The 143,731-nt window shown below is 51.2% G+C and overlaps 2 protein-coding genes across 2 annotated transcripts; one reads left to right on the top strand and one right to left on the bottom strand.

Annotated features, from left to right (window-relative positions):
- The first annotated feature begins 2,962 nt into the window (after positions 1-2,962).
- Positions 2,963-104,031, top strand: mtor (mechanistic target of rapamycin kinase). Its single transcript, XM_030352725.1, has 58 exons — positions 2,963-3,118; positions 3,552-3,694; positions 3,838-3,946; positions 4,305-4,537; positions 5,430-5,630; positions 6,246-6,380; positions 6,903-7,178; positions 8,113-8,221; positions 8,859-9,042; positions 10,745-10,873; positions 12,326-12,570; positions 13,271-13,480; positions 15,073-15,278; positions 16,430-16,552; positions 17,241-17,324; positions 18,909-19,001; positions 19,645-19,779; positions 20,179-20,308; positions 24,972-25,222; positions 26,595-26,681; positions 29,364-29,531; positions 33,963-34,075; positions 34,766-34,928; positions 36,357-36,449; positions 37,524-37,670; positions 37,809-37,951; positions 38,608-38,770; positions 39,764-39,909; positions 60,727-60,802; positions 63,486-63,625; positions 66,320-66,420; positions 67,661-67,776; positions 70,513-70,590; positions 72,829-72,936; positions 74,722-74,847; positions 76,910-77,041; positions 78,396-78,511; positions 83,806-83,923; positions 85,392-85,589; positions 88,707-88,807; positions 89,925-90,021; positions 90,344-90,442; positions 90,668-90,790; positions 91,453-91,635; positions 92,113-92,247; positions 94,409-94,583; positions 96,404-96,539; positions 97,999-98,146; positions 98,726-98,848; positions 99,471-99,553; positions 99,953-100,025; positions 100,118-100,192; positions 100,580-100,715; positions 101,252-101,317; positions 101,612-101,692; positions 102,600-102,680; positions 103,133-103,238; positions 103,512-104,031. Exons 2-58 carry the CDS (start codon positions 3,566-3,568, stop codon positions 103,525-103,527), a joined length of 7,551 nt encoding a protein of 2,516 aa, XP_030208585.1. The 5' UTR covers positions 2,963-3,118; positions 3,552-3,565; the 3' UTR covers positions 103,528-104,031.
- On the bottom strand, positions 43,363-47,441 carry angptl7 (angiopoietin-like 7). The gene is made up of 5 exons (XM_030352732.1): positions 46,885-47,441; positions 45,075-45,175; positions 44,670-44,864; positions 44,237-44,432; positions 43,363-44,127 (listed from the first exon to the last, which is right to left on the bottom strand). The coding sequence occupies exons 1-5, from the start codon at positions 47,240-47,242 to the stop codon at positions 43,958-43,960; spliced, it is 1,020 nt and encodes a 339-aa protein (XP_030208592.1). The 5' UTR covers positions 47,243-47,441; the 3' UTR covers positions 43,363-43,957.
- Positions 104,032-143,731: the final 39,700 nt, after the last annotated feature.

Raw genomic sequence — 143,731 nt, forward strand, 5'->3', positions numbered from 1 at the left:
AGAGAGAGAGAGAGAGAGAGAGAGAGAGAGAGAGAGAGAGAAAGAGAGAGGGGGAGAGAGAGAGGGATACATAAGGAGAGAGAGAGAGAGAGAGAGGGAGAGAGAGAGAGAGGGATACATAAGAAGAGAGAGAGAGAAAGAAAAAGACAGAGACAATGAGAGAGAGCGAGAGAGAGAGAGAGAGAGAGAGAGAGAGAGAGAGAGAGAGAGAGAGAGAGAGAGAGAGAGAGAGAGGGAGAGAGAGAGAGAGAGAGAGAGAGAGAGAGAGAGAGAGAGAGAGAGAGAGAGAAAGAGAATCAATGAAATAAGAAATAGAGATAGAGGGAGAGATGTCTGACGTGCCAGTGGGGAGGGCCAGGACAAAGAGATGGCTGGAAGCGGGGGAGAGACGGGGACGTTATTATCAACAGAGTGACCCTCCCGGTAGCCAAACACACCACCTGGTAATGTTTACCCTCTCGCACCTGTTCTCTCTAATCTAACCCCTCTCTGTACACTCCTCTGCCCCCCGTGGTGAGCACACAGCTGGACCGCTCCCTGCAGAAACCCCATGACTTATAGACTGGGTATAGCTTCAACCGCAGTACTACGATCGCACACATTGACACACTCAAACACACGCAGACACACTCACAGCCACAGACATGCAAACAATCACATACACACACGGACGCAGACGCAGACACATTCAAAGACACAGACATGCAAACACTCACACACACATCCAAAATATTCCCAGATGAAGGGTGCATATTATGTGTGCATTACATGAGGCCGTTAAACGTGCACGCTGCTCTGTTCATAAACACACACCACAGGCCTGTTTGTACACGCGGCTTTGGCCCACCTACACCTGTGCATACAGCACAGCCGCTTCCACCCGAACACCATCAAAGAGGTCTGCCGCACATTAAGCCACGGGAGGGAGGGGGGCTACACTCACGGACAGCACAAACAAACTACAGGAGCCTGGAGGCTAAGCCCCTACCTGGCTGAGGGATTGGCCTGGGCTTCTAGGTGGAGGTGGGTGGGGTCTGGAGAACACCTGGGCCAGGTATGTCTCAGGTAAGCTCATCAAGACCCAAAACCACAAAGTCTGGCCTGACTGTGTACTGTGTACCATTCTGCAGACAAGTTTGCATTTGTGTGTGTGGATTTGTTTGAGAGAAAAGTATTCCCTTTAATGCTTTATTTGGTTGCCAACTGAGGATGTGTTCCAATTGTACTCTTGGAGCGATTCCGCTCACACTCAATCACTATTGTATGAGTGTTCCAATAAAGAACAGCTCAGCTCCAGACGAATCGTCTGGGGCCCGTGGATCAGCGTATCCTACACAGGAAGGGTTTTGGAGACGTTTCGACTCCATCATTACACCTACGCTCAAACAGCAAGACATTTATTCAGTTGGCTTTTTCAGGGGGGGAATTTTCTTTGCGATATTTCAGCATAAATATTGCAACACTCACATAAAAATAAGTTTGATTCTCTATAGTTACTGACTTCTTTGCAACATCTTGGGTTCAAGTCCAGGTTATCTGTGTCCTCTCGCAGAGTGCAGATAAGAATGCAGGGTAGCCATTAGCCCTGAATGCAGATAAAGGGATTTTCACACACCCAGGGAGCCACTTGAAAGAGAAAGTCGGGTTCAGCTGCAGTTGGAGTTGGCTAAATCAAAGTCTTATCGTTGGATTGCAAACCAAAAGTGTTACCGTTGACGTATTTGCTGATTCCGAGAGCAGGCATGAGCTAAATAAAGTGCCTCACTATGAGTTCACCGCCCCTCTCTCTCTTTATATGCGCAAATGGACGCCATGACCTTTGATTATGCAAACACATCAGTCAGTCTTAAGGTTAATGCTCTCGGTTGTTTGGAAGGACGAAGGTATTTGGTGGATGCCAAATGAGACTGGACAGTGAACGGTTTTGTTATTGAGTGCCATCCATTGCGACACATCAGCGGCAGTTAAGGCCCAAGCAATGCTGCTGAGGAAGAAGGAATGTTGTTTGGTCAGACTGCACGGGTCCAACAGCTACAGTGCTAAACACTGGAGTGCAACTTGGGCCTACTTGAAGTTCGGTTTTTATTGCTAGGGAAAAGAAAACAAGGAGGCTGATTAGTTTGTTATTTGAGTCAGTAAAAGCCTGCGTGTGTCGGATGAAACCTTTCTTTAAGCATGATTATGGCTAATGATGGGGGAAATGGTAATATAAATGATGATGATTATAATGACAGAGAAGGGAGGAAAAAAGTGTTCTGACATTTAAACAGGATACATCTGATTCTGCTGGAGGACTCTAATCGCTGTAGCCTTCTGCACGGTGGTAAATGTCGAACTTGAAGAGCTATAATCAAACAGCCAGACTTAATTTCAGCGTGCATTAGCAACAAACGTTACGTTTGAACGGGCCCCCCGCAAAAACACATCTCAATCAAATCACGGCCGTATCCTTGGGCTATGTCTCCCTCTTGAGGCGGAACTGGTCACGACATGGCGGTTTGTTCTAAAGAAGTTCACAGATACACATAAATGGTCTTTCACTGTCGTTGGCAATTGAAGTACTTTAGAGGGCGCTCCGAGCTTATGGGACATCAGTGACAGGGGTGTGCTGCTTTATGCATACCTAGGTGAGGTTGAAATTATGTGCGGAGTTGTGTTAACCGAGTTGAAGTTGGTATTCTATCTTGTTTCCATGAGTTCTCCTATCTCAAATAGCCTATGGCTATAATTTATTATGGGGTTGCTATATCATTGTTTTATAATGAAATGTAATGTAGGCCTACATTCATTTTAAATATTTTTTCTAAGGAGCGTTTCTGAGCACTTATATCCATATATATTTTTAATAAACTTAAAAATCACAGAATTGTTTAAAAGTTGCAACCAAAACGTGGATTCCCTCCATTCCGTTATCTTTGTACAAAAGTATGCGCCCGAAAGCGCAACTCGAGCTGCTCGAACACGCCGCAAGGACGCAGCCGGTGGAGCCCAAACACAACAACAGCCACCAGTACGGTGTCCTCTGGTAGAAAGCTCAGGAGTCAAACTAGCGCTGTACGATGACAGACAGCCTGCAGAGATTGATGAATATAGATTAAGTGGCGCAGAAATCGAAAACGTAAGTGATAAACGGCGGTTGACAACTTTTGCAACAGACCACTACATTGACACTGGAGCGACTAGCAGGGATGCAGGCTACGTTAGCTCATGCTAACCTCACCTGAGCCATGCAGGCATGACAGACGCCTGGGAACTCAATTCCTCCCGTTGGACTACGAAACATCTTGCACTCTGTTTACATACACCAGGAACATTAAACCCCAACACCCCGGGGTCGTGTGGAAACCTGTTTTCGAGACATTTGACCTGCCGAGCTAGCGAGTGTTGACAGTAACGTTAGCATGTGTACAACAACATTGGGTAGCAGCAGGCTGCTAAATCAATGATCTTTGTTGTTTCATTCTTACTTTGATTTGCATTTTATAGTTGACCATTGCACACGATCACACCTCTGCGTTACACTGTTCCCACCACACCATGTTTACTTGCAGACCCGGCCGTCGACATGGTGGTCATGTCGGGCACAGCCACCGTGCTGCAGCAGTTCGTCAGCGGGCTGAAGAGTCGGAATGAAGACACCAGAGCCAAGTCTGCCAAGGACTTGCAGCATTACGTGACCACAGAGCTCAGAGAGGTGAGTGACATACAAGTCATCCGTCTTCTACCTGAGTTTGGTGTTGCCCACGACGCGGTCCCTGTCTAGGCACATGCTATCGTCTCTGACAGATGCTGTCACATCGCTGATGCTGTATGTGTTGTGTTTTTATGCATACTCAGTTGAGCCAGGACGAAGCCACTACGTTCTACGATGAGTTGAACCACCACATCTTCGAGCTGGTGTCCAGCTCTGATGTGAACGAGAAGAAAGGAGGAATTCTCGCCATCGGTAAGTCTCCGTTCAAGTACGATTACCGACTCAAAACCATCCATCGTCTTCCCTTCAAATACTACACAGTCATTTTTACTACTTAGTAGCCAAAGCTTCTATCCAAATAACATTTTTACGTGCATGTCTGTAAGGTGAAGATAGGGGTTCTGGCATCTTGCTCAGCAAGCCTTCAAGTAAACTGCTCACATTTGGGGGTTCGAACCCAGATCCCTTCGGCTGGGAGACCCTAACCACTCGACTCTCCATAGACCCCTTAAATAAGCCATTAAGCTTACATGAGCTCATGTGTTGACGGTTGAGACATGTTGTGACATCGCGGTCTAACGGGACTAATAATCAACGGCTCGTTCCCCAGTGAGTCTGATCGGCGTGGAGGGAGGCAACGCCACCAGGATCAGCCGCTTCGCCAACTACCTGCGCAACCTGCTGCCCTCCAGCGACCCCGTCGTCATGGAGATGGCGTCCAAGGCCATGGGACACCTGTCCATGGCGGGGGACACCTTCACGGCCGAGTACGTGGAGTTCGAGGTGAAGCGGGCGCTGGAGTGGCTCGGAGCGGACCGCAACGAGGGCCGACGCCACGCCGCCGTGAGTGGAGCGCCGTGACCACGCCGGGTTCGACGTCACTAACGTGTTTCGATCGTGTTTGCTTTGAGTTGTGTTTACGTCACAACAGTCTTTTAGCAGGCGTGTGCGTGTGTGCGTGTGTGCGTGTGTGTGTGTGTGTGTGTGTGTGTACATGTCCGCAGTCACTTCCAGGTGAGGCTGAAGCATAAAAGCAAACTATAGATATCAGATACAACATAGATGCAACCTTATTGATCCCCCGGAGGAAAATTCCTTTGTTACACCACAGCAGAAGTGGAAAACACAGGATATAATACATTACAATGAAAAATCCAAGTAGTGCTAAGGAAAATAAAATAGATTCTGAAGTAAGGACAAACAGTATAAACAGTATAAATTATAAAGTGGCCCAGTGTTAAGGTGACTGTAAAAGTACTGCTGAATCAAGTTTAAAACAGACAGACTGGACAGAGTAGCTAAAGGAGTTGGAACACATCATCGATTTTTAACTGGTGATTATTGGTGGGAGTCAAGGTTTTGTAGACTTCTTAATCACAGCGAAGAAAAATATGTTTTAAAGTATTATAACAGAAGTACACAAACTACGGTTGATGGACTGGTGCCCCGACTGCTCCAACCGGCAGAACTGCTTCTGGTCTGTGATTTGGTCTAGTGTATTGAGAGATGGCTTAAGAAAGTCTCTCGAAGGTCTGAAGCAGATTCAGTAGATTCAGATTGAGTAGATTTGAATCTAAAGATTCAGTCGTTTCCTCAGTAAATCCACGCACACGTCATCACGGATCGGTCAGGGGTTAAGCATCATTATGGTTTAAACACTTGGGGTCATTCATGTGAACGGGCCTGTGTTGCACCACCAGGACCACAGCGTGACCCTCTCTTCCTCCCCCCCCAGGTGCTGGTGCTGCGGGAGCTGGCGGTCAGCGCACCCACCTTCTTCTTCCAGCAGGTGCAGCCCTTCTTCGACAACATCTTCTACGCCGTGTGGGACCCCAAGCAGGCCATCCGCGAGGGCGCCGTGTCGGCCCTGCGCGCCTGCCTCATCCTCACCACCCAGCGCGAGACCAAGGAGATGCAGAAGCCCCAGTGGTACAAGGTAGGTCCGGCCCCCAGACCTCCATGCCCCCAGACCCCTTTACCCTGAGACCTACAGATCCCAAGAACCACAGTCCCAAAGGCTCTTACTACCCCTGGCTCCCTGCTTCTGGCTGGGGGATTCTGACGATCGTTGCCCTGTTAAGGCTTTCGTTTTGTGGTTCTGAGGCAAATGTAGGACTGGGATAAGGTTGTGAGCTCTGCTGTATTCATCCCAGACTGGGCATAAAGGTGTCATCATTGCACAGCAATGGGCCGTAAAGTGAATTCAAAGTAGATACTGGGATGTTCATTGGAGACACAAGTATGAATTTGTAGCTTTCCTGAAGATGCAGGGAATTGGCATTCAGAGCGCATTTTGTGTGTTGTAGTATTTTGGCCAGATAAAACATTGCCTGTGTGTTTGTCCATGTCCTGCATTGATCAGAGATAGTGGGAGTACGTACTGCTAAACCTAAACATGTCCTACTGTTTGAAATGTTACCCGGCCCACATGCTGGGTTATTAACGTGAATTTTTTGAGAAAATGTATTTGGCTAACCACCTGATCCATTTAAAGCAAAGCGAGCGTTGTTCATGATATCAGTTGGAGCCGACCGCCTCTTCTCGTTGACAGCAAACGTTCGAGGAGGCGGAGAAGGGCTTCGACGAGACGCTGGTGAAGGAGAAGGGCATGAACCGCGAGGACCGCGTCCACGGGGCGCTGCTCATCCTCAACGAGTTGGTCCGCATCAGCAGCATGGAGGGGGAGGTGAGGCCCCCCACTGAGGACGCCAGGGCCCCCAGAACAGAGGTTCTGGGTTCAAACCCGAATGTCTCCCCAGTCTACTTGTAGTCAGCCTAGAGTGGGACGCCTCGACCCCTACCTGCTAATTCATATATTTTCCTTTGGATGAAAGCATTTTTTAATTAAAACGACTCTCTGGCGCCTATTACAACCCTAGCTTGAGGAATTTTACTTGATGTTGTGCTTTTTTTGTTTAGTGGTTAACAATTTCCTTTAAGTTTAACGGTCAAGTGTCAAGCTATCTATAATGCTAGGATGCGACATTATTATTACTTATCCTTTTACTTTACTTCTTCTTTATTTAACTGACATTATGTTCAAAGCGACCTTATAGTCCCAACGATGTCGGCCATATCACAAGCTGTCGCCGATAAGTGACTCTTTGTGCGGGACCCGCCAACATGAAACCCTCTCCCCTCCCCTCCCCTCCTCTCTCCCCCCCCCCCTCTCCCCTCTGCCCCCCGCCCCTCTCCCCCCCCCCCCTAGCGCATGCGTGAGGAGATGGAGGAGATCACGCAGCAGCAGCTGGTCCACGACAAGTACTGCAAGGAGATGATGGGCTTCGGCACCAAGCCGCGGCACATCACGCCCTTCACCAGCTTCCAGTCGGTGCAGCCCCAGCAGACCAACGCCCTGCTGGGGCTGCTGGGGTACAGCTCCCCCCAGGGGTTCCTCAGCTTCGGGGCCACGCCCACCGTCGCCAAGAACTCCCTGGTGGAGAGCCGCTACTGCCGCGAGCTGATGGAAGAGCGCTTCGACCAGGTGGGGGCGCCCGGCGGGTGCGTGCGGGTCCGGGGGTGGAGCGGCTGGAGGCCGGGTTTCAGAACGTCCACATGTAGGAGGACCCGACTGAACCGGGGGAAACCTCAACCAACACACGATGGATGTAAACTGGTTCTGCATATAACCAGTGAACCACACCAGTATATTCACGTGCACCTTGTTTACCTGCCTTGTTCTAAGGACGTAAACAAAGTTTAGGTGCATTAGCAGGTAAACAAGGTGTAGGTGTATTAATACGTAAACGAGGTGTAGGTGAATTAGTACCTGAACAAGGTGTAGGAGCATCAGTCCATAAACGAGGTGTACGTGCCTACGCTGGTGTGACATGGGGTTTACACAGGCCCAGTTTCCTGCTCGTGCTGTCAGCTCTGTTTTGGGTAGCTGCCGGGGGTGTTTACAGGCATCACAAACCGAACAACGCTTTGTCAAGGAACCTATTATGTTAAACTGTACTTTCCGGCATGCATTACAGCTTGGTTATACTATGATATGAGTTTGGCTGTCTATAGTATACATGTTTATTGTAAACTTCTATTCATGCAAGTGAACACTTGGGGATACTGAGTGTGTTTACTAGGACTGCTAGATTATGGGAAGAAAATCAAAATCACGATTATTTTGTTCCAATATTGAAATCACGATTACTTTTGAGTTTGAAAACATGTGTGTATTCAGCATGTCTCTCCGATTTATATTTTTGTAATTGAGAACTTTGAAATTTCGCCTTAAAAAAATTATCGAAAAGAAAATGTTTCAATCTAAAATGATGAACAGATATGTATCCAGCTGATCTAAAAAAAAATAAAAATAATAGATTATGTTCATTTTGTGATCGTTTGACGCTAAAATCGCGATCAAAATTCGATGAATGGCCCAGCCCTAGTGTTTACCCTCTGGTTGTTTCATGGATCAGGTTTGCGGCTGGGTGCTGAAGTACCGGACCACCAAGAACCCCCTGATCCAGATGACCATACTGAACCTGCTGCCCCGCCTCGCTGCCTTCAAGCCAGTCTCCTTCACAGGTACTTTACTGTCAGCCAATCACAGTCAAGTGGAGATACCTTCCAGCCAATCTCCTTCACAGGTACTTTACTGTCAGCCAATCAAATTAAAGTAGAGATACGTTCCAGCCCGACACCTTCACAGGTACTTTACTGTCAGCCAATCACAGTCAAGTTGAGATACCTTCCAGCCAATCTCCTTCACAGGTACTTTACTGTCAGCCAATCACAGTCAGGTGGAGATACCTTCCAGCCAATCTCCTTCACAGGTACATTCCTGTCAGCCAATCAAATTGAAGTAGAGATACCTTCCAGCCCGACACCTTCACAGGTACTCACCTATCAGCCAATCGCATGCACACAGTTACCTTCCAGCCAATCACGTCACAGGTAGATCCAGTTGCGGCTGGTGAACAAAAATGTTGGTGGGGCACAGTCATAGATAGGGGGTCGGGGGTCTATTGACCCACCGCCATTGGGTAGATCCAACAGGCCAATCACCTGCAGATGTAGATTCCTTCTAGCCATTATCACATACAGGTCAATTGCTTCTAGCCCAGCTACACGGTGATCCACCCTTCAGCCAAGCAGCTGTAGTAGTCTGGAGGAGTGTTTAAAACCCAGGCGTGTTAAAAGGTCCTCCTCCTCCTGACCTCAGACCAGTACCTGGCGGACACCATGGGATACCTGCTGGGCTGCCTGAAGAAGGAGAAGGAGCGCACCGCGGCCTTCCAGGCCCTGGGGCTCCTGGTGGTGGCCGTCAGGGTGGAGATCCAGCCCTACCTCTCCAGGGTGCTGGAGATCATCAAGGCCGCGCTGCCGCCCAAGGACTTCGCCCACAAGTAAGACATTAATACTGTGTGTGTGTGTGTGTGTGTGTGTGTGTGTGTGTGTGTGTGTGTGTGTGTGTGTGTGTGTGTGTGTGTGTGTGTGTGTGTGTGTGTGTGTGTGTGTGCGCGTTAGGGCTGTTCGATTATGGGGAAAAATCATAATCCCTATTATTTTGGTCAATATTGAAATCCCGATTAATCAAACAATTATTTTTGAGTTTGAAAACATGTTGTATTTATTCCGCATGTCTCTCCCAAAAAAGACGTTGTAACTGAGAACTTTGAAATTTCTTTGAAACTTTGAAAAACACAATATAAAAATAATCGGAAAAATTGATTATGTTAATTCTGTGATCGCTTGACGCTAAAATAGAAATCGCGATCAAAATTTGATTAATCGCCCAGCCCTAGTGTGTGTGTGTGTGTGTGTGTGTGTGTGTGTGTGTGTGTGTGTGTGTGCGCGTTAGGGCTGTTCGATTATGGGGAAAAATCATAATCCCTATTATTTTGGTCAATATTGAAATCCCGATTAATCAAACAATTATTTTTGAGTTTGAAAACATGTTGTATTTATTCCGCATGTCTCTCCCAAAAAAGACGTTGTAACTGAGAACTTTGAAATTTCTTTGAAACTTTGAAAAACACAATATAAAAATAATCGGAAAAATTGATTATGTTAATTCTGTGATCGCTTGACGCTAAAATAGAAATCGCGATCAAAATTTGATTAATCGCCCAGCCCTAGTGTGTGTGTGTGTGTGTGTGTGTGTGTGTGTGTGTGTGTGTGTGTGTGCGCGTTAGGGCTGTTCGATTATGGGGAAAAATCATAATCCCTATTATTTTGGTCAATATTGAAATCCCGATTAATCAAACAATTATTTTTGAGTTTGAAAACATGTTGTATTTATTCCGCATGTCTCTCCCAAAAAAGACGTTGTAACTGAGAACTTTGAAATTTCTTTGAAACTTTGAAAAACACAATATAAAAATAATCGGAAAAATTGATTATGTTAATTCTGTGATCGCTTGACGCTAAAATAGAAATCGCGATCAAAATTTGATTAATCGCCTAGTGTGTGTGTGTGTGTGTGTGTGTGTGTGTGTGTGTGTGTGTGTGTGTGTGTGTGTGTGTGTGTGTGTGGGGTTGGTTCTATTCCTAGGGGTCAGGGTGTCCCTGAGCATGGATGGAGGAGACCTCATTCCTGCGTGTGAATGTGGCCGTAGAAGATCTCAATAAAATGCAGTGGCTTTAATTTATACCTTGCGTGATGGTAGAACCGGCTTCATGGTCATCTGATTGTCGTGTGATGGTTGTCTGATGTTTGTGTGATGGTTGTGTTATGTTTGTCAGATGGTTGCGTGGTGGTTGTCTGATGGTTGTCTGATGGTTGTCTGACGTTCGTGTGATTGTTTGTATGGTGGTTGTGTGATGGTTGTCTGATGGTTGTGTGATGGTTGTCTGATGGTTGTGTGATTGTTGTGTGATGGTTGTGTGATGGTTGTGTGATGGTTGTCTGATGGTTGTGTGATGGTGTGATGGTTGTCTGATGGTTGTCTGATGGTTGTCTGATGGTTGTGTGGTGGTTGTCTGATGGCTGTGTGGTGGTTGTGTGGTGGTTGTGTGGTGGTTGTGTGATGGTTGTGTGATGTTTGTGTGATGGTTGCGCGATGGTCGTGCGCTTCATGTCGGTCTCTCCGCTGTGCGTTCTCCCAGGAGGCAGAAGACCATGCAGGTGGACGCCACGGTGTTCACGTGCATCAGCATGCTGTCCCGGGCACTGGGCCCCAGCATCCAGCCTGACATCAAGGAGCTGCTGGAGCCCATGCTGGCCGTGGGTCTCAGGTAGGACCCCAGTACCCCCTCAAGTCCCCCCCCAGACCCCCCCCCCAAGTCCCCCTCCAGTACCCCCCTCCAGACCAGAGTACCACAGGACAGTACCGATGCCCTCAAAGTGTTTTGAGCTGATGCCTTCTACACTGAAAGGGCACAGAGCGTATATCAATAGTTTTACTTGACATTTGCAAACTCCATCATCATCATCGTCCCTTATGTTTGGTGCTTAAATTAGTTTATCGGTCCAAACATAAATGCCACCGTCTAAAGAACGGTTGTTTTTTTCTCCTAGACAACAAATGAGTAAGACTCCCGAAAATACCAAAAGATAATTTTCATCGATGGAACACTTAGGGTGTGTTCGAAACCGCGTACTTGCTTACTACTCCTACTAACTATGACGTCAAATTGAGTAAGCGAGAACTTAGTAAGCGAGTTTAGGTAAGCGAGTAGTATCCGAATGTCTTCTACTTCCGGAAAGATTTTGAGTAAGCATCGCTAGCTTACTAGACGTACTCAACTGCCCCAGAATGCACTGCGTCTATTCAAAAGAACAGTGGAAGCAATGGCGCTAAACGGGGAGCCGCAGCAGCAGTGCTTTTAATAATTGTTTTAACATTTCACCGCAAATCCTTAGGTTGAAGGTGTACTGTGACGTTAAATGTGACGTTTATATATTTATTTATAATATTTATTAACGGCGCCCGGCCGGTAGGTTATTGACACGTCATTTGATTCACGTCATCTGAGGTGGTTAAGTAAGGACGGTCTTCTGAACGTCGATTACTCAAATGGATTACTCAATCATTATTTAAGGATTCGAGAAGTAAGCCAAATATTTAATAGGTAGTAAGCAGTAAGCAAGTAGGCGGTTTCGAACACACCCTTAGTCTTTGTTCTTCCCTAAACCGACCCTGGCCAGACGTGAGGGATCTGTGTTGCATCATGGGTAATGGAGTCCCTCTATAAACAGTCTAATGGTGCGTTTTAGTGTTCTCTGCGAACCGACTCGGACCTCGGATGCGACGTCGCGCCCACACTTCAAGCGTTTTATTATGTTTCGCTCGGTCATGGAGAAGAACATGGACGCCACCCGGAAGGCTGTAGTCACGGTTGCATTGGCAGAGTACCAGGCACTCTGTAATAAGTAGGCTATAGGCCATAGGCTATAGCCTACTTATAGATACGGACGCAGTAAGGTATTGCAGTAATACGAGTGATTGAAAATGCCATTTAAACCTCCAAAGCCGTCCAAACACAATGAAAACAGTTCATACTTACAAGTGACAGCCATCGCAGCCATCTTGAATCCTCGCTCGATCTCCTCCGAGTCCAACCGAGCGAGCGAGTTCGCCGTCCGAGGAAAAAGGGGCGTGTTCATGCGCGTCGCTAGGCAACGTCCTCGGACCTCCGAGACGGATGGGTAATAAAACGCACCATAACCCCCTCCACCCCCCCCAGCCCGGCCCTGACGGCGGTGCTGTACGACCTGAGCCGGCAGATCCCCCAGCTGAAGAAGGACATCCAGGACGGCCTGCTGAAGATGCTGTCCCTGGTGCTGATGCACAAGCCGCTGCGCCACCCGGGCATGCCCAAGGGCCTGGCCCACCAGCTGGCCTCGCCCAGCCTCACCAACATCCCCGAGGCCAGCGACGTGGGCAGCATCACCCTGGCCCTGCGCACCCTGGGCAGCTTCGAGTTCGAGGGTGAGGAGCCGCACTGCGGCGGGGGAGTCTGGGATAGCTGTACAATAATTGGAAAGATAATTAGCTTGACTGTTGCGACCCTGGAATGTTTAAGCATGAACATTATTGGAAATTGTCTGGGGGATGTCAGAAATGTTTTGGTTCAAAGACATGTGTTTAACACTTTCTCTTTATTTTGCCTGTTCCCTCTTCTCTTTCTCTTACCTTCTCTCGCTCTCCATCTGTCTTTGTCCCTCTCTCTCTCTCGCTCTCTCTCTTTCTCTCGTGCTCGCTCTCGCTCTCTTTTGCGCTCCATCTCGCCGCTTCTCTTCTTTCTCTTCCTCTCTCCTTTCCCTCCCTGGCTCTTCCTCTCCTTTATCTCTGTCTCTTCTTCTTTCTCTTCCTCTCTCCTTTCTCTCCCTGGCTCTTCCTCTCCTTTATCTCTGTCTCTTCTTCTTTCTCTTCCTCTCTCCTTTCTCTCCCTGGCTCTTCCTCTCCTTTATCTCTGTCTCTTCTTCTTTCTCTTCCTCTCTCCTTTCTCTCCCTGGCTCTTCCTCTCCTTTATCTCTCTCGTCTTTCTCTTCCTCTCTCCTTTCTCTCCCTCGCTCTTTCTCTCTCCTCTTGCTCTCACTCTCTCGCTCCTCACTCCCTTCTCGCTCTCCCTTCCTTCTCTCCCCTCCTTCCCCCCCCATTATCTCGTCCCCGCCTCCCGACCAATCAGGGCACTCGCTCACCCAGTTCGTGCGGCACTGCGCCGACCACTTCCTGAACAGCGAGCACAAGGAGGTCCGCATGGAGGCGGCGCGCACCTGCTCGCGCCTGCTCAGCCCCTCGGTGCACCTGATCAGCGGCCACGTGGTCAGCCAGACCGCCGTGCAGGTGGTGGCCGACGTGCTCAGCAAGCTGCTGGTGGTGGGCATCACCGACCCAGGTACCGCAAAGCATCATGGGAGATGGAGTCATTTAAAGGTTGTGTCAGCGATTCCAAACGGAAACATAAAGGATAATTTTCATCCGATCTTTCCTCACTGCCCGCCCCATAAGCAGGCTGTTAAACAAAACGCGTCTCTGTAGGCAGCCTGTGCTCCGAGATCGTACACAAAAAGAAATGGTACCAATCACTCAAAACTAAAACAAATAGTATTCCAACCAATCACCGACAAGGGGTTGGTGTTGTGGGGTTTTGTGCTTCGTCATGATAGTTTTTACTGGACGCACGAACCACGGAAGGGAGGGGACAGCTGGCTCTTGTTTGTTTTGGATCTCGCTTCAAATACCAACAGAAGAGACGTCACCCAACATCGCTGATGCAACCTTTAATATTGTGTTTTTTTAAATCTATCCCTGTTTGACGTCTCCTCTTTTCCTACTTTGTAATCTGGATGTGGATGTGGATGTCTTAATGAGTTACAGATAGACGGTGGGCAGGAAACACATTAAGCTTCATGTTCAATGGGTCACCAGAGCTTTAGAGAGAGCATCGTTGTTCCCTAGATAAACTAGCGGTAATATTCCACATATTCCAAGCAAATTACGCATTTACAAAGTTGAGACGGTAGACAAGCTGGCTGATGTTTATAATAGTCAACTAATATTAAAGGAAAAAGAAAGTGATCTTATTGAACTTTGTGTCTCGCATATATATAATAATATATATAGAGTGTAGTCGATTCTCAGTCGATAAATCTCCCAACATCTGGAGCTTGCTCTGAACCAAATAGTAGTGATGTTTTGTAGCTCTAGGGTACGATACAGGAAGTGATGGCGCAGGCTGTCTGCCTGTTGAGCAGACCAGTGGAACATTCTGCAAGTGATCTCTGGATACAAGATCCCCTGGTGTAAATACCTCATCCTTCTCTTCCTCCCCCTCCTCTTCCTCTTTGTACTCCTCCTCCTCCTCCCCTCTCTCCTCATCATCCTACTCTTTGTACTCCTTCCTCCACCTCCGCTGACCTACTCTTCCTACTCCTCCTCTTCGTCTTCATACTTTTTCCCCTCCTCACTCTCTTCCTCCTTCCTCTTTGTTCTCCTCCCCCTCCACTTCCTCCACCCCTTTCTCCTCCCTTTTTCATCCTCTTCCTCCCCTTTCTCCCCCCCTTCGTACTCCTTTCCCTCCGAATCCTCTCTGCCCTCCTTCTCCTCCTCTTCCCCTTTCTCCTCCTCCTCCTCCTCCTCCTCCTCCTCTTCGTACTCCTTTCCCCCCTCTTCCTCCTCCTTCCTTCCCCCCCTTCCTCCTCCTCTTCCTCCTCCAACTCCTCCTCTTCCTCCTCCAACTCCTCCTCCTCCTCCTCTTCGTACTCCTTTCCCCCCCCTTCCTCCTCCTTCCTTCCCCCTCCTTCCTTCCCCCCCCCTTCCTCCTCCTCTTCCTCCTCCTCCTCCTCCTCCCCCCTCTCCTCCTCCTCCCCTTCCTCCTCCTCCCCCCCTTCCTCCTCCTCCTCCCCCCTCTCCTCCTCCTCCCCTTCCTCCTCCTCCCCCCTCCTCCTCCTCCTCCTCCCCCCTCTCCTCCTCCCCCCCCCCCTCCAGACCCGGACATCCGCTACTGCGTGCTGGCCTCCCTGGACGAGCGCTTCGACGCCCACCTGGCGCAGGCGGAGAACCTGCAGGCCCTGTTCGTGGCGCTGAACGACGAGGTGTTTGAGATCCGGGAGCTGGCCATCTGCACCATCGGACGCCTCAGCAGCATGAACCCCGCCTTCGTCATGCCCTTCCTCCGCAAGATGCTCATCCAGGTGGGGGGGGGGGGGGTGCCGAACCATTAGTCCAATCAACCCTGCTCACCGAGGTGGGGGGGGGGGGGAGTAGGGCCGAACCATTAGTCCCGAACCATTAGTCCAGTTCAACCCTGCTCACCCAGGTGTGGGGGGGGGGGGGTAGGGCTGAACCATTAGTCCAGTTCAACCCTGCTCATCCAGGTGGGGGGGGGGGGGGGGGTAGGGCCGAACCATTAGTCCAGATCAACCCTGCTCACCCAGGTGGGGGGGGGGGGGGTAGGGCCGAACCATTAGTCCAGTTCAAACCGACATCGCCATGTAATAGAACGCCATATGCAAATCGCAAAGGCTGCGATTAAAAAAGAATAATAAATAAATAAATAAAATACATTAGATTCTTATATCTCATGACTGGAAATCAGTAAGATTCACTTATTTTTTTTTTTTATTCAATAGTTAAATAAAGATGTTATAATATCAATTCATGCATCAATTCATCTCAACGCATAGGCCTGGCCTAAAGGAAAGAGCACTTTATATGTCGACTGCTTCCAATGTTGGTCATACTACAGAATAATTTATTGCTTGCTAATTGAATAATGCAGAACATAAAAATATAAAAATAATCGCATGGAGTCATATATATCGCAATCGCAATATTGGTACAAATAATCGCAATTTGATTATATCCCCAAAACCCCCTGATCTACTGTAGAGGTCCAGGTCTACAGCGTTAGAGTTCTACGGTAGAGCAGTGTGGGGAAGTTTCCACCATCGCCTGGTTGATTACGACCGGGGACGCCCATCCTAAGACTGTGTTCTCCTTCTTAAACTAAGCTCTCATTGTTCTGGGTGGTTTTACTCAGTGTATCATATCTTTCTTTGTGGTACTTGTGAGCTTTTCAAGTTGTGCACGTTGGATCTAATGTGAAGCAGGACAGCTGCAGTATTCATACTGAATATATTCATGAAGTCCTTGACATGGATTATATTCCGATTCCTTTAGTATTCTTTTTTTTAAACTTGCATTGTATTCTGTGCCTGACCAGTTCTCCCCATAGGCCTCTAGGGGGCAGCCTAGCACCTTTCCTCCAGCGCCTGTGTGTGTGTGTGTGTGTGTGGGTGAAGGAGCTGAGCTGTGACTGTGTGTTGTGCTGCGTCCGCTCCAGATCCTGACGGAGCTGGAACACAGCGGCGTGGGCCGCAACAAGGAGCAGAGCGCCCGCATGCTGGGACACCTGGTCTCCAACGCGCCCCGCCTCATACGCCCGTACATGGAGCCCATCCTCAAGGTGACTCCTCCCCCTCCCCTCTCCGATTGGCTGGTCGCTACATAGGATCGTATTCATTCACAGTGGGTCGTGGCTAGGTATGGCCTGTGGAATGAGCCTTTAGTGTAAACACGGAGGCAGGGTTGTCTATTATCGGGTGTTTGACCCTCAGCCGAAAGGGTCTGGGATCGATGCCCGATGTCCACAGTCTACCTGGAGGCGTTCCTGGCCAAGATGGCGCAATCACTGCCTGCTTAATCATGACTCGTATCAATAAGAACTTATCTTACTGTGTTTAACTGTGAAAAAAGCTCTATGACTAGATATTAAATTGATCTCTCCTTCCCTGACCCTCGAATTTCTCTCTCTGTCTCGGTCTCTGTCTCTCTCTCTCTCTCTCTCTGTCTCTGTCTCTGTCTCTGTCTCTCTCTGACTCTCTGACTCTCTCTCTGACTCTCTCTCTGACTCTCTCTCTCTCTCTCTCTGACTCTCACTCTCTGACTCTCTGTCTCTCTCTCTGACTCTCACTCTCTGACTCTCTCTCTGACTCTCTCTCTCTCTCTGACTCTCACTCTCTGACTCTCTCTCTCTCTCTCTGACTCTCACTCTCTGACTCTCTCTCTGACTCTCTCTCTCTCTCTCTGACTCTCTGACTCTCTCTCTCTCTCTCTGACACTCTCTCCCCCTCTGGTCCCTGGCTGTGTCGTAGGCTCTGATCCTGAAGCTGAAGGACCCGGACCCCAACCCCGGGGTGGTCATCAGCGTGCTGGCCACCATCGGAGAGCTGGCGCAGGTACGAGACCCAACACACTACATTCATTACAGCCAGAGGGAGGTTGGGCATCTCTCAGCGAGACACCGAACCCCCACCTGGACATCATGACCTGATTAATGGAGCTACATTCAGTCATGACAGCAGCTGTTGTACTGAGTGTAACTGAAGCACCCTGATGACCGGAAGCTACTGGCCGGTCACCAGGTTGAACGGTGTTAGCCTGTACATTCAGCTGCCTAGCAGAACTACCAACACCTCATCTGAGCTCCTCGGAGCAGAATAGCACGGTGGCACGGATGTTTGACCATTAGCCAAAGGTACTTGGTTCAAACTAGGGATGCACCGAAATGAAAATTCTTGTCCGAAACCGAAACCAAATATACTGAAACAGTTGGCCGAAAGCCGAAACCGAATACCGAATGTGACTTTTGCTGTTTTTCTTTCATTTTGCTTTTTCACCATTGCATAAATCAAGCAATTAAATGTCCTTTTATCTATCTATCCTTTATTTATTATCTTTTTTGTCTTGCTTTTCAATAAAAAAAATCTATTACAAATTTGATACAAAATATTTATTTAGTACTGAACGTTTTCGAACATTCCAGCAGACCTTATAGCAAGAATTGAAGAATAAAGTTCCTTTTTTTTTATTATTATTTTTTTTAATCAAAAATAAAAATGTTCGGCGTATTATTTTCAGCCTTTGTACTCCTTCGGCCGAAACCGAACATTATGTTCTGGGCCATTGTCGGCCGAACATTTTCGGTGGCCGAATATTCGGTGCATCCCTAGTTCAGACCCCAAAGACTGCAGTCTACCCGTCAGGCATCCTCGGGCCAGATGCCCCGACCGTTACCCGATCATAAACCAAGTGTCTCATCTCACTGCAAGTCTCTTTGGAGGAAGGCTTCCGCTCAACGCCTTGATGGTAAATGATAGGATGTAAAGTAATCAATACCAGAATGTACATCTCTCAATCAGGTCCAAGTGGTTTCATCCCTACAGCGTCAACAAAGTATTTCATCACGTCGAGTGCAGCATCTCTTTAGTGTGACCTTTGACCTTGAGCCTTGAGCCCCCCCCTACCCTCCAGGTGTCCGTCCATCTGCGGTGGCTGCAGGCCTCAGGCTGGCCCCCCCCCCCTCAGAGGAGGGAGGAGGGCAGGGTTAGGAGCGGCGGGCTAGCCCCCCAGTGCAGAGGCAGTGCGGGGGACGCCCGCGTAGGTCCGATGGTTCAGCCCGCCGTGAAGGCGGTGACCGAGGAGGTAGAGCACACACAGGGAGCGCACGGGAAGGACAGGAAGGCCGTGCTTAAGGCTGCTTCATTGAACACAGGACAGGAAGGGGATTTCAGGATTTAAATGAGGATTTAAATGAGATTGAGGGGTGATTGTTCATTTTAGGGGCAGGGAAGGGGACTGTCGGGTATCTAACCTGTGGCACTTTCAGATGTATTATCTGATGAGCATAGTAGCCATCAAACGACCAATGAGAGGGCAGGATTAAGGGCCATTGATACAGGACAGGGCGGGACGCTGTACATTCTCCGCTACCTTACTGAAATCCCCTGTTCTGATTGGTTGGCGTGCACCTGCGCTGCCAGGTGAGTGGACTGGAGATGAGGAAGTGGATGGACGAGCTGTTCCCCATCATCATGGACATGCTGCAGGACTCCTCCTCCCTGGCCAAGAGACAGGTGAGTCCACGTCTCAATAGGAAGCCTTCTGACACCTTTCAGGGTTTAATGTGCTTTAACTGACTGTATATTAGGGCTTTGACTTTTGTCCAAAAATCATATTCGAAGTTTGTTTGTTTATTAATATTAGAATATATTCGAACATTTATTAATAATATTTTGAACATCAAATGCCTTCATTTGATGTGAAGACCTGGATTGGGCTTCGCAGGGTTTGTTTACCGCATTGCTATGGTTACCGGTCTTGCGTGTTCCCATGGTTTATTAGGGTTCTAATAAATCGCTGTCTAATCAATACTTCATTCACTGCCTCTTCCGTGGTCATTACAATATTATGAATAGACTGCGTCGGGTTCTCCGACGTCTCCCCCTCTTGGCCTGCCCATAAAAGGTTACAATATTATGGGCTGCCTAATATTCGTTCGAATTTTGATTTATTTTTTGATATTCAAATTATATTCGAATAACGGAATCAAAGCCCTACTGTATATGTGTTGTTATTGTTATATCATGTTTTCATAGTCTTGCTTCTGGAATAGGATGCAGTTATTAAGATGGGGTGGGATCGTTTTTTGCCAGCCATGCAAGGCATGATGTCTCGGGCGGTGTTCATTCAGAATGTTGTTCCTGACCCCTCCACCAGGTGGCGCTGTGGACGCTGGGCCAGCAGGTGGCCAGCACGGGCTACGTGGTGGAGCCCTACCGCAAGTACCCCTCCCTGCTCGAGGTCCTGCTCAACTTCCTCAAGACCGAGCAGAACCAGGGCATCCGCAGAGAGGTGTGTGTGTGTGTGTGTGTGTGTGTGTGTGTGTGTGTGTGTGTGTGTGTGTGTGTGTGTGTGTGTGTGTGTGTGTGTGTGTGTGTGTGTGTGTGTGTGTGTGTGTGTGTGCTAAAAATACTCTTTCACTCTCTCTCACCTTGACATGACGTTCGCACTCACTCAACTCCTCATTAGGTGCTTGTGTCTCACTCACGCAGAGACACTCACATCGGTCACCCCCATACTCAGTCACACAGGGATACATAAATAATGGCTTCTCCTCCTAGACTGTTTACCTGGCTGCCCGGATAAGAGGCCATCTCTTATATGGAGCCCGATGGCAGAGTATCGATCACCCTCTGATTGATTTAGCATTCATTCAAACTGTGTGTGTGTGTGTGTGTGTGTGTGTCCCAGGCCATCCGTGTGCTGGGCTTGCTTGGCGCTCTGGACCCCTACAAGCACAAGGTCAACATCGGCATGATCGACCAATCGCGCGACGCCTCCGCCGTCAGCCTCTCCGAGTCCAAGACCAGCCAGGACTCCGGTAAGACGGCCCTCGTTACGATAGTCTGTTCAGGTTACAGTCGGGACCCCTGGTCACCGTGGTGACGCTGCGTTACCACGGGGATCGGTTGGCCCCACTGAGAAACGAGTGGCACTCGGAAGGAAAACAAAACCTGCGTGTGGATTATCTTTTTCTTTCGGTGACCGGGTTCTGATCTCACGACCTCCTCCGACGCAGAAAGAATCTGTCCTGCTGGCAGCGCTCAATCTGCCAGATCACGGCGGAGGCGTACTTATCAGGAACCAGCGCACGCCCGGCTAGAGGACACAACATAAACCCCGTCCAGACTGGTTCCCTCTCGCTGTGTGGTCCCTCGATCACACCCCCCCCCCCCCCCCCCCCAGCCCGGTGCAGCGGGCGGGGGGCGTGCCTCGGAGCCTGTGTGGGCCCCGCTGGATGTGGTTTTGATAAGCGGCGCCCGGCCGTCCTGCACTGGTTAGTCTGGGGGATTTACATGAACCCTTGGAGGTCGACCGGCCGCAGATGAAAGGGCGTCGGACGCGTGTTGATCAGAAACACACCGCTGACCGCAGATAGGGAGGAGCAGCACATCCTAAGTCTGTCTCACATCTCAGAGAAGCGTTTTCTACTACTTTATGAGTTTGATATTTTTGGTTTGGGCCTGTTCAATAGCTCTGCCATACAGAGCCAGTACACCTTGTAGAGATCCAGGTTCGATTTCGACCTTTGTTCCTAATGCTCCCACTTATTTTGAGCCAAAGCCCATACAAATATATGTGTTTTATTTGTATTTGATACACCATAAGAAGCTAAACCCAGGTGTGTCTGAGCAACAGACGTCCAACCATGAGCCCTGTTGGAGCCAGCAGCCGCGCACGCTTTGGTACACGTGGTGCACCCGGGCTGCGTGTCCTGTGTGAATAAACAAAGGAGCTAGGCATGAAACTCAATCAAGTGCCTGGACTCGCACTCTCACTCACCCGTGAAAGATGTTAAAAACAATTTCAGGCTTCAATTACTTGAGGTGCCGTATCTGGCCCGCGGCAGCACCCAGCCTGATCCCTCTCAGATCCGGCCAACAACCTCATCATACCGCTCCCTCCTCCTCCCTCCTCCCTCCTCCCTCCTCCTCTCCCAACCCGCGGCTCTTTAGCACCGACCGTAACTCTGGAGCCTGTCTGCCGCGCCGAGCGCCCGTCCAAAGTAAAGCGCTGGTTGGAGCGAGAGCCCGTCCCTGTACCCTGGACGAGGGCGGGGGCGCGGGGACGACGCCCTCTGGGATCCGGGAGCACGTTGGCCGCGTACCGTTTGATGACTAACCCCCGTGGGCCGTGACTGATGTCCCCCCCCCCCCCAACCCGAGCACTCCCCCCGCCACCAGCGCCACGTTCTGCCCGTCTGGAGGGGGGGAGGGTCGGGGGCCGGTCCCCGGTCCCCGATAGCCATCCCGCCGTCCCCCCGTTCGAGGCCAGGGATCCGGGGGTGGGAGGCGTCCCGCCGTCGGCTCCTGCTGGATGGATCACCGCGCCGTAGCTCCTTGTGTGAGCGAGGGCCAACGCGGTGCTCGTGAGTTTCCCACGCGGTGCTCGTGAGTTTCCCACGCGAGGCTATCGGCCCGGGAAGCCTCCGCGGGGTCAGTGTGACGCCCCCCCCCCCCCCCCCCCCCAGGAGCTTTATGTAGCGTGGGATTGGGAATATTGGGACGATCAGGGCTGGCCGCCCGGCTGAAGGGAATGTCGCTAGACTTGAAATGCACTTAATTTGTCATATTCACACGGGGCGCGGAGATGAATATGGAAACGTGGTCCCTCTGCGCTGGTTAAACGCTCTGCGCTGGCGGCTGCCAGGGGCGGGCGGCGCGGCCAGCAGCGAGTTGATCGCCCTCCAAAAAATAAATGAACACGATCCAAAAACTACTTTTTAAATTGGGAAGGTTAATGTTACGCTTATTCAAACCAAACGAGTCTGTCCGACCGATGGAGTCATCGACCAGCAACGGTTAATCACACTTGATTGTATAAATGGGTTCGGCTCTGCAAATATTTAAAAAACTTCAACGGAATTAGTGCTTGAATTACAATATCGTTCACGATTGATCATGAATCCAAAGTGTTGAACTCCCAACGAAAATGACCTAGCAGTGGTGCAAGAGACCAAGAACCTACTCCACATGCTGCTAGCATAGAGTGCTCTGTTCATCCCAATGCTACGTACCCACATGCTGCTAGCATAGCGTATTCTGTTCATCCCAATGCTACGTACCCACATGCTGCTAGCATAGCGTACTCTGTTCAACGCAATGCTACGTACCCACATGCTGCTAGCATAGCGTGCTCTGTTCAACCCAATGCTACATAGGGCACAGCCTTCTGCTACTAGCATAGGCTGGCCCTAGCAACCGAGTGCTGGCCAACAGGTCTACTCTGTTGTTGTCCGCTCCACACAGAACTATGTCATGTTCAGGTGAGCTCCCCCTCTCCTATGGTCAGGTGACCATAGGAGAGGGGTGTTTAAGGTTTGGTTATGAGGGATAAGTGGTAATAATCCGTTTTTAGAGTCAGTCAACGTTTGGACCATTGGCCATTTCCTTTGCGAGCTTCCGCACAGAACATAATGTTGGTTCTGCAGCCCCATTATTATAATTGTATTGTATTAATCCTGCACAGAACAGTGCAGTTTTCTACTGGGAGTGGAACGGGGAGAGAGTCTGACGTCATTCAAGTGATCAGGTACTTTACAGAAGTTGAGGTATTCACCAGAAGATATTCATGGGGATTAACACCAGAATAAATGCGATTCTTCACTGTAAAAGTTAGTTTTTGGCCAATGAGCCGTGGCTCCCTTCTGTGACTGGTGGCACACATCGAAATAATCGATTAATCCTTCATACCACTCGCTGAGTATTCGGCCGTGAAAATGTGATTCAAATCCCTAATGTTTATTCAGGACTCATCATAATGGCTTTAGCAGTTTGTTCAGAGCCTCGGCGGACTGCGATGGCGACAGGCGCTCGTATATCTGCTGATGTTTAGCGTCCCGGCTCAGTCGTGACCGGTGCGTCTGGGCTGCTGTCTGCGTAGCCAGAGAGGATGCTGGGTAGTGGTGTTGGATGAACAGGCAGCGCTGGGACACGCAGTGTAGCCCCTCCGTGGTTCTCTCTGTCGGACGCCAAGACTAGACAGTCATGCATACCGCGAGGGGTTTGTCAGAGGTGAGCCGTGATTTATACAAACCCTAATTCGCGTCGGTTGTGCCGCACTTGGCGTTTTTGCATACGGGTGCTGCTGTAACCACGACGACGGCGGCTATGAAGACGAGCGCCGAGGGCCAATCCGTCTCCTTGTCAGCGTCCATCTTGTGCTCGGGCCAAGGCCAGCGCACACATGACACGATCTAATCATGGCACAGTGACCAGGCCAGCCAACAGAGCCCAGAGCCCATCCATCATCCCCGTCTACTACCACCCCGTCCAGAGGATCCCCGACAGCGGGGTAATGAGAAGACAGTGGAGCGCCGAGCGGTAACTGTACTCCTCCAGTGGACCAATGAAACGTGGAATACCCAGACTTATGTCATAACCACATGTCCCTAGTGAAACCCAAGCTGCCTCGCGTGTAGAGAGACAGACGGGCCTTCCTCACCACCACCATCATCTTCCTCCTCCTCGTGATGGATGAAGGCGGGTTTGGCTGTGTGTGCTGGGTGCGTTTTGAGTGTGTATAGGGGCTCCTCGTTTAGTTATGTGATGTTGGGACTTTTATCGCTCATTACGCAGACTCATTTTGCATCGGATTACCGACAGTTTTGTTATAAATCGCGCGCTCGTTCCGCAGAATCCCATAAATGTCTGAACGCTACCGGCGAGACACCTTTGATTTAAACGTCCGGCTTCCCATTCGGAGGAAACCCGGCGTTGTTTCACATAAAATGAAAACGATGAAGACAAATCAAGCGGGACAGTTAAGGATATAAATGTAAATAAAGCACGTGTGGGTATTAAAACGTTCTGCTGATTTGTTAGCAAGACGGAGGGAAAGGAAATGGGTTTCCCGTTTTTCAAAAGTTCTTTTGAATTGATGTGTGCCGGTCTGTAATGGAACCAGTTGGTGCTGCGGAGGGTATCAGACCGAGTCCCAGTCCTCCCAGTCCGCCCAGTCCATCAACTCCACCACTCTTATCTGGGAGCAACGGCACAGAAATAACAAAGACACACTTCTTTTATGTATTCAGTTCGGTTCTTACATGGTTTACGTGAGTGTTGCTCCTGAGACGTTATTGACCGCATGCTAGATTATACGGTCAATACGGTGTTGACCTCTACCGCCTCCCCCGCTTCCTCTCTCCGCGTGGGAGGGAGGGGTGAGCTAAGGGCTTCCTTTAACGAGGGAGACTTGGAGCGGTCCAAGGGGATGGAACAGAAACGGGTCCGGTAGATTTACACAGAAGTCTTTGGTCGCAGGACTTCTGTCGTCAAATATTTTTGTGAAGATTCAGAATATAATGACGGCCAAAAAATGAAATGTACTTAAACGTTAAAAGGGATGCCGATGTTACAAACAGTGTTTGAACAGAGGGGCCGAACCGTAAGACCTGACAACGGCTCCAGGCCTCTTGGTGTGGAACGAGGCGGAGAGCCCCTGGGTTAACATGAGCCCCTCTCTCCCCCCCCCCCTCCCCACAGCGGACTACAGCACCAGCGAGATGCTAGTGAACATGGGCAACCTGCCCCTGGACGAGTTTTACCCGGCGGTCGCCATGGTGACCCTGATGCGCATCCTCCGGGACCCCTCGCTCTCCAACCACCACACCATGGTGGTGCAGGCCGTCACCTTCATCTTCAAGTCGCTGGGCCTCAAGTGTGTGCAGTTCCTGCCGCAGGTCATGCCTACCTTCCTCAACGTCATCCGGGTGTGCGACGCCAGCATCCGAGAGGTAGGGGGCGCCACTGAGGCCGACGGGTTTGAAGGTGTTGTACCGCCTGCCAGGTGTGAGCGGGGTTAGCCGTTACAAACCGTTTTGAAAATCGGCCTCTTCTGACATCACAGGTGGGCGTGTCCAACCAGATGTACGACGGATAGATGAGCAACGTTTGCTGCGGTCCACTGGCTACGCTGGTGGGCTGATCTATCCAGCACACATCTGGGGGGACACGCCCACTTGTGATTTCAGAAGAAAAATAAACTGCTTGTAACGGCTAATCACACTCACACCTGGTGGTATAATATGTCATCTTTAATGGGATTATTCTTCTTTTTTTTTTGGGATCTGCAAATGTTTATCCTGTAGACCCATTAGTCCTCTGGTCACGTTTTCTTTCTCTTTGAGAGTTGGACGTCAGATGCAAACTTTAGCAGAGCTAGTCTTTGTGCTGTTAAGTACGTGGCCGTGCGCTGCCTTGTCGATTTAAATCCATCAGCCGCACGCCACGGTAAAGTGTAATGGGGCGGCTCTTATTTTCAGATTTGGAATGACTTTCCCTCGTTCATGGGTGAACGGATTAACGGCTTTGTCTCAATCGTTTCTTGCGCAATCTCAATGAGAAGCTACAAATCCAGAATAGGAAAATGCTTATTACAATTAAGTTTTGCAGTTTTAAATCTATAAATAGTCTTTCCGCGCAGACTGACTTTGACCCATCCCTCAGCCCAGCATTTTTTGACCTTTTTCAATCGGGTTTTATTATGCAAGGCAACATGGAAAAGTACTTCTCCTCAGCTTAAAAGTTCTTGTTGTCACCCATCCGTTATTCCGTCACCCATCCAGGTGGGTGGGGCGCGACGGGCCAGCTCATCCAATAATATCAATAACCTCACTTTGGGACGTCTCCGCCGTCCTACCAGTGTCACAAATCAAATCCTGAAGCATCCATATGCACACATCGTGAATCATCCCCACGCCCGCGTCCTGTGTGCTCAGTGATTCATCACGGGGCGGGGGGGGGGGGGAGCCATTCATCTTTACCCAATAACGCTGTGGACACAGAGGGGAGGGTGGGTGTGTGTGAGTGGGGGGGGGTTAGCCTGCCTCCCTCCCTCTCAAGCTGTTGGACAAGACTCGTCTTGCACTCCCTCACCCTCTGTTAGTCTCCACACCGCTCACATTTTCCATCCCATAACTTCAGAGGGGGACGGTGTCCCGGGGGCCCGTGACGAAACGCCAACCCTGATAAACCCAACCCCCCCCCCCTCCCTCACCACCACGGCGTCCAGCACCTGCCCCCCCCCCCCCCCCCCCCCACACATCGTGCTCTGGTCATCACTCCACTGTTCCCTCACCATCCCTCTCGGTCTCTCTCCCTCTCCAGTTCCTCTTCCAGCAGATGGGGATGGTGGTATGCTTCGTGAAGATCCACATCCGGCCCTACATGGACGACATCTTCACCCTCATCAGAGTAAGGAGCGCACGCTGACACACACAAACGCAGACAAACACAGACACGCACACACACACTCTGAGCACGACCGTGAAGCCGGCTCTGTTTCCTGTGCGTCAAGCTGCAGCAGCTGCAAACTCTTAATTATGCTTGGTTGCCCAACTCCTCTTTCCATCATTAGAAGTAACACACACACAGGCACGCACGCACGCGCACACAGGGCAAGATTTTTTTTAAAAGAGCTGATTTATTTGGGTACAAAGGTTATTTACAGCCGACTCTTATTTTGAAAGTCTGCCTCGATGCTGGTCCTCCTTGTGTAGTTTATGTATCGCCAGAGCCAGGCTCATGACCCCCGAGGCACACGGACACGTGCCTTCAGTTAGACTCACTGAGATACCCCCCCCCCCCCCCCCCCGACTCACCGGACTCACCTACTCATCCCCCACACTCTTTGCAACATGGCAGTGGTCATTATCCGTCCTCTTCTGGTGATGGCTTTGAATTGTCATCTCATAATGTTGCTCCATTTATCGCCCGAGCAGTGCCAGACAGAACAAGAGCTGTCGTAAAATACGGGTCAAATCTCAATTTCACCATGCATTATGTGTTATTTATATTTCCCTTGTTGTGCTGCTACGGCTTGTTACCAAGGCGACGGGCCCCAACCGACAGAACATCGGTTACGAATGTCTTCTGCCCGTCCACGACCCGGCCGCCGGCCCCTAGGTGGACCATAAATCTGCCACCGTCCGGCTAGAGCCAGCGGTCCCTGTAGCCCTGCCCTACTAATGGGCAATTGGCGCAACTACGAAGTTACCAGGCACTCGTGTAACTCCTCCCCCATCTGTGTAACTCCTCCCTCATGCTGGGAAACCCTCCCCCCCATGAATGTAACCCCTCCCCTACTGGTGTTTACCCATCCCCTGACAGTAGCCCCTCCCCTATCAGTGCTGTTACTCCTCCCCCTCATGACCATGGCTCCCCCCCTGGACATAACCCCTCCCCCTTCGGCTGTGACTCCTCCCTCTGGAAGAAGGCCTGTCCCCGTGGCACCTCCACATCCCTCAGTGGAACACAAAGGCTCTATTCATATTTTGTGGCGCTCCGGTCGGCCGGGTGAGCCCAGACGGGAGGCTGGAACATCCATCCAGGACGCAGCGCGGTCCAGGTCTCCCTGGAAACCACCCAGGAGAGGAAGGGAGGGGGGGAGGGGGGTGCCCTGCTGGTGAAACACCTCGGGGCGCTGGCGTGGCAGAGCATTGCGTGCGTCCGCTGTCCCCCCCCCCCCCCCCCCCCACCCCCCCGGACTCGCTGCCGTCCGCCCTCCTAATCCCAATTACTCCCGACGTTCCCGCCGGCTTTTCCACTGCTTCCGCACGTGAGGTCATCCGATCCCGGCTCCCCCTGCACAGAGTGTACAGTCACCCTCTCCCCCCTCCCCCCTGGCCAATCCTATCTCCCTCCCTCTCCCCTCTCCCCCCTGGCCAACCCTCTCCCCCCCTCCCCCCCCTCCCCCCTGGCCAACCCTCTCTCCCTCCCCCCTCCCCCCTGGCCAACCCTCTCTCCCCCCCCCCTCCCCCCCTCCCCCCTGGCCAACCCTCTCTCCGTCCCCCCTCCCCCCCTCCCCCCTGGCCAACCCTCTCTCCGTCCCCCCTCCCCCCCTCCCCCCTGGCCAACCCTCTCTCCGTCCCCCCTCCCCCCCTCCCCCCTGGCCAACCCTCTCTCCGTCCCCCCTCCCCCCTGTCCAACCTGTCCAACCCTATCTCCCTCGCTCCCGCTCCTCTGTTGTGCGGTTTGAACCCAGTTCCCCCAGTTCCCCCAGTCCCAGTGCTGGGAGCTTTACCCTGATGGTAGCTGTAGTGGGAAAAGTGGGCCAGGCTACTCCGTGGTCGGGAGTGCTCTGGGACAAACCGCACTGGGACAAGCCAAGCCTAGACTACATCAAGGATACACGGTCGCCTTGTTTCAATAAACATTATTTATCAACACTTGGAGCATTGGGGAGAATCATGGCTCTGTATTTAGGGTATGCACTTTATTGTTAAATGAACATTCAATATTTTAAGTTATGAACTTTGGATTCAAGATTTGATTTCAGTAGTCTTGTACTTTGTAGTCTTATACTCATTTTTTTCTTTAATTCATGTTTAAAGCAATGCATTTATGCATTGGGGAGAATAAACTCTTTATCAAAGTTACGCACTTTATTGCTAAGAATCAATCTTTCATTGTTGTAAGTTATATATTTTGACTTCAAGGTTTGATGTCAGCCTTCTTGTATTTTGTATAACCTATACATGTACATATATTTACTTTAAGCAATCCTCCTGTTAGAGTGTCTATAGTACTTTATAGACACTCATTATCGGTCTCAAGTGTCTCTAACCCTCAACCTGTCCACCAGAGAGGGTTGCTGTTTTTAAGCGCAAACTCAAAACCTACCTTTTTTGTTACCCTGGCTTTTAATTAAACAACGTATTTATCCATTTATTAAATGATTTATTTATTTTCACAAAGTTATCGCTTTGGATATGGGTGGGTGCGAGGGGGATGGGGGGTTGTTTGTACATGTGTGAATATCTCTGGGGGTGGGGGGGGGGATTGTATTAAGCACTTTGTGTTACATTTGCGTTTATGAAAAGTGCTATACCAATACATTTTGATTGATTGATTGATTGGTCCCTCTGTGTGCTGTAGGAGTACTGGACGCCCAACAACCCGATGCAGAACACCATCATCCTGCTGATCGAGCAGATCGTGGTGGCGCTGGGCGGGGAGTTCAAGCTCTACCTGCCACAGCTCATCCCCCACATGCTGCGCGTCTTCATGCACGACAACAGCACCGGCCGCGGCGTCACCATCAAGGTGAGCCCTGGAGCCATCTCTGTTAGCAGCGGGCTAACGGGTGAGCAACATGGTAGCAGCTGGCTAGCACCATGCTAACAATGCGCCAGGATCAGGTAGGAAACAATCTAGTCGCAGGCTGGAGACATGCTATCAACAAGCTAGCAACGTGCTATCAACGCTCCAGCATAATTTAGGCAACAACCTAGACACAAGCTGGAGACATGCTAGCAACAAGCTAGCAACAAGATAGCAACATGCTCATTACGCGCCAGCATCTGTTGGAAACAACTTATTCACAAGCTGAAGACATTCTAGCAACAAGCTAGCAACAGGCTAACAACGCGCCAGCATCAGCTGGGAACCAACCTAGTCACAAGCTGGAAACATTATAGCTACAAGCTGGCAGTTTGTTAGCCACAAGCTAGCAATTTGTAAAGGAGACTCATTGACACATGTTGGATGTTTGGGTTGGCAAATTGCTGTAAGCATGTTTAAGGTTGGATTAAAAAAATGGTTGCAGCAATGCAAAGGAATCCATCTCTATCACTATCTACTTGTATCTAGTCATTTACAAGACGCTTTTATCCAGGTCCTTTTTCACAGTGAATTAGGAACAGTTAGGTGTAGGCAGTGGTCAGGGACTCTTCAATGGTTCCTTTTAGGCTGGAGATCGAACTCTGTTCCCTTTTTTCTGGTCGTTGAATACACTAGTCATTGCCCTGGCCTGCCCTCTCTGTGAAAAAGTAAAAAACACCTAGTTACAGTATAAACATATCATTTTTATTTTTATAAATTAACTTTCTGACAGGTGACTGTGTGAAACTTCGTTCATCTCCCTTTGGGAGTGACATCACTCACTAGGTCCCTGGTAAACGGACTGGGTTTCTATAGCGCATTCATAGCCACCGCGGCAACTCCGTGAGCAGGTCGTATCTCACGTTCACGCACACTGCGACGCGAGGTGCCAACAGCTTGGTGTGAGGTGCCTTGCTCATGGAGACCTCTAACCCCCCTGCCAACAGCAGACAGGGGTTGAACCAACAACGAAGGAAGGACGAGTGTGAGGTGGACAACGGCGCCGACACCGTTGTCCATGACAACCAGGCGTTATTGGCTTGGTCGTTCAGCCTTCAGTCTGGTCTTGGATTCCATGATTCGCTGTTTAATACTCATTTGTCAGGCACGTCTATCAAAATGGATTTCCACTGAATACAGACTGATGAAAGTAAATGAAAGTAAAGTAAGAGAAAATATAAAAACATAAAAAACGTAATGAAACCCAAAGAACTTGTCAAAACCACATGAAATGGGATAATAATGCAAAACAATGGTGCTGGTATGGGTCAAAAAAACATTTGCCAAAGTATGTCTTTCCTCTGTTTAAGAATAGTTTGGAGGTTCACTTAGTGGTTGGGGCCTGCAGCCGAAGCTGTTCCGCCAGGTGATGCCGGAGAGGTAGGAAGATAAAAACGGGAAGGCGGTGAAACACTCCACAGTCTGCACGAGGCTGGGGTCTGGGCACGCTATTGACTTTAGAGAGTTCAGAATCTGGCCCCGATGGAGGGATATCTGCGAATCACAGTAACCCTACTCCAACCTGAAAATATTGTTTATTTTGGTCTGGATTCAGCTTCCAACCCCTTCCCTGCTGATTACAGAGCTGGCACAGTAACACGACCTGATGTTGTTGTTTTTGCTGAAAAGAAATTAGCAGCATATTGATAATATGTCAATCTTGAATAGGTGTGTGCGTGTGCGAATGTGCATGTGTGTGTGAATTTGAGAACATGGAGGTCCCACTGTGCTTCTCCCTAGTAAGAGGCCGTCTCTCACGTCCATTTGACCGTTCCTCTTGACCTGATGCTTTGGGGGGCTGAGAAGGTCGGCCCACCCCTATGTGGAAGGCCAGAAGGACAAGAACACAGTGTGCCTTAACCGTCAGGACTGTTTGACCCCCAGCACCAAGCTTCTGGGGTCCGAACCTGGATGTCTGCCGTCCTCCTTGTAGTCGTGTCCGACCCCCTACCTGGTCCTCAATGACGTGTGACTAAGATATACACTTATGGTTTTGGGTGAAGGCGTCCGCACAATGCCTGAATAGAACCAGGAGTCCTCCATCTTTCATCCCTTGCCTGCCGTTTGCTCCCTGGGGTGTCTGGCCTGAAGCGTGGAGAGGGAGACCAGAAGAGGGGGGGGGGGGGGGGGGGGGGGAGGAGGAGGCCGGCCCGTCTGTCTGGGTCGTCCCGGGCCCAGACTTGGGTCACGGGAGCCTGCTGGAGCTGGAGGGAGAGAGGAGGAGGAGGAGGAGGAGGAGGAGGAGGAGGGGGGGTGTTGAGGAGTTCGGTTTCCCGACCGGCAGAAAAGAAAATACAACCTCCATCTTATTCAGGGGCTATACGTGTGAGCACACACATGGACACGCACACGCACGTTCTCAGTCACACAGACTCAAACGGACACACACTCCGAGCCCTCTTTAACCGAGGCTTCCTGCAGTCTCGCCGAGTGATATTTACACCGGGGGGCAGAGAAGCCTGGGGGTCTTCTTTAAGCAAGACGAAACATACGTCACCGCCTTACAATGACCCACATCCTGCTAGGGCCGCTAGATTATGGTAACAATCATAATCCCGATTATTTTGGTCAAGATTGAAATCCCGATTATTAAAACGATTATTTTTCGAGTTTAAAAACATGATGTATTTATTCAGCATGTCTCTCCCAAAAACACCTTGTAACCGAGAACTTAGAAATTTCGTCTTAAAAAAAATACACAAAGTGGTCAAAAAGAAAATGTTCAATTCATATTATTGTAGAGAAATGTATCCAGCTAAAACATTTTTAAAAAAAAAGTTAAAAAAATAATCGATTATATTAATTTTGTGATCGTTTCTCGCTAAAATCGAAATTGAGATCGAAATTCGCTTAATCGCCCAGCCCTACATCCTGCCATCCACCCACTCCCTCCCCCGCTCAACCCACCCACCCACTCTACCCACCAACTCTCACCCCCGTCATCAGATATCAGCCATCTCTCCCCCACTCCATCAGTTATCAGGCATCTCTCCCCCACTCTGTTCAGACAGCAGCCATCTCTCCCCCATTCTGTTCAGACATCGGGCATCTCTCCCCCATTCTGTTCAGACATCAGCCATCTCTCCCCCATTCTGTTCAGACATCAGCCATCTTTCCCCCATTCTGTTCAGACATCAGCCATCTCTCCCCCATTCTGTTCAGACATCAGGCATCTCTCCCCCATTCTGTTCAGACATCAGACATCTCTCCCCCATTCTGTTCAGACATCAGCCATCTCTCCCCCATTCTGTTCAGACATCAGGCATCTCTCCCCCATTCTGTTCAGATTTCAGGCATCTCTCCCCCATTCTGTTCAGGCACTCTCCCCCATTCTGTTCAGACATCAGGCATCTCTCCCCCATTCTGTTCAGACATCAGACATCTCTCCCCCACTCTGTTCAGACATCAGACATCTCTCCCCCACTCAGTCCAGATATCAGCCTTCTCTCTCCCACTCTGTCTAGACATCTCTCCCTCATTCCGTCCAGACAACAGATATCTCTCCCCCTCTCCTTCCAGACGTCAGTCATCTCTCCCCCCTCTCCCCCAGACTTATCTCCCCCCTTAGTCGTCTGATAACCTCCTCTGTCCAGCCTTCAGGCATGGGGTAGCGTGTAGCTTACCTTCCCCAGACCGGTGTGTCCTCCGGTGGCGTGGAGGCCGAGGTGTGAGCCTTTAGCTCTGCAGGGCCGTGTCTGAGCCTCCTGGCCCTGCCTGGATCAGCCGCTCTGCGCTCTCCCCTACGCAGGGCGATCAGGCTCCTGTTACCTTAGGGCCGGCCTAATTGGTCGATCAAGGCGTCCGCCAAGACGCCGGCGCAGGGGGAGAAACGGGGGCTCTGGGTTTGGTATTGGCGGCCGTGTGCGTCAGACCCACTGGGGAACTCTCGGTTTGTTTGTTCAATTGCGCTTATTTGAGTTAAAGTTTGATAGCGTGTTTATTGTGCTGTTGCTAACTTTATGTGCAGCCCGACCTGACTGCCTGCTCTCACGACGCGGGGTGGATTATTAGGAGATCAGCGCACACGGATACCTGTCGTTAATGATCATATAGACTTCTGCTGGGAATATGCGTGGACTTTTTAAGTGCTGTTTTGAAATCAGAATGTTATTAAAGCTGAAGCTGAAGGAAAGAAGTCGTCAAACTATTGTAACCAATGTTTTAGGAATCTCCACCTTGTTTACGTAACAGTTTAAAGCAATCCGAAGCCGAGGTGCATCGGTTATTGGTGTTTGGAGAGGGCTGTGCTGCCATGGGCGATAATCACTAGCACTAGCAACAGTCTAAACAGAATCCGCCAACGAACCGTCGAGGGCTGGCTCCCATGTGCTGGGGCTTTGTAGTAGCGTAATGTTTCTCTTCCCCCCCCCCAAGCTGCTGAACGCCATCCAGCTGTTTGGAGCCAACCTGGACGACTACCTCCATCTGCTGCTGCCCCCCATCGTGAAGCTCTTCGATGCCCCCGACGTCCCCCTGCAGGCCCGCAAGTCAGTACCGCCGCACGCCATCTCCCCTGGAGCTCGCCGCTCCCATCAGCACGTCAACCGGACGGAGAGATTTACATTATCGGGTCTAGACGCACCGGCTTCAGGCTGTGTCTACCTCTCTGTCTTTCTACCGCGCCATTACTGATGTTCTCTTGCTTTCTCTGTCTGTCTGTCATCCTCTCCTCTCTGTCTCTCTCTCCCTCTGTCTGGCTCTCTCTCCCTCTGTTTGTCTCTCTCTTCCCTTTGTCTGTCTATCTCTCTCACACCTTCTTTCTCTCCCTCTCTCTGTCCATCTCTACCTCTTTCTCTTTATCCGTCTCTCATTTCTCTATTTGTCTCCACCTCTCTCTCTCCCCCTGTGTGTCTCTAGTTCTACCTGTCTATCTCTACCTCTGTCCATCTCTACCTCTGTCTGTCTGTCTGTCTCCGTCTGTCTGTCTGTGTCTCTCTCTATCTGTCTCTCTGTCTCTCTCTGTCTCCCCCTCTGTCTATCTGTCTCCCTCTATCTCCCTCTCTCTGTCTCTGTCTCTCTTTCTGTCTCTCTGTCTCTCTCTTTCTCTCTCTCACTCTCACTCTCACTGTCTCTGTCTCTCTCTCTCACTCTGTCTCTGTCTCTCTCTCTGTCTGTCTGATGTTATAGGATCTACCCTTTGCTTGAGTCCTGAGTGATGCTCTGTTTCCTCCCCCCAGGGTCTCCTTGGAAACGCTGGACCGTCTGACGGAGTCCCTTGACTTCACCGACTACGCCTCCCGCATTATCCACCCCATCGTGCGCACGCTGGACACCACGCCCGAGCTGCGCGCCACCTCCATGGACACGCTGTCCTCCCTGGTCTTCCAGCTGGGCAAGAAGGTAGGCCTCCCTCCCTCCCTCCCTCCCTCCCTCCCTCCCTCACCCCCTCCTTCCTTCCCTCCCTCCCTCCCTCCCTCCCTCCCTCACCCCCTCCTTCCCTCCCTCCCCCCACCATCCCTCACTCACCCCCTCCTTCCCCCCCTCCCTCCCTCCCTCCCTCCCTCCCTCCCTCCCTCCCTCCCTCCCTCACCCCCTCCTTCCCTCCCTCCCCCCACCATCCCTCCCTCACCCCCTCCTTCCCCCCCTCCCTCCCTCCCTCCCTCCCTCCCTCCCTCCCTCCCTCCCTCACCCCCTCCTTCCCTCCCTCCCTCCCACCATCCCTCCCTCACCCCCTCCTTCCCTCCCACCCTCCCTCCCTCACCCATCCCTCACCCCCTCCCTCCCTCCCTCACCCCTCCCCCCCCTCCCTCACCCCCTCCCTCCCTCCCTCCCTCCCTCACCCCCTCCCTCCCTCCCTCCCTCACCCCCTCCCTCCCTCCCTCCCTCACCCCCTCCCTCACCCCCTCCCTCCCTCCCTCCCTCACCCCCTCCCTCCCTCCCTCCCTCACCCCCTCCCTCCCTCACCCCCTCCCCCCTGTCCCACCACCACTCCAACACCACTGCCTAGTTAGCTCTGCTGGAGCTCCCCATCTCCCTCCCCCCCTCCCCCCCTACAGGTAGCTGTAACTGTAGAGTCTGTTCCAGAAGGTTCCAGACCCCTGCTGCTGCTTTAAGTCAAACCGTATGGCAGCTATCTGCTCTCAGGGGACACACACACACACACACACACACACACACACACACACACACACACACACACACACACACACACACACACACACACACACACACACACACACACACTGTGTTAACTACTTCCTGCCAGGCTGCTGATGTCATCCACCAGTTCCCGGGAAGGGGGGGAGGGGAATGACGTTCAAACACTCTCATAGAAACACACACACACACACACACACACACACACACACACACACACACACACACACACACACACACACACACACACACACACATTAAACAGCATGCTCTGTCCTCTCCTTGCCTAAAGGGAGAGAGAGGGTAGTCCTGGTTCTAAAATGATCACGTCATCTGCACAATGCCTTGATATCGATAAGCCAGTGCTTGATTTGTTCATATGTTTCAGATTTTAAACATCTATTCCTGTTCATTATCTGATACACATATGACGCATTGATCATTCTTTATATATCTACTGCAGGATTTTGCTGTATGTTTATCAGTTAATACAAAAAATATGAATATTATAATTGGATATTAAGGATCTGATAGATGGATAAATAGATATTGATATGATTTGTCTTCTATCCTTGATCGGTTGAATCCTGTGGAACTCGTATGACTTACACAGAAGGAGCAGAGGAATGCGTGTGTTGGCCGATGAAACAATGTCCTTCTCTGCCCCTGCAGTACCAGATCTTCATCCCCATGGTGAACAAGGTCATGCTGAAGCACCGGGTCAACCACCAACGCTACGACATCCTCATCTGCCGCATCGTCAAGGTTGGCCCTTCTGAACCGGCCTCATCTGTCTCTCTTGTTCGATTTCACCCTATTTCTAAGCTGTTAGTATGCATTCTTCCTTGTGTATTTTCGTGGTAATCAAGGCAGCTTTACAGGTTGGATCAGAGGATCAATTAGGTGGTTTATTACCGGATGTAATTCAGCAAGGTACAGACTTAGGTGGAATAGTCTACAGTGTAGGTGGGCGAGGATCAGTCTCCAGACGTGCTCCTTGGCTGTCGATCCCTCTTCTCAGGGCGTGGTTGATACCAAACAAAGCGTAACTGACAGAAGAACAGAAGCAGTCTCTCCCTTGATAATGTATATGACCCTGGCTATGACCGGTCAGTTGGAGATGCACTGGCCTGTAGCGGTAAGAAGTGTGAAGACGGACGGTGCCCGAGAACACATAGAGACACTAGAATACACAAGCGTTCTACGCGCCTTCACGTCATCCAATTCTGTCATTTCTTTGGTCGACTTCTGCAGTATGTCATCGTTTGGATCGGTCTGAACGTGTTGTTTTAGTTTCAAACTTCTTTATTCAGTTAAAGTTCCTTCCTGTGTGTATCGTTAAGCTCGGGCGACGTGGATTACACACACACTTTATTTATGTCTCGTTGTGACAGGAACATGACTTCCATCTGCTAGCTTACAGGCGATTCCTGTCAAGCATTATGTTTGTTGAGAGCACATCGTGACATTACGTCGCCGATCGGCAATCAAGAAATCCATTTTGAGGCATACGAAAAATATAAATATGACAAAAGGAATCGGATGGAACTGGCATTGTTTATCAACAACTGGATAAACACGAGATCATCATCATTGTCGAGTTTGAAAGGCTGTGTGTTGTTTGTTTGTGTGTGATGGATGATTGTGTGTGTGTGTGTGTGTGTGTGTGTGTTTGTGTTGGATGATAGTGTGTGTGTGTTGGATGATAATTTGTTTGTGTGTCTGCATTTGACCTGATATTGTGTTTGTGTGGCTGAGATTCTACCTGTGTTTTTATGTGTGTTTTCTCAATGCATTGTTCTTTTGTGTGTGTGTGTGCGTGCGTGCGTGCGTGCGCAGGGCTACACCCTGGCCGAGGAGGAGGAGAACCCCCTGGTGTTCCAGCACCGGCATCTCCGCGGTAACCAGGGCGACACGCTGGCCAGCGGGCCGGTGGAGCCGGGGCCCATGAAGAAGCTCCACGTCAGCACCACCGCCCTGCAGAAGGTCAGCGTCAGCCACGTCACTACCCCCCCCCCCCCCCCCCCCCCCCCCCGCTGCACAGAGCTATGCAGAGTCTAGGTGAACTCTGAACAGGTGGGTGTTGAGGCGGGTGCAGATGTTGATGGTGGTGTGGATCTCCAGGCTTGGGGGGCTGCCCGGAAGGTGTCCAAGGACGACTGGCTGGAGTGGCTGAGGAGGCTGAGCGTGGTGCTGCTGAAGGAGTCATCCTCCCCGGCCCTCCGCTCCTGCTGGTCCCTGGCCCAGACCTACATCCCCCTGGCCAGGTCAGCTCCTGCTCCTCCTGCTCCTCCTCCTGCTCCTCCTCCTGCTCCTCCTCCTCCTGCTCCTCTTCCTGCTCGTCTGTCCCCTCTCTGTCTGCATCTCTCTCTCTCTCTCTCTCTGTCTCTGTCTCTGTCTCTGTCTCTCTCTTTCTCTCTGTGTGTGTCTGTCTCTGTCTCTCTCTCTGTGTGTTTCTGTGTCTCTGGATCTCTGTCTGTCCCCGTCTCTCTCTCGGTCTCTCTCTCTCCGTCTCTCTCTCTCGGTCTCCGCTCGGTCTCTCTGGATCTCTCTGTCTGTCTCTAACTTTCTTATTCTGGCGCTTCTGACACTTCAAGGACATGAAGAACCACAGGGACATTCTTTGAGAAATTCAATCATTGAAACCACTTGATTGATATTATATATATATTATACATATTAAGCATTTGGAACTATAAGACATGATGGTGTGGAATGCTTTAACTCTGCATGGCATTGATCTTATTCAAAGTTTTCCACCCAGTAATGGTTCTTAATATCCATATATCCCTTCAGAGTGATTCCTCATCTATAATTGATCTAATTATTTATTTATGTTCTTACCCCAGATGTTCACTAGTTTGTAGTTGGTTTGTATCCCTGCTGTTCGCCCTGTGACAGTGAGCTGTGTCCCCCCCCCCAGGGACCTGTTCAACGCGGCGTTCCTGTCCTGCTGGTCGGAGCTGAGCGAGGACCAGCAGGACGAGCTGATCCGCAGCATCGAGCTGGCCCTCACCTCCCAGGACATCGCTGAGGTCACCCAGACGCTGCTCAACCTGGCCGAGTTCATGGAGCACAGCGACAAGGTACACACACACATAGACAAACACACACACACACAGCGACAAGGTACACACACACATAGACAAACATACACACACAGCGACAAGGTACACACACACAGAAACACACAGACAAACAGAAACACAGCGACAAGATACACACACACACATAGACGGAAACACATAGACAGAAACACACAGACAGACGTACAAACACAGTGACAAGGTACACAGAAACACAAAGAAACACAAACACAGCCACAAGGTACACACACAGACAGAAACACAAAGACAAACAAACACAGCCACAAGGTACACACACAGACAGAAACACACTCATAGACACAGACAAAGATGAACGCACAGAGAAAGACAGGCAGGCACACAGACAGACAGACGGGTAGGCACACGGACCGACACACACACACATAGAAACACAGACGGACACAGAAGCAAACAGACGCACAGAGAAAGGCAGGCACACAGACAGACAGACAGACAGACAGACAGACAGTCAGACAGACAGACAGACAGACAGGTAGGCACACGGACACACAGGCAGGCAACAGACAGACAGAGACGGGCAGATGCAAATTAAATGCATACACCCCTTAAAGACAGACGCAGCACCCTTAAAACACATGGCGAGGAACGGAGAGAAAGAAAGGGGCACCCTTGATAGTCTATATACATCACGTACATGGGGACACATAAATGTCTCAAATGAGGGGCCGAAACGTGTACATGGAAGCAGTAGTCCTAGATATATTACTGCGGTCACATTCGTAAGTCTTGTGGCTCACGCCAGGTGTGGTTACGCTTGAGAGAGGACCTGGCAGGAGCCAGCACAACATGAAAATAATCACCTGGAAAAAGCAGCCGCATCGCCGCGACTATTATCGTGACCTCGCCGCACGCTCGCCAAGTCCCGATGTTCCCCCTAATAGCCGCGGCATGAGCCCCGTTTGATTGGTCCTCGGCCGGCGGGGTAATCACGGCTGTGTTGTGTGCTGCCAGGGCCCGCTGCCCCTGAGGGACGATAATGGCATCGTGCTGCTGGGGGAGAGGGCTGCCAAGTGCCGAGCCTACGCCAAGGCCCTCCACTACAAAGAGCTGGAGTTCCAGAAGGGGCCCTCACCCCTCATCCTGGAGGCCCTCATCAGGTAGGAGCGCAGGGAAGCCGGGGCCGTGGTTGTCGGCTTTCTTCTTTTCTCTGGGTTTTAAAGCATTCAAAGATGTCCGTGCCGGTTTTGGCTCCTTTCTGGTTTGGTTTTAAGATGTGTTTTAATTGTTCTTGCTTGCTTCAAGTCATGCTGAAGTCACTTTCATTATTGATATCACTTAACATTTACATGTAGGGCGTTTAGCAGACGTTTTTATCCAAAGCGACTTGCAATAAGTACATTTGTCAGAAGAAAGAGAAACCACGATATATCGCTGTCGGTACAATAAGGATGTTCATAGATGTTAGCACAAACGATCGCTACGTTAACCCATTCCCCGTAAACTACAAAACTCTAAAGCTCTAAAGCTTCTTCACTTAAGCCTTGAAGATAGGCTCCTAATTAATACGCAGACGCAAACTTTTTCTTCCAATGTCTTTCTATCACTCATGACTCCACCGTGCTGCGTATCGCCATGAAGGCACACATGACTATGATAATACAATGAAGACGAAGAGCGATAGTGAATTCTTGCCCGGCTCTGGAGTCGATCCTTTAGTCCTCTCTTCACTCCACACTTCACTCCTAAGCCTCCTCACGTTTATCTGCCTCAACCCTAAGTGAGACCAGCTGAGGTCAGGTAAGCCCCCGTTCAGCGGACCCCTCTCCTCGGTACGGCGCGCTGTCTAGCGGTGCCAAGGAGCCGTTTAACTGCCTCATACCTTGGGTCGCACCACCACACGCCTCTCACTGGAAACCCGAAGTTTAGCAGCAATTTCCTCCCGGGCGCTGGCCGGGGGCAGCGGTGCCCGCGGCCGGGAGAAACGGGAACGCCAGCACTGACGCAGGAAGTTGAGTAGTTCAAATGAACCCGTCAGTCTGACTCTGCAGTGACCCAGTGTGTACCTTTTTACATCTATGCATCTGCATATACGTCTATAGTGGAAGAGTGTAGGTTAGTACGTCACCCAGACGTTTTCCATGACACCGCTGTTCTCGCGTTTCACGACCAAAGCCCATGTCGTCTCTGTTACGGCCAATCAGGACATGTCGTTCCGCTCCATGAAGTGGGCATTGGGTTGGGCACTGTGACTGCTGTGTATCAATATGAGCGCTACTACTGTAGGCATTACTAGTGCAATGCTATAGTATGTTTCAGTATGGTTATAGTGTATTTTTGCATGCCTTCTTCGTAGTAGTGATGCTGCTTTGTATTTTGGGCTTGAATCTAATTTAGTGTCTTGTATGCTCGGGACTGTGATTTTCAAAAGAAGGAGCAGACTGAGCTACAAATACACAGTTCATCTTGTGACCGGAGGGGCAGTCGACCTGGGAGTAAAAATACATCCAAAGTCCTATAAATATGAATGATACCCTGGGCCTGTCACTGTTATGACCAGTGCTCCAGGCAATGGGGGAAGAGGTAGTCATTTACTCTGAAATGACTGTACTTGCTCTTATTTTGTTTGCTGTTGTCATTGCATCAAAAGCCCAACAACTGGAGAACGCAGGTGGATTCATGAGCCCCAGCCTATCCGGCGGGAGCCATAGCCCAGAAACCATTTAGACCATCACTCCCAAAGCCCTTTTCATCGTAATACTGGCCTGGATAAAGCCCCCGTATCCGCCCGACGTACAGAGCTTTGATACGCACGGTAATCTTTTCCAAGCCCCGGATTCCCATCCCGGTTGGGCCGGTGTCCTCGGTTACTGCGCTTTACTGAGTGCAATGTGTTTTCCAGGCATTTAATTGGACGCTTGCCCCCTTTTCATCTGTGAGACTGTCTGGAGTAGTGTTTCTTAGGGGCCTGGTTTCAATTTCTCTGGGGCCCTTGATGATGATGAATGAATGATGGGATCCAGCGCTGAGGTCTTTCCAAACCCATCCATCTGGTTCTCACCTCTCCAGGATTCCAAATAAAAGGTCCAGGCTGTAGGGCAGTGCGTTCCGGGCCCGACCCAGGCAGGAGCTGCTCTCACTGGGGCCTTCTGGCCGTCTAAGGCCCTGGTGCCGCTTAGTCTGACGTGTTTTTGAAATCTAAGGGAGTTTCGTCACTACTGTTGCTTTTAATAGTGATTGTTGTTTGTTTTGAACATTTCAGTGTTTCCGTCACTGCACTTGGCTCATATAAGTGATTCTGTGGTTCCGTTTAAGTGTTTCGGTCAAGGTCACCTCTGTTTGTATTTTGTGTTTGGGATCTGGGTTTGTATCAGGAAATGAAGCAGGAATATATACATGAATTAATTAAAGACGGTAGCAATCAGTGAAAATAACCCAGACCTGTTAGTTGTCGGACCACTTTGTGCGGTAATGTTCAAGGTAAATCCCTTGGGCGAAATTGGATTGTTCTGGTAAATGAGTGGCGGTGATTTACTATTAAAACTGTCTATTCTATAAAGAAAAAGGCTGTTGCGGTACTAAATAAGTGGCATTTCTTCATTTCCTACAAGTGGGTATTGCCATATTTCTGAACGTTTTTATTTGGCATATGTATCGGCCATTAGTTTGACAATGAAGGGAATTGTTGGAAAGAATTAGTACACATTGCTGCTGAAATGTGTTGATAACATTATGAAGCGAACCGCGTATCTGAGAACTCGAGGCCTCTCCGCCTGATGGGAAACTCATCTGCGCTGCACTCGGTACGATGTCCAAGACACTGAGGTTTATTCAAGGGTCTAAATACATTCCAGCGTCTCATTTACATTTTCAAATGAAGCATGGGACTCTGTGTTCTTTGGTGCGGGAATTATGCAGACACCTTGTAACCATGGTTACCATGACGGGGCTCCTAGGGTAGTAGCAATAATAAAAGAGCAGCTTAAAGAACAAAAAGAAACAACAGTGTTTACAAAGTAATCGATAACACCTGAACCTTGACCTCTGACCCTACAGACCGTCCTTTGAGTCTTTTCGTGGGGCCCTTGTTGTTATTTCAGGACAATTCCTTTCAGGTGTCTTCGGGCCCCGCTGTCTCCATAATGAGCGAGGCCCCTCGTAAAAAGGGGAAGAATATATGACCTTTCTTTGAGGCCGGTTTACGCAGCGGAGCGTTTTTAAGTATTCAAATATGTGAACACTTTGGAGAAACTCTAACCTCTATCCTCGTGTCTCCTCTGGGTCTCCTTTTAGCAGATGGCGTTCCTCTCTCTCTCCCCGCTTCACAAAGCTGTCCTTGGGGGCGGGGGTGGGGGGGGCGGCATCTCACTAGCATGCCTTTGTGTAAATGTGTGTGTGGTCTCAATTTCTCTCATTTGCGACCTTTGCACGGGCCCTCTGACCTCTGGGGGCCAGGCGGCCGCCCAGGGGTCAGCGGATAATGGCCCAAGGTCAAGGCCTCGCCGTCGGTGGATGTGGAGAGAGGCGAGGATGTGTTGGTTGAGGTGTGGCGGTGTTGGCAACACATTCTGACCCTGCTGCTGAGCAAGGCTAAAATTACACCACATCAGACCTTTAGTTAGAAATAATAAAGGTTTTTATTTTCTATCCTATAAAACAACACAATACAAGAGCTGTACAGATTTTACAAATGACATCGCTATTATCCACAATTAGTTTCTGGGTTTTCTTTACAATCCTCTGTGTGGTGTAGTTTACATTCCAGTAACTTTTGTTGTAGCCTTTGGTGTTCTCTTTTTTTGTCTTTACATGCAATCAACGTCTAGTGCAGCGTTTATTTCTTATACTGTCATTTGTCGTTTTATACCCGACAAACTTTTGAGATGAAGAACTGATAACCAGTTAAGCCTACGGAAACAGTGGTAAAGTTCTAAGAAAATAGAGATTTTCAAGATAAATATATGAAATAAACGCATTACAATTTACAATCAACAAAAACAAAAGAACACACAAACAAACAAACATTGCGTATCCAACCCACCTAAACACATCTAGAAAACGACGTTCTTCTAGGAGTTAGGATCTCTCCGTTTGCTTCCCCCGTTCAAAAGCCGCCCCCCCCCCCCCAAGTTCAGAGTGTGCCGGTATTCGTTTGATCTCTGAGAAGGCCTGCCAGTCATCTGCACCAGCTGCCCTGGCCCTCGTCCCTCACGGGCGAAAGCTGTGAGGTCGGATCTTCATCTCCACCCTCTTCATGGAGTAGCTAGACCCGTGCCAGCCGTACCAATTGATGCCGTCTGTTCTGGGCGAGTGCTCACCTCTGCGGTAGTACACGCCGTTCAGGTTGGAGTCCGTGCAGCAGTTGTACCAGTAGCCACCTGCAGGGGGTTCACAAGATCACATTGGTCACTAAGTCTGTGACTCACATCCAGGCTTTGAGTCTGAGCGCCGTTTGAGTCGCGGTTCAGAGGCGCTCGGCGTCCGTACCTTTCCGCAGGGCGGCGCAGTCGTCCACGCACTTGTCGTGGTCCTTGTCCTTGGTGCTGAAGTAGGTGTTGTTGTGGTAGCGCAGCGAGTCTCCGGCGTTTCCGCTGTAGTTGGACAGGAGGAGCTTGTAGCTGTTGAGCTCGTTGCTCAGGCTGAAGGAGCCGTACTCGGCGTAGCGAGTGTCTCCCGCCCAGTCCTGCGTCGGAAAAACACATTAACGGGCGAGCTCAGCAGAAGAGCACCCCTCGGAGAACAACCACCTCCAGGGCCATTAGCCGGGGTTTATGTATTATTCTGGTAATGGAAACAAAGAGTGAGAGGATGACTGGGACCGCTCTGTGTTTTGGCGGGGTGAGGCCCTCATAATGGAGCTAGTGTTCGTTCCGCTCTGGGTTTGAGCCCTGCCTTTCCCCGGCGCTCTGCGACCCCTTACCTCCATCTCGATGCGCAGCACGGTGGCCTGCTGCGTCAGGCGGTAGATGTGCTCGTTGCCCAGCCAGAAGTCCCCGCGCACCGTGCCGAAGCCCTTCTTGTACTGCTTCCAGTCGCGGTCGAAGGTGGTGAGGCCCACCCGGCGCCTCTGGATCACGGTCCAGCCACCCCCGTTGGTCTCCATGTCGCAGAACACCTGGAGGGAGTCACGCCGTTAGGCCGGGGGTTCAGGACGCATCTCGAACTAAACGCTTCAAGACTGATGTCCTAACCGTTAAATAAGCCTGTGTTGAACATCACCGATCGAGACGTTGGAAGGCTCCACACACAAGGCATTGTCTTTAAAGCAATATAATGGTTCTCCTTAAGGGAGCTTCTCAAGCCGTCTAAGGATGGAAGGACTTACTGTCAGCTCGGGCGTCCGGAGGAAGTCGTCCTTGGGGAGTTTGTACTCTCCGGAGATCCGGTAGTTCTTGGCGTACAGGGAAGCGCAGTCATACATGACATCTGGAGGGGAATGAGCAGAGCAAGGCCGATCAGTAATGGGCTTCCCAGATGCTCTCTTTGGTCTGAAGCTTTAAATTCACTTTATATATTGTGCAGTCGCTTGGCATAGGGATTGATAACGACCCTGAAGTGGAAGGGACCGCTGTGAAAATGGTCCCCCCCTTCAAAGGTCCACAGCAGTCAGAATAATGGCACTCTGTGTGCTAGAGGGAATGAGGTCACTGGTGTTGAATCAGACCTGGGGCTGGCGAGGAGTGGGAATGAGAGTTTGAAAGAGGGGTACGGTGGAAACCTTCTCATTCTAATCTTTGCTTCTCTTCCTGCCTCACCAGTCGCTCTGTAATTTAAGCAATGCCTGTTAAAACGCCTGGGTTCACTTTCCTAGTCGACACACAGCCACACGCGCTCACACTCACGCACACACCCCTAGCGTCTATTAAAATAATAAACTGAATCAGGCCCGGTTAACCTCTCTGCAGCGGTTGATGCTGATTAAAGGCTTGTTCAAGTCTGGACGCTGGGGTGTTTTGCCATTTTTATAGAGGTGGTCTTTGTCTCCCAGCGCTCCAGACGGGACTGTACACCTCCTAAATGAGGGGGTAGGCACTGCGGTGGGCGGAGGACACACTGTTATCTGCACTGTGATCTTCATTATCCCCAGCCCACTGCATTGGCCTGGTGCCCGTGGCTGAAACGGCCGCCAAACCCAAAATCGTAATTAATTCGTCTGAATTGTGGTAATGTGTGTTTTATGATTTTCAACATGGTAATCTATGCCATTTTATCAGTGTTATTTGAAAGAAGAAGTAAACAGTCCTTTGGAGATCTGCAGTCGGTGGTGAGGTGTGTGGGGATGAGTGGCGCTCCGTCTGAGCAGTGGTTGACTTTAGTGTTTGGCGTCTGAGAGACTGACCCTTATTCTCCCGTCTATTGCCACTGTGTGTGAAGCATTTCATGTACAACATTGCCCACTACATTGCTCCCCTCTTCCATAGAACTCTCAGCCCAAACTCATTTGGTTGAAACTCAGTGTTTGAATTCAGTGAGCCCAAACAGTGGGCTCACCTACACATGAAAGTACACAAGGTTGATTATAGCTACCCAGAGGCAAAATACCGCAAAGAAAAGGTGAGGTTAAAAGTGGCTAACTGCAACTTGACAATAAATGTGTACCTGCAACAGGTTAACTTGTATAAATTAAGAACTCTTAAAACTGGATCACAAAATAACGTGTCTATTCTAGTCATCGGTTTGATGTATTTCTAGGTCATCCCTGTACGGTCTAGGCTCAACGTATGGCAAACATTAGACACGATCTTTAGATCCGGAGAGAGAGGGCCTCACACCAGCTGAGAACAAGAAGGACAGGACGGAGAGGGAAGAGGGTCCGCTCTGTAACCATGGTAACACTTCAACCGACCCTGCAGACTAGTGAAATTTGTTCATCCATTCACGAGAACTTTGTCATACCACTGCCAAACAGCCAAATGTAACACTCAGCCAACTATATTAAGTGCCTTACTTTACTAATCACTGTACAGCATCAAGGATTCTTTCATAATCTCTCCATCTTTGACGTTCACAGTGGAAAGGAAAAGATGAAACAAGTCTGAACTCAAACTGCACTTTGCTCGACTCTCAAAGACACTTCCCTGTCTCGCTGGGGAGGGACGATAAGAGTTTAGATGAAGCTAGAATGTGCCGCTCACCTGAGCTGGTCTGCGTGATGGACTGGGCTCCCTGCAGCTGCAGGATCTCCACGCGGTTGTTGATCTCCGAGTACTTGCTCTCGGCCTCGGTGACGCGGGCCTCCTGCTGGCGGTTCTGCTTGTCCAACTCCATGACCTGCCGCACCACGGTCAGCAGGTCCGTCTCCTGCTTGCGGCCCAGCTCCTCGAGGATGCTGCTCAGGTTGGCCACCTGCACCTTCAGGGAGCGCACCTCCTCGCAGCACGCGCCCTTCTGGGACTTGGGGAGGTTCTTCTTCTTGGGGGTCTGGGCCCACGCCCCGGCCACCAGGAGCAGCGTGACGCCCAACGCCGCGATAGCCATCGACACTTTGGCCATTTTCTTTTTTTCTTTGGTTTTCGGCGTAAAGGTCTCTGTTTCGGTTGTGATCTGCGGTCTCTGTGTTCAAAGAGCGGTGTGTTCCCGGTGACTGCCGCTCCGCTGCGTTCAGTGGGTCAGTGCCAGAGCTCTCCTTTTCTTCCGGCTGTTCACCTCGGCTCCGGTGTTCTCTCTGCAGTCCGGCTCCCTCTGTGCATCTTAAATATTTTCACATGGGTTCCTCCCACCCCTCCTCTGCCTCAGCAGCCCATCAGTCGCTGCCCTGACCCCCCCACCCACAGCCCCCTCCCCCTTCCCACACACGCTCTCCGCTTGCTCACTTTCGCTCCTTCCTAGCAGTTCAGCCCCCTTCTGCGTCGGCTCCTCGTTGGTCAGGTGTTAAAGGTTTCCGTAGCCCTCCAGCAGCGGGTTGTTTTTCTGTCTTCCTCTGCCTGGAAGGGTAATGGAAGGATCCAGTAAAAAAAATACATCAGCTCCTGTCTGGTCGTATCATGCTACCATGTATGACCTCTGATGACGAGTGCCGCTGGAAATGCAGGCCTCCGCCTTCCACCGCCGTCTTGGTATTTGTTTAGGATTTGTTTCAGGTTGAACGTTTTTACACCTAAATCCGCTTCGGTTGAAACGTGTGTCAGCATGCCGGCCTGTGTCGTTTTTGCCTCTCTTTACAACGTGGTTTTCCCTTTTAATGACGGGTTCCTGTTATGACGAGGTGTAACTTTCTTCAGTAAGTTGTGTTTTTACGTACCCTACAGATGTGTGAAGTCAGTAAGAGGCCTTAATTGTAGGGCTTGACAGCCCTACAATTAAGTCATTAAAGACCTTTCAGACGAAGGTTGGTGTTTGGTTTAAACACACAACACCTCATTGAGTGTTTATAGAATCGACTACAGAATATACTACATAAAAAGGTTAAAACATATAAATCCATAAAAATAATATAAAGAAATAATATGGAGGTAATAAAATGCCCAGATGTTCTACTGTACAGAATGTGCATTAAATAAATATAATATGTATGTAAGAAATTAAGTGAGCTTAGAGCAAACACAGTAAATGCAGCTGTGTAATAATGGTAATAAAATGACCCTGGAATAAAGTGCTCTGGAACTGCAAATGCAGGGCAGTAATAAGTGATTGCTGCACATGATACACTTCCATATAATTGGTCAAGAAAAATGCGTCTTGAACTCCCAACTATAATTTCCGAAACAGAGGCCTGTTTGCATGCTACCGAGTGACACATTGTGTGTTCCAGCTGTACCAACAGCGTATTATCAGGCCAGTCCGATGCACATGTCCATTGAATGAGTATTCTTCTATATGTGAGGACACCAAAGAACCACCGGATGCTACCGGAACTCTAAATGGCCTTCAAAAGACATGATTGTACACAAGTTACAACACCATATCATTTATCAGCCTTGCTGCTGTCACATCTCGACTGTAATGACCATGGATGTTTTCTTTGAACTTTCCGCTCTACTTTGCTCTTATACTGTCTTTTGTGCGTCAAGGCTTTTCAATGTGGCCTGAATGAGGCACCTGTGTTGTCCCAAGAGCACGTTTTTAAGTGTTCATACAATATAAAAAGTCGTTGCCATCAGTTGGTGTAACTATGGACACTTTTACATGGCTTTGTGCACAATGTTCAACACACACTCGTACTCTAAAGGGATACACATACAAGTATGGTATCGCTTTAAAGATTAGCACCAACAGCCAGCCCTGAGCCATCGGAATCATTTCACCGCTAAGAACAACCTTAAAACCCTGTGGAAACACTTGATTCTTGTTTCCAAAAGGTGACTCACCAAAAAAAGGATCCATATCTGCTACCTATCCGGTTACTATTGGAGTGATCCCATCATCTCCCAAGTGTTTTTGGAGCACACTTAACACTGGCTGAAGGCCCTCAAAAGAAATATTCTCCGAGACCCAGCGACGGGAAGGGTCAAGTAACGGTAGGAGGGGAAGATGGGGTGACCGTCAATTTTCATTATGAATGTGATCCGCTCTGTAGGTAGCTGATGGCTGGGGTCCATTTGTTATTCTTTAAAAATCATTCTTTACGCGTCAAACATTCACCGCTTTCAGGCCCTTGAAGGGCTGGAGTGGTGCAATGCTGTCAATCGGACTCATAGTATTAACAGCGGCCTCATGTAATGTCTAAGGCTCATGTCTGCTAAGGCGGGGGGGGGGGGGGGGGGCGTTTCCTGTTGATTCTGAAAGACACGTATGGGGCAAGAATGAACCTTGAAGGGCTATCTCTGTCAGCCTCTCTTTCAGCAGAACCAGCCCGCCTGCTGTCCCATTGTCTCTGTCGGGGTTGTTTGTGTAGCCCACTCTCTAACCCAGAACCAAGGGCCTCAAGGGGCAGGAACCAAAACACACCAAACACTCGGGAGAGCCATGGAGGTTGGGTGGGCTGACAGGAAATGAGCTCAACAACACTGAGACAAAGTGATAATGTTGGAAACCGCAGAATATAAAAATCGGTCCATGCCCCAAATCCCGGTGTGTAAACTTATCGAGAATCATTCTGTGGTTGGCTGTCGTCCCCTTCCAGATATGTGTCTCCTGGAAGTCGCTAGAACGACCGACATTGGAGGGAGAGCTCTGTTAGGAATCACAGTCATTTTGCGGGAAGAGCCGTAGTCAGAAGTGCACTTAGAGATTCCTGAATGTTACATAATGGGGACAGGCCTGTTGTTGCTGTTTCTGGTGACGCCGGGCTGTTATCCACGGTGGAGTTCGCCTTACCTTCGTATGCCCAGACACATCCCTAGTTTCTGGGACCGGGTGTGCTCACTGCTAGCCTCCTCTTTCCATTCCCCCAGTGCCGGCTGTGTAGTGTTGAACGTGGCCCATGTGTGGACGATGTTTTACATTTGCACATTAGCTGCCGGCCATCTGTGCGTAATGCCATTGGGACTTCATTAGACTAACATGATACAGAGTTATTAAATTGATTTTTGTTGCTCTTTTGTTTATTTGCTCAGACGGTTTGAAAGTCGGTGAGTTAATCCTGAATGCGATAAACAATTTTCATTGATGTCTTATTGAAAGTAGGAAATTAGGCTGTGTCTTTTGAAAATGTTGCTGGCCAGCGGCCACATAAATATCTGGCCACATAAGTGTACCCCTGGCTGCATTGAACCTGACGGGGCACATATGGTTTACATAACACGACGTACAAAATGCCAATGTTTTGGTGACCTCATGCATTGACTTCCTGGAAGTTTTGTCATGCCTTCCCAAGGCATTTTATGTGACATTGAAAAATGCTTTTTGTCCATATTAAACGTTTAGACCTGTTTTTTTTGTTGTAGTCTTCACTTTATATTCTTTACTCACCCTTTGACTTCCCTGCGTTTTCAAATGCCTACATTTAAACACACGCGGAGAGTAAAAGTTTTGGCTTACTTTGACATACCATCTTGTTTTCGGCATAGTCTAAATTCAACCGTGCTATTCAGTGGATCCCTAAAATAACCATTATATTCCATATTTTATTACTTCTGTGTGGATAGGTATTAGTATATAATATTGCTAGTCTGAAGGAAATTGCAAACTGGCCCAGTTAAAATGAAAACCAAATGTTGACTCAGACCGACACAAACGCCAACGTTCAGCTCTGGCCGATGACGATGACGATAACTATGAGGTCTGAGTGCCAATCAGCGGCATCCATCAGCCCTTCCAGGGACGACGCCTAAAATTACAGCTTCCGACGTGCTCAGTATCCCTCAGGCAACACTGTGAGCGGCTACCCAAAATGTATCTAACTGACCGGTTGCTAGGTTACCTTTTAATTGGAATGTTCCTAACTGACCGGTTGCTAGGTTACCTGCACGGGGAAAGTGTTCCTAACAGACCGGTTGCTAGGTTACCTGCCTGGGGAATGTGTCCCTAACAGACCGGTTGCTAGGTTACCTGCCTGGGGAATGCATTCCTAACCGACCGGTCGCTAGGTTACGCCTATGACTCCTGTTAGCCCCCCGAGCCAGGGAGGTGCGTCGGCGTGACGACGGGGTACAACGTGCCGTCCCGGGTGTCTCCCCTGCTTGACGGACAGCTCCGGGAGTAATTTCCCGCTCCTCCGCAACGGGTCCCCGCGGCAACGCTCCGCTCCGGGCCTGGTGTCTGTCGGCCAGCGCCGAGCCGCCGGGCCCAGGTGCACGCCGCTTTTAACACGCTCTGCGTCGCTGACCCGTGGAGCCCTCGGGGGGTCAGAGGTCGGCGGGGCTCTCTGTTGATCTTATTGCTCACTTCCCCACATGAGAGGGCCGTGAGGAGCCTCATTGTTCTGCTCCTCCACTCACCAGGCTCCTCGTTCTGGGGCGGGGGAGGGGGAGCTCAGCTGCGGGGCGGTGGACTGCCGTCTCTGTTCTCGTGACGGATAGCCGTCCGGCGGCTGCCGGGTCCCCAGAAAGCCCGCTGCTCGCAGATCTCTCACTTGGCGAGGCGGCGCACAGGAAGTGGTCTGTGGAGCTATCCTCTCAGGCGCGCTCACACACCTCACTGGCGCATGACGCAAGACCTGAGACGGAGGTTTAGGACCGGAGATGAAGACTGTTTTTTGAGTCGTTAATAGATTCAGAAAATTGAATTTTGCCTTTTTGATCCCCCTTAATGCCTTTACTATAGAGGCTAAATTTTTTTTGTTTTTCTCAAGGATTATTTATGAACCTCAGATGATTGAGTGAATCCTGTGCTCATTTATTCATAAACTTTCTAGATGACTATCATGGGTCAACTGTTGGGTCAACAAAAATAAGTCTCTGGGCTTCTTTGGGGTGGAAAGGCTGAAGGGTTAAGTCAGGATCGCGTGGACGCCTCTCTGAGGGATCCGGAGGTCTTTATATAACCTTTATTAAAACCAACTTCTTCCACCTGTCAGTCATCTCCGTGTAATTCCTGTTGAATTAAACATGACATGCTTGGCGGCGGGAACACTTTTGAGATGTTTTCTTGCAGGCACACACAAATGGTGTTTATATAACCCAGCGTTGCAGCTGCAATACCACCAAATACCTTTTTGCCGTCTGTGTTGTGATTTTTCGAAAGAACGGCAATTCCACTAAAAGGTTATCTTTGGCTTGTTTGTTGATCACAAACAGATGAAATGTGGCCCTGTTTTTCCAACAACATTTTTTTGACAACCGCATTTTCATTTAAAGTATTGTCTTTGAAGTGTGGAGGGTGTTCTCTAAACACTCAGGGAAAAGTTGATCCCGATTTATGGCCTAGAATCAATTTCGTTTTAATTCGTCCCTTAAATGGAGAGCAACAAATGACTCCATGTGTATTCAGACTGCCAACTACCGGGGAGGCATTTCAGATGGTCTTAATGCTGGGCTCAGTCCCTGATGAAATGAGATGTAGTTATCATCCATTAGCTACTACAGCCTCCTGAGCTAACCTTTAAACGGCAGCTAACCTGTACACCACTTTACCACTTTAGCTATTCTGTACTGCTGCCATGGAAGGTTTCTCTTCCAGAAATGTGCAAAACGAATCAAGGTAGCTATTAAAAAGCAGATATATGGGGTAGATGTCATTTTAAAGATGTGATAAATGTAAGGTATATTTCAAGAATAGCCCAAACTGCACAGCGACAATTGAATCATTCTGTTTTTGTTAATAGCTCCTCACAAAACTTTAGTATCTCAAAACACTAACGAGAAAAACAAAATGACTCGAACTGAAATAATAACGGGAAAAATAACCTTGGTATAAATCCAAATCCGTGCCAAGATATAGCGAGTCACGGCCGGAGGTTAAACACACTGTTTCGGATTCCCGCTAATGAGGGTGCACATATGCGCCCGGGTGTCCACCACCCCGTCTGACTGGCAGGCCCTCACCCTGGCATGCCACCAGGGGCCTCTCCTCCTCCTCTCCGCCGGGGCCACTGATGGCTCCCAGCTGCCTTCTGTTATGGCACGAGGAACAAGAACCAGGTTCTGGACTCTCACTCATCACCCCGCGTAGCGGTAGCCAGATTCCAGAGCCCAGGATAGATGGATTACCCCGCGCTCCCCCTGAAGGTGCCCCTACTTTACCTCATGGGAGCGCCGCTGGCTCCGTGCCTCAGCCCGGTGACACGGGGTGCAACGTCACCAGACTAACGGCCCGCTGGACAGCTGGGCAAACGACCAGCAAAGTGTTATTTATTTTTTTACCTCGTTGGAAGCAGTTTTGTGGATTTTCATTTTTCATTCAAACCAAACTGTTATGGGGATGTTTGTTATGGTTTTGGAGTGGACAGGGGTTGTAGTTGGGGGGGGGGGGGGGGATCAGCTGTCTAAGGTACTTCACGTAAAAGAAGATTCCTGTTGAAAACCCTCACACAGCAGAGACGGATGTCAGTGGGTCACCCAGTGATGACGTCGCTGTGTTGGAAACGCGAGGCCGTTTTTCAACAGTCTGCTTTGGTCCCGGCGTTCGCCGCCATCAAAATAGCAACAACAGCATTCCGATGACCTTACCCCTCCGTTTGACCCCGTGACCCCCGAGGTGACGGGCTCCATAGGCATGCAGGGGTCCCGGTGTCAACAACGAGATTTAAAGCAGCGCTCCGATGGTTCCTCCAGCTGTCTCACAGGCTGCACGGTCGGCCTAACCAGCAGAAACAATCATACGCAAAATTATAGAAGTGATGACAACTGGGTCGTGGAGGTTTAGGCATGTTCTGTTCGTTTGAGCACGGCTGTACCCCACGAAATGTGGGTTTCTGGTAAGCCCATTTAACCAGAAATACGCCACACAAGAAATCCCCATAAACCGAACCTGCTCACTTTACTCATAAAGCTTATCTAATATGTCATTATTTTCGGGGTAAAATGTAAAAGATTAGTTTTTAATGAGTGCCGGTCATGAATTCATTAAAACCCAGTGGACTAAATCCCTTTGGCGTGTTGGCGTGCCTTCCTTTGGAGTGTAGCTGCTGAGAGCAGGACACATGGGTCGCTTTAAAACCAACCCTTGCTTGATGAGGTTTGAGAGGAAATGTGAAACAAAGACCCCAGTCAAACCGTCTCGGGATGAAAAGTACCAGCCCCTCTCACCCCCTCTCACCCCCTCTCACCCCCCAGACCCCAGTAGCTCCACCGGGGTCCCAGGGAGGGCCGACCCCTGTCATAGCCACCATCCAGGCAAGGCCTTCTCTCCTCCGAAGACCCTGTGGTGGTGTGAGCGTAGATCTTTATCAGGAGCACTTCTAATCTTGAGGTGATTGAAGGCAGATTCTTGATAAACCAGGGTCAGTCTCTAAGATTTACGTTGCATCCCCACATTGTGTCTCAAAGTGGGGATAAACTGGGGATGATTGAAGCTGTCTGTTTAAAAGAGGGGATTTTTTTCCACGCTTTCATTCAAATGAGTCGATGGTTGGTGCACACTTCCTCATAATTCCCTTAATCCTTCGATTCTTTCGGTTTAGATTCCAACGCCCTTATTGGCACGGTTCCATAACCGGTACAACTGTATCGTTTTAGTTCAGTCATGCTTCGGTGGAAGTATCCAGCTGAGCAAACATCTCCTCCTCTGCGTCCGTCAGTCATCTTCTAACTGGGTAGGTCTGGGAGGGCCAGTCGCTGCAGGTCTTCATCAATAGAGAGCGCTAGCCAGTAAGGCCTACTCCACACCATATCGGCCTATGTCAAACATTATTAATCCGATACTGATCTTTTCCCCAAACAATGGGTGTCTTTTTTTTTGCGGGTCGGAAAAAAAGGATTGGCCTTTTGGAGCCAGTTACCAGTGTCTGTAAATGGAGTATTTAATGATTTAATCGTTAGTGCCCAGAGCCAATCAAAGCTGTCGTGTTTATATTCGTCTCAACTCTAGAATTTCACAGTGGTTTAATTATATTTCATCAAGTCACAGAATACCCCGTGGGCTCGTCTGGTACAACAGAATAAAACCTCCCCTCTGTCTCACTCCATTACAACTCATTCCCTCTGATGTATATTTGCGATGAGCAACTCTCAAGTTGCAAACAGAGAGACTCCCAGCACGCTATCTCAAGAGGAACCAACGGCGTGAAAGAGTGCCCTTTTTCCCCCCCCCCCCGTCTCCTCTGGATCTCCGAGCCGGGACCCCTTCGAGCCCCTCATCTGTAACCCATTGGGACAAGCGGTGCGTACCCCCAGCACATCCTGTCCCGCCGTCGTAGCCCGACGATTGATTGCGTTCTGGCGGGGGGCCCCCCACAGGACGGCCCCGTCCCACGGTGACTGCGTGTGACAGCCGGTGCTGCCGCGGCTGCTTCTCCTCTTTCACTGGGAGCTGTTAAAGGCCGTGGTCACCGGGGGACCGCCGCGAGAGGGGCAGCACGTCAGGGCCGGCGCTCGCTTGGCAGCCGCCCGACGCGGGCGTAGTAAATCTCTTTCCACCTTGAGAGGCAGCTCTTTCTGGCCTGCCTCGGGCGTCTGAAGCTCGTTCATGTTTCCACCGACTTCAACAGAGGGATAGAGAAAGAGAGAGGATTTGTATTTGTATTCCGTCCTCTTCATTCATCCATCATCTAATCAATCTGTCTCTCTCCATCAATAGCACTGTATCGCTTTTATAAACATTTTGCACGTAGGCGTGTGTGAAACCGCATGCCTGCGTGACTGGCTCACACTGAGCAGCAATGCAGGAGCAACAGCATGATGTCCGCTCAACCACTGCTTGTGTTCCCCCCCCCCCCCCGCTTCCCCTTCCCTTGCAGTAAATTGAAGGCCATGTGGGGCCCGAACACGGGGGTCCTCTGTGAATATGCAAGGTCAAAGGTCACCGCAAGTGTACCCTCAGAGGTCCTCCCGAGTTGGACATTTTGGAAGGCATTTTTTGCCTCGTGATCTCGGAATGACCCCGTTTGTGTGACATGACGCCACCGATCTAACGCACAGGTGTACGTCTCATAGTCTTTGTAGCACAGGCTAAGAACGAACCAACAGCCAAGTGAGGTCATGTGACCAGTGCAAGAACATCCATAGCAAGTGTGTTGAAATACAGCTTCTATCAAGAGTAGGTGGGGCGCATCAGGAAGATGTTCATTAGTATACCTATTTGTGAGAGAAGACATGCTTCAGAGTCACGGCCCTAGGTTCATACTTTCCTTCAAAGCAGTTCTTAGATGGCCGTTGAACTTGTTTGGTATTTGGCGCTCTCAGCTAGCATCAGGTGGCTATGGTTGTAGTTTGAGTGGATCCAGTGTTTTTCCGCTCTGTTCTTCGTTCACCTCGGGGCGTTACAGGCTGTTCTTTCTAAAAGAACTGCAGGTCGACCTTTCACGATCCAAGCCATCGCTGTAGGAATATTAAACACGACCCGGGTACATCGGTACATTATGTTCTAGAACCTGAGGTTACAATGTCAGGTTAAATGTTTAAAATGTTTCCCCCTTTATTGCGTTTTACAAGCCAATGGGTGTGGGGCCCTTAAGAGAGCGTTGTTGGAATGATTTTATCTTATGTTTTAAGATGGGAGCAGCACTTGTGTGATATGAAGAAACCTAACAGAAGCTGATATAACCGGTGTTAACGGGCCAGGCCTTTGCGTTCTTTGTTTTGCTTATTGCCCATTGACTCCCTAGGAAACGACTGAAGAATGTTTAGCAGCGTACACTATGATTAAAGTCCCTCACAAAGAGTCACCTTGTTGCTTTGGTTTGCCAGATCCATCTTCCAGATTAACTCGGGCTTCATCTTTTTCCTGGAAAATCTTTGTTGTCAAGTAGGGAGGAGAATTGGAAGAAAATACTCCCAGGGCATTCAGCGCACTGTACGGACGCAAGTATGCATCGCACTCGCGTAACACAGGAAAGGACAAGGCCGTGGTAAACGTCTTCATTTTCCTGGAGCTTGATTTACTCCAGCCTGTTCTCTTTTTAAGGAGAGGGTCACTGCGACGTGTCTTTCAGAAACTCATAGCGCGTCAAGCCGCCGAGACACCAGCTATTCACTTGTGTGCAACCCATAATACAGTTCAACCAAAGTGCAGCTTTTACATTTACACATATTACTTGTGTTATTAATACTGCAGTGATTCATATCACAACATCAATAAAAGCGCAGCCTGCTGTCTAACGCCTGGCCACAGCTCAGACCGTACTGTGGTTTCCCCATCGGTCCCAGACACTTCTCAGGTTCAAATCACTCTCTACTGTCCCGTGTTCGGTATTTATTTCTCGGCCTACATGCAGTGTTTTCTCTTCTGTTTCACCGGGGGACGGGGCCCCCCAGATTATGGCCTATAAAAGGCTGTGACGCCTGCTTCCTTAACAAGTTACAAGACCAGAGTGGAACTGAGGAAAAGGCTCTGAAAGGCAGTTAAATGGCGGCGTCCAAAGCCCTCCGCAGTGTTTAGGTAGCGTCTGAGGCTTCTCGGGGATTACAGGGAATTATGCATCCATATAAACTAGGGATGCACCGAATATTCGCCCACCGAACATATTCGGCCGAAAATGGCCCAAAACATAATGTTCGGTTTCGGCCGAAGGAGTAAAAAGGCCGAACATAACACACAGAACATTTTTTTATTTTTTTTATTTTTTTAAATAAAAAATATAATACAATTTTACTCATTTATTTAAAGGTACATTGTTCTTAAATTCTTGCTATAATGTCTGCTGGAATGTTAAAAAAACGTTCAGTATTAATTAAATATTTTGTATCAAATTTGTAATTGATTTTTTTTATAGAAAAGGAAGACAAAAAAGTTGATAAAGGACATTTAATTGTTTGATTTATACAATGGTGAAAAATTAAAGCAAAATGAATGAAAAACATTAAAAGCCACATTCGGTATTCGGTTTCGGCATTCGGCCAACTGTTTCAGTATATTCGGTTTCGGTTTCGGCCAAGAATTTTCATTTCGGTGCATCCCTAATATAAACGTATGACATCCCTGGATGCTGTTTGACGTAATCTCTCTGAGGTTCCCTTCGCCCTGGACGTCACCCTTCAGGGCGCGCTGGGGCGTTACTCCTATAAGTAGTCGGCGACATGGGGGGTAGGTGTTAACATACATGTTGATTGTCAACATTCACAAAGCGCCGGCTCCACCACTAGCTTAAGGACATCTCAGGTCATCTCCGTCGATGTGTTTCTCCAGGGCGCGGGGCTGTCATCTGGACTGTGTTTGGTTGTGTTTGGAGATGGCAGCCAGATGGTGGAAGGACATCAGATTCCCTGGGCTACGGGGGAGAAAGAGGCGTTTTCTCATTGTGGATTTTGATTGTGGTTCCAGAGGCGGTTAGGTACAGGCCGTCTCTGGCAGGCTTCCTCAGCAGCCTCATGTTCTCCGGGACTCATCAAATAAACGCGACCGTACTCCATAAACAGCTGTTGTGCAGATACACGCAGGACGCCATGTTCCTAGCGTCAGGGTTCAGAACAGTGGTTCAAAAACAGAGGTTGAGAATGGCTCGCTGACCGACTGAATGACTGACTCGTGCCTTGGTGAGCACCAGATGAGATCTGCTCGGCGTTCCTTAAAGCACCTTGGGCGCCTTCTGCTGTACGGTCGCTCTTTTCGGTCTTCACTGATCATTTGTTGGTGTGTCGGGGTTTGTTCAATGTAATTGACGTTTGAAAGGAAGTCATCTAAAGCAATATGTTCATGAGTTATGTCCATGATTTTTTTTTTTATCAAAGTAAGTCTTTCCTCGCTCTTAATTACGGTGAAGAGCAAGGTGCTGCAAGACAACCCAGTCAAATCTTACGGCCTATAGAAATCTACAACACATGCTATTATGCTGCTCACTATATTCAAACCGGATGCTTGTTTAATGCTGCTTAGGCTGTTATTGTAAAGTAAATGAATAGAAAAGCACGAGACACGCGCCGGTTGAATCGTATTCACCCAAAACCTATCCTCTTCTGTCTCTGTGTGCTTGTTCAGCCCACCGGTGAGTCCACCCCACGTTCCTTCATCACCTCTGTCTGCCTTCCACCCGTCCTGTCAAACAAACACACTTCTAGACATCCCACTCCCGTGCTGCCTTCATCAGGCTGCACCCTGCTGTGAGCCGGGCTCCCACTGCCTCGCTCCTCACTGGGAAACGCTTCATCCAGGCAGAGGCCGGCCGCGACAGGCTCAGCTCTGCCTTCAGCCGGAGGAAATACGATGGGCTGCTTCCAGCAGAGTGTTTCCATGTGTGAGAGACGCTGGGGGGAGGAGAGGGAGGCAGGGGGGGTCGGGTGTTCCACACAGATGAGACGGACCCTTTTGTCTTGACGGATTACACCGCACCAATCCACTGGGGACCTGAGGCTTGGATCGACCATCCAGCATACTTGACACCAACGCTTCTATATAAATACACACCTTTCACTGAGGCGGGAAACATTAGTTTTGAGCAGTGGTGCGCGGGCCTCGGTCACCCCTGACTCGATGCTCCGTCGCTAACGACAACCGTCTCCGCCGTCTCGGAGACGCATCACCGCGGCGCTCCCGCCGGAGGTTTAAATATCTCAGGGCTCTAGACGTGTCAACACTCTACGGCCCCCCGGGGCCCCCGGGAGAACGTCCCCCCCCCCCCCCCCCCCGCCCGCTCGCCTCTCAGCTCGCAGGTCGTTCCTCATTCCAGTCACTTGTTAACACCGTGCCGCTGTCGTCGGTGGCTTTACAGCCGCGGCGCGCACAAAGAGAGCCCTGTGGCCCGCGCCCATCGGACGCCCTGATTACCTCCTCTGACATCAGACATGTGGTTCCACTGGAGCCACCGAGTGGTGGTGGGGTGGTGGGGACACGCGGCATCACCTGATCCGGCCCGGGGCTCTGGGGTTCTCTGGGGCTCTGGGCAGATGAGGCTCTGGGGTTCTGGCCAGATGACAGTGGTCTGTGCAGTGGGGAGACTGGGGCCAGCATGTCTATCTGCGGCGGCACCGGCGGCTGTGTTGTCCTGCAGTTCTGACCTCAGCAGCGATCCATCATCGTGGGGGAGCTGTGTGTGATCTCAGAGCGCTTCGGGGGTCTTTGTTTCTCAACTTCTGATAATGTTCAAATTTACATTTTGCGTTCAAATTTTATTTTATTTTTTTATTTGCTTAGAGATGTACTTTTCGGTCTATGTGTTTTTAAATAAACTACCTGAATGAGCAGTTAGCGGTAAGGGCGTCTTACTCTTACCTCTACAGGTAAGCTGTGGACAATGGAGGTTTAAACCCCAAATCCTTTTGGTTCGGGGTCAAACCCCTTAACCCTTACCCTATGCTGCCCCTAACCCTTATAATGTTTTGATTGCTATTGCTGCCCTGTACTTTTACAGGGACACCCGAATGACCTCCAGAGTACGTGTGTGTGTGTGTGTGTGTGTGTGTGTGTGTGTGTGTGTGTGTGTGTGTGTGTGTGTGTGTGTGTGTGTGTGTGTGTGTGTGTGTGTGTGTGTGTGTGTGTGTGTGTGTGTGTGTGTGTGGTTCCAGGTGGACCTGAATGACTCCCCGGCCCTTCCCTCTAACCCGCTGTGTTTGTGTCCCTACCTGCAGCATCAACAACAAGCTGCAGCAGCCTGAGGCCGCGTCGGGGGTGCTGGACTACGCCATGAAGCACTTCGGCGAGCTGGTGAGTGCCCTGCAGTCACTCTGGGGGGAGGAGGAGGAGACGCCATCACAGGACTGATCACGCTGTCCCTCCAAGGTGGACCGATTCAGGGCTTAGACATGAACGAACTTAGCGTTTCGTGATCACGCAATCGTTAATTCACTCCGTCACTCATTCATTCATTCATTCATTCATTCATTCATTCATTCATTCACTGCCTAACATAACTTTTTTTTTTACATCTCAATGGTGCTGAGTCTTTTATTTAATTGTCTAATCCGATTTGATATTTCTTCACGCTGGTGCTATCCTGTTACTCGCCTAATAATACGTAATTATCCCGTCATGTGTTCAACATCGCCCAGCCATAATGGGTGTAGCCCCCTGCTGTGACTTGCCCACTAAGGCACGTTCTCAACCCAAATATGCAGGGATCACGGGGGGCAGAAATTCCCTGACCACTCTGCTCCTCACTCTCCAGCTCACTCTCACACTCTCTCACTCTCTCTCTGTCTCCTTCTCTCCTTCTGTTCACCCTAGGTCTGTCTCTCTCCCACAATTCTCTCTGTCACGGTTATAAACACAATTCATATTCATAAGAGCTTCAGTGGCATGGAAAATAAAAATGTGCATGGGAAGAGCTATTAAAAAATCGAACAAAGGAAAAACAACCAGGCATTGTAAAAAGGTAAAATCTATGTAAAATATAAATTGCCGGCAGTAATACAGAAGATGACATCTGTTGATGTGTGGGAGTGAGTCGATCAAACCTGGAGTGGGCTTTTCCACGGACATCGTAGACTGTAAGGTGTTCACACACAATGTACCAAACGTATAAAAGACATCGCTCGCACTCTACCTCGCGTCCTCTCTCGCCTACTTGAATGCGTTTCCTGAATGTCAGGAACGCTACGAAGCGCTCCACTGTACTGGCGCGTAGCCTCCTCAAACCCTCACTTTAGCAAGCACCCGTCTGACCTACAACAAGTGCGGAGGAGGCTTCAAAATGTGCAGACCTCTTTTTACGGTCAGACACCAATACTCAGGGTTTACATAGACAGTCGGGCCAGATATACAATCACACTGCTGGACGCAAGACATGCTGCGGACGCAAGACATGCTGTGGACGCAAGACATGCTGCAGACGCCTACTCCTTCACTTTGTATCCTCGTCGATTACATAACTAGAGAAAGACACTCTTTATGAAAACCCGTCTCTTTCAGCTCGCATTCGAATCGGCATCTCTTGGAAGTTGCCCTTTTTTCACACATCTCTTAGTTTTCGCCGCTGGCTTCCTGCCATTCATGGCCCAGAGCCATGAAACCAAACAAATCCACCAACTGCCCTGCGTGTTTGTCCTAGTGTGTGTTTGTTTGAAAGGCTCTGAGGGGGCGGGAAGTATAACAACACTTTAGCAGCAGAGCGAGGGCCGGGACGCCAGCGAGAAGAAAACAACCGCAGCGGTGTTTGTGTAGCGCAGCCCCAGACGGATCTGAGCACTGCATGGTCCCACACCGCTTTATGAAGTCGCTACTTTTAGCCTGACGTCAGGCGCTGTCTCACAGGCAGGGCTGCTGCCTGAAGGGCCCTACCCCTCTGCCTTTGTCAGCCTCAGTCATGTTCCGGGGGCGGCGGTAGCTCAGGAGGTAGAGCGGGTTGACTGGTAGTTCGATCCCCGGCTCCACCTAGACGAGTGTCGAGGTGTCCCTGAGCGAGACGCCTCACCCTGACTGCTCCTGACGAGCTGGCTGTCGCCCTGCGTGGTCGACTCCGCCGTCGGTGTGTGAATGTGTTGATGAACGGTTGTGAGTCGCTTCGGACAAAGGCGTCAGCAAAGTCCCGTAAATATCACGTAAAACGTTCCCCTATTAAACCCCCGATTGGCAGATTTGTGGCGAAAACAACACCGATAATCGCTCCGACACGCATGCTTCTAGGACCTGTGTCGACCGCTTGATCTGGTGGTCCGGGGTTGTTTACAGTGGGAAGGGAGGTTTGGATTTCCTACTGGCGCCCCAGTCTGCCTCATCCATGGGTCACCAGAGGTCAGAGGTCGTCGCGCGCACCGTTGGAAATAAAGGCGATTCGTCGTACGCACACGTGTCCGACGTGTAACCGGCTGAGGCCCGCGGTACCAAAGGGTCTGCTGTGGAACGCTCTGCCTCATTAAGACGGAACCCTTAACCTCCAGCCCAGCATCTGGTGAAGGGATTAACGCTGGGTATTAGAATTCCTCGGTTCCCACACGAGCTCCAATATCTTCAATCGAGCGGCTTAAACAAACTGAATAAAACCGCTGAAAAACATCACGCCTCTCGTTGTCGTGACGCGACCAAACGGCGGTCAGACCTTCTTAAAGGGGTGTGGCTCCGCAGCGCTGTGGTTAACACCCCTCTGTCTCCGCAGGAAAGGACCCGGGGTTGAACCCCACTAGGGCCGGTCTGGGGAAGGTTGCCTGTTCTCTCCGCACGTCCACACGGGCTTCAAACTCCCTCCCCCTTTCTCGCGAGTTAGATGAATACCTCGTTCTGGCTGCTCTTGAGCAAGACACCTAAGAACCTTGAATGTGAATATGGCTCCCCCCGCATGGCCCTGCCCCCCCCCCGGTCTCCTAGACCCCTTCTGGGATCCATACATCACTGAGCCCCGGCCGATGGATGGCTGGTGGTGGTTTCAGCGCCTGCTCCTCCCTCCCCGCTGCAGGAGATCCAGGCCACCTGGTACGAGAAGCTCCACGAGTGGGAGGACGCTCTCCTGGCGTACGGCAAGAAGATCGAGCTGGCCAAGGAGGAGCCGGACCTCATCCTGGGACGCATGCGCTGCCTGGAGGCCCTGGGGGAATGGTAGGTGACGCTGTGACGGCGGGGTCCATGCTGACTCCGACCGGGGGGGCCGGTAGGCGGTGAGGCCCCCTGTAGGACCTCGGGGATTGAACCCGCTGCCTTGCTTCAAACGGACCCTCCCACTGCCTTAACGCAGCAGGTTGTAGACCGCTGTGGGGCTGGGCGATACGGGCCTCTTGTTACCATGGCGATCTATCCGGGGAACGTCCTGAGGTTTCCAAAAACTGCGAGCGTTCCAACACTTGTCATAGTGGATCGTTGTTTTTGGTCTCTCTGTGTGTTTGTGTGTCTTTGTTTTTGTGTCTGTTTTTGGATGTGTGTGTGTGTGTTTGTGTGCATCTGTGTTTGTAGGGACGGGCTGCATGGTGACCTAATATCCTGTCCTGTGAGTCCGGAGCATTTATGAAAGAACATTGTTTGTAGTTTAGGTAACAGTTCATCATCCTTAGATCCCTCTCCATAACAGATTGGACAGACCTTCCTGGTTTACTGGACCTTTCAATCTAATAAGGCCCATCTTTCTGCTCCAGAAGAACAGCTGAATGATAAAGTAAATTAAAACCTTTTGCTGAATATACGGCCTGCTGTATTACTCCCTCCAGGCCGGTCTGGGCCTTTGTGTTCGGGAAGCTTTCATATATTATACCGAGGGGAGCTGGAAACCTGCTGCACCTTGTCACATCTGCGCTCTCTCTCGCTTGCTCGCTCTCTCTGTGTGTCTCTCCCTCTCAGTCTGTCTGTCTCCTCCACTCTCACTCGACCGGTCTGTGTGTCTCTCTCTCTCTCGCTCTCTCTCTCCCCCCCCCCTCCTTCTCTCTCTCTGTCTCTCCCTCCTGCTCCCACTGTATGTCTGTCTCTTCCACTCTCACTCTGTATGTCTGTTTTTTTTGCTCTACTTTGTCTCTCCCTCAGTTTCTGCTGGGTCTCTCTCTCTCTCTCTCTGTCTGTCTCTGTCTCTGTCTCTGTCTCTGTCTCTGTCTCTGTCTCTGTCTCTGTCTCTCTCTCTCTCTCTCTCTCTCTCTCTCTCTCTCTCTCTCTCTCTCTCTCTCTCTCAGTTTCTGCAGGGTGTGTGTCTCTCTCAGTTTCTGCAGGGTGTGTCTCTCTCTCTCTCTCTCTCTCTCTCTCTCTCTCTCTCTCTCTCTCTCTCTCTCTCTCTCTCTCTCTCTCTCTCTCTCTCTCTCTCTCTCTCTCTCTCTCTCTCTCTCTCTCTCTCTCTCTCTCTCTCTCTCTCTCTCTCTCTCTCTCTCTCAGTTTCTGCAGGGTGTGTGTCTCTCTCAGTTTCTGCAGGGTGTGTGTCTCTCTCTCTCTCTCTCTCTCTCTCTCTCTCTCTCTCTCTCTCTCTCTCTCTCTCTCTCTCTCTCTCTCAGTTTCTGCAGGGTGTGTGTCTCTCTCTCTCTCTCTCTCTCTCTCTCTCTCTCTCTCTCTCTCTCTCTCTCTCTCTCTCTCTCTCTCTCTCTCTCTCTGCAGGGTGTGTGTCTCTCTCAGTTTCTGCAGGGTGTGTGTCTCTCTCAGTTTCTGCAGGGTGTGTGTCTCTCTCTCTCTCTCTCTCTCTCTCTCTCTCTGTTTCTGCAGGGTGTGTGTGTCTCTCTCTCTCTCTCTCTCTCTCTGTTTCTGCAGGGTGTGTGTGTCTCTCTCTCTCTCTCTCTCTCTCTGTTTCTGCAGGGTGTGTGTCTCTCTCTCTCTCTCTCTCTCTCTCTCTGTTTCTGCAGGGTTTGTGTCTCTCTCTCTCTCCGTGTCCTCTTGCTCCCCTGCCCCTCTCTCCTGCCTCAGCCTGTTGGTTCTCTTCTGGCGCAACGCACTGGGTCGAGTTAGCCTCTTCCCGAGTGGGGAGCGCGGATCAAATTTGGCTGATTGTTGCTAATGACCAATTAGCGCTGGTCAGATGGACCCCGCTTTCCCCCGGGAACACATCTGCTTGGCAGGGCTCTGGGGTTAGAGACGCTCAGTCCAAGGTACCCCGCGCTCCGAACGGAAAAGAAACCCAGATAAATAAATAAATACCGGCAGGCGTAATTAAGCGAGGATTGGACTCCCAGTCTTGTTCCTTTGCATCCGTTGCCAGGATCGCTGGCCCGCACCGGCCATGACATCACCTAATGCTTATTTGGCGGTTGAAATTGGAAAGTGTGTGTGTGCGTGTGTGTGTGTGTTGTTATTAATATTGGTTTTAATGTTGGGACATCTTGTACTGGTTGGTATGGTGGCAGCGTTCACTGTTGACCCCGGTGACGTTAGGGGTGCCGCGTGTTCCTCGCTCTAATCCTGTTGTGCGCTGAGATCTGTTTGTGTTGTTTTTGGGATTGTGTTGGTGGTCTTGTTTGTGTTATGTTTTGTGTCATTGTGCGATGTTTGTGTTGTGGTATTTGTGACGTGGGGCTGTACGTGTGGGTTTCAATGTGTTTGTGTTCTTGCGGTGAAGTGTGTGTTGTGTGTGTGTGTCGACGTGTGTTGTGTTGTGTGTGTGTTGACATGTGTGTGTTGTACTGCGTTTGTTGATGTGTGTGTGTTGTGTTGATGCCCTGTGTGTGTTGTGTGTGTGTGTTTACGTGTGTGTGCTGCACTGTGTGTGTTGCACTGTGTGTTTACGTGTGCGTGCTGCACTGTGTGTGTTGCACTGTGTGTTGATGTGTGCGTGCTGCACTGTGTGTGTTGCACTGTGTGTGTGTGTGTTGATGTGTTTGTATTGCTTTGCAGGGGCCAGCTGCACCAGCAATGCTGTGAGGAGTGGACGCTGGTCAGCGAGGAGACGCAGGCCAAGATGGCTCGCATGGCTGCGGCGGCCGCGTGGGGGCTAGGTAACCACCGCCCTCCTGTTTACTGTTCCCTCCTCCTCCTCCTCCTCCTCCTCCTCCTCCTCCTCCTCCTCCTCCTCCTCCTCCTCCTCCTCCTCCTCCTCCTCCTCCTCCTCCTCCTCCTCCTCAGTGATTAGTAACGGTGAGGTCAGGCAGAGGGCTCACGGATCCGGGCGGCCGGGTGGGGGAGGATACATGTTGCAGTACACATCTAGAGCTTCGGACGTAGGGGCTTGTACATCAGGGCCTCACATCCTAATGAGCACCTCCATTTTGTAGCATACACTAAATGAAGGATTTCAGTCGCTTTTTTGCCACTGCTTAGTAATTATTCGTGAAGTTATTTGTCATCATGGGGTGACATCGCTGTGTTTGAAACTGCCCATGCTAGACATGGCAAAACATCGATTTAGAAGTATCAACAATAATTGCCAGCAAAACATCAAATGATGTATTCTGGTATAGATAGGTATATAGAGGTGATGGTGGTGTGGACGGTAGGCAGGCCTGGAGTCTGTAGGCAGGCCTGGAGTCTGTAGGCAGGCCTGGAGTCTGTAGGCAGGCCTGGAGTCTGGAAGCAGGCCTGGAGTCTGTAGGCAGACCTGGAGTCTGTAGGCAGGCCTGGAGTCTGTAGGCAGGCCTGGAGTCTGTAGGCAGGCCAGGCCTGGATGCTGGTAATGCCTTCTGGAACAGCAGACTTAAGGAATGTAGTCTGAGAGCAGTGAAAAACATTATACCGCCATTATGTTTTGCGTTCATAACTTTGTGGTTTGTTGATACAGACGCTCAAGTCGCTTAAGATTAAAGTAGTTCCCTCCAAGACCCATTTGTTTAATTCAATGCCAGATTACCCTCAGAAACCTCTCTATTTGGGCTAGATCCAGGTCTTGTCCCCATCACCACCACCACCCAAGATAATTTGTAGTTTTCTTCTCGCGGTCACACGCCTGTGAACTGAGTCCACCCATCACATGCTCTTATCATAACATCGTGATTATATTATATTATGAAGTCACTACAGTGAGCTCTCCATTAATATTGTCCTTTTCCATCCTTTCATTTTTTCCATCTCATGACTGACAGGGAAATGTGCCCTTTCATTACGGGACATTTAACGTATATGAGGTTCCACGTGGCATCCCCCCACACTGTTTGGCCTATTCTGCAGGAATCCTTTCCTTGAACCCTTCTCAATGTGTTGGAGAGCTGGTACTCATGTGTGATGACCTGATGTGTTCCCCAGGCCACTGGGACAGCATGGAGGAATACACATGCATGATCCCTAGAGACACGCACGACGGAGCCTTCTACAGAGCCGTCTTAGCCCTGCATCAGGACCTCTTCTCATTGGCCCAGCAGGTGAGTGACGTCACCACCACTGTCCACCCACTACAGACCGTGTGTGTGTATTTGTGTGCGTCTGTCTGTCTGTCTGTCTGTCTGTCTGTCTGTGTCTATCTGTATTTATCTGAGTGTGTGTCTCTCTAAGTCTGTGTGTCTGTCTCAGTCTATGTGTCTGTCTCAGTCTGTGTGTCTGTCTGAGTCTGTGTGTCTGAGTCTGTGTGTAATTAACAGCCCATAAGGGCTCTGTTCTTGCTGCTGCTGCTGCTACATGCATTAGACTTTATAGAAGAACGCATGAAATGTTCATTTGGGCCGTAAAACCTGGTGGGAGAAAAGACACAGCATCGAGATGTAGAAACAACCCAAGTCCTGCTCCAGTCCCCGGTTTGAATTCTCATTTGGCTCGGGTGTTTAATTTTAAAGGAACAAAGCCCACAATACGCCCCCTCTGTCTCTCGTTTTCAACGTAGTTCCTCCTCGGTGAGGAAACGTAAATCATAAATCACCTGAGCCCCCGCTCCAAACCTCTGAGGTGAGAGTGGGGGGCTTGCAAAGCGTTGAAGGATCAGATTTAGCTGCGCTCCCAGAGAGAGATTTGTCTTCCTACACCGTGTCTTTGGTTAGTCTGCATGCAAACACAGGCCTGTACCTTAACAGTGATATACACCTGTCCAGCCCCACCTCACCCCCAAGACACTCAGTGTTACCCCACCCTGCCGCTAAACCCACCCTCTGCGCACCCTAACCCTACAGCCCTAAATTAGCCCCATGCTTATTTAGAGATTAGCTCCAGGTGTGGTTGCTAGGATTCGTCCAATCAGCCCAAGATGAGGCCGGTCGCAGCCCGAGGTGGGGCCTCCACCTTCCAGACCGCCTCCTCCACCTTCCAGAACGCCTCCTCCACCTCGAGAACACCTCCTCCACCTTCCAGACCACCTCCTCCACCTTCCAGACCGCCTCCTCCACCTTCCAGACCGCCTCCTCCACCTTCCAGACAGCCTCCTCCACCTTCTAGACTGCGTCCTCCACCTTCCAGACCAAATCCTCCACCTTTTCGACCTCCTCCTCCACCTTCCAGACCTTCTCCTCTCCAATAACCAGACATTTGGTCATGGAAGCTCGGTTGTGTAGAGGCGTACCCCCCCCCCCCCCCTCCCCACGCTTTATGAAATCTGACTATAAATTCCTCGACGATTACAGAAATAACGTGAAGAACCAGACATGGCTGGAATAATCTCATCCGCGATTTTACTGCTCCATAATAAAGTTCTTCCCCCCGTCTGCTGAAAGCCCGTCCAGAGCGGAGCCCCGCGGTTTAACCCTCAGCTCCCTCCGCGCTCTGATCCCACTGACGGTGACGACGGAGAACAGAGGTTTATTATTCGTGTTCGCCTCGCACTCTGACCCTCGACCCCACATTCATCAGGCCAGTCAGTCGTCTGTCGCTACGGTGAGTCAGTCCGTCTCCAGTGCAGTGGTACTAGCCTGGCTTAGAAAATGACAGCAGCTTCCCCAGACCAAGCTCAATCTACGATTGAGCTTGGTCTGGGGAAGCTGCTGTCATTTTCTTCAGCTCAAGAGGCGTGATCAACGGGCCTTGTTCAATTGACTCTACTCAATTTGCTGCTTGTTGCCACTTCCCTGTCGTCACTGTGTAAAACCAGCCAATAGCGTGCCCGGGGGAAGCCAGCTTGGTGATTGGCTCCCGCAAAAACGTATCGGAAGCAGAAAGAAATGTATCGCTCTTCTCCAGACCCTTCTGCAGGGCGAACTCGAATGGCCGGCAGAATGGGCGGGGCTACCCAGGCTAGTGGTCTCCAGTGTAAACCGACCCCCCCCCCCCCCCCCCCCCCCCCCCCCCCACCAGGCCCTGAGGTGTCATGGAGCATTGAGACCGGGGGTCAGACCTATCTGAGATGTCCCCTCTGAACTTGGCCTTCGCCATGCCCCTTTACCGTTTTCTCTCTTTTTTTTTTTTGGTTTATTTGTCTTGGGAGACGTCGAGCTGAGTACCGTCACATTCTGTTTGTCAAACACTCGTGTGTGTTCTGCCAGTTAGTGGCCTCCAGGGATTGGGCTCCAGGGAGGGCTGTTTGCAGAGGTCATCAAGAACCGAGGTTCAGAGTTGGTCATCAGAGGGGTGGGCGTGGGGGTGTGTGTCAGGGCAGGTGAACGCTTGCTCAGCGTGTTGCAGCAATGCGTCAGGGTACTCCCTGAGGTAGTCGTTTTCCCAGAATAAGACGCATCCTGCTACTTCCAAGGAGATGCCGCGCGGCTACAGTCCACCAGAGCAGTTCAGTGTTGAACCTCCAGAGGTTTGGAGGTAAAAGCTTTGTAACTCGTCATTTGTTTTCCACTAGAAGCTTTGTAAACAGTTGATGGTATTTCATAATCAGTATTTTGCATGAGAGCGCCGAAGGAGGAAACGGTGTTTAAAGAGGTGACCACCAACATCAATTATACCACAGCCGCCTCTCGTGCAAAGAGCATAATGTTTATTTGAACAAAAGGTTTGAAAAACTAAAAGTGTCAAACCAACCGAGGATAAATAAACGTTTGGACGTGAGGGAACCAGGTGGCGCCTCGCGTGGGGCCTTCGACCACAGCCCCCCCCGTTTCGACCCCCCAGCAGGAACCAAGCCTCGTTTTATCACCACAGACACATTACAGGGCAGATGTATCCAAGGCGGGCAAAAAGCCCTTTCAGAGTTCACGTGCCCCCTTCTAACTGTGTGTGTCTTGTGTTTGCAGTGCATCGATAAGGCCAGAGACCTGCTGGATGCGGAGCTGACAGCCATGGCCGGGGAGAGCTACAGTCGGGCCTACGGGGTGAGTTCTGCCCGCCAGACACTGACCCAACGAGCCCTCATCCAACCCCAGCTCTCTCACAGGTTGAACCCATCTCTGAGAGAACCACCAACCTTCTCTGAGAGAACCACCAACCTTCTCTGAGAGAACCACCAACCTTCTCTGAGAGAACCACCAACCTTTCTCTGAGAGAACCACCAACCTTCTCTGAGAGAACCACCAACCTTCTCTGAGAGAACCACCAACCTTCCCTGAGAGAACCACCAACCTTCTCTGAGAGAACCACCACCCTTTCTCTGAGAGAACCACCAACCTTCTCTGAGAGAACCTCATCCATGCCTGCTTCTGCAACAAGCTGCCTGCTTCAGAGTGGTTCATAGGCGCTCCGCGTCAGCCCGAGGACCGCCTCTGGGTAGCCGCCGTGCAGCGCTCCACATTATGTTCAATATGCTAATGCCTCCTTCTGCACCGTGGGAAATTCCTGCCGTTACAACATGGCCTGCAAGGCAGCTCCTTCATAGTAGCAGACTGAGCAGCATGCAACACCATGACAACCGCTGGTGAACGATGTTGATGGATGACCAAGTCGACGGATTGCCTTTGATCCCATCCCATAATATTCAGATTTACTCCGTTTTACAGCCTTCATTATAACTTCTTGGGAGTGTACTGTCAGATTTATTCAAGCAATAGTAGCCGCAGACATGTATATCGCTCTGTCCCCGGAACTCTCTTGTCGTTAGGCTGGCGCTGGAAAGAGCAGCGCTTGGCCGCACATCGCCAGACACAACTCAAGGACAGACGGAGCATTCACAACGCCCCACGTAATCCCGCGGAAATCCAATCCTGAGGGATCAATAAAAGCAGCACACTCCCCTTCTCTAATCCCTCCATCACGTCCTGTTGTACTTGGAACGCCGCTGCGGACGTCTCCCACACCCCCGTCCGCCGTGAGGCTGTGGACGCCCCCCACCTCCTCCTCCCCCCCACCCCCACCTGCTCCTCTTCCTCTGTCCCGGCAGTTTGTGTGCGGCGGTGCGACCGTGTTCCCCCGGCCCGGGCCAGAGAACAGAAGAGGCTGTTTCCTTAGGACAGATGTTGGCACGCTGGACCCTTCCACATCTGCATCGGGCGGTTGACGTTGCGTTTATTTATCCGTCTGTGAGGAGGAGGAGGAGGAGGAGGAGGAGGAGGAGGAGGACTCTTGATGAAAGCGTTTTCTGACGCTGATTGAACGGAAAGGACGCGTCGCCCTCCTCCTCCTCCTCCTCCTCCTCCTCCTCCTTCTCGTCCGTTCTTCCACACGTCTAACCCTCATCAAGTCCTCTTCCTCTACTCCTTCCCATCTACCTCTCCTCATAGCTTTACCTGCTCATCATCTATTCCGCCTTATCTTCTCCTTGTTACATCCTCATCTATTCCTCCACCCCTCCTCCTCCACTCCTCCTCCACCACCTCTCCTCCTCCTCCACTCCTCCTCCACTCCTCCACCCCTCCTCCTCCACCCCTCCTCCTCCACCCCTCTTCCTCCTCCCCCTCCTCCTCCACCCCTCCTCCTCCTCCCCCTCCTCCTCCACCCCTCCTCCTCCACCCCTCCTCCTCCACTGATCGGCCCCTGGGTTCGGCTGCTGGTGGATCCGTTGAGAGGCCTGTGTGTGTCTGGTTGTGCTCAGGGAGGGGCTGCGTCCCTGGATCTGGTCCGTCCTGGGGGTCGGGACCAGCCGACAGACAGAGAGCTAGGCCTGGATCTGGTCCGTCCTGGGGTCGAGGGCCAGCCGTCAGACAGAGCTAGGCCTGGATCTGGTCCGTTCTGGGGTACCAGGACCAGCCGTCAGACAGAGCTAGGCCTGCCTGCTGCCCTCCATTGCCTCCCGGTCCAGGAGCCGGCCTCCGTCTGCTCTCTGAGTCGGACTCTGAGGACTCTCGCTCTCCCAGTATTGATATCCTGTGACATCATGCAGCTCATAAGATAAGATTGATGTCATGACATGGGATATGAAGATTGGGAATCTGTGGGAGTCATTTATTATTTGATATCATAGCATGATCGTAGATATGGTTTGCTTGCTCTCAGGTGTACAGGCGGATAAATAATGGATAATCCAGCCCTCTCACCACACATCAGTCATGAATAAAAAGCATTGTGTGTGTGTGTGTGTGTGTGTGTGTGTGTGTGTGTGTGTGTGTGTGTGTGTGTGTGTGTGTGTGTGTGTGTGTGTGTGTGTGTGTGTGTGTGTGTGTGTGTGTGTGTGTTTCCAGGCCATGGTGTCGTGCCAGATGCTGTCGGAGCTGGAGGAGGTGATCCAGTACAAACTGGTCCCAGAGAGGAGGGACATCATCCGAGACACCTGGTGGGAGAGACTACAGGTAGAGACACACGCACACGCACGCGTGTGGTGTCTCTTTACATGAGATCTCATTGGGCTGCATTCAAAACGTGGCAAAGTGTCTCGCTCTCAGAATGCATTTCGATCAGCCGTCAAAGTTCAGAGTAATCAACTCTGAACCAACCGAGCTTCTTCCAACACTTAACTCTAAAGAGTGTATTTTAAGTGGGTTTGTATACGAGTCTGTATGTGTGTGTGTGTTTGTGATTGTGTGTGTGCAGTGCGTGGCTGCTCTCTGGGGGGAGCTCTGTGATGATCAGAGCATTGTTTGATGTGCGGGCCCAGCGTTCCTGAGGGCCGGGAGTGCTCTGGTTCCTCTGACAGCTCTCCTGCTGAGAGCCGATGTTGTGGAAATGGGTTAGATCTCGCTCCCGTCGCCTTGACAACAGACAAACAAGTTCTGTTTACGTCCTGGGCGACGGTCGTATACACGCACATAGGTTTTACTGCCCCGCCCCCCCCCCCCCCCCCCCCCCCGTCCTTTCACTATCTTCCACACGCGAACCTGCAAGCACACACACGCACACACACACTCACACACACACACACACGATCACGTGGACCTCTGTTTGTAGTAAAGGCTTGAACTCTTGACGGCGTCTTGACGTTTTTTTTCCATTCATAAAAGATGAAGGCCGGGTAGGAGAGGGCTACACAGGAAAAACACACAAGACACACACGCACACACAGCAGACCTGGGCCCCATAATGGCACTACCAGAGTGTGTCTCTGTGCATGCGCACGTGTGTCTGTCTGTCTGTGTGCGTGCATGTGTGGGTGCTTATGTGTGTGCGTGCGTGCGTATGTGTGCCCGTGTGTGCGTGCTCGCTCGTTCACTGGAGTGATTTATTAGCAGCTAACCCAAACCACACACATCTGTCCTGGCGTCACTACTGCTCCTCGCTTCTCACCTGTCTCTCATTCTGTCCATCGTCCCAGCCCCTTCTTACTGTACTGTCGGTCTCTCTCTCTCTCTCTGTCTCTGTCTCTGTCTCTTTCTCTCTGTCTCTCTCACTCTCTCTGTGTCTGTCTGTCTGTTTGACCCTCACATCTTTGAGTCATTAACGCTCTCTCAGTTACTCTCTCTCCCTGTCTGCCGGTGGCACTCTATCAATGTCTCTCTCTCTCTCTCTCTCTCTCTCTCTCTCTCTCTCTCTCTCTCTCTCTCTCTCTCTCTCTCTCTCTCTCTCTCTCTCTCTCTCTCTCTCTCTCTCTCTCTCTCTCTCTCTCTCTCTCTCTCTATGTTGTCAAAGAACTAAAATAAAGACTGAAGCCTGCCTCCAGCATGTGTTCGTGTATCTGTGTGAAATATTGCTTTGGTGCATGTGTGCCCAAGAGAGCGAGCCAAAAGATAAGAAAAGATCCACCGCAGGATACTCTGTGGTGTCGGTGGTCCATCTCTCCTCCCTGCTCCCCCTCCTCTTCTCCCCCCTTCTCCTCCTTCCCCCCTTCTCCCCCTCCTCTCCCCTCCCCCTCCTCTCCCCCCTGCTCCTCTTCTCCATCCCTCACAATCCAGGGTCTTTAGTTTATCTTTAAAGTATCTGTATCCTCTCAACTGTGTTCGTGGTTAGAGTGTAAGCTTATGTCTCACACTCTGTGCATCTCCCTCTTCCTGGGTGTCTCTCTATGTCTCGCCTGCCTCTCTATTAAATTACATTTGATTTTAATATAGCCAAGGCACGGTAGAAAGGTAAACAACAACTTAATAACATAATTCTCTCTCTCTCTCTCTCTCTCTCTCTCTCTCCCCCCCCCCCCCCCACAGGGCTGTCAGCGCATCGTCGAGGACTGGCAGAGGATCCTGATGGTTCGCTCGCTGGTCATCAACCCCCACGAGGACATGAGGACCTGGCTCAAGTACGCCAGCCTGTGTGGCAAGAGCGGTCGTCTGGTGAGTACCCCCCTGCAGCCCCCCGTCCCCCCTCCCCTGGGGAGTACCCCCCCCCAGCAGTGCCCCGTCCCCCCTCCCCTGTTCACCAGGAGACCTTGCAGAGCCGACAGTCATTCCCTCTCTGAGGAAGGGGTTAAAATATCTGTCTCTAGGATGCCTTCCAGCTGGGGGTCGTACACCCGTAGCGATGCGCCCCCTTACCCCCGGTCTACTATCTTCTGTGTCGCGGTGTCTTCCCCACGTACTTTGGTCTAGTATCGTCCTGGACACTGGCGTGCAAGCAGTCTGCACCTACAACACAACTACCCCAGCCTGGGGCAGATGGAGCCCTTGATATAGGGCGGCATGTGGCTCGGCTGGTAACCGGAAGGTTGCCAGTTACCAGACCCGACTGCTCTTGACGAGCCGGCTGTCGCCTTGCAAGGCTGACACTGGCGTCGGCGTGTGAATGGGTGAATGTTGGGCGATATTGCGAAGCACTTTGAGTGGCCGCTGGGTAGAAAAGCGCTGCTGTATCGATGCAGTTCATCCACCATCTACCTTGTCCAAGAACCTCTTCAGCACAGTGCTCTGAAACTGATTAAGACGGCTCCTGTCAGGCCGAATGAACCCCCTCTTCCCCCTCTCAGCTGGAGGCCGGCAGTGGAATCACACCGTCAACTCCCCCCCGCCCCCCAGCGTGTTTAGAGAGCCTCTATCAGCCCAGCCCACCCCCCCCCCCCCCCCCCCGCGCTTACCTCACTGTTATTCCTAGTGATTGTACCTGATCCAAAGGCAGTACACCCTGCTTTCCACTGGCGCACTGTCACACACACGCACACGCACACACACACGCGCGCGCATGCGCACACACACACGCATGCGCACCGACACATACACAGTAACAAACAAACACACACAGTCAAACACACAGAGAAACACACACACACACACACACACGCGCGCGCGTACAGTCAAACACACACATATATATACACACGCGTACAGTCCAACACACGGAGAAACACAGACACCCACACACACACACACACTTAGAAAATGACAAGAGTTGGCATATACATACACACGTGCACACCAGAAGCCCCATGATGTCATCGGAAGGAAAGAGCTGTGATTGGCTAATTGTGCCCGACATCAAACGCTCACTGGGTGGAAAGGTGATTAGGCCTTGACTGGTGGGGGGGGGGGGGGGGGGGGGGGGGGGGAGGGAGGCAGAGGGGGGAGGAATGTGGAGATCGAAGAATGACCCCACTGTTTTATAAGATGTCCCCTTTGGGGGTTTGGGAAGGAGGAGGAGGAGGATGGAAGGGGGAAGAAGAGGAGGGAAGGGGTTTCTTGGAGGGTTTCCCTGCTTATCTTTCTTGTATCTCACGCACACACACACACACACACACACACACACACACACACACACACACACACACACACACACACACACACACACACACACACACACACACTGTAGGGGGCTGCAGGGGCCGTTGAACCCCCATGGGGGAAACAGAACCCCTTCCTGTCCCGTCCCCCCCAGCCTGGGGTGGACTGTCCCGTTAGCAGCAGCTAACGAGTCCGTGTCAACCCGCCTCCAGCCTATACCTCGGCAGGGAGAGGTGGAAATTAGGCTCTATGTTCAACTTCAGAACGGTCTAAAACATCACGTTATAGTATTGTATAAACAGAATTAGTTCATCTACTGTTTGCAAAAAATACATCAATCATTTGAATAATCCGTTTTATTAATTTATTCGTTAAGGTGCAGTATCATATATGAACGTACCCTTAATGTAAATGGACCGCATTTATACAGCGCTTTTCTAACCAGCGGCCGCTCTAAGCACTTTACAATATTGCCCAACATTCACCCATTCATTCACCCATTCATGCACACGTTCAGTCACCGAGCCACGCAGGGCGACGGCCAGCCCGTCAGGCGCCGTTAGGGCGGGGTGTCTTGCTCAGTGCGGGTCCTTCATTGAGCTGTTCCCTGTCCAGCAGACGACCCCGGCCCGCGTGGTCCTCGGCGTGATGCTAACGTGTGATCCGACCTCCTGTGTGTCCCCAGGCGCTGGCCCACAAGACCCTGGTCCTGCTCCTGGGGGTGGACCCGTCCAAGCAACTGGACCACCCGCTGCCCACCACACACCCCCACGTCACCTACGCCTACATGAAGTACATGTGGAAGAGCACGCTGAAGGTGGGTCGCCGTGGAAACCTCGTCCTGCTCCTCTCCCCCCTCCTCCTCCTCGTCCTCCTCTTCCTCCTCTCCCTCCTTCTTTCTTATTATTATTTTTATTTTGTTCTTCGGCTCAATGGTGCTGTCCCTGTTGGCTCCCGCCGTTGCCGTGGTTACTTCCCAACTCGGCATCCCCCCCCCCCCGCCTTCTAGTCAGAAGTAAAGGTGTTGAAACTGAAAAACGTTGTACAGGACATGTATTTCCCCCCCCACCCCAACACTCGACCAGAGACCCAGCCCCACCCAGCCAATAACATCGCAGCGGCTGAACTTTCTTCTTTTTTCGGTCTGGCACCCTTATTTTTTTCTTCTCGCAGCCCCCCCCCCCCCCCCCCCCCCCCCCCGTGTTGTTTTCCCCTCAGCCAGGTGTCGCCCCTCTAAGTGGTTGTGGCTCCTTCTCCCAGGGCTCATTAAGGGCCGTGTGTGACGGGGGCTGAGGTAAGTGTGACTGCCCGCCCGACACCAGGGCTGGGGGTGGGGGCGACACCAGCGCAGGAGGGGGGGGCGGGGGGCCGACACCAGCGCAGGGGCCCGCTGTGGTGCCCACCACGCCGGGGCCGGTCATTTACAGCGCTGGTGCACGCGCTCACTCCCGTCCCTACCCACACCCCCGGGCTCCCCCCGTCTTCACCCCAAGATCCCCTGCCCTCCCCCCCCCCCTCCACCTCACTGTCCCCTCCCCCTAAACCCCTGGTCCCCCCCTGCCCCCGGCGTTCCGTCGTGTTTTACGGGGTTCCATGACCGAACGTTGGGGTGTCCGTGAGCCGTCGTTGACAAGGAGTTAAATCCTCGGATCATGTGCTCTTGCTCGAGCATCTGTCATCCGTTAGCTTTGTTTAGCGCTGGTCGTCATGCCGATGCATGACGTCGCCCCGCCATCGCCCCCCTCCCCCTCCCCCTCCCCCTCCCCCTCCCCCCACATCCGTCTCCTGATTTTTGCGATTTTTCTGGCGAGGTGGATAAACAAGAAGGCAACGGCGAGAAGTCTGCTGTCCTGCGGGCGCTGAACAGATCCGCGGTTTGCGTTTCTCCAGAAACATTGGCACCTCCACGAACCACCGGTCGGGCTCTGCTTGAAGTTCACAATCCAGACTAACGACGTGGAAACAACCACCAGTCCTTAAACCATTTAGCTCCAATTGACCTCAGCCACCATCGCTGCCGTCTTTAACCCTATCTCATGCGAGAAAACAGGAATGGGGGAGATTACGCGCCCCTTGGGAATGCGTCGGTGTTGTTTGTTGGCTGGAAAAACGCAGCGCTGCCACATGTGTGTGTAAAGTGTGTGTAACGTGTTTGTGGTGTGCCCCTCCAGATCGAAGCCTTCCAGCACATGCAGCACTTTGTGCAGGGCATGCAGCAGCAGGCGCAGCACGCCATCGCCGCCGAAGATCAGCAGCACAAGCAAGAGCTCCACAAGCTCATGGCCAGGTCAGTATCTCACCACCCCCTCAGGGCCTATACATCACCACCTAGCCTATAGCTCACCACCTAGCCTGTAGCTCATCACCCTCTCAGGGCCTATAGCTCACCACCTAGCCTATAGCTCACCACCTAGCCTGTAGCTCATCACCCTCTCAGGGCCTATACATCACCACCTAGCCTGTAGCTCACCACCTAGCCTGTAGCTCATCACCCTCTCAGGGCCTATAGCGCATCACCTAGCCTATAGCTCACCACCTAGCCTGTAGCTCATCACCTAGCCTATAGCTCACCACCTAGCCTGTAGCTCATCACCTAGCCTATAGCTCACCACCTAGCCTGTAGCTCATCACCCTCTCAGGGCCTATAGGGCATCACCTAGCCTATAGCTCACCACCTAGCCTGTAGCTCATCACCTAGCCTATAGCTCACCACCTAGCCTGTAGCTCATCACCTAGCCTATAGCTCACCACCTAGCCTGTAGCTCACCACCTAGCCTGTAGCTCACCACCTAGCCTGTAGCTCACCACCTAGCCTGTAGCTCACCACCTAGCCTGTAGCTCATCACCTAGCCTGTAGCTCACCACCTAGCCTGTAGCTCACCACCTAGCCTGTAGCTCACCAACTAGCCTGTAGCACACCACCTAGCCTGTAGCACACCACCTAGCCTGTAGCTCATCACCTAGCCTGTAGCTCACCACCTAGCCTGTAGCTCACCACCCCCTCAGGGCCTATAGCTCACCACCTAGCCTGTAGCTCACCACCTAGCCTGTAGCTCACCACCCCCTCAGGGTCTATAGCGCATCACCTAGCCCAGGGATGGGCAACTTTCATGATAAAGAGGGCCACAATTCTTCATCATCCCCATCAGAGGGCCATGTGACTGTATACTTCAACTAGATGTAAACTGAGAAGCTACACATTTTTGAATTTGTTGGATATGATTTCCTGTATTCTGGTGCATTTTTGGGGGTGGCCACTTACAAAATCTTCCAGATTCATAACCAATTTACGGTATGTTGATTGAACCAACATAGATTCATTTCATGTTTTCCATGCTCAAACAGCCACATGATTGGTTAGTGTTTTGATCAGTGCAAAGGGCTCACATACATCATCATTCAATGACGTCACAAAACTGAAAAACAGTGGCCCAACATTAAGTGCAACAACTCAATGAACTCGGACCCAACAAGCATGATATTCACTTCAGGGCAGTTGTAGTAGTTGTAGTGGCGACTTAAGTGGAAATCTTTCATGACTCATATCGCTTCTAAGCAAACTAGACACATGGCTTTGCCTTTGAATTCTATGAACAGATACTCTGCTTTTCTTCTTTCTTAACCAAGTTTTCTGTAACCTCGATTCTTTCTTTTATTTTATTTTTTGAGTAAAAATGATGTGCGGGCCTGACTGAGTGAGGATGCGGGCCGCCAGTGGCCCATTCCTGACCTAGCCTATAGCTCACCACCTAGTCTGTAGCTCATCACCCTCTCAGGGCCTATAGCGCATCACCTAGCCTATAGCTCACCACCTAGCCTATAGTGCACCACCTAGCCTTTAGCTCACCACCTAGCCTATAGCGCACCACCTAGCCTATAGCGCACCACCTAGCCTATAGCTCACCACCTAGCCTATAGCTCACCACCTAGCCTATAGCTCACCACCTAGCCTATAGCTCACCACCTAGCCTATAGCTCACCACCTAGCCTATAGCTCACCATCTAGCCTATAGCTCACCGCCTCCCCAAAGCCAGTAACTTGCAGCCGTCTATGGCGGAAGCCAGTAGCTCTATTTTGTAGAAGCTAGTACGTAGCCAGAATTGATCTTTGCCAGATTTGGTATGCCATTTCCAAAAAAAATATTTATATATGTTTACTCTCGTAACATTAGAAATACCTTCTTGGTTTCAGTCCTTAACTTTCAAAGGAGAAACGGAGGAAAGGCATGAAGGCCTGTTCATGGTCCGAGTGTTGTCCTGAAAGGGTTCACTCTGAGAGTGTGTCAACCTGGCGTGACCAGAGCTCGTCCACGCGCCGTTGGTGTGTCCTCACCTTCAGCCCCGATTACCGAAGAAATAAGACCATCTCTGGATCCATTTGTAGAGACGGATGCACAGACCGACGTTGGTTCAGTGGCGTTGTACTATGGGCGGGGTCACAGTCCAGGGCCTCTGTTAGGAACACGAGGCTGCCAGAGTTCAGCTCCAGCGTAGCTGGGCGCCAGCGGGTCATTACGTCTTGCAGGTGCTGGCGGATGACTCAAAGTACTGTCCCACACCACCGCTCGCCGGCAGCGGGGGAAATGGGGGCCGACGTGCCGACGTCAGGGAATCAGCCGCCTCGCAGATCCTTGGAGCCCTTACTGTAAACACGAAGGTCACCTGAGGAGCGGCCCTGCGCTGGTTTCCATTCGAAGGAGCCGGCTTGGAACCCGACCGCGCCGCTGCTGCCGTTCTACCGGCGCGTCATGCTCAGTGCTCCGTACCGCCAGCCCTTTGTATTTCTGCATCTCGGCCCTGGCACAGACCGAGCCTCCTGGCTGGGCATGCCCAGGTTCTCTCACCATCCCCCCCGGCATGGCTCCTCACCCCCCAGGTTTAACAGGGGCCAGCATTTCTGCTCAGCCCCCCGGGTCCAGGTATGCGAGTTGGGCAACGGCGGCTGGACGCGTCCAGAGCACAAGCGTTAACCTTTTACGCTTGACTCCCACCTGAAAGGTTCTTTTGTTCGAACCCCAAGCTAAGATGCCTTACCCACACCTAATCGCACATGTACAAGTTCACTGTCGGCTGCTTCGAATGAAAGGTCACCCTGCCCAACCCCCTAATCGACCCCTCATTTGTAGTCTCCTCACCTATGGAACAATGGAACATCTCTCTGCCTTCGAGAGCACTTTGCTGTTGCACGGGCCGGAACATTTCCAAACCTTTTGTCGGGAAGCCTCGTGAGGCCGGCTTATTAGATTAGCGTGGGGAAAGTTTAGAGCTTCCAGAGATGGCTTCCTAAGAACCTCCGAGCCCTGCGGAAGTTGTTTGCGCACTTTGCGGTCTCGTAAAACTATTTACAATACGGCCGTTAAAGCCCTTCCAAATTAAGAATGGACTTCAAATGGATGCCCATAGGAGATGGAAGCACAGACCCTCTTGACGCTGGGTTATTTTCCCTTTACTATTGTTTTTCCCCTACCTGAAGAGAAACATTCGGTGCAATCACTGGCGTCTAGACAACCGAGAACAGTCAGGGGGAACACGGCTAGGAACACATATTTATATATTTAGGGTGGCAGACGGCCATACTTACAGTAAAAAATACAGTATTACCATCTGGTCTGCACCTTTCCCGCTCCGCCCAGCACCACCTCCTCCTCCTCCTCCTCCTCCTCCTCCTCCTCCAGCACCACCCACAGAGACGCGTGCTGCTGCGTTCTCCGCCCCTCGTTCGTCTCGTAGAACAACAAGGCGGCGTGACTCTGGACGGACGTTTCTGCGTGTCCCCAGAGGCGGCGGGGGGCTTTAAGTGGGAGGCCTGGGGGGGTTAAACACTGGTTGTGTTCGGGGGGGGGGGGGGAGTGACGTCTGCCCCGTCTGCAGACTGTTTTGCACACTTTCTGCATCCAGCATGTGGAACGCTGCACACCTGGTGTACTAACTGCACTGTCACTCACACACACGCACAAACATGCGCATACACACATATGCACGCACGCATGCACACACACACAGACCCCTGCTCCTCCCACCAAACCAAACGCCTCCATCTCCGTCTACAAAGAAGTGTATTCTGGCCCATTATTTTCTGCCCGTCGGGACACTTCTCCACCTATTTGTGAGTTTAATGTAAAACCTGAACGCGCCGTTCCACCGCGCTGCGATCCCACAACAACCCCGCTGCCCCGGCCCCAACACCCTCACACACCATTAGCTCAGCCGCTAACCCACTTAGCCTCCAGCCTCGTTCTGTAGCGCCCGGCCGCCGCCCAGCACTGTGCAGCCCGGCATGGAACCCTAACCCCCCCGAACCGACCCCGCTAGCCGGACGGATGGGGGGTGGCTACGCCTCGCCTGTTGCGGTGATGGATGCAGGCCGGGTCGGACCCCACGCTCTGCTATGGACGGCCCACCACCAGGTCCTTTATCTGGGCTGGGGATCCAAGACCCGGCTCTAAAGTGGCTTCCAGGAAGTGCTTCAGAGGTCCGTGTGATGAACGGCGGCGTGATGAACGGCAGCGTGATGAACAGCGGCGTGCTGAACAGCGGCGTGCTGAACGGCGGCGTGCTGAACGGCGGCGTGCTGAACGGCGGCGTGCTGAACGGTGGCGTGCTGAACGGCAGCGTGATGAACGGCAGCGTGATGCCCTCCGTTGGTCCGTCCCGATGTCCAGATGAACCCAGCGCTCGCGGCAGTCGCGTGGTGTTTACATCCTGTCGCTGGTCCATGTGTCACTCGGTCACAACAGCACTTTAATTTCTCCAGTCTTTGTAAAAAAACAACCTTCCACCAGTGACTTAAAAACAAATTAATTAACTGAATTAATTAAATTGAAAGGTGCTCAAAATTAAAGTTTTTATCTAATAGATAGAGGGTTAAATAGAGGGTCGCAGCTGTTTTTGTTTTTGAGATAATGACAGGTAGTTATGGCAAACCTTTTCGGGCTCCACGTTTAGTTGATGATTAGTTTTGTTACCATGGTGATCACTTTCATTTTCTCATTTATCCATTTTTTTAACTGACAGTGACTTTAATCCGGTTTTAATTGGTGTGCCGATAAAGCCAACAAACCTGCGTTTTGCAAAATATCACCAATGAAACTCAACCGATTTGCCTTCTTTCACATAAGAAGTCGACAGCCGTTCCCTCTCACCAGATCAGGTAACCTCAGCGTCTACCATCTGACAGCGTCACTCCTCACAGCCCCGGTTCTGTTATTATGGTATTCCCGTTACCTCCGAAGGGAATCCACTGCCTTTAGATAGACATGTGGGTACAGGTGTGTGTGTGTGTGTGTGTCTCTCTCTCTCTCTCTCTCTCTCTCTCTCTCTCTCTCTCTCTCTCTCTCTCTCTCTCTCTCTCTCTCTCTCTCTCTCTCTGTCTCTCTGTCTCTCTGTCTCTCTGTCTCTCTCTCTCTCTCTCTCTCTCTCTCCCCCCTCCCCCCCCCCCCCCCCCCTCCTCCCTGTTGATGTGTGTGTGTGGGTGTCTCTCTCTCTCTCCCCCCCCCCTCCTCCCTGTTGATGTGTGTGTGTGGGTGTCTCTCTCTCTCTCCCCCCCCTCCTCCCTGTTGATGTGTGGGTGTCTCCCTCCAGGTGTTTCCTGAAGCTGGGCGAGTGGCAGCTGAGCCTTCAGGGCATCAACGAGAGCACCATCCCCAAGGTGCTGCAGTACTACAGCCACTCCACCGAGCACGACCGCAACTGGTACAAGGTGAGGCTACACCCCCCCCTCCTCCATCACCAACCTCCATCACCACAACCCCCGCCAACACCATCACCACCACCTCCACCACCATCACTACCACCTACCTCCACCACCAACACCATCACTACCTCCAACACCATCACCTCCACCACCACCACCAACCTCCATCACCACAACCCCCGCCAACACCATCACCTCCACCACCATCACTACCACCAACCTGCATCACTACAACCACCTCCACCACCATCACTACCACCTCCACCTCCAACAGCATCACTGCCACCACCACCTCCAGCACTAACACTGCCTCTACCACCACCACCTCTAACAACCACCACTACCTCTAACACCATCACCACCACCTCCACCTCCAGAGTTGAGAGCCGCCGTTGAACCAGAGTTCAGAGGAGCGGTTGGGAGCCGTTCATTTGAACATTAGTTCTACATCTGTACGAAGCACCGCTACACGTCTCCAAGCAGAACATCCTGATCTGCATATCGCTCTGGTCGGCGCCTCTACTCCTCACTCACCCCCCCGGGGCCCGGGACATTTAGTGGTTGGACAAGGGTGGAGATCTGAGAGTCATCCTTTAGGACTCCAGTACACCCCCCGGCCCCGGGGGTGAACGAACGCCAGGTCCACCAGAACAGGGACGCTGTGCAACGCTAATGAACCTGACCCATCCTGTACTGTGTGTGTCTCTGCGTGTTTGTGTGTGTGTGTCCCTGTGTGTGTGTGTTTTTCTCTCTCTGTGTGTGTGTGTGTGTGTGTGTGTGTGTGTGTGTGTGTGTGTGTGTGTGTGTGTGTGTGTGTGTGTGTGTGTGTGTGTGTGTGTGTGTGTGTGTGTGTGTGTGTGTGTGTGTGTGTGTGTGTTTCTCCCCCTCCCTGTGTGTGTGTGTTTGTGTCTCCCTGTCTGTGTGTGTGTGTGTGTCTCCCTCCTTGTGTGTGTGTGTGTGTTTCTCCCCCTCCCTGTGTGTGTGTGTGTGTGTCTCCCTGTCTGTGTGTGTGTCTCCCTGTGTGTGTGTGTGTGTGTGTCTCCCTCCTTGTGTGTGTGTGTCTCCCTGTGTGTGTGTGTGTGTGTGTTTGTGTGTCTCCCTGTGTATGTGTGTGTGCCTCCCTGTGTGTGTGTGTGTGTGTGTGTGTGTGTGTGTGTGTGTGTGTGTGTGTGTGTGTGTGTGTGTGTGTGTGTCTCCCTCCTTGTGTGTATATCTCCCTGTGTGTGTGTTTCCCTCGTTTCTGTCTCCCTGTGAGTGTGTGTGTGTGTCTCCCTCCTTGTGTGTGTCTCCCTGTGTGTGGGTGTGTGTGTGTGTGTGTGTGTGTGTGTGTGTGTGTGTGTATATCTCCCTGTGTGTGTCTGTCTCCCTGTGTGTGTGTGTGTGTGTGTGTGTCTCTCCCTGTGTGTGTATATCTCCCTGTGTGTGTGTTGTGTGTGTGTGTGTGTGTGTGTGTGTGTGTGTGTGTCTCCCCCAGGCGTGGCATGCGTGGGCGGTGATGAACTTCGAGGCGGTGCTGCACTACAAGCACCAGAGCGCCGGCCGCGACGACAAGAAGAAGGTGCGGCACGCCAGCGGGGCCAGCGGCGCCAGCGAGGCCAGCAACAGCGACAGCGAGGCGGAGGGCGGCGAGCACAGCCCCGCCCCCTCGCCCAGCCAGAGGAAGGTCGGCGAGGTCAGGCTCCGCCCACACACCAACGCACAAACATACACACCAACGCACACACGCCAATGCACACACTCCAACGCACAAACATACACACCAACTCACACACTCCAACGCACACACACACACCATCGCACACATAACAATGCACACACACCAACGCACAGACACACACCATCGCACACATAACAATGCACACACACCAACGCACACACACACGCCAACGCACACACAACAACGCCCAAACACACACACACCAACACGCACACTCCAACGCACACACACCAACGCACACACACACACACACACCAATGCACAAACACGCACTCCCAACGCACACACACCAAAGCACACACCAACGCACACACACACACACACCAATGCACAAACACGCACTCCCAACGCACACACACCAAAGCACACACCAATACACAAACACGCACACAACAACGCACAGACACACTAATGCACAGACACACACACCAACGCACAAACACGCACACAGCAACGCACGCACACACACTAATGCACAGACACACACACCAACGCACAGACACGCACACCAACGCACAAACACGGACACACCAACGCACACCAACGCATACACACACACCAACGCACACACCCAAACGCACAAACATGCACCTGCTTGTACACATGTCTGTGCACATACACACACATGCCCTTGCACACACATGCCTCTGCACACTCACTCACTCGCTGACTCACTTACTCACTATCTGACTCTGACTCACTCTCTCTCTTCTCTCCCTCTCCCTCTCCCTCTCTGTCTCTGTCTCTGTCTCTCTCTCTCTGTCTCTCTCTCTCTGTCTGTGTTACAAACACAGTTATACAAACGCATATGAAGAAACGCCCACCTGCGTGCAACCGTACACATGAAAAACACATGCACACACAAAAGCATTAAAAGCCACACAAAGCCTGCAGGAATCCTGAACCGCGGCCTATGAACAACACAACCAGACAATAACGCACACGGAAGAGCCACACACATAAAGATACACAAACACAAATGTCAAACAGACATAAAATGCCCCCAAACAGAGCAGGAATGCACACAACTAGAAACACCACCCCCCACACAGTAACATATTAACGCGCGCGCACACACACACACACACACACACACACACACACACACACACACACACACACACACACACACACACACACACACACACACACACACACAGACCCCTACCTACCTTCACTTACAGCCCCCACCAGACCAGAGGTCACTGGGTTTTTCCAAAGCGCCTGTCACACAAAAACATCCAAATAAACACCACCCTGGGCTCCCAGAATGCCGAGCGTCTCGGCTGCTCGTTAGCCTTCTGTTGGGGGAAGTCCCCGCGTTTAGCGGCGGGTCACGCGAGCGTCAACGGTATGCGCACAATTACAGCCCGCGTCGCCTGCTGCTGCATGCCATCGCTCACGGAGAACGTGACCGTCCTAAAACAGACACACACCGAGAGGTCGCCCCCACACACAACGCATACACCAGACTGTCAGCCCCAGGGTTAGAAGGAGAGAGCACCCCAACACACACATACACCAGACTGTCAAACCCCAGGGTTAGAAGGAGAGAGCACCCCAACACACACATACACCAGACTGTCAAACCCCAGGGTTAGAAGGAGAGGGCACCCCAACACACACATACACCAGACTGTCAACCCCAGGGTTAGAAGGAGAGGGCACCCCAACACACACATACACCAGACTGTCAACCCCAGGGTTAGAAGGAGAGGGCACCCCAACACACACATACACCAGACTGTCAACCCCAGGGTTAGAAGGAGAGGGCACCCCAACACACACATACACCAGACTCTCAATCCCAGGGCTGGAAGGAGAGCGCGCCCCTACATGCAGAGTGTGTTTTCCTTTAGAGAGCAGAGAGGGAGGTGGAGGGGGGGAGTGACCTTGATTTCCCAGTGTACAGAGGGCCTGGTGCTCGCACATGGCTGCTCTCGTCTCACTCGCTGTTTATTTAAACCCAATAAAAGCTGGAGGGAAACCGAGCCCCGCCGGCCGGGAGAGAGTCTCCGACGGACGCGGAGAGAGGAGGGACTGCCATTCAGGGTGATGGACGTGTGGAGGAATGGTCATCTTCTCACAAGAATAACTAAGCTTAATTTAGTGAACTAATATATCGATGTGTATTTTTCTCGATTAGGATTTCGGTACGCCATAGGACCATTATAAATATAAAGCAAATGCTCGCCCTTCATTCTGATTCTTGTGGCCCGCTGCCGTCTGTCCAGGTGGCTTCTGCTAACTTAGTCGTGTCCTTGTTCCAAGTCTGATGGCATGCTCTGATTGCTCTCACCCTCGCTTGTAACTCGCTCTGTTGCTGAAGGACAAAATGGAATGAGTCATTGTAAATACCGGTATAAATCGAAGGATTAAGGACAAGGATTATCGCTCTAAATCAGGAGCCATATGTTAATGCTTTGAAAGTCGTCATCCCAGTTCATTTTGTGGGTTGACGAAAGGTACTCCGATGGCTCAGGAGGCTTCTAGTTAGATCCCGTGCTCCTCCTACCTGAGTGTCGCTGAGCAGGACACCTAAACTCAACCGCCCTTGACCAACAGGCCCTTATCTCTCATGCCCGACACGTCGGAGTGTGGATGTGGCTATGAACGGGTGAATGCTAGGCAATAATTGTGGCCCAGCCTCCAGCCTCTATCCTCCAGCCTAGTGATGCCAAAAACCCTCAAGCCCACAACCTCGTTAGGCTCCAGCCTCGTTAGGCTCAACCCTCGTTAGGCTCAACCCTCGTTAGGCTCAACCCTCGTTAGGCTCCAGCCTCGTCAGGCTCCAGCCTCGTCAGGCTCCAGCCTCGTCATGTTCCAGCCTCGTCATGTTCCTGCCTCGTTATGTTCCAGCCTCGTTATGTTCCAGCCTCGTTAGGCTCCAGCGTCTGGAACCTAACGAGGCTTGAACCTAACGAGGCTGTATTGCTGACTTGTATTCCATACATTGGGTGAATGAAGAAGCCATAATATGGTATAAGCATACACAGATCCCCGTGCATTCTGGTATGTGTATGCATGTGATGGGACCTAACCCATGGTGTCTGTCTGTCATTCTGGACCCAGGACCTGTCCAAGACTCTGCTGCTGTACACAGTGCCTGCAGTCCAGGGCTTCTTCCGCTCCATCTCCCTGTCCCGGGGGAACAACCTCCAGGACACCCTCAGGTGAGACCAACAGGCCACCAGGCCCCCTCCTGCCCCCCCCCCACCAGGCCTCAAGCTCCCACTCTAAGGAGCCCCCCCCCGCCTTCATATCGGTACAATGCGCTGCATCGGGTCGGCTTAGCTCAGGAGGTAGAGCGGGTTGACTGGTAACCGGAGGTTGCTGGTTGGATCCCCGGCTCCTCCTAGCTGAGTGTCGAGTGCCGTGTTCCAATATCCATACTATTCGTACTTACTAGCCTAAGTTTGAGTACGTAGGGCGTTCCGATTCAGACCGGGCGAAAATAAGTGTACTGAAAGGACCCGGATGGTGTACTCGAAACGGTCAAATCGTGAAGTGTGTGGCACTGGCGATGTACACTATTCGTACTCAACGGCAGCCATCTTAGCTACGTAGCGGAAGAGGGCAGGGCCAGGCTGAGCCAACGTCGGCGCATTTTCCACATAGCCTACATCAATAGAGTCATTTTGTAGTTTTTATAGCTTTTTATAGCTGCTAGGCGTAAAGAGTTCTGACATCTGAAAATTAGCGCACTTAGTGAGTGCGGATTCGTACTTCGTTTAAGTGTACTGATGGAAGTCTGGATAATGGAACACGGCAGTGGTGTCCCTGAGCGAGGCGCCTCACCCTGACTGCTCACCGACCGGCTGGCTGTCGCCCTACAGGGCTGACTCCGCCGTCGGTGTGTGAATGTGTGTATGAACCGTTGTAAGTCGCTTTAGATAAAGGCGTCTGCTCAATGCCATAAACGTAAGGCAGTACTGCACAACACAAGACCCAGTGGAGCATACTCCTGCTCACTTTAAACGGGGCGCAATAAATTACGATCGTACTTCACTAAAAAGTACTGTCCACCATAAACAAGGCGTGTGCACTACTTTTATATAATAATAATAATAATACAAAGTACTATAACTTTATATTAGAGTACTCTACTATACAGTACTAATACTACCGCTACTGCATGGTATAGTATAGTATAATACTATGCTATACAGTTGTAGAAGTACTGTACTGGGAAGTGCAGAGAACAGCCGTAGCTGGAAACCAGGGGCCCTCTTGTGGCCAGAGGTGTGCACTGCGTGGGGGGGTTGTGGTGACAGCTGTGTTCCTCTGCAGGGTGCTCACTCTGTGGTTCGACTACGGCCACTGGCCTGATGTGAACGAGGCTCTGGTGGAGGGCATCAAGACCATCCAGATAGACACCTGGTTACAGGTAATTATGTCTGTCTGTCTGTCTGTCTGTCTGTCCCGGTCTCTCTCTCTGGCTTCTAGCATCGCTCTCTCAAATGCATAACAATGTCCGAAAAGATGGAAGCGGAATAAAAGCATCCATAATATAAGTAACGATATGATGTATTTTTTATAATTATCCTGAATTCATTATTCAAACATATTTAGGCATCTCGTAAAAACAAACTTCTAAACTTATTACTGAACTGTTTATTCAAACTGATTTCAAAATAAAAGCGTCCTGGTCCCCCCATAGTCCATCCCAGAGGTCCCCAGTGGGTCTGAGACCTCTTGTGTCTCCTCAGGTCATCCCTCAGCTGATCGCCCGCATCGACACGCCCCGCGCCCTGGTGGGACGCCTCATCCACCAGCTGCTCACCGACATCGGACGCTACCACCCCCAGGTAACACACAGTACCACCCCAAGATAACACACGCTAACACACCAGTTTATAACAAAACACACACATCCTAACACACACCGCTGTTCACAACAGAACACTTCAGCCCAGGTATCACTGTCTGCATAAGAAGAAGATACAGATTTAGATGAAGTCAAGGTGATTTCAATGTTGATATGAAGAAACTGTTATTAAACAAGTCATTATTTGGTTTGACCCCCCCATTAGGCGTTGATCTACCCGCTCACCGTGGCCTCTAAGTCCACCACCACCGCCCGCCACAACGCGGCCAACAAGATCCTGAAGAACATGTGTGAGCACTGCAACACGCTGGTGCAGCAGGCCATCATGGTACGACCCGTTTACCCTTCTCTAGCCACTGTTATCAGCCATCTTGGTACGACCCGTTTACCCTTCTCTAGCCACTGTTATCAGCCATCTTGGTACGACCCGTTTACCCTTCTCTAGCCACTGTTATCAGCCATCTTGGTACGACCCGTTTACCCTTCTGTAGCCACTGTTATCAGCCATCTTGGTAGGACACGTTTACCCTTCTGTAGCCACTGTTATCAGCCATCTTGGAAGGACACGTTTTACCACCTGTAGCCACTGTTGTCGGCCATCATGGTGGGAAGCTCTAATTCTTCTCTAGACACTTTAACTATTCTGTCGTCGTTAACATCCTTATATTGTGCTCGATTTGTATTCCCTCTATCTCTATTCCCTGTTTATTTATCTATGAGAAGGAAATAGTATGAAGTATTAAATCAATGCAGTTATGTTTGACCACTCCATCTCTCTTTTCCTAGAGGTTCAGTTTAAATAAAGGTTCTGTATAAATAAAGGTTTTATTTACATAAAGGATGTGTTTAAATAAGGGTTGCTAAATAAAGGTTGTGTTTAAATAATGGTTGTGTTCAGAAAAGGTTGTTAAATAAAGGTTGTGTTTAAATGAAGGCTCTGTTCAAATAAAGGCTCTGTTTAAATAAAGGTTGTGTGTTGTGGGCCCCCAGGTGAGCGAGGAGCTGATCCGGGTGGCCATCTTGTGGCACGAGATGTGGCACGAGGGCCTGGAGGAGGCCTCGCGCCTCTACTTCGGCGAGCGCAACGTCAAGGGCATGTTCGCCGTGCTGGAGCCCCTCCACGCCATGATGGAGCGCGGCCCGCAGACCCTCAAGGAGACCTCCTTCAACCAGGTCCGTCCCGGGCGGCCGACAGTAGCTTAGCTCAGGCGCTAGCACGAGCTATCGTCAGCTTACACTTAGAAAACACACGCTAAACCCAGCTATCACTCGCTGACACTACTTAATACCAGCTAACCCTAGCCATCTGTGGCTAAAAACGAGCTATCGCTAGCTAATGACAGTGAACACCAGATATTGCTTGCTAACACTACTTAATACCAGCTAACACTAGCAAGAAGTGGCTAAAAACGAGCTACGCTAGCTTATGCAGTGAACACCAGCTATCGCTAGCTAAAACTAGTGAATGATGGCTAACACAAGCAAATGCTAGCTTGTAACTGCGATCACCAGCTATCGCTTGCTAACAGTACTTAATAACATCAAACACTAGCTTACACGACTTAGTACCGGCACTCGCTAGCTAACACCATCAGCTAACAGTAGCCTTTGTAGTACACAGACGTTGAATGAGGTCACTTCCTGTCACAGGCGTACGGGCGGGACCTGATGGAGGCGCAGGACTGGTGCAGGAAGTACATGCGCTCAGGCAACGTGAAGGACCTGACGCAGGCCTGGGACCTCTACTACCACGTCTTCAGACGCATCTCCAAGCAGCTCCCCCAGGTACGCCCACTCGGGGTGGTCGACGCCCAGCCGGAAGGTTCTCGGTTCGATACCCCCCCCTCCCCCTCCCCATCTGCTCGGACTATCTGTAGGTATGCTAGGGCACGACGGCCTACCCTGCTCCCTGATGACATAATGTCAATTGTCAGGGTTCTTATTATGGGCTTTTCCAACCACTGGCCACTCAAAGGGCTTTACAACATTGCCTAACATTCACCCGTTCATGCACACATTCACACACCGACGGCGGCGTCAGCCACGCAGGGCGACAGCCAGCTCGTCTGGAGCAGTCAGGGTGAGGCGTCTCGCTCCGGGACACCACGACGCTGAGCTAAAAGGAGCCGGTGATCGATTCTAGCAACCTTCATGTTACCAGTCGACCCGCTCTATCTCCTGAGCCACTGCCGTAGATGCCGTAGTGCTAGATGATTATGCTAAACGTCCGTGTGTATGGAGGACATTACCTCGTGAACATCATCACACTGTGCTGACAACACGAACGCTGCGGTGAATCCATGGATCCCCGATCGATCCCCGATCCATAATCACTGGAGGGGAGGGCTCCGCGAATACCTTCCCCACTCGCTGAAACTATTGAGGGACTCTAACTTTTCCTCCCCCGGCGACAGCGGCCCGTGTTCTAACACAGCCCGCTGCCGGAGAGAGCCGGGGACGCTGGTGAGTCACTATTGATGAGTCACCATGGTAACGACCCAGCCAATAGTGGATTTCCAGAGAAAAAAAAAAAACAGCGACAGAGCACCGCAGTGTCCTCAGTGGTTCACTGTGTCCGCCCTGAGGCCTCCGGGCATCCCGCCACGCCTCAGCCACCGGGTCCTTCAGAGGACGTTCACCGGAGCCCCGGTCAACCCCCCCTCCCCCCCCCCCCCCTCCAATCCACCGTGCTTTAACGGCGTATCTATTAAAAGGTAAACGGGCTGGATTTACAGCGCGCCCGCGGTGAACCGCTGAACACCTCCCATTACCTCTCGCCGGGCCGGCGGCCTCGTTCGAGGGCTGACTAACGGCCGCCGGAGAAGGACGGGGCGACCCGCAGGGGAGAAAGTTGTTTAACAAGAGAGCGGGACTTTATGAGCCGGCCTGCACTCCCTCTTAAGTGCCCCCTGGCAGGAACGGGCAGGCTGCCTCCCCCTCGCGTCCCCTACCCTCGTACCCGAGGTCTCTGCCTTCGTTACGAGCCTGGGGTTTGTTCCCTGCCCCATTAGCAGGGCTCTGAGCGTACCCGCGCTCACCGGCTCCCAGACGGCGCCTGCATTATTTAAAACGGAACGACAACGCCGGTGCGGTCGGTCGGGGAGGGCAGAGCGACCGAAGGCGAGCACCACCGACATCGTGCCCGCGAGCGTCGCTCAATACATGAGTTGGCGTGTTTCACGGCTGTTTGATCGGATAAAGGGGTAAGGACTGCGGGGTTCAGGTTTAGGTTAGAGTGCGTTTTAGTGCGTATAGAAACAGCCCAGGCAGGCTTCCCAGCCTGCCTGGGCTGTTTCTATACGCACTAAAACGCACATCATCATCCAGGCCATGTGTACACTAGTGTAGGAATCCTGCCGGTGTTTGCGTTGAGATCAGTGGAGTGCCTTGATTCATTCCCGTGAACACTGGCTAGTATTCCCAGTGAGGGCAGATGGATGTTCCTTTAAGCACACTCGGGGTGTACTACAGTTTCCCGATTCTTTTTCTCGTAGAACCGACCGTGACACTGCATACTTACGCTCCTTCGGAGAATTGTCGCCGTCGCCAAATGCCGTCAAAATAAAAGCCCTGCCTTGTATTTATTTCACGACCTACTGCATCGCGTGCTAATGTTAATAAGTACCGATGCCTCTGCATCGTGTTAATACTTATTAGCAGTTGTACCCCACCGTTCTATGCTAATGCTAAAAAAGCAACGGTACCAAAACATTGTGTGTAAATGCTAATTAGTTTATTGCGCCAAAACACTGTATGCTGATGCTAATAAGCTGTTGTACCTCTCCATTACATCCTAACGCTAATTAGCAGCTGTACCCACGCAGCCTGTATCGAGGCTTATTAGCAGCCCTACCTCTGCAAAGTGGGCTGACGCAAACGAGCCTCCTCACGTCACTTCATCCAACCCTTCCTCGGCCCCTGGCCCCTGTCCCTCCCCGTCCCCCAGCTGACGTCCCTGGAGCTGCAGTACGTCTCCCCCAAGCTGCTGATGTGCCGGGACCTGGAGCTGGCCGTGCCCGGGACCTACGACCCCAACCAGCCCATCATCCGCATCCAGTCCATCGCCGCCTCCCTGCAGGTCATCACCTCCAAGCAGAGGCCCCGCAAGCTCACCATCATGGGTAAGGGTTAGGGGCCACAGGGGCCCCTAAAGACCACCATCATGGGTAAGGGTTAGGGGCCAGAGGGGCCCCTAAAGACCACCATCATGGGTAAGGGTTAGGGGCCAGAGGGGCCGCGCAAGCTCACCATCATGGGTAAGGGTTAGGGGCCACAGGGGCCCCTAAAGACCACCATCATGGGTAAGGGTTAGGGGCCAGAGGGGCACCTAAAGACCACCATCATGGGTAAGGGTTAGGAGCCAGAGGGGCCCCTAAAGACCACAATCATGGGTAAGGGTTAGGGGCCCCGCAAGCTCACCATCATGGGTAAGGGTTAGGGGCCACAGGGGCCCCTAAAGACCACCATTATGGGTAAGGGTTAGGGGCCACAGGGGCCCCGCAAGCTCACCATCATGGGTAAGGGTTAGGGGCCACAGGGGCCCCTAAAGACCACCATCATGGGTAAGGGTGAGGGGCCAGAGGGGCCCCTAAAGACCACCATCATGGGTAAGAGTAAGTAGACAGACTGGCCCCTAAAGACCACCATCATGGGTAAGAATTAGGAGTCAGAGGGGCCCCTAAAGACCACCATCATGGGTAAGAATTAGGAGCCAGAGGGGCCCCTACTGATCACCATCATGTAAGAGTTGGTGGCCCCTAAAGACCACCATCATGGTAAGAGTCGGTGGCCCCTAAAGATCCCCATCATGGTTTAGAGTTGGTAACCATTGCTGCAGAAAAATAGGACAACCTTCCCACTGGATGAAAGCCGTCAGTGAAGCCCATTTCCCTTTGTCGTTTGTTTGACGGCGGACCCAATCAGCAGCGTGTTCCGCCAGGTGAGACGCCCATACCACCACTCAGACCTACTCAGTGTTGTGGTCTTCATCACACGCTCGTTGCGCCGTGGCATTCCCCCCTAGCCGCTGTGGACCCGTGCTGGACAGCAGCGGAGCCTTGATTTCTCCCTTGTTCATGGACGGGTGCTCCACCAAAAAGGATGGAGGAAATGAGTCTAACTCTTCCTGGCACTCGCCTCCACCTCCGTCAATAAGGCTGATTGTTTGTCCACCACCACGAGTCACTCCTCCAGAACAGCCTTCTTCCACTGGAGCTCGCTGCCGTCCTGAGCTGACCTGTGCCGGGTAACTTTCACTGCCGTCATCGCTCTTTGTTCAACGTGATTGGAGCCACTTAAGGGTGGCGGCCTTCCGCCCACGGGCTGATCAAGCCGTCTCCCTGAATCCCCTTGCTCAGTGGAGAACGGCAGAATACACAAAGGCGCATTTTAAACAAAAGAATGTCGGCTACTGTGCAAAAGTTAAAGAGTGCGTTTTTAAAAGTAACTTCAGCTGAGAGAGGCAATAAAAACAACAGGCGAAGAGAAGCACATAGTTTGGATTCTCTCCTTGAGATGCAGTTATAGCAGTTATGTGGAGTAAATGGGACTGTAATTTTCAAAAGTAACGTCACTGTTGACATAATGACCAATTGGGACTGTTGTTTCTGTGAACATCCTTACTGCACCGACAGCGATAAATTGTTTCTCCTTCTAGCAAATTTACTTTTTGTAAGTCACTTTGGATAAAAGCTTCTGCTAAACGCCTTAAAGGTGAATCTAAATGTAATTAGTGATGTGACTCATTTTGCAATAATGCCCGGTATCCCTTGGGTTCGGGTTATATCCATGGATATGAATGCGTCATTTATTTAAATCGGTTTCTGTGAAGCCCCGTCCAGCCAGTACGTGTGTCAGAGGGGCGAGCCCCCCATGCAGTGAGGTCTCTGCAGGGTGAGTCCGGGGTCTCACCAGGCGCTGTGGTGTCTGTCGCCCCCTGCAGGCAGCAACGGTTGCGAGTTCATGTTCCTGCTCAAGGGCCACGAGGACCTAAGGCAGGATGAGAGGGTGATGCAGTTGTTTGGTCTGGTGAACACATTACTGGCCAATGACCCCGCCTCCCTGCGCAAGAATCTCAGGTAGGACCCCACACAAACACACACATTTACATATACACACACACAAAAAAAGCATGCATGTAGGCTGGCACGCACACACGCATTGCTTTTGACCTGCTTATATTTCAACTTTAACGATTTAAACATTCTGAAAAACTACAAATTATGCGCAGTGCCAGATCAAAGTTATAGTTTGATCTAGCACTCACTTTCCTCATAATATTTTATTAGCAATGTAAGGTACAAATCCAAAAATTATTGATCTGATTGTGGAACTCCAATATTGTAGTTGTGCAGCCCTAATGCACCCGCATTAGGACACACACACACACACACACACACACACACACACACACACACACACACACACACACACACACACACACACACACACACACACACACACACACACACACACACACAATCAAAGCACTTGCCTCACTAAGACCATAACTGGTGTGTAGTGGCTCTCTGGTTCTGTGTCTCGTGCAGTGTTTTATTTTGTTCCTGGGGGCGTATTACAGAAACTTCCTATCTTAAGACCTAAGTTAAGATAGGAGAAGTGTAAGATAGGATTGTGCTCAATTTGGTATTACAGAAAGATAAAGATATCCTAAGTAGGCGATCTAGCATCGACATTCAGCTTTTATGTCTGTTACCTAGCAACAGACGTGCGCATCGAATATTTTTTTACTATCTGTCGACGCAATGGAGATGGCAAGCGCTGTGATTGGTCCTCTAACTAAATCATTTCCTGAATCACTCCTCCGGTTTGACTTTGCACCTTATTTACTTTCCACATTGTTTACTTTGCACATTAAGGACCAATAAAACACCAAATAAGTTTTGTAAAGCTTTGGAAGTTTATTTACAACACTACTTACATGGTTTGTAGTCAACATATAAGATAGATCGGGCGGTGAATTGCATTGCGTGTCCGACATCCCGACGGAGGGCTTTGAATGCTCGAGGGGTCTCCGTAGTTACGGAGTCGGATTAAGCCTTTCAGCAAATATATTTCGTGAATCACCATTAGGTGACAACGTCCACAATTTTGCTGCGCTACATTTAATAAGAGAGCTGCCAACTAGCTAATTTGTAACAGTAAATGACGATTAGGAGAGAGCTGATGGGTCATCCTATGGTTAGGACAGTTTTTTGGGGAGTTTGGTAATTTAGGATATTTCAGTAATACACATTTCCTATCTGGAGTTAAGATAAGAATCCTGACTGTAGGATCTGCCGTTCTGTGATGACTCTTGTCCTGAATCTCGATCCTAACCCTTGTTACCATAGTTACCAAACAGATAAGACAGGATTTTTCGAGTTAGCACGTTTCCGTAACACGGCCCCCCGGTGGGTTTCTATGTTTGACCTGTTGTCACTATCTGTACGTCTCACTGGAAGAGTCCTCTGACTCAGTGTGTAGACCAAGGTTGATGATGTTGATGATGATGTCCCCCCCCCCCCCCCCCCCCAGCATTCAGCGCTACGCCGTCATCCCCCTGTCCACCAACTCCGGTCTGATTGGCTGGGTGCCCCACTGCGACACGCTGCACGCACTCATCAGGGACTACCGCGAGAAGAAGAAGATCCTGCTCAACATCGAGCACCGCATCATGCTGCGGGTTAGACCCCCCTCACTAGTACCCCCAAACCCTGACTCATGACAAACCCCGGGGTTAGACACCCCTCACTAGTACCCCCCAACCCTGACTCATGACTAACCCCCGGGGTTAGTCATGAGTCAGGGTTGGGTTAGACTCCTCCCTGACCGCTGGTGTTCCACCACTGGTTCCACTGGTCTGACCGCTGGTGTTCCACCACTGGTTCCACTGGTCTGACCGCTGGTGTTCCACCACTGGTTCCACTGGTCTGACCACTGGTGTTCCACCACTGGTTCCACTGGTTCCACTGGTCTGACCGCTGGTGCTCCACCACTGGTTCCACTGGTCTGACCGCTGGTGCTCCACCACTGGTTCCACTGGTCTGACCGCTGGTGTTCCACCACTGGTTCCACTGGTCTGACCGCTGGTGTTCCACCACTGGTTCCACTGGTTCCACTGGTCTGACCGCTGGTGTTCCACCACTGGTTCCACTGGTCTGACCGCAGGTGCTCCACCACTGGTTCCACTGCTCTGACCGCTGGTGTTCCACCACTGGTTCCACTGGTTCCACCGGTCTGAGCGCTGGTGTTTGTCGTTCAGATGGCGCCGGACTACGACCACCTGACGCTGATGGAGAAGGTGGAGGTGTTCGAGCACGCGGTCAATAACACGGCTGGAGACGACCTGGCCAAGCTGCTGTGGCTGAAGAGCCCCAGCTCTGAGGTACACCACCCAGTACACCACCCAGTACACCACCCAGTACACCACCCAGTACACCACCCGGTACACCACCCAGTACACCACCCAGGTCACCAACCAGGTCACCACCCAGTACACCACCCTGTTATCGTACTGTAACCAGCTATGAGCTACACCACCCTGTTAACGAGGTGTACTGCTCTGAGCTACACCACCCTGTTAACGAGGTGCACTGCTCTGAGCTACACCACCCTGTTAACGAGGTGCACTGCTCTGAGCTACACCACCCTGTTAACGAGGTGTACTGCTCTGAGCTACACCACCCTGTTAACGAGGTGTACTGCTCTGAGCTACACCACCCTGTTAACGAGGTGTACTGCTCTGAGCTACACCACCCTGTTAACGAGGTGTACTGCTCTGAGATACACCACCCTGTTAACGAGGTGCACTGCTCTGAGCTACACCACCCTGTTAACGAGGTGTACTGCTCTGAGCTACACCACCCTGTTAACGAGGTGCACTGCTCTGAGCTACACCACCCTGTTAACGAGGTGCACTGCTCTGAGCTACACCACCCTGTTAACGAGGTGCACTGCTCTGAGCTACACCACCCTGTTAACGAGGTGCACTGCTCTCCGTCCCCCAGGTGTGGTTCGACCGGAGGACCAACTACACCCGCTCCCTGGCGGTCATGTCCATGGTGGGCTACATCCTGGGACTGGGGGACAGGTAAGACTTCAGGGTCCTAGAGACCTCCACCCGCACCACGGACACACACCGTCACCACGGGGTCAGGGGCTGATGGTGTTACCTCCAACACTCGTGAATAGTTTACGATAGATGCAACTACCGCATTGTCTCCCTCAATTGTCCATAATGTGAAACCTTTATGCTATATCTATAGTTCTTATTTGTATTGAGACATATTGTCTGCTTGTTTCTTATCGTTTGATTCTGATTGTCATACTATTATTATTATCATGATCCACTGTTGTTGTTCCTCCTGGGATTATAAGCATTAGTATCATTTCCTCTTCTCTCTGCTCTCCACTCCCTTCTTCTCTCCCCTTTCCACTCCTCTCCTCTCCTCTCCTCTCCTCTCCTCCTCCTCCTCCTCCTCCTCCTCAGGCATCCGTCTAACCTCATGTTGGACCGACTCAGCGGGAAGATCCTCCACATCGACTTTGGGGACTGTTTTGAGGTAAGACTCCCCCCCCCCCCCCCCCCTCCTCCTCTCCCCCCCCCTCTGCTCTGCTGACCCCGCCCCCTAACTTCCTGTTCCTCTTCTCCCAGGTCGCCATGACCAGGGAGAAGTTCCCAGAGAAGATCCCGTTCCGGCTGACCCGGATGCTGACCAACGCCATGGAGGTAGGCCCTGGAGGAGATGAGGACCTAAAGGGGAACCGTCTCGCTCTGCTGTATTACCGGAGCAGGGAGAACCGCCTCATACCGGGGGGGGGGGGGGAGACGTGCTGATAGGTTGGAACTGTTGAGGTCATCGGACCAATCACAGACCAGTGATGTCAACGGCCCAACGTTTCAGCCGTAGTTGTGTGTGTGTGTGTATGTCTGCGTCTGTGTCCCCTTGTGTGTGTGTGTGTGTGTGTGTGTGTCTCTGTGTGTCTCTGTGTGTGTGTCTGTGTCCCTGTGTGTGTGTATGCGTGTCACTCTGTCCGTGTGTTTGTGTGTGTTCCTGTGTGTGTGTGTGTGTGTCCCTCTGTGTGTGTGTGTCTGACCGTCTGTCCGTGCGTGCAGGTGACGGGTCTGGACGGTAACTACCGCATCACGTGCCACACGGTGATGCAGGTCCTCCGGGAGCATCGGGACAGCGTCATGGCCGTGCTGGAGGCCTTCGTCTACGACCCGCTGCTCAACTGGAGGCTCATGGACAGTAAGCCGCGCACAACAGCACGCACAACAGCACGCACAACAGTGGGGAGCGCAGACGCTAGCCCGGGATGCTAACCTAGCCTAGCTAAACAGGATATGCGACGGCAGCATCCAAGGCTAAGTTAGTATCTCAGGGTCAATTAGATTAGGTTAGCATGAGATGCTAGTTTAGCGTCGTAGGCTGGGTTAGCGTATCCTGGGATGCTAACCCGTGCGTTGTCGTTAGTGCAGTGTATGAAACCTCACAACTTCAGAGAGTTGGGCACAAAGTTATTTTCATGCCCAACATCCATGACCACTTTCTGTCTGGCCGCTGATTAAAATTGCCGGGTAGTTTCTTTGTCTACTTCAGCTCTTTGTAACGCTGGCTGAAAGAAGGCTCTTTAGCGTGTTCTGTGTCGGCGGTTAGAAGGACAAGGCCAGTCTGGCTCTCCTGTTATCCCCGGTCACAGTGAGAGGGCCCAGAGTGGAAGTGTCCTTCACAGGGCCCTTCAGGAGTTATGAACGGCCGTAAACACGTTCTGCTCTGTATTCCAGCCAACACCAAAGGAAACAAGCGCTCCCGAACCCGGACCGACTCGTACACCGCCGGCCAGTCAGTGGGTGAGTTCTGGAGGGGCGGAGTCTTGTTGAATGTCACGGTGTTGAACGTCACGGTGTTGAACGTTACGGTGTTGAACGCCACGATGTTGAACGTTACGGTGTTGAACGCCACGGTGTTGAACGTCACGGTGTTGAACGTCTCGGTGTTGAACGCCACGGTGTTGAACGTCACGGTGTTGAACGTCACTGTGTTCAATGTCGGTCTTGAACGCCACAGTGTTGAACGTCAGGTTGCTGAACGTCAGGGTGTTGAGGGTTGGTTCTGAACGTTGTGTGTGTTTTCTGTCCATTCAGAGGCTCTGGAAGGTATCGACCTGGGAGAGACCACCCTTAAGAAAGCAGGGACCACCGTGCCGGAGTCCATCCACTCCTTCAGTGAGTATCTGTGCGCCTGTATTTGTTTGTGTGCCTTAGAGTGGCTTCCTCCCACTCGGCAGCGTCCTGTCTGTAGAGTATACGTATTAAGTAGAGCTGTCAGTTAAACGCGTTATTAACGGCGTTAACGCAAACCAAATTTAACGACGTTAAATTTTTTATCGCGCGATTAACGCAATTATTTTATACAAAAACAAAAAAAAAAAAAAAAATTCTTTGGCTCAAAACAAAGAAGCAGTAGCCTGACTGCTATGTTCAAATGACATTTGTTCAAAGCAGTCGTTTAATTGCACTATAGGCTCTTTTTTTGTATCGTCCTGTTTTGATCAGTGTATATGCCAATGTTATCAATAAAAAATCATTTGCACAAGGCAAGCCGATGCACTTCACCATGTTGATAAGAGAATTAAAATGAGAAGAATTATGGGACAAAAAAATCAAGGGATATTTAGCATAGAAAAATAATTTGCGATTAATCGCGATTAATTAGAGTTAACTATGACATTAATGCGATTAATCACGATTAAATATTTTAATCGCTTGACAGCTCTAGTATTAAGTATATATTATATAATACACAAAATGTAATTAGTGGTTCTTGTTCCATTCAGCAACCTGCTACCATTTCCATTTGTTTAGTTTTGTGTAACAGAATTGCAATCAGCAGGACGGCTCTGCTGGTGGGCAGCCAGCTCAGTCTGGCTGACATTTATTCCAATCAAACTCAGCAATCTTACCCACAGCAATCTGCACGCAATTGTCTGCTGAAATGCAGTTTTGTATGAAAATTGACTTTTGTGTGTGTGTGTGTGTGTGTGTGTGTGTGTGTGTGTGTGTGTGTGTGTGTGTGTGTGTGTGTGTGTGTGTGTGTGTGTGTGTGTGTGTGTGTGTGTGTGTGTGTGTGTAGTCGGGGATGGGCTGGTGCAGCCTGAGGCTCTGAACAAGAAGGCCATCCAGATCATCAACCGGGTCCGAGACAAACTGACAGGTGAGACCCTCACACCCCCAACATCTACCCCCCCCACCACCATCTGCCCCCACCACCCTCTGCCCCCACCACCATCTACCCCCACCACCATCTACCCCCAACGCCACCATCTACCCTCACCACCATCTACCCCCACCATCTAACCCCACCCCCACCATCTACCCCCACCCCCACCATCTACCCCCAACACCATCTACCCTCACCAAAACCATCTACCCCCACCAAAACCATCTACCCCCACCGCCACCGCCTACCCCCACCCCCACCATCTACCCCCACCACCACCATCTACCCCCCCCATCTACCAACACCATCTGCCGCAACATGCCGATTTTCAAATCGGCATGTTGCGGCTAACAACTCACACCTGGTGGTGTAATACGTCCCCTTTAAGACGAAGCCCCTCCCCCCGGCAGCGTTCTGATTGGTTGTCCTGGTGTCTCTCCGTGCAGGGCGGGACTTCTCCCACGACGAGACCCTGGACGTGCCTACCCAGGTGGAGCTGCTCATCAAGCAGGCCACCAGCCACGAGAACCTGTGCCAGTGCTACATCGGCTGGTCAGTACCCCCCCCTCTGTCTCCCCCTCCCCCCTCCCTCTGTCTCCCCCTCCCCCCTCCCTCCGTCTCCGTCTCCCCCCCCCCTCTGTCTCCCCCTCCCCCCTCCCTCCCCCTCCCTCTCCTCCCTCCCTCTGTCCCTGTCTGCCCCTCCTCCCTCCCCTGTCTCTCCCTCCCTCTCTCATCCTCCCTGAAAACTCCAAACCGTGCAGGACATACAAAATGGTGGACGTGAGGCGAGTCTCCTGATTGGTCCGTCGTCTCCTCTGTCCCCAGGTGTCCATTTTGGTAAAAGGCGTTTTCCGGCAGCGAGTCGCTCCTATTGGAGCAGAGCGAGAGGAGTCAGCGGAGAGGCGGGGCTTCCACCGCGGCGGCCGGGATGAACATCCAACTCTCCTGCTCTTCAATGTTGCCGTTACTTTTATTAGTATCAGACATTTTTATCTTATCTTACGACGGCCAGGGTCGCCTCTGAGGTAACCTGGTTAGCATTAGCATTAGCCCCTCCGCGCTTCCTCACGTGGTTGTCGACGGCAACGCTGTCCCACGCCGGGGCTGACCACGCTTCCCTCCCCACGCCGCCCAGAGCTCCTCCCACACACACACACCACCCCCCTGTTGTATGTTATTGTGTATTAACGTGTCGATTTTGACCAGAACCTATCGTCTGCCTTTTACTAAAGTGGACCTCCCGTGGTCGTTTCATAACGGACCAGGTGGACGGGGCCACTGGTCCGAGGCGTCGTGATGTACCGGCAGGGATGTGCCAATAAATCAGAGGACGATTCTCACTACACTGACTGCTTCTTTATTCACACCGCGGCCGTTGAGGGGGTGAGGTGGGGGGGGGGGGGGGGGGGGTTAAACCACGGGCAGACGGTTTGGAGACATTGATTTTTCCACTTCATTTCAATACATATCTGTGATCAATCGTTTTGTGTCCGCGTGATACGGTTTCCACGAGCGCTCTGCAAACATTTTGCGACACCACTTTCCTGCTGCTTTGAATGTCCGGTTAACCCTGCAGTACCCCCCCCCCCCCCCCCCCCCCCCCCTCCCCCCAGGACCCCCACTGGACTGTTCTGCTCTCGTGCCCACAGATGGCAGTAGGACTCCTGCTTTGAGTCAGTGCCTGGAACGCGCACACACACGCACACACACACACACACACACACACACACACACACACACACACACACCCTCCCTCCCCCCCCCCCGGGGACGTGGGTTCATCCTGCTCCTCTCCAACACGGAGATGTTTGTGTGAATCGCTGCACCTCTCCACGCAGGGGAGCGCCCTCCAGTCTGCTGCCCCCCCCCCCCACACCTCGAGGTCCTCGCCCGCCCGCACCCCGATCCATACCGGAAGCAGAGCATCACACCGCGGCAGAATTAAAGGAGCCGCGCTCTGGGAAGTGTTTTCACCCAATATGCTTTCTAGTGTAAGAGGGAACTGCTCTCTTTGCGTGTTGGAGCCTCCGTGATTGGACCAATGATTGGACCAATGGCGAACGTGAACCACAGCCCCTGATGTCATCCGTCCCGAGGTTCCAGCGGTGTCGTCGTGAAAACGGGGGTAACAGCCCCCCATCGTTCCCAGCACTCGTACCGAGCAGTACTCTGACCGTTAGCCTCATAGCATAATCGCCTGAATCGTATTTTAAGGTTAATCTTAAGAGTCAAATAGGCGACTTAGGCAGATGCTGATTGTGGAATGTAAAAAGCAAGCTGATTGGCTTTGGGTACAGCCAATGAGGCGCGGTCAATCAGCGGCGTTAGGGGAGTTCCATTTAGGTTAGATATCACAATTTAGCGAAAATATGACCTTGGCGATGATGCGACGAGGCTAACGATGTGTTAGAAACGTTCACCCTCAAGGCTTAAAGACGCAGTCCACCAGCTCTGGCCTTCACCTGCTCTGCGGGGGGCCCCGGGGTCCCATCGGGCCCTGGGAGGGTCTGGGCGGAGGAGGAGGGGCTCCCGGCTGGCTGCTCCATCTTGCCGGGGGGGGGGGGGACTCATTGCGATTCCCCGTCCCTGTCTTGGCGGCGTGTCGTTTGTTGCGGCTCCTCTGAAGGTTAATTACTTATAGATAGTTCGGATTAGAGAGCAACAGGGAAAAAAGCAGAGCCAATTGATCTCTTCCACGGCGCGCTCACCCCTGCAAAGTCACACTCCTACCACATTAGGAGACAGACCCGGCCATTATCTATTTGCATCGATTGAACTCCCCCCCCTCCCTCCCTCCCTCCCCCCTGCCTGCCCCACCTCCACTTTTCCAATGCCCACACAATCACAGATCTGCATTTTCTCCCCTTGTGTTCTCCCTTTCTTACCTCCTCTGTTCCGCTCTGTCGCCCCCCACCTCCCCCACCCCCTCCCCTCTCCCCATAAAAGCTCCTTATCTGCAAAGTGAGTTTTTCTTTGAATACATCTGTCCCTCCTCCCTGGTCGCCTGCTCCTTCCTGCTCCTCCCTCCTTCCTCCTCCTCCCTCCTCCCCCCTCCTCCCTGCTCCTCCCTCCTCCCCCCTCCTTCCCGCTCCTCCCTCCTCCCACCTCCCTCCTTCCCGCTCCTCCCTCCTCCCACCTCCCTCCTTCCCGCTCCTCCCTCCTCCCACCTTCCTCCTCCCCCCTCCTCCCTCCTCCCCCCCTCCCTCCTCCCTCCTCCCCCCCTCCCCGCTGCAGAGGGGTCGATTCCCTGGGTTAGAGCCGCAGCATCGATCGCCCCGGGGATTTAGCCGTTAACCAACTCTGGAGCCCCTCCGGGCGGACGGGAGAGAGAGTCTCTCTGGACCCCCCCCCCCCCCAGAACACGATGATGATGACGAAGGCTGTGCTCCATCTGGTCGCAACGCTCGGTTGCACGCGTGGTTTTAAAATAGGCCGCAGCCATCCTCCACGTTCACTTTATAAGTATGTCATGTTATTTCGGGCGATGAACTGTGTTTAGATTCCGTTGTTCGCCGCGCGGGGGGACGGCTCAGAGCGCTACCGCTTTGTCTCGCAGTCCGCCGGCAGAAGGGCTGTGGCGGTACCTCCGGGGTTCGCTTCCCCCCCCAACGGCAGGGGTCAGTACTTGCTATCGTCCTTTTTAGTCCTTTTGGATAAAAGCGTCTGATGAATCACACAAATTCTGATTTAAGAAATACGTTCTCAGTAGTAGGGCCAGGGACTAGACCCCATGACCCTCCGTCAGCCCCCAGCTCTGCCTCCCGAGCTGCTGTCCTTCCTTACATGTTGGCAGAGTACTGTTCTTCAAACCTCCAGAACCCATCTCCTGAGAGGGCTCCACCAGAATAGCCAAAGGCACCTGGGCCTGCCTGACCTACTTCTGTCGGTGGACTGTCCTCCCGGGGTCATAGGTCGCTCTGGACCAGGGGAACCGCACACACCTTTCAAACACCCCCTCTGGCATCTACTGTGGTCTTTGCTCCACGTCTTCGTCAGCTTGTAAATCTTCCCCGGCCGTGATAAGCCAGTGATTCACTGAGTGCAGCCTCCTTACATGTTTAAAGGAGAGGACTCCGGCTCCCGGTGGACGGGCCCGGGCACCGCGGATAGGAGCCTCTTCCAGTCTCTGGCATTCACACCTCCTCCGGAAAATCAATAGCACTCACTCACAGCTGCTCAGACGCATGGACACACCTCGTAAGGCTCTTCCACTGGGAGGCAGACTCACTATGGCCTAGACCCTGCTGGAAGACCTAGACCCTGCTGGAAAATTATATAAAATGATGTGCTCTATACTTGTATTTAACCTTTACCTTTTATTCCTATTCATTAGTTGGTTGACGCTTTTATCCAAAGCACCTTGGAGGTCATTTGGATCTAGTGTTTAGATTAGAGTTTGGTGTTTAGATTCATGGTATTAATGAGAAGCCGTTCTGCTCTGGGACGCCCACAGGTAGACCTCCGGTGCACAGCGGGACTCAAACCCAGAACCCTCAGACGTACCAATAGGCTATCAAACCAAAGATATATAATATCTATTAAAGAGGCTTTTCAAAACAGGAAGTGAGTGGGAGTCGGCGTAGGCGGGCCGAGGCAGCAGATCGATTGTGTAGGGCTTCATTCCGGAGAGTAGGAGTCCTGTCTGGGCTTTCGTACCGATGGAGTGGGCTTGTGGAGGCAGCCAGGCGCTGGCTAGACGTCATGTTATAGGCCGGCTAATGAAATGGCAGATCATTTAATGCCAGAGCAGCGGCCAGAAGCATGACCCACTTCTCCAGAGAGGCTCGTCTCTGGACCAGCTGTTCCCGGACTCCATGTTCAGACCGTCTCTACAACGGTCTTCATGTTCTCTCTTTCTCGTTCTGTGTCTGTGTGGATCTCTGTTCTCTCTCTCTCTCTCTCGCTCGCTCGCTCGCTCGCTCTCGCTCTCGCTATCTCTCTCTTCTCCAGTGTTTCGGTGAAGCTCCAGATTCTTCCTTCTCCGGAGAAGGATAGAAGAGGGAGCGAGGGAGAGGTGTTATTGATGCGGCCCCTGGGGCGTTCGATCCCGTGCCGTGGAGCGTGTAAAGCGTGGTCAGGCGGGCCGGTCGCGGCGTGCCGTGACGCCGCCATCGATAACCTTGACAGCAGTTTAGCCACCGGAGACCTGCCACTCCTTCAAGGGTGTTCGGATCACGATGCCGGCTAGCGCCTCTTAGCTCCCCGCAGGCTTAGCTCTGCCTGCTAATTGTGTCATGACCATGCTAGCTTACTCTTTGCTACTTTAGTCCTGCCTGTTATTGGTGTGCCGATGATGCTAACTAGCTCCTTGCTAGTTTAACCCTGCCTTCCAATGGTGTCCTGACAATGCTTGTTAGCTCCTTGCTTGTTCTGTCCTGCCTGTTATTGGTATGCTGAGAATGCTAACTAGCTCCTTGCTAGTTTGACCCTCCTAATGGTGTCCTGGCGTTGCTAACTATCTCCTCGATAGTTTAGCTCCGTCTGCAAAGTTTTCGGTCTGTTTTTAGCTATGTTTTGCCGCAGGGCTGCATACTGACTATTTTAAGGTGTATTCCCTTTTCTGGATATTCATACGAGTTCTCCTAAGATCCAGGTGTTTGAAAACCCTCCAAACATAAGAACAATGGTTGAGAATCTCCTGACTATTAAGTATCAGCGCTACTTCAGGTGAGACGCAGTGTATATATTAATATCTATAGACCTAGATATACATAGCATACCGAGTTGGCAGTTCGTTACTTACACCTAAATCTCACAAGTACACTTGACGTATAATTAAGTCGAGGCAATTTGCATAAGTCCAATACTTCTAAGAGGAATCTCCACACCCACTCATAACTCAGTTTAATGATTCACCGAACCTCTCTCCGTACTGGGTAGCGAAAAATATATTAAATAATATAAACAAAAGAAATCCACGAGAAAGAGCTTAAAAGATTCATACTGAGTGGGCGCCTGTGACCCGTTAATGTTACAGGACCCCAGCGTTAATGAGGTCATGCATCCATAGCAAAGGAGAAACGCATGATGATAGCAGCCAGGTCTGAAGCTAGCCGCTGGCATTCAAATAGCAGCTAGGTCTGAAGGGGAGCGTATCTATGTTCCCCGGGTCCTATGTTGGGTCCTATGTTCCCCGCTTTGTGTGTGACCGGGGAACGTAGGACCCTGTGAGCAAATCTTTTTTTCGTAGGATGGTAGGGGCAAGTACCGCCTTTTTTTGCCTCTGATTCGCCTGTGATTGGTTAGAATGTTTCTCTTCCGATTGGTTATGGTTAGGGTTTGGTTTAGGGTTAACCATTACCCTAAACCCGACCCTAACCCTTTGAACCCGGGGAACTAGCTGCTAGCATTATGATAGCAGCAGGGTCTGAAGCTATCCGCTATCCTTTAATAAGCGTCATCTCTATATAACAGCCTCTAGGTCTGTGGTTGGAACACTTTCCCGAGGGAGATGATGAGTTGGTTTCCTTCATGTCACAAAGCAGCATCTCTGACCAGCCCACAGCCCAGGGCCGGAGGCTGTCTGTCCGAACCTCTGCTGTCCTGCTGTCTGTCTGAACCTCTGTCGTCCTACAGTCTGTCAGTCTGCTGGCGGCTGTCTGTCCGAACCTCTGCTGTCCTGCTGTCTGTCCGAACCTCTGTCGTCCTGCTGTCTGTCTGAACCTCTGTCGTCCTACAGTCTGTCAGTCTGCTGTCCTGCTGTCTGTCGGAACCTCTGCTGTCCTGCTGTCTGTCCGAACCTCTGTTGTCCTGCTGTCTGTCCGAACCTCTGTCGTCCTGCTGTCTGTCCAAACCTCTGTCGTCCTGCTGTCTGTCTGAACCTCTGTCGTGCTACAGTCTGTCAGTCTGCTGTCCTGCTGTCTGTCTGAACCTCTGTCGCCCTACAGTCTGTCAGTCTGCTTGCGGCTGTCTGTCTGAGCCTCTGTCGCCCTACAGTCTGTCAGTCTGCTGTCCTGCTGTCTGTCCGAACCTCTGCTGTCCTGCTGTCTGTCTGAACCTCTGTCGTCCTATAGTCTGTCAGTCTGCTGGCGGCTGTCTGTCTGAGCCTCTCTTCCTGCCTGAGTTGGCCGGGCTGTCTGGTCAAAGGGATGGAGGTGGTGTTTGGTGGTTGGGTCCTGAAGGTTCTCATGGTGGTGAGGTGACTCCGGTTAACCTGGTGGAGAGACGTCAAAGAGCGTGAGTCACTCTGCTACCGGGAGGGTAGTGTGTGTGTGTGTGTGTGTGTGTGTGTGTGTGTGTGTGTGTGTCTGTGTCTGTGTCTGTGTCCATAGATAGATGGAGTGTGAGTAATGTATCTGTGTATTCCCCTACCAGCGTTTCAGGGTAGGTTGTGTGTGAGTGGAGCCGCAGCCAGTGTGTGCACCGGGCCTCCGCGTGGAGACCGGCCCAGGATCCACTTACCACAGCGGGAGCCAAACAGACTCGCCCCGGGGGTTGAACCACTATGTACGTGTGTGGATGTTAATGTGATGCCAGTACTCCTTAGTGTGTGTGTGAGAGAGTCTCTCTCTCTCTCTCTCTCTCTCTCTCTCTCTCTCTCTCTCTCCACGTCGGGCGCCGCCGGTCACTGCGCCCGTCAGCCCCTCCTCTGGTCCCGGCGCCATGCCCCATCGGGCCCTCGGTGCGGCCCTCCTAATGGCCCCTGACAGCAGCCTGCCGGCCCGGCGCCCTGACGTTACCGCGGCAACGCGCTCGCACCCGTGTGTTCAGCGTCCCGCTACGACGAGTTCAGCGGGTTCACCGTTTACACGGTGTGACAGCTTAGGTCCGGGTGTGTCTTCGTTCTCAAGGGTGAGAGGAACTGAATGCGGAGTTCCACATTCTGTTCTTCTCACCCTCTAGAACCAAGATGGCTGCCCTTGTGGCGTGTACCCGGCTAGCGCTGCTCCCCCCCCCCCCACGCCCGGCCAGAGATTAGAACCAAGATGGCCGCCAGGAGAATGAGGCCCATTGAGGAACAGGGATTGATGCTCACAGGTAGACTGTGGACGTGTTTGGGGGATCTAACCCAGCTAACGTCCCGTCCCTTTGACTCCCTGCTAACGTCTACCAGGGAGGGATCCTACGTCATGTCACGTGGTTCGGTCCTAATCTTCGGAAGGCGTCTGAATTTATTCTTTGGAAGGTCTGTTTTGATCCTGTTTGCGCGACTGGTAGAGCCAGGCATTAAGGCCGCCCAGGGTTAGAGGTTCTATTCCCACTGGGCCACCCACACTAAGAGTCTATGCACTCCCGGTGTTGTAACAGGTTGTGGATACAGACCTCCACCGACCTGGTGCATTAGAGCTGTTTGGTCTCGGACGTTGGCCCGTGGAGGCTCTCCATCAGGAGTGAGGGGGGGGTTTATACATTATTCCAGATCCTTCATCCATTATTTATGAACCGTTGTGTTTCCACCTTGTTAACAGTAAGTGGTCAACATGGCTGGGGACCCGGAGAGGTTGTAGCAGACAGACAGGTCTCTGGGGCTGTAGACAGGTCCTTGAGCAGAGAGACAGGTCCTTGAGCAGAGAGACAGGTCTCTGAGACGGCAGACAGGTCTCTCAGCAGACAGACAGGGCTCTGAGGCCTTATACAGACAGGTCCTTGAGCAGACAGACAGGTCCTTGAGCAGACAGACAGGTCTCTGAGGCTGCAGACAGGTCTCTGAGCAGACAGACAGGTCTCTGAGGCTGCAGACAGGTCCTTGAGCAGACAGACAGGTCTCTGAGCCTGCAGACGGGTCCCTAAGCCCGGTGCTACACTGAGCCAGGTGGAGGCCACCCAGGCCTGATCCAGGGCCCCTGGCTTAACCGTTTAATTAATAAATACTCAAATACACAAAACGCACGAGATGTGCTTATTTTTTCTTGCTCCTTTACATCACATTCTAAATACTGCACAAACCTTACTGATATTCATGTTTAATACAGGTTCAGTTAATGAATGAACGTCATATAGTTCTACTCTCTACAGGGTACTCATACAGTACCAGGGTACTCTCTACCGGGTACTCATACAGTACCAGGGTACTCATACAGTACCAGGGTACTCTCTACAGGGTACTCATACAGTACCAGGGTACTCTCTACAGGGTACTCATACAGTACCAGGGTACTCTCTACAGGGTACTCGTACAGTACCAGGGTACTCTCTACAGGGTAATCATACAGTACCAGGGTACTCTCTACAGGGTACTCATACAGTACCAGGGTACTGTCTACCGGGTACTCATACAGTACCAGGGTACTCTCTACAGGGTACTCATACAGTACCAGGGTACTCTCTACAGGGTACTCATACAGTACCAGGGTACTCTCTACCGGGTACTCTCTACAGGGTACTCATACAGTACCAGGGTACTCTCTACCGGGTACTCTCTACAGGGTACTCATACAGTACCAGGGTACTCTCTACCGGGTACTCATGCAGTACCAGGGTACTCTCTACCGGGTACTCTGTTTATAACAGGGCCGTCGTGACAGCCCTGTTATAAACAGATTGGGGGTCAGGGGCCGGTGGGGTTGGGGCCCCCGGCCGCCCTTGGTCTCTCCTGGAGGTCTGACGCAGGTGAGTTACTTTGGGGGGCCCTGGGGCGGGGCCCCCCCTGTTGTTATTATTATCAATAAAAGCACGGGGGGCAATAAAGAGCAGCGAAACAAGAGACCATCAATCACACACACACACACACACACACACACACACACACACACACACACACACACACACACACACACACACACACACACACACACACACACACACACACACACAGCCCATTACAAAAAAAACACACACACACACACACAAACACTGCTCTATACACACACACGTACAGAGCGGTAAAGTACAATCACAAATGTATAGCACACGCACAGATCTATATATCAGTGGGGGAGGGGTCTAGATGTATTTCTGTGTGTGTGATTACTGTGCTCTGTGATGGGTGGGGGGGGGCGGGGGGGTGGGGAGAGCTGTTCCTGGCTCCACCGGAAGCCCTTTGTTCTGAAATCCCATAATAGGGCCAGCGAATAACGTTCCGTATTGTTATTTCCTTCGTTTCTCCGGAGAGACTCTCTGCGTTTTCCTTACGGAGCAGCTTGTGAACAGGACGTCTTGCTCCGACTGCAGGGGGACACTATCTCGGGGATCGAACCCTCGACCTTTTGGGCTCGATGTCAAGCACCAGTCCAGACTATCCCGCCCTCACGTATAGAAATATAGACATAGAGAAATATTGTAAACTAAGTATGTATGTTTAAGTATGTATGCATCATTTAATTGGATACAGTTAAAATACTGAGGTACTTAAGGTGTTTTGTGTGTGTGTGTGTGTGGTTGTGTGTGTGTGTTTGCGTGTGCGTGCACGTGTGTTTAAACGTGTTCATTCATTACTGAGATGGAGGATAAGTGTGTCCTGGAGCAGAGAGCCCTCAGGCCATGAGTCAGCGCAGATATTCTTATTATAGAACAGCTCTGAGACCACCGCTCCTCCTCCGCCTCTCCCACCTCCTCCTCCTCTTCCACCTCCTCCCCCTCCTCTCTCCCACCTCTCCTCCTCTTCCACCTCTCCCACCTCCTCCTCTCTCCCTCCTCCTCCTCCTCTTCCACCTCCTCCCCCTCCTCCTCTCCCACCTCTCCGCCTCTCTCTCCTCCTCCTCCTCCTCCTCCTCCCCCTCCTCTCTCTCACCTCCTCCTCCTTTCCATCCTCCTTTCCCCCCCCCCCCCACCTCCTCCTCCTCTCTTCTTCCTCCTCCTCCTCTCCCTCTCTGTCTTCGTGTGTCTTAACCGGCGTAACGGTGGTTGACAAGGCCAGCGCTGTTCAAGCATGAGATTCTCCTCATCGGGCTCTCTCTCTCTCTCTCTCTCTCTCTCTCTCTCTCTCTCTCTCTCTCTCTCTCTCTCTCTCTCTCTCTCTCTCTCTCTCTCCTTCTTCTTCTTCTTCTTCTTCTTCTTCTTCTTCTTCTTCTTCTTCTTCTTCTTCTTCTTCTTCTTCTTCTTCTTCTTCTTCTTCTTCTTCTTCTTCTTCTTCTTCTTCTTCTTCTTCTTCTTCTTCTCCTCCTCCTCCTCCTCCTCCTCCTCCTCCTCCTCCTCCTCCTCCTCCTCCTCCTCCTCCTCCTCCTCCTCCTCCTCCTCCTCCTCCTCCTCCTCCTCCTCTCATGTCTTCCACTGACATAACCACCATCATAACACACAGACCCATTTGAATACCACTCACACACACATGGCTCTTCTCCCTCCCTGCTCTTCTGGGGTTCAGAGGAGAGGGTGGAGCAGCTTAACAAACAGCAGAGGAGACCTTGGGTGGAGAGAGGAGAGGAGGGTGGAGGGGGGGACCTTGGTGAGGAGACGAGGTGAGGAGATGAGAGGAGAGAGGAGACATTGGTGAGGAGACAAGAGGAGAGAGGAGACCTTGCTGAGGGAAGAGGAGAACTTGGTAGAGGAGAGGATGGGGGAGAGTGGAGGAGGGAACAGGCTATCTAGCAGCAGGCTAGCTGCTTGAATCCTACCTGAAGTTTGATTCCCACTCATACAGGAGGTCTGCACGCAGGTTCAGCTTGAAAAGCTTTTTTCTACCTTTTTATTGGAAGCTTTATAGCAGAACAGGGTCATGTTTTCTGGCTCAGAGACACGAGGCAAACTCAAGCAGACACACGCATGCACACGCACACACACACAAGGCTGCTCACGCAGACACACACACACAGACACACATGCACACGTACACTCTCACGCAGACACACACACAACACACAGAAGCTTATGCACACAAACACACCCATGCTCATACAGATACACACACACACACACGCTCATGCAGATACACACACACACACACACACACACACACACACACACACACACACACACACAGCACATGGAATAAATTTCATAAATGAAAGCCAGCGTTTACAAAGCCATGTGGTGCTGTTTGAGTCGTTCTTGTTTTCTGGTGAAATAAGGTGGGGGGCTGTGTCGGGGGAGGAGGAGGAGGAGGAGGAGGAGGTGTCTGAATGGCTTTCATTTACAACAGCTCCATGTTGCTTTTGTTGCCGTGGAAATGAGATAGTGCTGCGGCAGACAGCACTACATTATCCCCTTCTCTCTCTCTCTCTCTCTCTCTCTCTCTCTCTCTCTCTCTCTCTCTCTCTCTCTCTCTCTCTCTCTCTCTCTCTCTCTCTCTCTCTCTCTCTCTCTCTCTCTCTCTCTCTCTCTCTCTCTCTCTCTCTCTTTCTCTCGCTCTCCTATACTCTCACCCTTTCTCTCTCTCTCTCTCTCTCTCTCTCTCTCTCTCTCTCTCGCTCTCCTATACTCTCACCCTTTCTCTCTCTCGCTCACCCCATTGCTCTCTCTCCCGCTTCAACGTGCCTTTATCAGCACATTCACCACAAATTGTTCATCATTGTCACCATACACACACATAGCCTAGCTCCGCCCGCCTAAGTACTTCCGCTCAATTTTGATTTCCCTTCAGTGCCAGGTCTGGGTCCGCGGTATCTTAGTTGGTTAGCTCCTTCCAAATGTTCTGCGTCCAATCAGAGAACAGAGGGAGTGGCCGAGAACAATGACGTTAAAGTCAGCTCTCGTTGACGGACATCTTCACGCACGCTGTTTCGTTTACAGCCTGCCAAACGTTAGTGATGGTTATGGCAGATCCACACACACACACACACACACACACACACACACACACACACACACACACACACACACACACACACACACACACACACACACACACACACACACACACACACACACACACACACACACACACACACATAGCCGCACGCATACTGAGATGCACATATATAAATACACACAACCACCTAACAATCACAATTATATACACACAGCATACCAGCAAACTCATCAGACCCACACTACCCATTCTCAGACACACACACACACACACACACACACACACACACACACACACACACACACACACACACACACACACACACACACACACACACACATCACACCCAAACCCATTCATGCACACTTACGTCCATCACACACACACACTTACGCCCGTCACACACTGATCACACACTCACTGTGAACCTGTCTCCCAGGATCAATTAGCTACTTCCTGTGTGTGGAGAGGAAGCTGAGGAGACAAAAGCGGCGTCCATGTTGGCGTGCGTACGAGTGATGAAGTGACACACGCTTCCTCCACGGGTCGTTGGCGTGACATCCGGGTCTGTTGTCGCCCAATCACTGAGACCTGACCACACCCCCCCCCCCCCCCCCCCCCGAACAATAAGAACTATCTAGAAGAGCCTCTCTCTCTCTCTCTCTCTCTCTCTCTCTCTCTCTCTCTCTCTCTCTCTCTCTCTCTCTCTCTCTCTCTCTCTCTCTCTCTCTCTCTCTCTCTCTCTCTCTCTCTCTCTCTCTCTCTCTCTCTCTCTCTCTCTCTCTCTTAGACGCTTGCTTCCCCAAGCTGAACACCTCACTAATGGCCATTCCTTCTTTCAATCAATTAATCGACCCTCTCTCTCACAACCTCTCTCTCTCTCCCCCCCCCCCCCATTGTAAAACTCGTTTAGTTTAGTCCGTCTCTCTACTCCCTGCCGGCTCCAGGCTAGAGGAAAATTTCAGCTGACGTCTGTAAACTCTCCTCCTCGACCAGAAAGAACAAAAACACAAAACATTGAGATGGAGAAACACCCCCCCCCCCTTCCCCCCGAGTCTCAGCAGGGGGGCCAGTTGCTATGCGCATGTATATTTAAACACATACACACACTTAGAAATGTAGTTATATGTATATTTTTTATGTATTGATATATATCTGTGTGTCTAGGTCTCAATGTATCTATGATGTACATTTATAATCTGGGGACATGCTGTGTGTGTGTGTGTGTGTGTGTGTGTGTGTGTGTGTGTGTGTGTGTGTGTGTGTGTGTGTGTGTGTGTGTGTGTGTGTGTGTGTGTGTGTGTGTGTGTGTGTTTGTCATTGTAGGGACATGGTGTATGTGTGTTTGTGATGGTGACATTGTAGGGACATGGTGTGTGTGTGTTTGTTTGACATTGTAGAGACATGGTGTGTGTCTGTGTGACATTGTAGGGACTTGGTGTTTGTGCGTGTGTGTGTGTGTGACATTGTATGGACATGGTGTGTGTGTGTGTGTGTGTCTTTGTGTGTGTGACATTGTAGGGACATGGTGTGTGTGTGTGTGTGTGTGTCTGTGTGTTTTTGTGCGTGTGTGTGTGTGACATTGTAGGTTCATGGTGTGTGTGTGTGTGTGTGTGACATTGTAGGGACTTGGTGTGTGTGTGTGTGTGTTTGTGCGTGTGTGTGTATCTGTGTGTGTGTGACATTGTAGGTTCATTGTGTGTGTGTGTGTGTGTGACATTGTAGGGACTTGGTGTGTGTGTGTGTGTGTGTGTGTGTGTGTTTGTGCGTGTGTGTGTGTGTGTGACATTGTATGGACATGGTGTGTGTGTGTGTGTGTGTGTGTGTCTTTGTGTGTGTGACATTGTAGGGACATGATGTGTGTGTGTGTGTGTGTGTGTGTGTGTTTTTGTGCGTGTGTGTGTGTGACATTGTAGGTTCATGGTGTGTGTGTGTGTGTGTGACATTGTAGGGACTTGGTGTGTGTTTGTGCGTGTGTGTGTATCTGTGTGTGTGTGACATTGTAGGTTCATTGTGTATCTGTGTGTGTGTGACATTGTAGGGACATGGTGTGTGTGTGTGTGACATTGTAGGGACTTGGTGTGTATATATATCCTCACAATATGGGGTCCTGGATTGTGTGTGGGCCCTGATGGAGCTCCCTCCCTCAGGGGACAATGCAGAGAAGCTTGTGTGAAACACCAAGGAGGGGGTCTGCATTTAGTACGCTGTTGTTGTCAGCTATATATATATGAATATGTTGTTATTGTTATCGTTTAATTGTTATTGTTATTTTTAATGTTTATTATAGTGCAAGGAGTTACCGGATCAGCCGATGCTGTGTGTGTTTCATCCATCAAAAGTGGAGTTTGTGTGTGTGTGTGTGTGTGTGTGTGCATTTGCGTGTGTGTGTTTGTGTGTGTGGCCTGTCATAGCCTTTGCTCGCAATTGAGGAAATTAGTTGAAGGGGGGAACCATTCTCCTACTTGTTAGTGCCGCCTTGAAAGAAAGTGTGTGTGTGTGTGTGTGAGTGTGAGTGATGTGATGTGCACATCAGCGAAAAGCAGCTCAGTTCTACAGTTATTTCTGCTTTCATGGGAACTATTGTACGCCTCAGGGGCCAGGGATTCAGGCAAGAAGGCGTTTGTGCGCCTGAGTCTGTGTGCCCGTGTCTGTGTGCCCGTGTGCGTTTGTGTGTGTGTTTTGAACACGTCCCTTTACATCAGCGTTTAACTCCACGGCCCGCCGGTCGCTCAGGCGTGGTCAGATGGCTGCGGGGGCCATGTTATGTCCTCCGTGCGAGGCCAGTGCGACTCCGTTCCACCGCCGTTCCCACGTGGGCGTGGGGACGTGGGAACGGCGTCCTCCTGAGTTGTGCGGCGTGATTCTACTGACGCGCTCGGATGCGGTTTTACACGGACGAGTGTTTGGAAATGTTCAGAGTGGGTGAAATTGAAGTCGCTGTTATTTTTGTTTCCTTGGGAAATGAACTCGCACACAATTACGGCGAGAGCAAAGTGTAAGCGGCGTCCTTAATGGGGCCGTTTCAATTAGCGCTCCGCAATTAGACGCAGTTAACTGGTTGGCTAATGGCACGTTACTCAGACGTCAGCGGGGGGGGGGGGCAGGGGGGCAGGGGGCCGAACCCCCAAACAGAAAGGCATCTTAGTCCCCCGTTCTGCACGGAGGACAGCGACAGCACCCCGACCGTTCACAGCCCTGACAGCTTTGTCACAAAGATAAATGTGTCGTCAGCACCATCGCCCAAACAAGTAATTTGATTGCCCCAACCGCAAATTAAGTTAGCGTGATTCAATTTTCGATTTGGACTTCTCCCGCTACCATACATCAATGGCGACATATTTCATTACGTAGCCAAACCACGGGCCGCCCGGCCTCAGCGGGGCCCTGGTAGGAGTACGCGTCGCATCGCGGCGCCCATCCTGCCGCCGCTCCGTCAGCTTCAGGGCTTTCCTGTTGTGGCAGGTGTACGCGGCGCCCACGACCGGCGGCGGTTCAGTCACGACGAACGCCGCGCAGACACCCGGCACGTCGCGCAAATTAAATAATCAGATCCCAAACTCTTTTTGAAACACAGAGCGTTCCCCGCTCAGGGACGCCGATTGTGTCTCTCTCCCTTCGCCTCTCTTGTCTCACATATATCGTAACTCTTTTATCGCAGTGGGTGTAGTCGGTGCGCCGGTAAAGGGATTCCCGTGCTATCACGCGCTATCCTTTCTTCTCTCCATTTCCTGCCCGATTCCTCTTCCTCGAGGTTGGCTCCTGACGGCTGTAAATGGTTTGAAGACGGAGTACTTAATCAGGGACTGAAGCCGCTCATCCATTCCTTCCTCTGCAACAACTGAGCAGGTTCTGAGTCAGGCTGCAGGCGCCTCGTCGAAGTACCCCAAAGTCTGGGTACTGGGAGAGTGAATGTGTGCTGACCTCATTACTGAAGACCATGTACACGCCACCTAGCGTATTATTCCCATCGCGGGGTGCATTACAATGCTAATATCATGCGGCACCGTTCCCAAGTAGCTTTCTTAACCTCCATCCCTGTTCAGCCTTAAAAATAAACCTGGCTATCGCTAAATTGGATCAAGCAAATGGGAATACATGGGGCGTTCCGGGAGAGAATAGCCAGACGCCAGATTAATTCCGCTCATTTTAATAGAATTGCAAAATGGAAATGGGAGATTGAAACTGCTTGCGTTGGCATGCACTATTCCATGTCGACCAACGGCATAAAAAAGTTATTTATTCATTTGTGAACATATTTATTGAAAGGTCATCTCGTTTGCCTGTTTTGTGCGGTTGTCGAGGGTGTGTTGTGTTGTGCGTGTGGTCGTCCACTCGAGCGTGCGCCGGGGTTCCAGGCAGGTGGGGTGGACGTGCGAGGCCACCGCGCGCCTCATTACCCCTCTCGTTGTACTCGTCAGGGCACTCCAGGCTCTTCCATCCCAGCCTCCCCTGCCCCCGGCGGCGCTGCTGTTTCTGCGCGAGCCCTCGCTGACCAGAGCCAGCGTCGTCACACCGCTTCAGTGAAGAGGTGGTGGCTCTATGTCCGATGAGAGTCAAGGGTACCTGGCAGCGCTGGGTAATGCAAGGAACCTCAAAATTCTATTAAATTACGATTCTTAAGGTCATGATTCGATAATGATTCGATTCGATATTGATCCAATTGCTTCGATATTGATTCAATAATACAGGCAGATGACAAAAATACCTAAATATTATTTAGGTATCTTTGTCATTTGTATTGGTTTAGAATAAAGTGACCCCAAAATGAATTAACCATTTGATTGTGCTTTAATTAGCAAAAAGGAATACAATATTGTTTAGTATTGTTCCTGAGCTAAACTTGCAGCATAAAAGTATTATTCATTACATGGACAAATGTAAAAGTGCATGTAATTAGTCATACTCGGTTCTAGATTACAATAATTCGGAAGTAATCTGATAAAAAAATAATAATAATCTGAATCGAAATTGAATCGAGAACAAATTATATTGCAGTGCATGGATTGATCGATATTTTTACCGAGCCCTAGTCGCTTTTTCACCTTGTACCCTTGCACCCAACGCTACTTTCAGGGGACTACATTTACCAACAGGTGGTCTCACCGTTCGTAGAAAGGGAGCTAGAAGTCTCAGATAGGTTGGTTATTTTTTTTTATTTGTGACGCTCTTCTTCTTCGAAGGAAATAATGAATTAATGCCAATGTTAGTAGCTCACGGTTAAAACTTAGCGGAGCAAGGTTTCTGGCCAGTGGAGTGTAAAATTGAAAGTGACTTAAGAAATGGGGTCAACACCCGTTTGTTAAATGTTTGATTTAGTGGAGACTAACTTCAAAAATGGTACCGAACAAGAACCTCAGAGAAACTAATATAAATCAAAAAGAAAAGGTGAACAACTCTCCAAACATTCTATCCATCGCCGTTTCTATAGTTTTAATTGATCTCAACTTTATTCAGTGTTCCCGTGAACTAATTTGCATGCTAGCTACTCCTCGCCTACTAGCATTACACAAGATATGATGTTATAAACCACCCTCATTAAATTCTATCAAAACTTTATCCGAAGTGACGGGGGCTGTTTTCCTTCAATTATTTAAAACGTTCATTAATGGCGGGTAGGCATCTTGCACAAGGATTGCTTCAGGTGGACTGAAGACATGTGGCAGGAAACTAGCCCCATGAGGAAATCAGGCCACGGAGATTATGTATCCATAGCCCCACTTTGGAATAAGTATGGGAAAATAATTTATTGAGCTTGATAACCAGACTAAAACCATCTTAGCTACATTGGCTAGCTAGCTACACATGTTAGCTACACAGGCTAATTACACAATCAAGCTACAAGTTCAAGCCGCGCTTGCTAGCTACACGTGCTAGCAACACGTGCTAGCAATGCTGGCTAGCAACACATGCTCGCTAGTGAAGATAAATAGCAGCATGCTACTGGAGTCCCCAGTGACTACAAAAAGGATATCTGGATGTAGACCACACACAAACACACACACACACACACACACACACACACACACACACACACACACACACACACACACACACACACACACACACACAGAGCCGTGGGTGTTTCTTTACATTCTTAAAGAAACAGCCACACACAGCGCTGTGATGCGGGCCAATCTCTCCTCCTGGTGTTGGGAGAGGGCCCGGCTCCCCAGGGGGGTACTGTGGTTTTATTTAATTCAGAAGGTCGCTCTACTAACTCTCAGCCTGTCTTCCCCCTGCCCCTCCTCCTCCTCAGCCTCTCCCTCCTCCCCCCCTAGTCGCCATCCCTTCTGCTCCCAATGTGATTTCTTCCATTTCTCCACACACAAAATTGATTCAGAGAGACACACAAAAACATGGTGTTGTTTGATTGAGTCGTGCGTGGGCGGGTTGTTATTCTTTCAGACACTCATAATCTGGAGAAATGTGGAGGGCAAAGTAATGGTGTGCTGAAGGAAACTCGATGTCTCTGCAAAGTTCGGAAGTTCATTCAAACAAAGTTTGGAGGTTCCTGCGAAAGCGTGTCAAAAAGTGGCATGGTGCAAATTTAAGGGAAAGTTTTATAGTATAAGGTTAAATATGTGTATTTTTAATCATTAGCTGACATTCTGTCTGTCGGGGAAGAACAAGCATTTATTTATTTTTATAAAATAAATAGAAATGTAATAAATCGACTAACTTCTATTAATTATGTTAATATGGTAGCAGCAGATGGCAAAAACAATAACCTGGAAGCTAATAAGATACAAGTCGCTAACGACCCAAGTGTGAGAGTGACAGTATGTTTTTAATGCATACGACTAAATGGTAAACGGACTGAGTTTATATAACGCTCTTCTGACCAATGGCCTCTCAAAGCACTTTACAATATTCCCTTACACACACTCTCTCACTCACTCACTCACACACACAGACACCGACACACACCGACACACACACCGACAGTGGTGACGACCATACCAGGGCGACAGTCAGCCCGTCGGGAGCAGTTAGCGTTGGTATCTTGCTCAGTGACACCTGGCAAGGAGGAGGCAGGGATCGAACCAGCAACCTTCTGGTTGGTCGGGCAAGGAGGAGGCTGTGTGTGTGTGTGTGTGTGTGTGTGTGTGTGTGTGTGTGTGTGTGTGTGTGTGTGTGTGTGTGTGTGTGTGTGTGTGTGTGTGTGTGTGTGTGTGTGTGTGTGTGTGTGTGTGTGTGTTCCGGGCGTTGATCAGAGTGGTGCGGACGTGAGAAGGCCGACCCAAACTGGAGCGGCAGCAACCCCGTGGGACGGATATACCAACAGAGGAGGTGGAGACCCCCTCCCTTGAAGAGGAGGGCCAATCCCCGTTGTCATGGAGACGCAGTGGTCAAGGTACACCTGTGTGTCAGATTGGTGTGTTTTTGCCCCTACGTCGGTGCCGGTTCTTATTGTTCAGCGTCGTTGAGGTTGAGCAGAATCCGTCTGTTCCCTCGGGGGCCTATCGATCGAGTAGTACCAATGAGGCCCCCGGCGGGGGGGGGGGGGGGGGGGGGGCGGTCTCTGGCCGCCGTTCCACCGGGCCTCACGGTACATTGTCCAGCTCGCCCCCCCCCCCCCCCCCCCTGCGCTGAACGCTGCCATTAACCGCCGCCCGCTGCGCACCGCGTGACATCGTCGTCACGGGGGTTTGTGTACAGCCAGGGGGTACGTTGGGTTGCCATGGAGACGTCGTTTACCCTCCCCAATTAGCGCGGCAGGCCCATTAGGGCCCCCCACGCCTGGAACACGCCCGCACGCCGTAAAGGACTTGTTTTTTTGTCGGGAGAGGAAATGAAAGGAATGGAATGAGTGATTGCAGCGGCAGGCTGAATGCCGCGTGGTGGGGGGGGAGGGGGGGGAGGGAGGGGGGAAGGGAGGGGGGGGGGGCCCGCAGGTAAACATTCAGTTGTTTTTTTGGGGTTTTGTTTTTCTATCTAGTTATGTTTTTATTGCTTTCCACGGTTGACGATGGCGACGTGCGAAGGCAGCGAGGGAAACGAGGTTACGCTCAATGAGAATTAATACAGGACGGGGAACTACGCACGCACATAAACGCACGCACACAGGCACGCACTCTCACATGCACGAAGATACACACACATGTAGCCTGTTTCCCGCCCACTGCTGCTGTTGAGGCAGTGTGTGTGCCAGCGTTTGGGTCTATTGTGGATTGTTGTTCGGTGACACTCAGGGGAATGGAGCCTTTACTTCTGGTAATTAGCGTCCGGGCCTTAAGCTGACGGGTCACAGGTGTGTCAAAGATCAAACACACACACATTATTCATTGCACACACACACACATTATTCATCGCACACACACGCACATTATTCATTGCACACACACACACATTATTCATCGCACACACACGCACATTATTCATCGCACACGCACACATTATTCCACGCACGCACGCACGCACCCACGCACACACACACACACACACACATTCGGGAAAGAACGAAGGAGAAGGATCTTGCTGTCCAGACGCCGGCCAAGAGCCGGCAAAAATCTGAAAATGCAGAATCCTTCCAGGTCTCAGAAGCTTCAAGCCAGCATCTCCACCACCACATCCATCACCACCATCTCTACCACCAAAAACCACCACCATCTCATCCACCACCACCTCACCGCTACCACCTCCACCCCCCCACCCAAGACCACCTCAACACCAACCCCTCCCCCATCTCCTCCACCACCACTGCAACCACTACCACCTCCATCCCCAGTACCTCCACCACCACCGCGCCACCCTTCCTGAGACCTCCCCATCAACCCTGGAGCAGGTAAATCACAGCCTAACGACGGTGCAGAGCGGTACACAGTCATATGTAAGTACACGGAGAGAACGGCTCTTGATGAAACTTTCCGGTGCGATCGAAGCCTCCCACCTAGCCGGGTTTAATTAGGGCCTAAATGAATCTCCCCCCCCCCCCTCTCCCCCCTCGCTAATCAGTTCTGCACCGTTAATGAGAGGTTTAGTATTGACTGGTCCGAGCACCACACTGAGAATCCAATGTGTGTGTGAAGCCATTAAACAATCCTAATCAAAAACAAACACTTCACAGGAACTGTGATCCATCGCCAATACAGCGCCGCAACAATGGCCGCCGTGGTTTTATTGTTTACCAAAATGCCCGCAGCCAAACTGAATCTCTGGAGTTGTGTTTGTGTCTAATGAGTTTGGGGGAAAGGGTGTTTTATCGCTCTTCTATTGACAACAGTTCAGAGTCTTGACGGGCGAGACAATGGTTAGCGTTCCTAGAGGCCAGCGGCATACGCTGAATCCATCAGGCCATTGTTGGGCCGGGACGTGATGAAAGAGGCGCCGTACACAAAGAGGGGGGTGGGGAAGTCACTTCTAATCTTAATGTGGCTGCGGAGAGCGGAGTCAATCAGCGCCGGGGGCTACCACAACGGCTTTGACTCCGTCTGGTCGTCTGAAGTGTAATTGAAGCGCGGTATGGCGGGCCGTCCGACAGCTGCGTCCATCAGTGCGCTCTCTGCAAAGCTATTATTAAAGATCGGGAATAATTCGTCACGTTGCGTCGGCACCCACTCGCTTCAACGCGTCCCGGCTCGGCGACCGCATCCGATTATCGACGGGGAGAAGAGCAACGCTAATGTAAACAACCGACGGGGTGAGATCCAAACGCTGGCTCCCCGGGACGGACGCCTCCCTTTATGAGGCTGTCGTGACGACGGATCGGCGCCCGGGGGAACGGAGAGCCGCGCCCTTCGTCTTCTGTTCAGCGGCGGTTCCGACGGGGGTCAACCATCGGCACGCATCAAAACATATTCATCATCGTCGTTGTCATCGTCGTTATCGTCATCGTATTAGAGTGAGTCACAGGAGGGTGAGGTTCAGCCTCCACGTCGTTACCGCGGCGGTCTCTCGCTGGGTAATTGCGTGCGGGTGCTCGCCGCTGGTCTCCTTTTATTTGTGTTTTTCTTTCGAGCTCCGCTGCGCCTCAAAAGGAGAGAAGCTCCTCAGCGCCGCCGCGACGACGACACGTAAACACGCTGCTCACTGCAGAGGCCCTCAGCGGCCCCATCGCCGCGACGACGACGCGTCAACACGCCGCTCACTGCAGAGGCCCTCAGCGGCCCCGTCGCCGCGACGACACGTCAACACGCCGCTCACTGCAGAGGCCCTCAGCAGGCCCGTCGCCGAGACGACGACACGTCAACACGCCGCTCACTGCAGAGGCCTTCAGCGGCCCCGTCGCCGCGACGACGACACGTCAACACGCCGCTAACTGCAGAGGCCCTCAGCAGGCCCGTCGCCGTGACGACACGTCAACACGCCGCTCACTGCAGAGGCCCTCAGCGCCCCGTCGCCGCGACGACGCGTCAACACGCCGCTCACTGCAGAGGCCCTCAGCGGCCCCGTCGCCGCGACGACGACACGTCATCACGCCGCTCACTGCAGAGGCCCTCAGCGCACCGTCGCCGCGACGACACGTCAACACGCCGCTCACTGCAGAGGCCCTCAGTGGCCCCGTCGCCGCGACGACGACAAGTCAACACGCCGCTCACTGCAGAGGCCCTCAGCGCCCCGTCGCCGCGACGACACGTCAACACGCCGCTCACTGCAGAGGCCCTCAGCGGCCCGTCGCCGCGACGACACGTCAACACACCGCTCACTGCAGAGGCCCTCAGCGGCCCGTCGCCGCGACGACACGTCAACACGCCGCTCACTGCAGAGGCCCTCAGTGGCCCGGCGACGGGCCACTGAGGACCTCTGCAGTGAGTGGCGTGTTGACGTGTCGTCGTCACGGCGGCGCTGAGGAGCTTCTCTCCTTTTGAGGCGCAGCGGAGCTTGAAAGCAAAACACAAATAAAAGGAAACCAGTGGCGAGCACCCGCACGTAATTACCCGGCGAGAGACCGCCGCGGTAACGACGTGGAGGCTGAACCTCACCCTCCTGTGACTCACTCTAATACGATGACCTCACTGCAGAGGCCCTCAGCAGCCCGGCTCAGAGGCTCCCTACCTCAGTGTAGTGAAGTGTGTTGTTACACTGTGGTGCGGTGTTGACCCCAGCGGCTCACAGCGACGCAGGTTCGATTCCCCCTATGGTCGGTTCATTCCCGCCCGGCCCATCTTCAACCTCATCTATCAAAGGCAAAAACACGCCCTCAAATAGCGAACCCTATTTCAATAGAAGTTAAATTAATAAGCAATATATGGGAATGCTTTGAAACAGTACCTAGTTATGGGAACAAACGATCCGCAACTCTGAATTCAATTGTAAATGAATAAGCTGTCGGACCTGTTAGAGAAGGTGATAAAACAGCTATCAAGTACATGAATAAATTCGCACTGACTCTAAATTAAAGTTTAAATAAATATGCTGTCAAACATTTAACAGAAGGTCTGAAAGCGGCACTCCGGTAAATGAATAAACTATCACCAGGTCTAAAGGAAAGTTTAAACAAATAAGCTGTCAAACCGATGAGGTGATAAAGCAGAGGTGGGGGAGTAAAACATCTCCAAACCAGCCACAGTCTGGCCCACTTGTTTACTGGTGCACTGGTCCAGGGTGAGACCCAGAGACCCATGGGGGGGGGGGGGGGGGGGCAGGGTGTGTGGGGGCAGCCTTGGATCAGGGGGGTGGTGGCCCTTTACTCCAACACATTAGCGTGCTAACGTAGCGATACGTAGCGATACTGACTGGCTAACAGCCAGTCAGAGGAGGGCTTATGGGGGGAGGAGACGTGGGGGAGGCGAAGGCGAGGGGGAGGAGAGGGGAGGAGAGGAGAGGGGAGGAGATGGGGGAGGCGGGGGGGAGGCGAAGGCGAGGGGGAGGAGAGGGGAGGCGTTGGGGAGGGGGAGGTGTGGGGGAGAAGGGGGGGGGGGGGAGAAGGGGAGGTGTGGGGGAGGAGAGGTGGAGACGTGGGGGAGGCGTGGGGGAGGAGACGTTGGGGAGGGGGAGGAGGTGGGGGAGACGGGGGGGGGGGGGGGAGAAGGGGAGACGAGGGGGAGGAGATGGGGGAGACGGGGGGGGGGGGGAGAAGGGGAGACGAGGGGGAGGTGTGGGGGAGGAGACGTGGAGACGTGGGGGAGGCGAGGGGGAGGCGAGGGGGGGACGAGGCTGGGCCACATCCCTGGAGCAGTGAGTCATGGGAGACGGCCGTGTCTGCGATGCCGCTCACAGCAGACCTCGCCTCCTGTAATATGACGAGGTTTAAGATAAGTAGGAGTTTAGGGGCGGGAAGGGACCAGCCCCGCCAAATCTGTGACCAAATCCCAAAGACGTTCTAGACCGAGTTATAATAGGAGGGGGAATTTGGAAATTAATAAGTAGAAACAAGGTTTTAGGCTCTTTTTAAGGTGTGTGTGAGCGTGTGCGTGTCTGTGTGCGCGCGGTCGTGTCTGTGCGTGCGTGTGCACGCACGCACGTGCACATCTGTGTGTAGGCTGACAATGTCTTTATGAGATTATGGGATATATGTCAGCATACCCACTCCTTCCATTATTTGGTTGGTATCACAGCAGCACCATTTTAAAAATAGCTATTCCCATTTAATTCCGCTCGGTCCCAGGTGGATGTGTGTGTGGGAATACGCCAGGTTTCTATTGGAGGAACGACTCGCCAATACTGCATTCTTGCGCTCCTGTACACCTGCTGCAGCCGCGCTAGAACCGGTGACCTTGCTAACTGCCTTCAGCCAAACAAGATGTACCGATAATGACACAAAAATGGACCCAACTTTAGTTTAATTGTGTGTGTGTGTGTGTGTGTGTGTGTGTGTGTGTGTGTGTGTGTGTGTGTGTGTGTGTGTGTGTGTGTGTGTGTGTGTGTGTGTGTGTGTGTGTGTGTGTGTGGTATCCTTGCTGGATGACTCCAAATCCAGCAAGGATAAACTTTAAATCACATTTTCTACTAACCACATTTGGTTGGTGGTGTTGAAGGTGGGCGAGGAGGGGAGAGGGGGGAGAGCCATGGGAGAGTGTATCTTTCTACCTCTGGGCGAGGACATACGTCTAAACAGGATTCATTAACTACACTTTGACATTTATAGCCCCAAACTGTTTTTTAGACGGAAACTACGTGCGTGTGCGGTTTGCGTGCGCAGCGCGTGTCCGTGCGAGCTTGGCGCGTGTTCGTCTGTGTTATTTAAATGTTTCTGAACGCAGCCGAGCATCCACATGTGTGCGCGCGAGTGTTTGTGCGTGCGGGTGTGTGTCCCGCATGTACGTGCGAGCGTGTGTACGTATCGCTCTGCATTCGTATGCAACTGTGTGAATGTGTGTCAGTAGGGGCGTGCACGTGCGTGAGTGTTTGTGTGTGCGCGTTTGTGTGTGCGCGTGTGTGGGCGGTCTACGCCAGGCTCGTGGTGGTGGGCAGAGGGAACATCGTTACCGAGGCGGAGGAGGAGGACAAGTTTCGGGGCTGCGGTTCCTTCCAGAAGCCATCATCAGTCCGTCGGCCGACCAACCGCGACGCCAACTTGACGCGAGTTTACTAAAGAACACCTGCTTGGTACCCGTTCACGCTCACCGGGCGGTGGTCAGTGAGGCGGGATAACGTCAAAGTGCCCGCCGCGTCCGATCCGTGCACGTGAAGATCTCACAGGTGACTTTCATCCCGCACACACACACACACACACACACACACACACACACACACACACACACACACACACACACACACACACACACACAGCAGGACCGAGGGATGGACCCAAAATAACTTATTCCGTCCGAGCCTCGAGGCGACACGAGAGTTTCTGCGAAGCGGAGGCGGTTTTCCCGAGGAGAGACGTCGGTCACCGGGAGAGACGTCGGTCGCCCCACCACTGAGCTCAGTGATGTTTTGATGTCGCCTCAAATGTTGCCTCCACTCTGCTTAATGCCCTCACGTGACGCGTCACGTCCGCGCTCTTTTAGCTTCTGCTACGCGGCGGATGATAATCGGGTCCAGTGTCCGTTTGGTCAAACGTCTACGTTTTATTGAGATGAGTACTGCGAAGAGGTGTCGCTCAGCGTCAGAAGTTAGCGGTTAAACAGAGTGCGGCGGTGGTGGTGGGTGGTGCGGCGGCGCAAGCGGCAAGGCGCAAAGCGACGCGACGACGCGGAGATCCGCCGCCTCGTCTGCGCTTCCCCTGAAACCTGACTTTGAGGATCTAACCTTCGCGGGTGCCACCCGGGGACATCAAGGCTGCTTTTCGACTTCGCGCGGCTCTCGATGGGCGAAGCCGGGTACAGAACTGTTCGTTAGAAAGGCAGTTAACTGAATCGGGTTGAACTGACTAACTAGTTGAGCGGGCTCCGCGTTGCGCCGCTCAGACCAGACCGCGAGGATCAGCGGTCCACGCGCCACCAGCCAGGCTGCTTTTCCCGCTCTTCCCTTAATAATCGCCAAAATGGATGCTAGCGGCCGGGCATGGAAACAACCGTGGATTAACCAAACCATTCCCATCTCCCGAGTCGACCAGCGTGCCATCTGAAGTAGATCCGCGGAAGTTGGGAGTTTTATCTGAGAAGTCCGGGGAGGAAGACGGAGGATGCAGTCCGGGGTGAAGACGTTCTCCGCGGGTGGAGGCGCCGCGTCCCTCTGCTGCCTACTCGTGCTGCTGGTCATCTATTCGCACCTCCTCCGAGAGGGTGAGTCCGTCCGTACGCTCTGCGGTTCACACTGTGGGCCTCTGGGTCCGGTTAAAATGTGGTGCCTTGTTGAAATGTGTTTTTTCTTGGTGTAACGAGTGATGCCTTGTTGTAATGTGTGTTGTGCTGCGTGAATGTGTGTTGTCTGGCTGAAATGTGTGTTGTCTTGTTGAAATGTGTGTTGTTGTCTGGCTGAAATGTTTGTTGCCTTGGTAAGATGTGTGTTGCCTTGTTGTAATGTGTGTTGTGCTGTTGAAATGTGTGTTGTGCTGTTGAAATGTGTGTTGTCTGGCTGAAATGTGTGTTGCGCTGTTGACATGTGTGTTGTCTCGGTGTAATTGTGTGCTGTCTTGCCGTAATGTGTGTTGTCTTGTTGGAATGTGTGTTGCCTCGTTGAAATGTGTGTTGCCTTGTTGTAATGTGTGTTGGCTTGTTGTAATGTGTGTTGCCTTGTTGTAACGTGTGTTGCACTGTTGACATGTGTGTTGTGCTGGTGAAATGTGTGTTGCCTTGATAAAATATGTGTTGCCTTCATGTTATGTGTATTGCCTTGTTGAACTGGTGTTGTCTTGTTGAACAGGTATTGTCTTGTTGAAATGTGTGTTGCCTTGTTTAAATGTGTGTTGCCTTGTTGTGATGTGTGTTGACTTGTTGAGATGTGTGTTGACTTGTTGAGATGTGTGTTGACTTGTTGAGATGTGTGTTCATGTCTTGCTCTCGTTAAAATGTGCTGTCATGGACACGCGTGTTGAGCTGAAGTGAGCCTTGTGAATCAACTGAAAACGATTGAAGCCTTTCTTTTATTGTCACGGAGGGTTTGTGTGAACTCCACAGCCTTCCACCTCTTCGTTCTTATGCGTAATCAGGAAATACCTGAATATCTGCAAGTGCAAGCATTATATCAATGAAGTCCATGTAGCACGCCGAAACAGTTGAGGTGCTGGGCTCTGCTGCTGAATCAGGCCTGTTGAAGCCTCCATTTAGCAAACAGAAAAGCTTTCTAAATTAACTTAGCTGAAGGCCACATTCATCCTTAACCCACGGCTAGGCTGTCCCCTTCCGTCTGGGTAATAAACTAGGCCTTCATCTACTGCTGCAGCCAGAATGACTCTGAAGCCACCAGCTATATCCACCAACAACAACAACGACAACAACACATCATTAGCCTGGGTCCTGAGAGCAGAATTTATTCCTTTCTTTCATCGGCCATCAGAATAGATGGCCATTAGTGAGGTGTTCAGCTTGGGGAAGCAAGCAGAGAGAGAGAGAGAGAGAGAGAGAGAGAGAGAGAGAGAGAGAGAGAGAGAGAGAGAGAGAGACTGTGTGAGAGAGAGAGACTGTGAGAGAGAGAATTATGAGATATGCTAGGTCTAATTACTCCAGATGTAATGCATGAGATGTTGCTGAACACTAGCCTGTAGCTGGCAGTCGGCCATGCCTGCCGGCCCTGACCGCTATATCAAAAATAATGAACACTCTCGTAATGCACGCTTCGCGCAGACATAAATATGATTCACTCGCCCCAAAATAAAAAAACATGAAATGGAAATGGTACTGCTGTACCTTGTTATATGCGCATTGTTTACCAGGGAATGAAACGACAATCATTTCCTCTGATGCGTGTGTGTTGTAATTGCGGCGGTTTCGTTTCCGGCTGATGATCGTGCCATGGGGGGCTGGTCTACTTTAAAGTAGTAACAGGAAAGCTCCCCCCCCCCCCCCCCCCCCCCACTCCCCACTCCCCACAACGGCCAATCAAATCCTGGATGATCGACCACCATAGATATTTTCCAGCCCTAATCCACGAAAATCAAAGGCTTTTCTTAGCAGACACTTTCATCCAAAGTGAGTTGCAGTGTACGCGGATGTGTGTCATGAGCAGGTAGGGGTAAAGGCCTCTTGCTGGGGGGGAAGGGGGGGGGGGGTACATCCCTATCCACCGGGAGAGCGTGGACATTGGGCTTCGAGCCCAGAACCTTTTACCTGGGACTAGACTCCCCTGCCTGCCTCGATGCATCACATCACATTACATCAGCGATACACGACTTTGAGTGCTGTTTCATGCCTTCTTTAACGGCAGCCTTTGCTTTGATGCTAATCCTTTTACATTTTTAATGGGAAGGTATTCAGTGTATGAGGGCTTGTACCACATGGCCGCTTGTTCGCTGTCGGCCCACGAGATCCACGGCCGCCGGAGCGGGCGTGGGTTGAACAGGTGGGCGGGGGGGGCCAGCGGTGTACAGACTGTTCCGATGGCTCGTCGCTATTAGTGCGAAAACAGCTTTTAGGTTTCTGTACGTTGTCAGGCCTGTCTGATTTCCCACCCCGAGTTCCCGCTGGGTGGCCCGCGCCTCCCTCGATGCACCTGGACATCTGGTCCGGCCTTCCTAGTGGATTAGCCTGCTCCATGTTCCTTGTTCTGCTGCTTATGTTCCCGGAATATTCCTTACGGGATTAAAAAGGGACAATTTTAGCTTATCTCTGGCCGTCATTGCAGTAGGGGCCAGGTAGGAATTCACTAATGTGAAATGTCTTGGCTGATGGGGATATGCATTAGCTGCCATGGGCCATTATTGCAGAAAACATAAAATGTGTCATGAAGCTGTCAACACAGTTTTAGCATACAGTGCCATGGGACGAAAATGTGATGTTTTTCCGATGGAATGCCACAAAAAGCAGAGAATAACTAATGAAATATCAGGCTATCTGCCGACGCACGTTGGGCCATATCTCACACTTCCCGACCCCTCTCATCAACCTTCCAGGTCATTTAACCATTTATTTGAATCTACCTGGATTGCTAAAACATACTTAACAACTAGGATATCATCCACTTCCAACGTAAATGTCCTTGTGATTGGAGACCTGCCTCAGGTTCCAATCCATACTTCAGAAAACAAATAGTTGTCAGTGTGTCACGTCCGATACCGAGGGACAATTGATGAGATGGCAGACAATCGCAGGAGGACACATTTCTGTCTCTCTTGTAATGTAAAAAAAGACGAAAGACTGATAGCCAAGGAGTCTCTCTCTCTCTCTCTCTCTCTCTCTCTCTCTCTCTCTCTCTCTCTCTCTCTCTCTCTTTCTCGCTCTCTCTCTCTCCAGAGATGTCTCTTTCTATATCTCTCTCCAGAGATGCCTCTTTCTATATCTAGATACAGATATCCTTAACATCCATCTATAGATAGATGAATAGATGCACATCATATAGAGGATATAGAGGGTAGGTGGTTGGGATCCTGTAATACAGAACTCTTCACTCTGTGAAGGTGCTGTTCATATTGAGTAACAAAGTGCTGTTTCATTTTCCTGCTGTCAAAGCAAAGTGTTTGAAATATGCATTCAGGTTTTCAGTGGTTACCGTGTGCAATCCAGATACTGTTTGAGGTCGTCATTCTTCATTAATCCGAGTGCACTGTCCGTGGCGGAGCGCGGCTTGAGTTGAAACCCCACATACTTCCAATTATGGGAGAGATGAGCTCAGAGGAATCGTCTGACTTCATCACCAACTACAGAATTGTTTCCAACATGGCAGAGATCTAGTTTAGTGTGTTTGAATGCCGATTAACAGTTCGGCTCCAGTTCTTTGGGTCAAGTAACCCGCATTCTCTCCTTGATAGGTTAGTTGGGAGATCTAAAGCGGGACGGGTCAAATCCTGATCATATCCATGCCTCCTCCGTCCGGGGCTCAGTGGAGAGCTGCTCTATCAACCGCTCAGGTGATCGTGAACAGCTGGGCATCTGTTCTGTGGCTGTGAAAAGATAATAAGCCAGTTACAGCGTACAGAGTTCTCAGTCGGCACCCTGTGCTCAAGCTTTGATTCCGACCTTGGCTGTGAAGACAATCGTCTGAAGCCTTGCTGGTGTGCATCTGCTGGTTGCCCGGGACAAGTAGGCCATGGTTACCATTAAAAACAATATATATTCTTCTCCGGCTTGTTCAATTTGGCAGCAGTAGAAAGGCGATCTCTCTCCTGGCGTGTGGTGTGAATAGGAAGTGTGTTCTGTGTTCAGCCATCGATGACCTGACCTCCCCGACGCAGCTCCTCTCTCCTCCGCATTGTTGTCCTCTCCGTGGGGAAGCGCTGGGCTTAAAAAGACTTTCTTTGACCACATTCAGCGCGGTGTGACTGTCGTAACAAGCCTTCCCCGGGCCTGCCTTTGTGCGTCCCGTTTCCCCCCCCCTCACGTTGGGTCTCTCCTTGCGTATGAGCGGGCTCGGCCGTGCGTTGAGGGAGGCTGCGTTTCTGCACACAGACGCCTGCTTGTTTCCTTTCGATCCGGAGGCTGTGTGCTACGGCGCCAGGGGCTCGGTGGCGAGGGGCAGGGCCTGACAGTAGCGCGGTCCCGCTGCGAGCCTGGACTAGAGGGGCGCTCCGCTGTGTCCTCCTCGTGTGATGACACAAGAAATGAGATGTTCCATGCTTGGGGTGCTTTCTTTGTTTATTCTTGTTTGTACGTTTCTTTAACTGAGGCCAATGCGCCACACTACCCGTGGGCTTGGGTTCGCTGTATAGCTTATTTACATCTGTCGTCCCTGGGCCGGGATGATTAAACAATTCAAACCAGTACATTTACATACATTGCATCGCGTATAGAACAACATCATGCTAAAAATACATTGTAGTGCCCTTGCTGGATAACAGCAGGCTCCATGAAAAGGTTTAGCTTGTGTATGAAAAGTGCTGTATAAATAAAGTTGCCTTGCCTTGCCCTGCCTAAGCTCAGTGATGACATGATTGGTTTGTCTGGAGCAATGTCTGAAGTGTTGTTTTGAGCATGCTGGGGTTGGTGCATTCTCTGTTTGGGGGGGATTGAGTTGTGCCTCTATGAATTGTAATTCTGTTATCTACCATCTTTAATGTCATGTTTAAGGTCGTTCAAAAGCTCATTATAGGAATACGATATGAATGTTCTCAGCATCTTGGCAGTCAATAGGGTCGGCTCGTTATATAACCAAAAAGAGTGTAATTAAGATGAATTGACAAGTTGAATCAAAAACACAACTGATCTTCTTTGTACGGCCTCAGTTTAACCTTCTGCTTGTCTCAGTTCTCTCGCTGACATAAAGGCTCTTCGCGTCTTACAGATATCAGATGAGAGGTTTCCACAAAAGATGCCAATTGGATATCAATGTGATAACGTTTAGCTGTTAACGAGCCAAGGCCAAGGCAGCACACAGAAACACAAACCAAACGACCGATTACGCTTCTAATTCAAACGCACACCGCCTTTAAGAACCTCCACTGTGCGCATGCACGTGCACCAGCGTGCACGTTCACAGCCTGCACGTGCACCAGCGTTTACGTGCACCAGCATGTACGTTAATCAGTGTGTACTTTTACCAGTGCACGTGCGCCAACGTGTACGTGCATCAGCGTGTACGTGCGCGCAGGCCGCCACAGCGCAGTCGCCCTGCTGCTAGCGCTGACCTCCTTGTAGCCAGAACATCGGATCACAGCCGTGTTGACGGCGACCGCGGCGAGGTCAGGGGAGCGTCTGTTCCCGCTCTACGTGCCGTGAGCCGTGAGCCGTTAGCCGTTCCCGACCGCACTGCAGCCACGGTATTAATGAAATGCGTCGGGCGCGGGCCGTGTTCCCCAGCATATGGCTCCTCCGTACCGGCCGCTATGAGCCACCCGACGCCCGCGGTGCGACACAAACGCAACGGTGAGATGGGGAGGAATTAAAGGCCGCAATGGGATAAGGTGTGGCGTTTCTCCGGGGTCTACGGAGAGAGGAGGGGGAGGGCGACGGCTGGGAGGAGGGGAGGGTAGGGGACAAACAGTAGCTAGGGAGGTAGAGCGAGTTGATTGGTAACCGGAAGGTTGCTAGTTCGAGTGTCAAGGTGTCCCTGAGCAAGGCGCCTCACCCTGACTGCTCCTGACTGGCTGGCTGTCACTCTGCGTGGTTCACCCTGCTGTCTGTGTGTGAATGAATGAAGTCGCTTTGGATAAAAGCGTCAGCATATTCCCGTAAATGTAATTGTAAGGACTGTCCGATGGAGACGGATGGGATTGAACCTTTGTCGCTGTTTTTTTTGAAGGGGGTTGGTTTAATGGTGGATGCTCTACTAAATCCTCCCAAGCGTTCTCCATCCAGATTGATGTTCTGGGGGACTTGATCTCCAGGGCGGAGAATCTGGCAGGTGGTCTCCGTTTATTGGTTAGGCCTTCTCAAAGTTAATGAGGATAGCAGCAAACGTTACTGTGTCATTGGCCTTTTAGTCTCAGCAGGTTGTTGTAAATAGTTATAGGAAGTCTTTAATATGAACCCCCGTTAAACACAATAAATTCTCACCGTCGATGGACAATAATGTTCCCCAATCTAAACTTTTTTACGTGATCTATCACCTAGCTTGTTGATGACATCATTCTGGTTGTTGGCACGTGATTGGTGCGTTGTTGAACTCGTTCCGCGAGCCAAGAGTCCTATATGAAAATTCCTGTGTTGAAGATGTTTGAGTCCTAAATAACGCTCTCCATGCAAAACAGAATCCTGGGTGCTCCGGAGCGAGGCCGGCGATGTAACGTGTGAAAGAATACATTCTCACCACCAAAAAGCACTTTTTTAAAAAGATTCAATTTAGTTTTTTAGCCGAGCGGTTTCAGTGAGTTGTGCGAGGAGAGCACGACGTTGTGAAACACGCATTAAAGAAAAACCCTGATCGATTTTCATCACTACAAGTTCATTCTTCGAGGATTTCATTTGTTTTGGAGTCGTGTGCTGTCAGGTTTTGCAGGAGCGTCACTGATGGACCTGGGCAGCCCCTGTCCCGCTCGTGGAGCGCGGCCAACAGCACACAGAGACCTGATGAGTCAGCGGGCTGGCTTATGTAATCGCTCTGTCCGTTTGAACAAGCCGTGTGATTAGCAGCGGCGTTCAAACAGGGGCAGGTGTGTGTGGCCGTGACTATGGGGCAGGGACAACCTGCTCCAGCAGCACGAGCGCGTCTCACCTCTGCTTCTGCGATGAGGCGTGTGCTGCTCGAAGAGAAACGGGGGCGGGAGGCCGCGTTGGAGGATATGTGATTGGTCAGGACTATTTGATTGGCGTGGGAGTAGGTAATGCGGGCTGCTAGGTTTCTAAGTGCAGCCCCGGGTCCCGGTGGTGGTATTGTTGCTCTGCCTGCTCACTGCACACCGGTCCACTTTGGGAGGAGAGAGGCCTGCAGTCGTAACTTTTTAGCTCCAGTCATTACTTCTCCACAAAACTCGAGTCCCTCGTCTCTTCGCTTCCCAGACCCAGACTCGGTTCTAGGGAGGGACGATGAATACAGATTGAGACACAGGTGGGGGGGGGGGGGGCTGGATGGGTTTATACTTTCAACGCATAGTAATGTTAAAATGTACTCGTTATGGTATCACACGCACACTGTGTTATGCATATTAAATCACTGCTCTCGCTACACTGAGTGGACTACTGAACGAATCCTGACTGAATCGCTAGTCCAATATACACTCTCGACGGTAGCATCTGTTCTGGGTCAAGCAGCGTGCACGTGAAGTTGTGCACGTGAGACGTCGTCCATCTGTTGGCTGTGTGGTCATCTGGTAGGAGACGTGTGTGTGTGTGTGTGTCTTAATGAATCTCTCAGGCTGCTGTAGCCGGTGTCCTCGGCCGATGTGTGATATAGCGATAAGGTCATTATGCTGTCACTCATCTCCCTCCTCTCCTCCCCCCTCCTCTTCATCACCCTCCTCTTCATCACCCTCCTATCCATCACCCTCCTCTTCATCACCCTCCTCTCCTCCACCCTCCTCTTCATCACCCTCCTCTTCATCCCTCTCCTCTTCATCACCCTCCTCTCCTCCACCCTCGTCTTCATCACCCTCCTCTTCATCTCCCTCCTCTCCTCCTATCCCCCTCCCCCTCCTTCCTCGCCTCCCTCGTCTCCTCTCTCTCCTCTTCATCACCCTCCTATCCTCCTCCCCTCCTCTCCTCCTCCTCCCTCGTCTCCTCCCTCCCCTCCTCCTCCCTCCCCTCCTCTCCTCGTCTCCTCCACCCTCCCTTCCCCCGCCCCCCGGCACCACACCCGCCACCCGTCTCCCACGGCGACCGCAGTCTGAGAAACCACCATCGACCCGGTCGCAGCAAACACACACACGTGTTCGAACACATGCACATCCACAAATACAAACACATGGAGATGCACGCACAAACACACACACACTTGCACGCACGCATGCATGCACGCACACATGCATACGTACACACACATGCATACACACATACAGATGCACACATACACACAGGCACACACATACAGATGCACACACACATACTTGCATGAATGTGCGAGCACAAATACACACACACGTTTGATCATGTGACACGGCGGGAGGCCATAAGGCTCTGTGCCACTAAAATCAAGCGGCGCTTCATGACCCCCCCCCCCCCCCCCCTTCTGGCTAGACCCCCCCCACCCCCCTGTTAAACAAATGCGTACATAAAACAGTTCTCTGCCAATGCGCTCCTCCTCCTCCTCCTCCTCCTCCTCCTCCTCCTCCTCCTCCTCCTCCTCCTCCTCCTCCCTCTGCAGCAGCCGCCTCCTCCGCCTCCTCCCCCTCCCCCTCCCCCTCCCCCTCCTCCTCCCTCTGCAGCCGCCTCCTCCTCCCCCTCCCCCTCCCCTCCCCCTCCTCCCCCCTCTGCAGCAGCCTCCTCCTGCAGCACTCCTACAGCAGGCGGACTCCTCAGGAGGGGAGGGAGGGGAGGGGAGGGAGGGAGGGGAGGGGCTCTCTGATCTGGATACTGGACCGGGGGGCTGTGACACCAAGATGAAGCCATGGGGTGAGGGGGGTGAGGGGGGTGGAGGGGGTGGGGGGGGGGTAGCTGGTCGGGTGCTGCTAGGATAACATCAGAGGTTTTCTGATCTGTATTCTGTATTCCTCCGTCTTGGATCAGTATTCTACTGTATCACGTCTGTGTTCAGCTGTATCACGTCTGTATTCCACTGTACCAGGTCTGAATTCATTAGTATCACGTCTGTGTTTTAACGGATTACCTCTGTATTCTACTGTATTGTGTATGTATTCATCTGTATAATGTCTGTGTTCATCAGCATTACATCTGTATTCATCACTATTAAGTCTGTATTCATCACTATTAAGTCTGTATTCATCACTATTAAGTCTGTATTCATCACTATTAAGTCTGTATTCATCACTATTAAGTCTGTATTCATCACTATTAAGTCTGTATTCATCACTATTTAGTCTGTATTCATCACTATTAAGTCTGTATTCATCACTATTTAGTCTGTATTCATCACTATTAAGTCAGTATTCATCTGTATTACGTCCGCATTCATCTGTCTTATTTCTGTATTCATCTGTATTTTTTCTGTATTCATCTGTATTAATCTGTATTTAGTCTGTATTCATCTGTAATTAGTCTGTATTTATTAAGTAATCATCTGTATTTAGTCTGTGTTCATCTGTATTTAGTTAGTAATCATCTGTATTTAGTCTGTGTTCATCTGTATTTAGTTAGTAATCATCTTTGTTTAGTCTGTGTTCATCTGTATTTAGTTAGTCATCATCGGTATTTAGTCTGTGTTCATCTGTATTTAGTTAGTCATCATCTGTATTTAGTCTGTGTTCATCTGTATTTAGTTAGTAATCATCTGTATTTAGTCTGTGTTCATCTGTATTTAGTTAGTAATCATCTTTGTTTAGTCTGTGTTCATCTGTATTTAGTTAGTCATCATCGGTATTTAGTCTGTGTTCATCTGTATTTAGTTAGTAATCATCTGTATTTAGTCTGTGTTCATCTGTATTTAGTTAGTAATCATCTGTATTTAGTCTGTGTTCATCTGTATTTAGTTAGTAATCATCTGTATTTAGTCTGTGTTCATCTGTATTTAGTTAGTATTCATCTGTGTTTAGTCTTGAGAGTGAAGTGTACTAAAGGTTGCTGAGTGACTTTTGAGCGTCTGCGTTGATGTGGTTTTTGATCATATATTCCCTGATGATAGAAAAAAGAAATTTATTGCTCAAAAGGATTCGGGAGCCTTCATAGGAAATTCTGCACAATATGTAGATATATCAAACATTTAGCTTATCAAATGGAAGATATGCATCACGGTTTATGTGACTGCTTTGTCTAAGGCCTTAGCTGTTAATGTTTAATACAGTAAAGTAGAGATAATGTTATAGTTCTTTATCTGAAACAAGTTGGCTGTTAATGTCCCCCACTGAATTTAAATGATTGATAAATTGTCCAATATATGGAGGGTTACTTTTCATTTAACCTTAAATATGGCTAACTACGTCTATAATGTAGATATTATTTAACTGTTTAGGGCCAGTTAGGCCAATCAGTAGACGTTGAATCAACGGATTAACTCTGTTCTTAATTCAATAACACCACACTTTATGTTTCGCCCGTCAGAACGGTTATTGTGTGCAGAACCTCGCCCGAGATAAGATAAGAGATAAGAGACTTATCGAGGAGGACGTGGAATCGCTTGGACACGCATTATTTAAATAGGCGTTTGCATCAAAGTTAGGAAGACGGAACCAAAGTCCTTCTGACGAGGTCGTCTCTACGAGAACCTGCAAAGACCTTCGCTGGGGACTTCGAGAGAAGGACGGAATTTACGCCTGAATCACTCCTCCAGAGTAGCATCGGGCCATAACTCACTTATCGTTTATCGTTTCTGAGTAGTATCGTTAAAGTCATTTATGGGGAAGGTATTGACATTTCGGGACGCGCAATTTCCCGCTCGAAATGAACGATGATTCGAAAATATGCCCTTCGAAAGTTTGGAAACGGGCAAAGAAAAGGAGAAAGTCTGATTTTCATTCTGATGGGATTTTGGATTACCATATACTTTAACGTAATGACCTTCTGGTGGACAGTTTGGAGTGGTATTTGGTATTTCATACATATGGTAATTCATGTGCATATAGTAGGATATATCTTTCCATTGTTTCTATCTTCCGGTCGTTTATCACCCAGCCCCAACATCCAAAACACTTGGAGTCGTTCCTCTAATGTCAAACCCTTGGTTGGTCCCCCTGTCCCAGGGAGGCAAAAGCCCTCCTGTCTATTAAAAGACGGGCACAGCTCTTCATTTCGGTTACATCATCCTTGTTCCTGCCATCTTTTTTTTTTTCATTTGTGGTGCAAAGGTCCATGGAAACGTAATAGACCCTGACATTTGCAACGCAGCTCACATACTGTATGTTTCTGTGAAAATGAATGTGACTGCAACAATCTTGTTGCCTCTGCTGCCTTCCCCTTTATTTCATTGCACCAACAGTGCTGTTGTAAAACTGTCGATGCATTAAGTGAGAGTGTTCATAAATAACGACATTTCCCAACGCCTGTTTGTTTATGCGAACAGAGCAATGATCTCCCTCACGTTCATCCACTCCATTATTTCACCAAACAGAACATCGTATGATAATGAATGAATCCGACGCCCCGAATGAGACTGAGATTCTATTAATGCACTTCCGTGCAAACATAAAAACCCTCTGAGCCTGGGGGTCTCTGGCTCTTTAGCCCCAGCTAACCCTCGGTTTGTGAACCTGTGAATAATTAAATTGGCATTTGAAAGCAACGTCGGAACAGCAGACCGCCTGGCTAGACGCTGTGGGGTCGTAAAGTTCTTTAAAAGCCTTGTGTCTATTTACCCTGAGCTAACTCACTCTGAAAATGTCTCTGTACCGCGATGCCCCGAGGATTACCCACAATTCCCTGGCATTTTATCTTCACAACCATTGGTCCAGCCACGGCTGGCTCTAGTTAGTTTGCGTGTGGAAGTGTGCATACGTGTGTTCTCGTAACAAATGTGAACATAAGAGACCTTTGTGTGTGTCTGTATATGTATGTGTGTCTACACGTGTGTGCGTCTGTATCTGTATATATATATGTATGTGTGTGACTACGCGTGTGCGTCTGTATCTGTATATATATATGTATGTGTGTGACTACATGTATGTGCGTCTGCTATCTGTCCATATGCCTATATTAATGTGTCTATATATATATATGTGTGTTTTTGTTTGCACGTACATGAGTGTGTCTACATGCACGTGTGTGTGTGTGTACGTGCACACATCCGTGCGCTCCACAGACAATCTACCAACACCACATAGTTCATAACGCGGTGCAGCGCCTCGTGTCAGGTCTCGTTAATGATGAGAGCCATGCCCTTTGTCTCCCCCCCCCCCCCCCCCCCCCCCCCCCTCAGGTCAGCTGGCGGTGGGCACCTGTGAGGTCGTCCTGCTCAACAGGGACAGCAGCGTGCCTCTTCGGACCGTGGCTCGCCAGACAGCGCGCTGTGCCTGCCGTCGGGGCCAGATCGCCGGGACAACGCGTGCCCGCCCCGCCTGCGTCGACGGTCAGTGGTCCCCCCGTTCGAGACCCCCCCACCCCCCACCCCCCGCTGGCTGCCCTCGAGCCCGGGGACGTGTGTTGGGTAGGGGTGTAACGATCCAACTGCATCGATGCAACGCCCAAACATCGACCTGTATTATACGTGTCCGTTCACCGGTAAAGCACAAGCAGCATCAGCGAATATCTGCAAATATCGTATCGCTGTCCGATGACTCGATTTAATTTCGAAATCGTGATGACACCAGAGATTTACACCCCTAGTGTTGGTGGATGTTAGGTTGAGGACAAAGGAACCGGTTGTTGGTATTGTCGATTAAAAAATCAAAAAAATTCTCCCCGACTGTAGGAGGGTAGGAAACGGGGATGGGCTAGCCTGGCTGTGGCCAGACCAAGCTCAATCGTAGATCGCACGTTGTTCTGGGGAGGCTGCTGTCATTTTCTTCAGCACAATTGGCGTGATCAATGGGCCTAGATCAAATGACTCTGTACGCAATTGGCTGCCTGCCGTTGTTTGCCTGTCGTCATTGTGTTAAACCAGTCAATAGCGCGCCAGGGGGACAAGCCAGCTTCGTGATTCGCTCCAGCAAAAGTGTATCGGAAGCAGAAAGAATTGCATTGCTCTTCTCCAGACCCTTCTGCAGGGCGAACTCAAACCGCCGGCAGAATGGGCTGGGGTACCCAGTGGAGGTATGGATGTCATTAAAGGGTCTCTGTCCCCCACTAGGGGTCAGCGTGTTTTGTTCATGCAGGCCCTTTCATCATCCTGTATGCCAGGTTTTCTGAGATCTGGCCGTCCTACACCTGGCTGGAACCTACAGCTTGTGATGTCAATTGTGGGTAGATTTTAAAATGGCCAATAAGTTTCAAACCTTGTCAGAAGATGGGGGCCTCAAGGAGCAGGTGGAGTTGAGGGTATCTTGCTCTAGGGTGCCTACAGGTAGTCTACCACCTGTAGGGTAGGTCGACCACCTGTAGGGTAGGTCGACCACCTGTAGCCGTAGGTCGACCACCTGTAGCCGTAGGTCGACCACCTGTAGCCGTAGGTCGCCTACCTGTAGGGTAGGTCGTATACCTGTACGGTAGGTCGTCTACCTGTAGGGTAGTCAGTAGTCTACCTGTAGGGTAGTCAGTAGTCTACCTGTAGGGTCGGTCGTCTACCTGTAGGGTAATCTGTCGTCTACCTGTAGGGTAGTGTTACGTGTGTGTGTTTTAGATGGGATCGTGCTTCATGTAGCAAACTTAGTTTGCACTTATGGGAGGGGGTGTTACGTGTGTGTGTTTTTCCTCTGCTGTTCTGTGTGCTGTTCAAGGTATCACCCTCCCCGTCGGACTGATCAGACACACCTGCAGCCCCTCAGCAATCATGTGGATTGGTATTAAGCTGCAGGGATGAGAGCAGACGTGGCCAGTGGGCCAGATAGGCGAACCGAGTGGGTTCGCTGTCGCTGTCGCTGTCGCTG

This window comes from Gadus morhua, chromosome 1, assembly GCF_902167405.1.
Source record: "Gadus morhua chromosome 1, gadMor3.0, whole genome shotgun sequence".
Classification (NCBI taxonomy): domain Eukaryota; kingdom Metazoa; phylum Chordata; class Actinopteri; order Gadiformes; family Gadidae; genus Gadus; species Gadus morhua.

Excerpts from the sequence above, each read along its gene's own strand:
- mtor (XM_030352725.1), top strand. The coding sequence starts at position 3,566 with ATGGTGGTCATGTCGGGCACAGCCACCGTGCTGCAGCAGTTCGTCAGC. Across the intron at positions 17,325-18,908 it reads CCATCGGAGAGCTGGCGCAG|GTGAGTGGACTGGAGATGAG; the intron begins GTACGAGACCCA and ends CTGCGCTGCCAG. Across the intron at positions 29,532-33,962 it reads GCCGCGGCGTCACCATCAAG|CTGCTGAACGCCATCCAGCT; the intron begins GTGAGCCCTGGA and ends CCCCCCCCCAAG.
- angptl7 (XM_030352732.1), bottom strand. The coding sequence starts at position 47,242 with ATGGCCAAAGTGTCGATGGCTATCGCGGCGTTGGGCGTCACGCTGCTC. Across the intron at positions 45,176-46,884 it reads CATCACGCAGACCAGCTCAG|ATGTCATGTATGACTGCGCT; the intron begins GTGAGCGGCACA and ends ATTCCCCTCCAG. Across the intron at positions 44,128-44,236 it reads CTGCGCCGCCCTGCGGAAAG|GTGGCTACTGGTACAACTGC; the intron begins GTACGGACGCCG and ends AACCCCCTGCAG.